Here is a 144,179-nt window from a genome sequence, read left to right on the forward strand (position 1 = left end):
ACTTCGCAAGTGTTTAATATGGACATTATGAGGAGTACAGGTATGTGGGACCAATCAAATGAAAGCATAGACACTACAGAATCAGTTTCTGCATTGTTGATCATGATTAGATGCACTATATTGCAACACTACCACCTTTTTCTTCAAGATAAATAATTATGATATTTTAGGATTTTATGAAAAATATATTAAATGTAAACGTATTTGTCTTACAATTTTCCCTTAAAGTACTAGTCAAAATACAACTTTTAAAACAAACTGGGTGACTATTTGATAAAAACTGAAGGGGTTAATGATAATTTATTTTTTATGTATTAAAAATATCAATTCTAGAACCCGAGTTAATGTTTCCCCTAGTTTGCAAGTCAATATCTCCATACAGCAACATCCAATCATAACATTATTGGTATAATTTGAAAGCCTTAAGTCTCTAGTTTCCAGAGATATAAACATGTTTCTGGCTATTGTCATGTCAGTCATGGCAAACGACTGGGCGTAAGGGGACCCAGGTGTGGAGTGAACAGGCAGGGAGGTCGAAAGCCAGCAGATAGGTATAGTAAAGACAGTTCTGTAATCATGGTTGGGAGGACAAGACAGGGAATCCGAAATCGTGGTCAAAAAACAGGCAGGCAAAAGGTCAGGTATCCGATGAACAGGTTAGAAGGGGAATCCGAAAAGCAATAGTCAAGGGAAGGCAAGAGGTCAGGAACAAAGGTTAGTAGAGACAGGTTCAAGGCTTCGAAATTGTGCTGATGCAAACAATGACTTTGCGATGGTCCGGGGTTTCAGCTGAGTTTACATGCACTAGGAGTTGAGTGGGGGAAAATCCCTGGGTGGTCCTGATGGAACTCAGAAATAAGGGACGAGTCGAGAATGTTGGCAGCAGGTACCCAGGAGCGTTCCTCTGGGCCGTAGCCCTCACAGTCCACAAAGTATTGCAACTGTCCCCTGAGGCAACAAGAGGGCCAGGACGGAGGATCGTCATCTGTTGTGGCAGCGGTGGTGGCAGGATGAATAGGATCAGCCATGACTGGTTTGAGGGGGGAAACATGAAAGGAGGGCGAGATACGATAGCACACAGGCAATTGAAGGCGATATGTCACTGGATTGATTTGACGCAGAATTTTGTAGGGACCGATATAACACGAACTCAACTTTCGGGACAGTAGTTTGATTCACATGTTCTGGGTAGAGAGCCATACCTCTTGACCTGGCCGGTACTGTGGTGCTTGATGCCGATGTCAATCCGCTAGCGCCTTCTGATGTTGGACAGCCCGCTGCAGCCAAACATGTCCCATCTACTAGACTGCGTCACTGCGGCGTTACCAATCGTCAATGGCTGGGATATCAATAGAGCCTCCAGTCCCGGGAAACAAGGGTGGCTGGTATCCTAGGACACACTGGAACGGGGTGAGACCTGTGGAGGAGCTGACAAGGGAGTTTTGAGTAAACTCCGCCCATGGGAAATATGTACTCCATTCCTGCTGATGACGACTACAATATGTCTGAAGGAAGCGACCAATTTCTTGGTTGAGCCGCTCTGTCTGGCCATTAGTCTGTGCATGATATCTTGAGGAAAAACTGATATTAATATTCAAGGACCGAAAAAAGGCAGACCAATTGTATATATATATATATATATATATATATATATATATATATATATTATAAATAGGTAGCCATATATATATATATATATATATATATATATATATATAAACCAAATGTAGACCAAGGGCCCACCAGGGATTCTACCCCACTTCCCGATGGCAGTCTGCAGCCGCTTTCAGTGCATCTGTAAATATACATTTGTAAATATTTTACACAGTCCTCTGTCTCCAGTCACGCTTTGGTTGTGATATGAAATTACTGTTAGCTTTTCCTCCTTGGATTCTGATCCCTACAACAGAAGGAAAAACACTGAAGTAACATAGCTATTGGAAACTAAATGTATCTCTATTGACTACTGAACATAAATGTTACAGCAGCTTTTCAGGTTTTCAAAAATACATTTTCAGGTTTTTAAAGGGTAATTGTCATTATAGTATTATGTGTTAGTCTTTTTACATTTGTTTAATTGGATACGTTTCATAAATATTGAACATGAGAAGGCAATGCAGTCCAAGTTTTGTATACAATTGTATATACAAATATTTGATATGGAGATTCACATATATTATATATGGAGATATCATAACTACAATTATAATATAATACAGAAACACCCTGTGAAGTACAGTGACTTCACAGAATTTAGGTTATTAGTTTACAATACAAGCTCTTTTTTTCCTCTCCACTAGGGGCTGCAAGAGACCTTTTTGTGAGCTGTCACTTGAATTAAACTCCACTTAACCTAGAGCTGCTCTGGTTTTCAAGGGAGTCCTTACATAGTCTTAATTTACATCACAATAGACTGCTATTGGTATTTTCCCATTATACATGAATTTAGCTTTTGTTACTTTCAGTTGCAACCAGACATCACCTGTGATGTTCAATGAGGTGACCACTTCATGTAATCTAATAATAATCTATTGACTTGAATGCCAAGGTATTTTATTTGTATATTTGGGAGGGGGGTTATACACTTTACAGACAGGTCAATAGTTATTTGAAGACTACTACGAAATAATAAGTATGACAAATACCATAATATTAAACAAATTATTGAATGAATGTCTAACATATGCAAATGTCTGTCCATGCACATACATTTTTAATGTAAGTGCCAAAAATATCAACAGAAATCAATTTATTGTTAGCAATGTAAATAGAACATAGCTCCATCCATTTAGCTTGTATTACTAAAGTTCTATACTTTACTTTAGAGTTCTAAATGTTGTTTGAGAGTGGATACTAAAGATTCAGCATGTCTGGATTCCTTGAGTAACATAATTACTATTTAATTTCCTTTATGTATATGGCTTTTGTACGTAATATATACACATACATACTTTCATACGTGTATGTTGTAGCAGGGTGAGGTTTTTAAGACTCAGTTGTGACTGTCCCTGAGGCCTGATTGGTCAGCATGTGCATGCAGCAAATTGGTTTCTCATGTTTGGTTTGGTCAATCAGTCAATTATCCCCCTGAATAGACAACGCCCTTTTTTAATAGATTTTGCAGGTTTCCAAAAGAGATTAAGACAGCTCCTTCAATTTAGATATGATTAATGTACATTAGATTTACAAAATAAGGCCTCCCTAAGCCTCGTTTTGATTATTTGTTGCAGGCTCATTTGCTGGTGGTTTCCTTTTTTCCCTTAAAATCCGGTCTACTGAGTGACAGATTACAATATATAGATATGTAAAACACAAGAAGCAAGTATATAGTAACTTTTTTATTTATTGTTTGTATTTTTGATGGTGATAAAAACACAAACAACAACAAGTGGGATGTGTATTTTTTATGCAAGCCACTGACAACCACTCCTTCATAGACATACTGACCTACAGAAACTGTGGAACTCACAACACAATGATGAGCCTGAGGTAGTGTCTGTCTAAACCACCAGATGGATCTCCTCTCTTCAGTTTATGCCATCAGCATATACTTATTTTCCAAAGACTGCTTTGAAATGTGGATCCATGTACACATACTACTGTTCATGTTGACTATAATCCACATAATACTGTGACCTTCAGATGTAGACCTATATTCCCTTTTTCTTCCTCCAAAGCAAGCCGGGAAACTGTATGTGTGGAAGGACCATGCTTAATCTGCGTTATACAGTTGAAAAACAAAGAATGACTTGTTTTTTGGAACAAATAAATACATGTATTATCTGAGACAGATAATGTCACATCTAGCAAACTGTATTTGTTTTGTTATTTAGAATGTATGTATTTGTAAAAATGTGAGGTTGGGTAACAGGTTAATTGGCAGACATTGAGCTTCATTCTCCTTAAGGTATACTTTAGCATTATAATTTAATTTAGAGCATTGTACAGGGCATTAAGTGTATACAACAGCAAACTAACTGGGGTCTGTATTCAAATGAAACATAATTTTCACTTTCTGCTGAGATTATTATATTTCTTAGCAGACTTACAATTCTTACAGTATATCACATGATGTATTTACATAGAACATCCCATTTATACAACTAAGTGTTTACTGGAGCAATCTAGGAAAAGTCCCTTGCTAAAGGGTACAACAGCAGTGTCCCCCACCTGGGATTGAACCCACAACCCTCTACTATAGAGTCCAGAGCCCTAACCACTTCTGCACACTAAGGAAATTACTCTTTGCTTCTCAAAAACTGATTTATAAAAACAAAAAGGACATAGACCTTGAAGTGATGTTAACTTAAGAATCAAAAATATAATAAAGAATACATTTGACTTTAAGAAATGATGCAATATATGTAATACCTTTTAGAGTATTAACAGTTTTACATGAGTGAGTGAGTACAATACTGACACAAAACGTTGCCTGCTTATTTTGAGCTGGAGATAATTGTGTATGTGTGACTGTTGCTTCTGAAACTCAAAACCAACCTTTTGCATAATGTTTCCTCTTGCACATTATATCCCACAGTAAAGAGTTACACAGCAGTTATTCCTGGCAAAAGTAAGACAAATAGAAGGCGTAAACACTTTTTCCACAGTGCAAACGAGTCAAATGTTAGATTCAAAACAGATTTTCTTCTGCAACCTGGTGACTGGAAAGACTGCTAAGAGGAGCAATTCTGCTGCATCTCCTGAGAGAAACTGTGCTGAGGTTACGTGATTTGTTTCGGGGAGTTGGTTGACACATTCCACAGAGTCTGAGGAAGCGGCCAGTGGGTTTTTAGTTGGCTTTCCCTCTTCTATTTGAGTCGGTCATGTGGCAGGATGTACTATGCAGCCATGTGATATTAATCCACATATGCTTACTCACTTGCCCCGAGGGAAAGTTACACTTCCAGCTCTTAGTTTGGGAGTGTAACTACAAAGACTTTAGTGTGCTATAAATCTTATGCTGGAATGAAGCACTGTTCAATGATTCGTACTTCCATTCAGAAGGATCAAGGTAAAGATTAGCTAGTCTGTCTCTGGCATCACTGGATACATACCATCATGTCATTTGCCCCTGTTTGCACTTGCAGTTTCCACTATAGACTCAGAGCACTAAAGAAAGAATAGATAATTAATATCCTAAGACACAAATTCACAGTCAATTTGTTCAACACAGAGCAAACAGAATAATTGTGACAAACAGCATTCTGACTTGCATTGGAGTGAATAAAACAGACACAAATGGAGACAATGCAATGAATATTGAGTATTTTCAAATGGACGGGTTCTAATTTAATTTGTGCCACAACTGGGTTGATGATGATGAGGTCAGCCAGGAGGTCATCAGTTTGACAAGTTAAGGTGTGCCTTCTGGGTTAGGATGGTAGCAATGAGAGCTTTTTCTGTTCTGCAGCTGACTCCAATGTTTCCACACTCAGATGCTCCAGTGTGGCTCATCTGGTAGAATTATCTGCTCAGAATCCAGGATGTGCTCTTTATCCAGGCTTTCACACAAGTTTTTATGTTCTCAGTAGAAGTGCATTCTCATCCCCCCCTTTCTCACTCAAATGTTCTTCAACCCTTCCCACACGCTTGCCTTCAGAACTAAACAAAAAACAAAGTCACCAAACTCAGCTGTAGTTTATTACACATCTTAAATCATGATGTTGGTGGTAGGGAGGTGGAGAAGATATTCCTTTCTGCCTGCTAATCATTTCAGTTGTCCAAGGTGTTCACGCTTTAACTGCTTGTCAAGAGATTGACATGTAATTAAATGCTGAACTCTGAATGTGCCACACATTTTCCCATTGTTGGTTTGCATGCATAGCTCCATACCACTTATGTGAACTCCTCCCTATAACCTGGAGATTGTTAGTTTGTGTCGGGTCTGTGCCATTTTTGATTGTGACTAGTGACACCCAAGTGGGAGGGATATGGCAAACAACTAGCCGAGTTTTCATGGGTTTGGGTGGGTTGAAATTGGCAGGAGGAGTCCAGCTGAACAGTGCCTGCAAAACATTATCAGTAAGAGATATATCAGTGTGTGTTCTGCAGTGCCTAAGACTTAAGGAAGCCAGAGTGAAATTACAATGGCCAAGGATTGGATGGCTGGGTGCCCATAATTACAAAAGTAGCTCTGAGGTGACCAACTTGCTTCACTTTATTCAGTGCTTTTGTCACGTTTTTTGAATCAGATTTAAGGAAAGACGTGAGCTGAGTGTGTGCTGTGGTGTTAGTTTGATGCTGCCACAATAGAACACTCCAGCACTGATTACTGAAGTGATACAACAGTAATGTGTACTTTTTTTTTTCTTATTCCTGCTTCCACTGTGTTTCTTATGCTGTTCTGTCTTGCCCCCCTCAGGTGTATTAGTTTCAGTGTCAGTTGCAGTGCCTCGATATTGATTGCTTATTTTCAGAAGAACAATTTCCCAGCATCCCACCTCCTTCCCAGCCCCAGCAATCTTTCTTGCAGACATTTCGACCCCCACGCTTGCACCGTTCTGATCGTTCTGCAGCCCCCAGGGAGCCCCCCCCCCCCCCTCCATCACCCCCCATCACCCCCCTTCCTCATCCACCCACCAGACGGTTTCCTTTAACAGCCACTGTGTTTCACTTTAGGCAAAAGCTATCACTGAAAACTGACAGAGACTAATCCATGAATGAACAGGTTATGTTGACTTTAAGAGTTACATCATAATAAGTAGGCCTTGTGAGATTAAATATTTAATTTCCTGCAGTGCCATTTGATGATACATAATTTTCTAACATTGTATTTGGTTTTCATATATCTGAAGAAAATATCATAAGAAATTTGGGTTGTGTTCACAGATTTGTTTTTTAAATATTAAAATTAATGAATGTGGGGAAGCTATGAGGATTTTTCTAACCTTGAATGTGATTTAACCTTGAAGGCTGCCATGATAAATATTTACTTTGACAATTAATAAAATATCTTGAGGTACGTGTTCAACATTTCTTAAATAGTACCATTATCAAATGCTATTTTATGTTTAATTTGATAATAATTCAATACTTCTAATACAAATGAGGGGAGAATAAATAATACAAAATCTAATAAAATCAAGAAATATTCTACATATACATATGTTAAACACGAAATGACCACAGATGCATATATGCATATGTCTGTAACATTTTTAACTTTCTGACCATTTATGTTTATAAGGTAATAAGCCATTGTATTCATTAGCTGACATGACAGAATTTATTTTTAATATAATTCATATTGTATGATGTAATTCATAGATATGTATTTTCCATTAAAAGGACTCTGACCTGCAATGTGGAGATACAGAGTAATACAGTTGTCAATTAGTCAATTAGTCTGCAAAATTCTTCCAGTGATAAGAAAGACTTGTTGAGAGCATATTGTTAGAGACATTGTTCTTTCTATAGCTTAAATTTAAAGTGTCATTTTTTTGAAAGAAATTATGAGTAAGTGTGTGATTCTTCAACAGATCTCTTTGATCTGAGAAACTGAGAAACAAATATCCATTAATGACATAAGATACAGATTTAAAAGCAAGTAGGGACAGCAGATATAAATGATATTATATCTATTATAATCATATTATAATATTGTATGACTGTTATTTTAATATTAACAATACAATAATTTATTTTAGGTATTTTGGATTTAAACCTCAGGAACTAGTGTTCGATTTTAATTTCACTAGAACTACAAAAAACAACTACAAAAAACTGTACTCAGTTGTGGCTTCATTTTTAGTAAGATGCCACTTTCTTCTAATCAGAAAAATTCTTCTAACCACTACTATGATGTTGATGATGTTGTCAGAGGTAATTTTTAGGGAGTCAATATTTAATGCAAGGTTGCTGCCTTTTAAAGATATTGGAAGCATATAATTTAAGCCACCTGGGAGACATTTAGAAGCAGAATATATGACACATGAATGCAGATGTGAGTTCAGATAAGCTTCCAGTTAGGCCAAGAACACATGTTTGGGGGTAACAATAAAAAACTAAAAAACAATTATAAAGCATCAGTAGCAGAAAAGGGATTCTTTCTCATACTTGTGTGATCTGTAACGCTCTGATGTTTTAATGTAGGCCCATTCCAAAGATAGTGCTTAATTCGCAGACTTACCTTAATCTACTATATCTACCTGACAGGAATGTTGTCTGGTAGTCTTTTATTTTCACAGTTGAATTGGTGGGGAATCATAGTCAGAATCAACACCAACAGAGATTATGCAACATTTTCATGGAATTGACAGAAACTATGAATTAAATGAAGCAAATAGCATCTAAATTAACTCTGCTTTAAAACTATGCAAAACAATTATATGAAAACTTATTAGTGATGCAATGGAGTTCAGGTTACTACAACTTACATTACCACATTGTAATCTTTAGGAAAAAGCTACCCATGCGATTATTAATACATTTTGTTGTTTGTTGGAACGTGATTCCTCCTCCACAGCCATCATCTCCTTTGTTGGGCTTTGATTGATAAGGTAGATGTCATCTACCCTGCCCCTCCAATCCCCCTAGCTAAAAAGTCACACTAGGCATTGTCAAGTTACTTTGAGGGCAGGGGTATAGAATAATGCAAGGCAACACCATAATGGCCAAGACAGTCATGTATCACTGTAATGTGTTAAGCCTGTATTCTTATAAATAACTGATGGCATGGATTTTCCTACCTAAAGTAACTTTCCACCTCTCAGTCAACACAAAGTAGTAGCAACAGCAAAAAGGATACACAATATTTAACATAGGAAGGTCAATAAATACACTTGAAATTTAACATACACAGATTAAACATTTAATGACATGATGTTCAGGTTGTCTTTTTTAGATACAGGGAACACAGCTACTAATCCAGCTGGATTTCTCATCTCAACTATCAATGAGACTCTTAAGTGATTTATGACTTTCCCTGGTAACACAAATATAATTGCTATCACAAGCTCAGGGAAGCTTTTAAAGCACAGGGAGACAAGTCCCGTCATCCTTCGTATGTCTCTAATTCTTATGACATCAGCAGAGACAATGCACAATGTCAGCATGGAAACAGAGAACTGTAAAAGACCCTTCATGTTGCTGTAGAGTTTTCTAGTGAATAAAGAAAATTGTAGATCCAGCTGATAGCTTCGTGTACATTTTCCAAATATAAATATTATTTTAGTGGATGAATTCATATACAGAAAAGAAGAAGAGAAAAATCATAATTAATTTAGTTTGATTTTAAATTATTGTAACTACATAAAGACAATAAAATGTATTTCTTCTAGAAATATAGTTGCTTACAGTAATGTGAAATCAAACTTAATGAGTCTGAATGTTTCTTTGTTGAGTCCCTCACCTATGAAGAACTATCCATGCCAAAATTAAAAATAAATACACAAAGAATAATAAATGTTGAAATAAATACATGGACATTTATCTATCTATTTCAATATTTATATATTTATAAATTGATTGATTTATTATTTTCTGTGTAATAACAATTCATTTCAGAGTGTATTTACACTTAATTTGATGATGATGATGATGATGACCATCTATTGTTTGCTTGTTTGTTTGTTTTTTACTATTTTCACTTAATTCACTGATTGCATGAGTTATGTGCATTTATATTGTTTTTTTCCTTCCCTTATTGTGTGTTTATTCACTTTGATGCACATTTACTGTTACATCATGATCACCACTTACATACACCTGCTCCTAGTTTGGGCATCGACTCTATCCCTGATCATCTATAGCTGACTTTCTTCACCTCCTATAGGTTCCTAGGAGTTTAAAAGGACCTAGGTCACCTGCACAAATAAAGTAAGGTCTGACTGTAGTAAGTGTGCACAAATAATGTATTTTTGGCCAATATGGCAAACCGCCTCCTGCCCCTATTTCTTTTTTTTTTCACTGTATGCATGCCGGCTCATACCACCCTTGCAACTGCTTGCAAGACAGGGAAAAATGTCTCAAAATTATGTATCAATTATGTCTAAATAACCTAGAAGTTTCAAATCACAAATACCTAACCTACTGTATAACATACAGCAGCATGGCATGATAGATTCAGTTGACCAATGTGATAGTAGCAAAACATTGGGCAAATCCAAAATGGTCAACTAAGGAGCTGTCTCTCCTGTCATCCGCACTGTTATATTATCACATGTATCCAACTTATGACTCCAGCAAAGAGAATGAGTGTGTGAGAGCTAGAGGGAGGGAGAGATGTGCTGCGAACTGTGCAGCCTTTTCATAGCCGACTGACAATGGAAATAAATAGCTTTAAAATACTACATTTATTATCAAAAAGATCTGGGTCTGAACAAAAAAGCTATGGGGCTTTAGTCGAGACTGTCCACCCCTAGCTATGCCGCTGCACATTTCACATAACTTTGTCCCACCTGCTTATAGAAATCAGTGGCAGCTTCAGTTTTTTGTAAGATGCCACTTTCTTCTACTCATAAATTTATCCACTATGATGTACAGTTTTGTAGTTTGATATTAGCTGGTGGGTCAATGTTTGTACTTAATCTGCACCGCGCTTCATATAATTGGACACAGAATAAAAGATCTGCATTGATCTGATATTCACATATAAGTGAATACATCAGCATTGATCCACCCATTAATAGATAATGCTTCCGCCCTCCATTTTAACTTAAATAACAACGATGTGATTGGCTCGGGGTACCTTTCAAGCTGCCTGCCCATTTTGGAAACACCAACAACCTGTGTATACTCCCCATTTCAGGTCCTGGTATTTTAGATTTAATACAGCAAGAAGCTGTGCTGCAATATTCCTTCCCATGACTGTCCTGCAACTTTTCGCATTCGCAAACTTATACGTAGAGAAAGTACATTAGTGAAATAAAAACAAAGACTTGCCTGGTAATCCTGAGGTGTGGCTCCATTACTTCTCGAGCAAAAGTGGCTGAAATAAAGAATGGTACAGTTAACACGAATGAGAAGAGATGTATTCATTTTGTAAAAAATAAACCTAGAGACACGATAGGTTTGGGCCCATGGAGCTCCAGTTGGCAGCATTCCTGAGGGAAGATGCATGCCTTCATGTACAGTAATACAATAAAGTATCCCCCACCTGTATCTAACTCACTTGCCTGAGGAGGGGAGGGAAGAAAAGGAATAAAACATGCAAGCAGAGAACTAGGGTGAGTCAAGAGAAACACTGTGGTGTTCACTACTGAAATGAAGAGGGCACCAGTATATGTGGCTTGGCTCCCCAGCAAGCAATAAGCAGAAACTGGGAGGCTACATGCATCTAAGGCCACAAAATCCTCCAAAATGATATCTTATGTCCACTAGGGCTGTGCGATATGACGATATATATCGTATGATGATAGAAAAACGTCTATCATTTCATATTATGCTATATCGTTTATATCGTGGTGTCGCAAATCCCACTCTTTACGGCAATATTTTTCGTCATTAGGACACTTTGCGTTCTTCCCGGTTCTTCCACACGTGCCGGGTGCAGGTAAATGTGCATCAGAAACACAGACAGACATGGAGGAGAGTGACCTGACACAGAATAACCCCAATAACCAAAAGATACTTTAATGCGCAAGCGCGCACGTTGCGCCCCGCTCTAGTCGCCGGGCTAAACATGATCTGCAAGCACCCCCCACTCCCGCTAATTTAGATGTATATAATTTGTGAAGTGAAGTGAAGTGAAGTGAAGTGAAGTGGTTCACTTCACTTCACTTCACTTCACAAATTATATACATATACAAAATAATAACTATTTTGTATTAACATGTGCTGTACAGGTAAGTAGAATCGAGATGCGACAGTCAGAGGAGAAATGTCCCTGTCCAGCAGATGTTAAATGTGCCACTATAAACCCGGCTGTGATAAATCTACCTGAATCTATAGCATTTTACAGTGCATGTGTTGCGTGATTACTATTATTTGTGTTATTGTTGTTATGTGACAGTAAATCATAATGTGTATATGTGCTCTGAGGAAGATAAGTCGAAACGAGTAAGCATTATGATTTTTCTCTAATAAATAATTTTTGAGACATCGGTAAATGTGGACTGTTTTAAGATGGGAGCTGCTTCCTTCCTTGACCGGATAATTGTTCTATATAAAATCCCTGGGATAAGGCACCCGCATTTAAGATGTATTAAAACTATTGTAACGCGAGCTATATACACTCACCTAAAGGATTATTAGGAACACCTGTTCAATTTCTCATTAATGCAATTATCTAACCAACCAATCACATGGCAGTTGCTTCAATGCATTTAGGGGTGTGGTCCTGGTCAAGACAATCTCCTGAACTCCAAACTGAATGTCTGAATGGGAAAGAAAGGTGATTTAAGCAATTTTGAGCGTGGCATGGTTGTTGGTGCCAGACGGGCCGGTCTGAGTATTTCACAATCTGCTCAGTTACTGGGATTTTCACGCACAACCATTTCTAGGGTTTACAAAGAATGGTGTGAAAAGGGAAAAACATCCAGTATGCGGCAGTCCTGTGGGCGAAAATGCCTTGTTGATGCTAGAGGTCAGAGGAGAATGGGCCGACTGATTCAAGCTGATAGAAGAGCAACTTTGACTGAAATAACCACTTGTTACAACCGAGGTATGCAGCAAAGCATTTGTGAAGACACAACACGTACAACCTTGAGGCGGATGGGCTACAACAGCAGAAGACCCCACCGGGTACCACTCATCTCCACTACAAATAGGAAAAAGAGGCTACAATTTGCACAAGCTCACCAAAATTGGACAGTTGAAGACTGGAAAAATGTTGCCTGGTCTGATGAGTCTCGATTTCTGTTGAGACATTCAGATGGTAGAGTCAGAATTTGGCATAAACAGAATGAGAACATGGATCCATCATGCCTTGTTACCACTGTGCAGGCTGCTGGTGGTGGTGTAATGGTGTGGGGGATGTTTTCTTGGCACACTTTAGGCCCCTTAGTGCCAATTGGGCATCGTTTAAATGACACGGCCTACCTGAGCATTGTTTCTGACCATGTCCATCACTTTATGACCACCATGTACCCATCCTCTGATGGCTACTTCCAGCAGGATAATGCACCATGTCACAAAGGTCGAATCATTTCAAATTGGTTTCTTGAACATGACAATGAGTTCACTGTACTAAACTGGCCCCCACAGTCACCAGATCTCAACCCAATAGAGCATCTTTGGGATGTGGTGGAACGGGAGCTTCGTGCCCTGGATGTGCATCCCACAAATCTCCATCAACTGCAAGATGCTATCCTATCAATATGGGCCAACATTTCTAAAGAATGCTTTCAGCACCTTGTTGAATCAATGCCACGTAGAATTAAGGCAGTTCTGAAGGCAAAAGGGGGTCAAACACAGTATTAGTATGGTGTTCCTAATAATCCTTTAGGTGAGTGTATATATACAGTGAGGGAAAAAAGTATTTGATCCCCTGCTGATTTTGTACGTTTGCCCACTGACAAAGAAATGATCAGTCTATAATTTTAATGGTAGGTGTATTTTAACAGTGAGAGACAGAATAACAACAAAAAATCCAGAAAAACGCATTTCAAAAAAGTTATACATTGATTTGCATGTAAATGAGGGAATAAGTATTTGATCCCCTATCAATCAGCAAGATTTCTGGCTCCAAAGTGTCTTTTATACAGGTAACGAGCTGTGATTAGGAGCACTCTCTTAAAGGGAGTGCTCCTAATCTCAGCTTGTTACCTGTATAAAAGACACCTGTCCACAGAAGTAATCAATCAATCAGATTCCAAACTCTCCACCATGGCCAAGACCAAAGAGCTGTCCAAGGATGTCAGGGACAAGATTGTAGACCTACACAAGGCTGGAATGGGCTACAAGACCATCGCCAAGCAGCTTGGTGAGAAGGTGACAACAGTTGGTGCGATTATTCACAAAAGGAAGAAACACAAAATAACTGTCAGTCTCCCTCAGTCTGGGGCTCCATGCAAGATCTCACCTCGTGGAGTTTCAATGATCATGAGAACGGTGAGGAATCAGCCCAGAACTACACGGGAGGATCTTGTTAATGATCTCAAGGCAGCTGGGACCATAGTCACCAAGAAAACAATTGGTAACACACTACGCCGTGAAGGACTGAAATCCTGCAGCGCCCGCAAGGTCCCCCTGCTCAAGAAAGCACATGTACAGGCCCGTCTGAAGTTTGCCAATGAACATCTGAATGATTCAGAGGAGAACTGGGTGAAAGTGTTGTGGTCAGATGAGACCAAAATCAAGCTCTTTGGCATCAACTCAACTCGCCGTATTTGGAGGAGGAGGAATGACCCCAAGAACACCATCCCCACCATCAAACATGGAGGTGGAAACATTATGCATTGGGGGTGTTTTTCTACTAAGGGGACAGGACAACTGCACTGCATCAAAGGGACGATGGACGGGGCCATGTACCATCAAATCTTGGGTGAGAACCTCCTTCCCTCAGCCAGGGCATTGAAAATGGGTCGTGGATGGGTATTCCAGCATGACAATGACCCAAAACACACAGCCAAGGCAACAAAGGAGTGGCTCAAGAAGAAGCACATTAAGGTCCTGGAGTGCTCTAGCCAGTCTCCAGACCTTAATCCCATAGAAAATCTGTGGAGGGAGCTGAAGGTTCGAGTTGCCAAACGTCAGCCTCACAACCTTAATGACTTGGAGAGGATCTGCAAAGAGGAGTGGGACAAAATCCCTCCTGAGATGTGTGCAAACCGGTGGCCAACTACAAGAAACGTCTGACCTCTGTGATTGCCAACAAGGGTTTTGCCACCAAGTACTAAGTCAAAGGGGTCAAATACTTATTCCCTCATTAACATGCAAATCAATGTATAACTTTTCTGAAATGCGTTTTTCTGGATTTTTTTGTTGTTATTCTGTCTCTCACTGTTAAAATACACCTACCATTAAAATTATAGACTGATAATTTCTTTGTCAGTGGGCAAACGTACAAAATCAGCAGGGGATCAAATACTTTTTTCCCTCACTGTATATATATATACAGCCTGCATGTCGTATTTGTTAGTTTTGCTTATTGAAGGATTAATGAAATACTTGTAGTTTGAATGTCTTTGGTCTTATTTTGTGGCTTGAGTGGATAAAAATAAGAAATATTGAGATATATATCGTGTATCACCCAAACTTCTAAAAATATTATTTTTAATTCATATCACCCAGCCCTAATGTCCACCTGCATTTCTGCCTATTTCTGCTATGGGGGTGGGTAACAGAGAACAGTGTAAAATGCGAAATTGGGAGTTGTGCTACTTTCAAACTTTACTTTTAAACCTAATTAAAACTCGGGAGTCAGCACAGCAGCAAAAGGCAATGCAAAAATACAGTAATCCAACACAGAACCCTGCAAGGCCCAATAATATTGGGTCCACCCAAAGCAGAAACTGCCAGGACTCCCTGTTGAGCAGTAGAACAAGAGCGGAGAACCACAGCCTTCACCATGGACCACCAGGAGCAATGATAAGTGGAACTGGGCAAAACACGTAAAGGCTGTTGACTCCTTGACTGGGCACACAGCAGCCAGTCATCCACGTAACTGAGGACCCACATGCTCTGGGGCCTCAGAGGTGCTTCTTCGGCTTTGGTGCCTATGGAGGCAGAGCCCTCATCTGCAGGTAATGGTACAAGTTGCCCACCAACACAGCAATGAAGGAGGCCCCTACCTCTGGGCCATGTGTTTTGATTGCCCCTTGGTCTTCCAGGAGTGCTCTACCATGGCAGGCCCAAAGGTGAAAACAGGTGTGGTTGTCTAAAAAATGTGGCTTGTCCTCCTCAAGCACCCTGGCCTCAGAAAGCTTCAGCTGGTGTCTGGCCACAACCAACCATAAGGGGAATTGCATACATTCAAACACTGAATCAATGGTGACACCAAGGTCACATCTGGCCTCATGGGTCGATTGGTCCAAGTGCTCAAGGGCTACCACACCACGTACACTGCCAAGACACTGGCAGTGTTTTGTATTCTGACTGCTTCCCCCCCAGCCACATAAGACTTCTGAAGGAAGACTTCGGTCGCCCTTGCATTACCTGTTAGGACTGGGAAAGTCTATGAAAAACATTGAGTATCAACCGACAGACTTTGAGAAAAACACAAAATACATTGACTGCAAAGAAAAACCCATGAGTCTGAGAGTGCGCTGAGGAATTTGAGATGCAGGACCTCGAACTTGTCAAACTACCAGGAGAAGAATAGCCCAGGCTATTCACCAGGGTACTCACTAAAAAGTGCTTCAAACATACAATAATTGAGAATGCATGCAGAATAACAACACAAGAAATCAAAACAAGTGATGAAAGAAAGAAAGACAAACTGTAACGTTTTAATCTATAATAATGTGTAAAAATATGTGTAATGAAAAAGAAAAATAACCAAAGCTTTTCAAAAGGGTGACATTAAGGAGACATTCTATCTATTTTGGGGATTTAGTGTTTCTTTTCTGTGTTTTTGTTTTTATTTTACTATTTTTTTAAATGTGCTCTAGAGTATTTGTATCATACAAAGGTGATTTTAACTTATATTTTGTTTATTTTAGAAAATTGTTTGGTGTAGCCCTGTTATATCTTAAACCCAGTGCATATTTTAACTACTTTATCTGCTGCATTTCTGTAACTGTGAAGAAAACTAAATCTTATTCTATCCAGTCTTAGGGTCCTGTTGAAAACCTGCTGAGGGGAATTGGAGGTGAAGCTAGGTCTGTAGAAAGAATGCAAAAGTGTTATCCTCTATAAATGGGAGATGGTGTAACTTGGCAACAAAATAAACTGGTCAACAACAGGGGCAGTGTGCCTTTTACCCAATTCCCTGAGGTATTCATCCCTATTCACCTATCAGTATACTGTAGATGATAATAATGCTTTAAAATGATAAAGCTAAATGAATACAAGGACAATATGTTTTCACATTGTGTCAAATGCAAGGATAGTGTCAGGGTAATTAAACTATGTGCAGTGTTCCATAGGGTTTGAAAACAGTTACATTTGCTAAATATGGGAAAGTTCTGCAGAATATGCTGTCAGAATGTGAATTACTTGATACAGTAGATTGAAAGTCTTCTAACCCTGGAGTCATATGATCTCATATGACCCCTTTAAATTCTGAAAACCATTTTTGATTGAATGTACAGGGAAGTTTGCTGAATTTGAGTCATGCAGAGATTATTATTATTTTATTTATTTTATTATTAGTAGTATTAGCAAATATTGAAGGTGCAAGAGATTATTATTTTATATATTACAGTGAGGGGGTCCGGAGGCTCTGTTATGTTGTGGGGGACATTTAACTGGCATGGTTTGGGTCCACTTGTCCCCTTAGAGGGAAGGGTCACTGCAAATCAGTACAAAGTTATTCTGAGTGATCACCTTTATCCTATGGTGAAACATTTCTATCCTGATGTGGGTGGTCTTTTCCAGGATGACAATGCCCCCATCCACAGGGCACGAGGGCTCACTGAATGGTTTGATGAGTGTAAACATAGATATATATTTATATAGATATATGGATCAGCAAACAGTGCTGAGAAATACAAAGGATGTGGGGCAAATCAACACCTGAACCAAAAACAGCAGCCGGGCATCATGCAGAACTGAGTGCCAAGAGTTTTGACACTGAGCCTGGCATTGAGGAGGCTGGAATTATCACAAGCTTGTCTCAAGACAATTAGACTGCAATTAGACTGCATTTCGCAGAGAGGGCAGACAGGCCTGACAGGGGAAGCGAACAGCCCTACCACTTGTATTGTCAGGTACTAACCAAAGTACCTCTGCAGCCACAGGATATAGTAGATGGAGTAGCTAGGGGAGAGAGCCCTCTACCCAGCTAGGTTATAAATTAAGCCCAGTCACTCATGGCCTATTGGAGAAACCAGTAGCGTCTCGACCCTTCTATTTGCTACTCTTTATTGCTGTTTATGAAAGCCCTGGCCGAAAGGGCGTTACAACACCACAGCCAAACAACATGCAGTTAAATAAACTGTTTAACACAATAAATACAGTGTTATGAAATTATGTCCCATCATACCCTTTGGGAGCCATGTTCAACTTGAAAGATAACTGTATATTTGGATGGTGTCCTTCTCCCATGCAATCATACAACTGTAATTGCCTTGCAGTTTGTGTCCAAAGTAACAGATACCTCTATTAAATGCAGTTCTACTTCACCAAGTTACTTAATATTTTGCTTTTCATTACTGATTTTACATTATAAATCAAGAATGCCTGAGTCACTACTGGTTCATTCAATATGTATATTTTTCTTATTATAGGATATTCGCTGATGATCCCAAAGCACACAACATTAAATATACAACTGTCTTAACTAGCTGTCCTCCAACAGACTACAAATTAGTCCATTAAACCCTTTGATTTTAAATAATTGAAAGTAATATAGATATATCACCTTATTAAAACAATAGCCAACATGATCAAGATTATACAGTACTTCAAGATTGTCAGGTTGGTCTGTAGTATGCTTGTATCATTCATCATCGTTGCATCTATTGTTAAAATTAACTAATTTCAGCTCAACTGTATCATATTGTGAGATTACACGTTATTTCTTTACTGTTCTTTATTTATTTCAATTGTTTACCTTTGGAAATGTATTATTCCTCTTCTTTCACTTATGTATCCTTGTTTACATTTTATTCACTACTGCTTTATGATTCTATAATTGTATGATTATTATTGCCACGTGTTTTGTTTATCACTTATTAATGAGCCAATAAGCCAAGGCGTTGGCTCTCTCTAAGCAAGACAGGGGTCAGGTGGTGGACAGGGTGAGGGCAGGGAAGAGATGCAGTCAGAGGAGGGATGTGTGATATGGTTCTCCACCAAGGCCTGAGTGGGTGGAAGATATGGAGAGCAAGAGGTGGGTGTCAGCCCTGACCGTCCGCACTGGTGCCTGTTACAGCGTGGGCGGGAAACGGGCAGTCCCAGGGCTCGGAAGTCCTTGTCCATCCACTCGGGGGCCCGGGAATGGGTGGGAGGGGGACATGTCCCCTGGAGTTGAAGATTTCTGAGGCCAGGGTGCTTGAGGAGGACAAGACACATTTTTTAGACAACCACACCTGTTTTCACCTTTGGGCCTGCCATGGTAGAGCACTCCTGGAAGACCAAGGGGCAATCAAAACAGATGGCCCAGAGGTAGGGATCTCCTTCATTGCTGTGTTGGTGGGCAACTTGTACCATTACCTGCAGATGAGGGCTCTGCCTCCATAGGCACCAAAGCTGAAGAAGCACCTCTGATCACCTCTGGAGACAAGACTGAGACAGAGAGAAAGAGTGTGGACAAGGAGAGAGAGAAAGAGGGTGAGAGAAGATGGAAAGAGAACTCCACACTACAAGCAGCACTTTACTAGGGAGTGAACAAGTGGGTGCAGTGTGCGTTTACAGCCAGGGGAAGAGAAGAGAAAGAAGTAGCACAGTTCATCCTTGGTGCAGCAGGATGCTGTTTAAGCCAAGTCATCTAATGAAGGAGCTTAGCCATGGCTTTGTACCGGTGACCAGTGGAACCATGCAGCATCCTCACCCGGATCCAGGGACCAGTGAGATAAGTGTATTGTGGCATTTATACAATTGAGAGAGACAGTGACACAGTTGTTGAAGGATCTTTACTGAAGACTGCATTGATTATCTTGTTCTTCCCCCAAGCTGAATCACTGCTCCCCTGACCACTTTTGATTCTAATCTTTCTGCATTGCTGCACACAGTGGTGGAAAGTAACGAATTACAACTACTCTCGTTCCTGTAATTGAGTAGCTTTTTCGTGTACTTGTACTTTTTGGTAATTTTACTTTTACTTAAGTATGTTTCAATGATCATGAGAACAGTGAGGAATCAGCCCAGAACTACACGGGAGGATCTTGTTAATGATCTCAAGGCAGCTGGGACCATAGTCACCAAGAAAACAATTGGTAACACACTACGCCGTGAAGGACTGAAACCCTGCAGTGCCTGCAAGGTCCCCCTGCTCAAGAAAGCACATGTACAGGCCCGTCTGAAGTTTGCCAATGAACATCTGAATGATTCAGAGGAGAACTGGGTGAAAGTGTTGTGGTCAGATGAGACCAAAATCAAGCTCTTTGGCATCAACTCAACTCGCCATGTTTGGAGGAGGAGGAATGACCCCAAGAACACCATCCCCACCGTCAAACATGGAGGTGGAAACATTATGCTTTGGGGGTGTTTTTCTGCTAAGGGAACAGGACAACTGCACCGCATCAAAGGGACGATGGACGGGGCCATGTACCGTCAAATCTTGGGTGAGAACCTCCTTCCCTCAGCCAGGGCATTGAAAATGGGTCGTGGATGGGTATTCCAGCATGACAATGACCCAAAACACACAGCCAAGGCAACAAAGGAGTGGCTCAAGAAGAAGCATATTAAGGTCTTGGAGTGGCCTAGCCAGTATCCAGACCTTAATCCCATAGAAAATCTGTGGAGGGAGCTGAAGGTTCGAGTTGCCAAACGTCAGCCTCGAAACCATAATGACTTGGAGAGGATCTGCAAAGAGGAGTGGTACAACATCCCTCCTGAGATGTGTGCAAACCTGGTGGCCAACTACAAGAAACGTCTGACCTCTGTGATTGCCAACAAGGGTTTTGCCACCAAGTACTAAGTCGAAGGGGTCAAATACTTATTTCCCTCATTAACATGCAAATCAATGTATAACTTTTTTGAAATGCGTTTTTCTGGATTTTTTTGTTGTTATTCTGTCTCTCACTGTTAAAATATACCTACCATTAAAATTATAGACTGATCATTTCTTTGTCAGTGGGCAAACATACAAAATCAGCAGGGGATCAAATTGTTTTTTCCCTCACTGTATCGTCATATCGCACAGCCCTAATATATATATATATAGGATTTTAGGATTACTGTTTTCCCCATTGTAGTCTATGGGCATTCCGTTTTGTCATTCTGTCCCAAATATGGCCTCCTGTACTGACCAGTGATGTTCCCCACAATAAACTAACAATAAAGTTATTTCAACATTTCTTTATATTCTAGGTACGTTGGCATTGTGATTGTATTTATATTTATATATTTAAATATCAGCTACAGCCATTTAGAAATAATAATAATACAAACTTTTAAATCAATAGAACCGTTACTTTATTGTTTCATAGCTTTGCACTCTGGCCATGTCACGTGTGCCTCGGGGGCTCGGGAACAGGGGACTCAGGTGCAGTGCTGGGTTGCAGGATGGTCGGACAGGCGTGGGTCGGGTCGTGGTTGTGGTCACGGGCGATGGTCGGAGGAACAGGGCTCGGAGTTGCTGTGAGTGTGCTGCTGTGAGTATCTGTGGTCTTTATTGGTGTGCACCAGATCCGAAGGTCCTGTGTGGGGAGGGTGTGAGGAGTTTATCGAGGTGTCATAGTAATTTTTAGTCAGGTGGTCCTGTGCCAATACAAAAGAAAAGAAAAACTGGACTCACCTTTAGCACTACAAGATTAAAAACACAAAAAACTATTCATTTGGCTAATAACAAGCAATACGCTGCCAACGTTTCGACTAGATAGCCTTCATCAGGATGTACTGATGCTGACACTATACAACTGATATACCAGTTGACAGGTGAGTTCAATTAGTCACAGGCATCAAATGAATTTACAATAATTAATGCAGAGTCAGTAAAGAATAGAAAAAAGAAACTGTTGAATAAATACGCCACTGGAGCTGGACATGTTGCAAGAAGAATAGATCAAAGATGGACAAGCTGTTGAATGGATCCCAAGAAATTTAAAGACCAATAAGAGGACCACATAAAAGATGTAAAGATTAAATCATAAACCTTGCAGGCCTCACATGAAAAAGAGAAACAACAAAGTTAATCAGTTAATATTAAAACATTTGTGCTGCAGACAAAGTTGCATAGTGTTTTCTGGGACTGGATTCCTGATCTAGAAAGAATATACGCTGCATACTGTGTAAAGAAGTTTGATGGTTTTGCGTGAAGAAGTGATGCTGGGAAGCTGCCTTGGCTGGCATGATTGTCTGACTAATGGTCAGAAAAAAAAAAGTTGTTCTTTCATTGCCTTACCTATCAGGCTCCTAGTGGAGCCTACAGGTGCTGCACAGTGATGTGATAGTAGGTAAAAGTTTTGTAACATTTAGAACCCAGAATGTTCCTGTGCTGATTACAAATTGTAAACTGCAAACCCAAGTTCTGCAAGGGATGCCAGCTCACCATCTGTGAGCCTATTAGTAGTGTTGTATGGGCAGTGACCTCATTCTACATGGAAAGACCTTCAAAGAGCGCCTACAGTCAAGCAATGTAACCTGTTCCTTTGGAGTGTGTCCTTCCTGTACCATCCACTATAAGTCCAGCAGCGAAGGCTTACTGGTCCCAGAACTACTATAGTAAGTAACATGTAGGCACTGGGAATACTACTACAGGAAGGTAGCTCAGCACTTGTGTAGTGTAGTGTAGTCATTCTCCCTGAGAGTATGCAGACTGAGGATCTCTGGGAACACCCACACAGACATTTATGAGTGAACAAGATCTTAGCCATAGTAAAGGAATTATTCTACACAGTGAAATGTCGTCAAAATGTCAAAGAATGCATCCAATAGTGTGAAGACTGCTCAGCAGCACAGAATGGTTAATTTAAGCAGTACAGTGTTGGTGCTCCCATAGAAAGAATTCATGTTATGAGCCTATTATCAGTAACAGTCAATGGGAATAAGTACATACTGGTCGTTGGTGACAATTTTATGAAGAGGCACAAACCTTTTGCCATACCATATCAGCTACTATTACCATTGCTCAAAAACTTGTGGATTAGGTGGTATCATAATTCAGAATCCCTGTGGAGCCTCAACATGACCAACACTCCAACTTCTGCAGTGTTTCATTCCATGTGTGACCTCCTAGGCATTCACAAGACTCACATGTCCCCTCTACACCCTCAGTCAGATGGTATGATGGAGCAATATAACCAGACATTACAAAAACTTGAGATTAGGATAAGCATCCTCTTCATGTTCAGACTTCTGTTAATGAAATCAGTGGTTGCATCGAAGTACAACTGATGTTAGGGCGTGACCTCTACACACTCCTGGTCTAGATGTTTGGAAGACCAGAAGAGGAAAGAGCAATTTGGTCCTATAAAATATGCTACTGAGTTGAGGGCATAGATGGAGAGAATTCCTTCCTTTTGCTTGTGGTTAGAGTTATTGCAAATAAAAAAATAAAAATAGCCAGGTGTGTGTAAAGTTAATGCAATTACTACTAAGACTGCTGTGCTAGCAAATATGCTATTTAGTGCATTAGTTTCTTGGACAATTAGCACTTATTTTGTCAAGTTCATATTTATTAACAGAAGAAATGCAAGTGTGTGTCACAGGGGGTAGCAAAAAGGTTAGTTCATGTATAATTTATTGTCTATTTTATTAATTATGTTATTCGACGTGCATGATTATTCAGTATCTTCACTTTTTATTTATTGGATTATTCATTAGTTCACGTTTAATGATTTGATTGTGTGAATTTGTGAACACTTGTTATTTCTTGTAAAATAACAAGTGTTCACAAATTCACACAATCAATGTGTTTGATCACATTTGAATTTTGTTAATACTGGTTAAGAACTCATTGCCATATACCATTTGAGAAAAACAAAAGTGTAAATCATTGTTTTATTACAATTTATCAAGGGTATGAATTAGGGTTATGTCCATGGCACTGCATATAACATTATAACCAAGTTTCATATGTATGCATTAATCTATTTTCAATGCTGTAGATCTTTGAACATTGGAAAGAATGCATAGAAAATCCAATATGGTGGCCATACCATGTGACATATCCGCACCATTTTCTCTCAGGTCCACATAAGTTAAGGCCACTGTATATATTTCATTATATATAATGTGATTATAATAATAAGCATTTTAAAAAGCAACTTAATTAGACATATAGCATGCTCCTTTTTATTTTATTGATTTTATTGAAGGCATTTAAGAGAAGAGAAATGTAAGAGAAGATTAAATCTTCATACACAAAATGTTCCAAGATACAAATCCATAATAATAATAATAATAATAATAATAATAATAATAATAATAATAATAATAAATGTGTTTTTTAAAAGCAGTGATCCTGAAATGGGAGAGCAGTTTTAACTAAGCAATCTTTTACACTTTTAGCTCTCCTATAAATAGTAGCAGGAACATGATCAGAAGCTTGTTTAAAAAACTGTCAGAATATGCCAGTGCCTGTTAATCTCATCAAGTAGTTAATGACTAATAGAAATCATGAAAATAGAAGAAAAATAGAAGCAAAGTTTTGAGCAAGAATTTTTATTTCCGTACTATACTATAAATTGGACTCAGAAAACATATACATATTAAAAAAAAATCTGAAAAAATAAGTTACAGTAGGCCATAGAGCCTATCTTACTCATCTTACTGTTGATAGTCTACTGATGGAGTCCTGCAGTGACTCAGCACCTACAATATGACTTTGCACATCCATGCACTTCTGACATTTGAACTAAAAAAGGGTCTGCTGTCCTTAGTCCATAGGTTCAGACATACCTATTTCTTAATTGAAAGAATGATCTTCTCTACACTGATATTCAAATGAAAGACTGACTGAACCTCATTGATCAAATCACTACCAAAAGCCCCCTAACCCATTCTCTAACAAGCCTTTTGAAGACAAAGTATGAAAAATGGTAGGTGGTTTCAGAAAATACCCAGGTCAGAATGTCACAGTTATTATTTAGTAATATAATCTTTTAGCTCTCCTGCACTGATAATGTGTGAATTAACACGTCATAAAATATATCTTATAACTGAATATAACTGCAGTATTTTATATTCAGTTCCACAATGAGTGAGGCTTCTTTAACACTTAAGTATACATATATTTATAAATATTATCAATAAAATAAAATTAAACAAGTCTATCTTACCTCTAACACCATGTCATGTCTACGCTATTATTACCAAGTGTATGAGGAAAACAGGTAAATTAATCAAATAAAAAATCTAAATGTTTTCAACCCATTGTAGGCCCATCCTTGGTCATAATGACTTTTTCAATCCTTTTGATAAATGACCAGAGGAAAACTGTTACATTTCTCCTAAAGCAGTTTTAACTGTACAGTTGGCCTCTGAAGTATCTTCATGCTGTTACACTTCATGGACGTTCAGTGCTATTCTCCTTGGGCTGCTGGGTTACACTCCCAGGCTTATGACTTTGTGCATTATTTCGTTGGTGGCACATGATCTAATTTATTGGAACTACTGACAAAATATTATCCACAATGCATTTCATATGTGTCTTAATTGTACATGAACATATTTTAAAGAAAAACAGTATGTACCGAAAACAAACATATAAAAACAAACAAAAAAATACATACATTATATTCTTATTTTAGGACCAACTGGAATATCTTTTGAAACTGCAGGGTTAGACAGTGAAATCTAAATGTTGGTTCTTATTTGGATGGCCACATTGAATTAACTGAATGAACCAGAACCAGAGAAAATGAAAAGGGGTATTAATTTAGGGAGAAAAAAATTCTAGTTGCATTTGAACAGCATTTACCACAGTTTGCCTAAGGTACTGACACAAAAATCTGCCATTAAAGCTCATATCTGTTGATTAACCTTTTTTCCTCTCTTTTTTCAGCCAAAATATTAATCCTTGTTAACCCTTTGTCTGTTTTGCTGGACCCCAGCTTCCTTTTCTTTTTGCAGTTTTAATCTTAGCGGTCACGATGGATAAGCTTTCAAAAGATTTGACTGCAGGCTTCTTCGGAAAACTCTAGTATAGCCGAAAACTCTTGTTTCTGCATGAGAAAAAGAAAAGGAGAGAAGAAAAACTGAAAGAAAGCATGCAAACAGGAAAAGGAAGCTTGGCCTTTGATCTTCAGCTCCTATTTCTGTCCCAGGTGACGGACTCTCACTCTGAAAGCGCCCATGTGATCACTAAGCTTCAGTCACAACCCTATCCACTCATAGAGAGTAAACATTGCTCAGAGGCAGCATAAAAGAGAGAGAGAGAGAGAGACAGAGAGAGAGAGACAGAGAGAGGGAATGTGTGTGTGTGTGTCTGTGTGTTTGTGCTAGAGCTTAGAACTATGGAGCTTCATACGTGCTCCAGCGGGAATCAAAGCTCACATTCCACATCACAGAGCCATCTATCCTCTTTTTTAACCCTGTCACCACAAAATTGTCGGGATATTCTATTTACCAGGCCTCATGCATCTCATGTTGGTACATTGCAAGACATTTTATTGATTATATTTCACCAGAGGACATTCGTGAAAATATCTTTCCTGAAGTAGAAAGTGTTTGTGAATAAATCATTGTCGCAACCTTTGTCGTTTTTATATATATTTAACTTTCCTAAATGTATCAAAATCTAAAAGCAAATTCAACAACTGCTTAATTCACAGCATTAGTGAAGGAATGTTTAAATTCTAATAAAACATCAATTAAGTGTTATTCAGTTTAATTTAAATTAATTTAACACTAAGCAATATGCTGCCCAGCTCCAAATAAACTCAGCTGATCAAAAGACAGTGATGATCACTTTGTAATAACTCTAATAATTGGGAGCTGTCCTCTTGGAATTCATATAAATCATGCATTATCTAAAGAGGTCTCAGATTTTATCATTTAAAATTTTGATTTAAATAAATAAATTAATCTAGAGGTGACATTGAAACCCATAACTGACACAGAATGAATTTCATTTAGGAAAAAAACATGCTCTGCACAAAAACAGGGGGATCTAAATTGCATTGCCTTAAGATCACATTTTAAGTTCACCTTACTTCACCAACTGTCCTATTTTCCCTCAGGAAAATGCATCCACATGTTTTATACATGTATACCAATTTACAGAGCTATAGGTTATATGATTCTCAGAATATGTGTGTGTTTATTTCGTGCCAGCACTGTACATTTAAAAGAGTGGCACAGCTTGATAGTTACAGCTATCTGACCATGACATTGGAAGTGCTTTTTCCGTGGGCTGGCATGTTTTTATGGAACAGCGGCTGCTATGTTCAGGGGCGGTGTGAGAAACTAGCCCCTGATTGTTAATAAATCCTCTATCTGATGCTGCAAGCCCCCTGGCAACAGCACACGGACAGACAACAAGGCAACAGACTCTCTCCTCTCCACTGCGGTGTCTGTTTGACAGGGTTGAGTGGAAAAAAAAGCAAAACAAAACAAAAGCAAAAAAATAACAACAATAGTAGCAGAAAAACTAAATATTTTGCTGTGGAGTGAAGAAAGGCATTTCAGGGTAAAACTATATAGCAGTGGGCCATCTGAAAACGGAAAAGAAAAAGGAAAGTATGCTGGTTGATGTTCAAAGCCATGAGGAGTTTTTCTTTGAGTCACCAATAGGGCAGGGAACAGCTCCCCCCCCCACCCCCCACCCCTTTGGAACATTGCAGTTTTACTAAGCTCCTAGGGAAGGCAATGGCCCAGGGTATAGCAAAAGTAGCTCAGTAGCTTTGTGACACGCTGTTCTTTTCTGCTGCAATACCACCTTGGAGCTTGATTTTGGCTGCTGTTAGTATCTAATCAGAGGTGAGCATGGCTCTTTGTGGATCTCATGTGGCTGTGGATGTGGCTGTGGATGTGAGAAAAAAGAAAAGTATAGCCACTGTTTTAATGACACTTACCGGTTCACACTTCACGGGGTTCCTAAAACTAGAATGTTCTCGTTATTAAATTTGCAACTATTATATGGTGGTGTCTTCTGCATAAGGTGGCACATATGTGTTGTGGAATTAACTACTATATATAAACAATCTGCAAATAAATTAATTGATAAAAGGTACTCTGATTCAGGGTGGCAGTGTGTCTCATTACCAAGACTGGGTACTGCAATAAAGGAGAGCTGAAAATAGAGTAAGGCAGTAACAATTAAACACTCCCTGTTTTAAGTGAAGTGTCTTTCTATTTAAAACATGTTTATTGCAGTAATATTTGGAAATCCTTTTAAAGTTTAGTGCCTTATGAGTAGGGCTCTATGTTTTATGCAAGTTTATTTTCCTTTCAATTATATTCAGCTATGCTTTAGTTGTCCCTGCAGCCACTCCAGCTATAGTAATTGAATTCACAATTAAGAAATCCACTTTGATTAATAATAATAAAATAAAATAAAAAATACAAACCTTGACCTCCCAAGAGGCTCAGCTGGTAAAAGTGCAGTGAGTCCTGTGAGCTGCGGTTTACCAGTTTGAATCCACCTCATGTCATTTGCTGGTTGTAAATGGGAGTTTGCAGCAGTGGTGCACAATTGGCTCAGCGCCACCTGGGTTAGGGTGGTTTACATTGGCACCTGCAGGTTTGCAGTACTGCGAAGGGATGCACCACTGGTGCTGATTTAGTACACGGGGGCTACATGGTGAAAAATGATGATGAGTATAAATGGTAATTGAATAAACTGATAGTTAAAAGAAACATCAAGAGACCTAAACATGGAGTCAATGCATTTCATTGAGCAAATGCACACAATATCCACCTGGTGTTCTGTACACTGATGAGTATCATTTGTTTGTGCAACTTGCAATTTACCTTTTGACCACACTTGAAAGTCAACAATAGACAGCCATTTATCATCAGAAAAACACACACAATGAAAGTTTAAGATTGACAGCTATGAGACTGCAAAAAATAGGGAAAAGAAAGTTATGATAGTTATGAATGGCGATGAGATGTTATTTTTGATTTGACAGAGACATTGTTTGTGTTAATATTAACCTGGAAAAAAATTATAATCAACTGAGAAGAGAACATCTACTCCAGATTGCTGGTTTGCACAATATGAAAATGTTAAACTGGTAAAGATGTCTGACAGAGTATCTGTAGATACTGATAAAGATCAGTATGTTTTGCAAATGTCTTTGTTCTCCAAGGACTATTAAATACTTCCAAACTGAAAGTATCATCAGCCAATATAATTAATCTGCACTGAATTGCTCATCGGTGGCAGAGGGCATTGTAACATGTTTAAATGCAACTGAAGTTAATGTCAACAATGTAACTAGTTTAGTCTCCAATGCCAGTTACATGATCAAAATATATAATCACATTCATTGAGGTTTACCGCCACATTTACTACATTTAACTTGTAATGCCCACATAATAGCCCAGCAATATCTGGATGTATATTTTTTCAAAAGCAGACAAGCTGTTTGCAGCCATTAAAGATATGATTAAACATTGCCCAAGCAGAAATGTTTGTGTTAAAAACAACCTGCCAGACACAATACAACAATGAAGGCTGTACTTTAACCATAGAGTTGCCACCTGAAGCATCTAATAAAGTTGGAGAATTAATAAATATGTACTGTACACAAGAGATACGCAATAAATAAACTGTGTAAAAACCTTCCACAACATTTCTGAAAAACTGACTACTACAACCTGGATCAATGCAATCACAAAAAGAAAAAGAAAAACGTTTTATCAGCTTATTACTTTCTAACAGCAGTAAGAATAAAACAGTGCAGTTTGGATCTTGAAGTCCTAAAATTATATTCTATTACATGATTTGATGCTGACTGTAAAACAGAAGTGGACAAATATGTAAAAACTAGTAGTAGCAGTAGAATTAATTAATTAAGGAATAAAGCAGAACTATTATATCCCAATTTAACACAAAGGGCCAAAATATATTTTTCAGTTTTTCTGAAGATGCTGAAAGCAGTGATTCTACTTATGGCCAAGCAAAAAGCAGGATTAACCAACTGATGATGCTTAAATGTAATAGATTCCCCCCCACAGGACATTGTCTTTCACTAAGTGTCACTTAGTGTGCTGTTTGCAAACAACCTTGTATTATTATTATTATTATTATTATTATTATTATTATTATTATTATTATTATTATTATTATTATGTAATATTTGTAATATATAGGTTACAGCATTGATGTTATGATTTCAGTAGTTTATATAAATTGTTGTATTTTGTTTACATTCTTTTGTTGACAAATTATATGTTCCTACTAATAAACTGGAACATTTAAATTATGTATTTATTAATAATATTTAATAAGGTGTACTATATTAGTAATAAAGGGATACATGTACCTTTAAATAAATGTCCATAACTGCTGCTGCTTAATCAACGCACCAATGTGCCTTAATAGAATGACTAATTGAGATGATTAAAGGAATCAAGAAATTATTATTCATTAAGTAGTTTAAATAAGCAGACTACATGACCAGTTTGTTAGGTTCTGTACATCCCACTCATCCAATGTTGTAAACACTTATAGCATCAAGGCATATTGTTGCATAATACATTGTGGAATTCATTAGGATACTACTTTACACTTGATGTGTTGCTAGCATATCCCCAATCACAAAGCACACACATTGGAGGTCAGGTCAGAAGATTTGACTATGTGATTTATTTTCTCCATGTTTTCCACTTAAAAATAAAAAATAAATAGTAATGATCCACACTCAATGTGGGTGAACACTGTCATTAATCCGAATGCTTGGATGGACTGCACCAGTATTGAACAGAGGATCCCACTAATAATTTAACATTGTGTCTCACAGCATTCTGCATATGTTAAACTAGGTTAAACTAAATTAAACTTGTAGACTACCAGATACATCAGTACAAAATTATGAGAATCGATAAGAATAAAAATAGAATATGTTACCACCATAAATATTTTCAAGCATTCTGATGTCACTGGTAATGTCTCCATTGGGTAACTGCTGTCTTTGAGCCATTACTACCGTGGCACTGAAGTGCAACTGCTGAAAAAATAAAGCAGCGGCTGTGAGATTTGGAAGTGCTGAAAAAATAAAGCAGCGGCTGTGGGATTTGAAAGTGCTGAAAAAAAAGCAGCTGCTGCATCATTTTCAGAAGCAATTACGGAAAGGGAGGTACATTGTAAAATATATCCCCTTGGAATCCACCACACTCTCTCCTTCTTCTTCCGCTAAAAATCTAGGAGTCACCCTCGATCCTCGATCCTGCGCTCTCCTTCTCCAACACATCACCACGCTGACGCGCACCTGTAGATTCTCCCTGAGCAACATACGCCGGATCCGTCCCTTCCTCACCGACTACTCGACTCAGCTACTCGTCCAGTCACTGGTCAACTCCCTCCTGGCCGGCCTGCCTGCATCCACTACCCGTCCACTCCGGCTCATCCAGAACTCTGCGGCTCGTCTGGTGTCTCTCTGCCCCGATTCGCACACGCTACTCCACTGCTGCGCTCCCTCCACTGGCTCCCGATACCGGCACGCATTCAGTTCAAGACACTGACCCTCACCTACCGCTGTCTCGGCCACACTGCACCAAGCTACCTTCAGACACTCGTCTCTCCATACATCCCCTCCAGACCACTGTAGTCTTCCAGTGCCAGAAGACTAACTCTGCCTCCTCTCCACTCTCCCTCCTCCAGAGCCGCTCCTTCTCATCCCTGGCCCCTAAATGGTGGAACGACCTGCCCACCGAAGTCAAAACAGCAGAGTCCTTGACCTCATTCCGGCGCTTACTCAAGACGCATCTCTTCCAACAGCACTTGTAATATTAGTCCTCTATCCCTGCTAGATAGCACTTCAGCTTATTATGCTCCTCGCGTTCTTGATTGTTTCCTCCTTGCTCCCTTTCCCGTAGCCCTAGCCTGTAACCCTACATCTTGACAGCACTTAGCTTTCACCGTCCAGGATGTAGGAAGTCTCTTACTGTACTTGGAATTTGTAAAATGTATTATTTTGAATTGCTATGTTTTAGCTAAGTTGAATTTGTAATGATTGGGAAATTTGGGAAATGCAAAATTAGAGAGACGGCTTTAACAAATATGAATGACTCCAAAAAACTAAGAAACAATAATAAACAACACATTAATATAAAATATTATTTTTATTTTGGGGGCGGCACGGTGGTTCTTATTAGAACCTTCACTTGTTAGAGTTTACATATAGGCTGAGTACTGTAATTGTATATGAAAATATAAATGTTTAGTTAAATTAGTGATACCATAAGCTTTCATTAATTTCTAATACATTTTAGGACAGCCCTATAACTCTTAATATGTCACCACAAAGTGGATAGAGAGCAGAAGATACAACAATATTAATATGATACTTCGCGCTCTGCGCAGTTGGCGCCCGTTTCTCAGACTCTGTTGTCTCTTCTGAGAAGCTGCTCGGCCGACGTGACTTGCTTGCTGTCCAATGGCGTCAGTCAAATATATTTTACAATGTACCTCCCTTTCCGTAATTGCTTCTGAAAATGCTGCAGCAGCTGCTTTTTTTTCAGCACTTCCAAATCTCGCAGCCGCTGCAAATCTCGCAGCCCCTGCTTTATTTTTTCAGCACTTCAAGGCTCACAGCCGCTGCTTTATTTTTTCAGCAGTTGCACTACGCAACATCTCATCAGATTCTATGGGCATGACATTCTGCCTTCAATATTGTAAGTACTGTGTCACACAATTAGTAGCAAAACATTGAACATGGTGCTTAATAAAACAAATTCACTGGAACTTAATCAGTGAAAAGAATAATTGAATGCCAACAGCAATGTAATTCCCCAGTACATTATTTAATTTGTGAATTATGATAATAAGTATGATATCTCCTACTGTTCCAGAAATGTTCAAAACAGCTCATCTGATCCTTGCCCAATTTTGCTGTTTTAAATCAGTAAAGGACACTAAAATAAAATTTATCTTGGGAAATGAATGTATTTAATTAATTCCCCAGTATATATTTTCTGTCTGATCTGACAGACATCTCTCTATACATATTTGTATTAATACATTATTTAAAAATGTTTAGGCCTACATTTTGTTCTGCAATTTTTTGAACAGTAGGATTACCTAATACCAAAACCAAATAAAAATGGTAGAAATTACCCAACTATTTTCCTACATTACGTATTGCACAGTGGGTAATAATGGTAATGGCAACAATATTAAAAAGACAGAGACAAAGCACTAGGGCAAAAGTTAATGTACAAGTTATATTTATTATTTAATGGAGTTACCATGTTCAAACAGATTCCTGGGTGGGTGGGTGTTTCGTTTTACACACAAACCTCCATATTCCACAGGGAAAAAGGTCAACCTTCTTGTGTTCAGAGCAGACAGAATGAGAAAAAAAACTTCCACGCCCGTGGTTATCAGATAGGCCAATTCTGTAGGGAGGGGGGCTGCAGAGAGGGTTTGTAAAACAGAAAGAGAGAGAGAGAGAGAGAGAGAGAGAGAGAGAGAGAGAGAGAGAGAGAGAGAGAGAGAGAGAGGGTTGCTGGGGGTCATTGTGTAAAAAACAGGAATGCAGACAAGCTGTGAGAGGACAGGAAGAATGTGGTCAGTCTGGACTGTGTAAAAAGATACGAGCAGCCACTGTGAAAAATATGCAGACGGCTTAAATGGGGGGACTGCGTCTATGCGCAAAAAAGAGAAGGAACAAATAGCACAACAACAACAAAATAAACACACAACTTTTACATTTGTGATCGGTTGAACTGACTCGTGTATGACAACACCATACCTGAAATATATGCGTGACATTTATCCAATAACACAAAGCTCGTTTATGATTATGAAATTAGAACTACATAAAAACACACGACACTCAGTCACTCGCGTCCTGTTGCCCATTGCATTGGATTTTTGTTTCTTTATTTGAATTACAGAATCCTGGCACAAGTATGTGTTCCTTTTTTGACCACATTTTGTATTTCACTGGACTGATTTGCTGCCTTTAGTTGGCAGGAACAGGTCATACAAAGGCGGTCTACAGCATGGCAATGATTTCGGAGTGAAAGGGAGAGGGAATGCAGTCTGGATAATATAAGATACGGTGAAACCAGGCACTTTGCCAGGACAAAAGAGACAGTCTTTCCTCGGAGGGATTAACGAGCAATGCGTGTCAAACCTATTCATGGCAGCGTTGTGAGCGACTCAAACGACCATTGTGTGCTTATCTCTCCAGCGGTACTCGTGTTTGTTATCCATGGCCACAAACTATGGTGGTGATAAAGAAAAAAAAAAGTGTGGTCTTGGGTTTATGTACAGTACCGTACTTACTGTATGGTGATATGATTCGTCAGAAAATAAATGCACATAATGCTAAATATTTACAGTATATTCAAATACGCTTAGGCCATTAGTGTTGAACAAATGGTGTAGATGTAAAGCATTTTAGTAGTGTTCATATCAGTATTAACATGTCATTTCAGTTATATTTAAGAGAAATACTAAGGGGAAATAGACACGTCTAGTATTAAACAATTTCCATTTAAGGTGTGGCTAAATTTAGCAGTTCACAGTGCAATTGGATATCTGTATTCCACTCGGCGGGTCACTTCTATGTAACAAAATTCAGTGTATTTAATCAGCCCAATAAAGTCAATACAAGTTCACCAAACGTCCAGGACGTCTACTTGCTATAGCACGAAATACAATTTAAATACAATAGTTTCCAAACATCGGATGGCGCTAATTCCCTTTTAAACAAAATTACAATGCATTTATGATTACAATTCATATACAATGTACACATACAGTGATCCAGAATTTCTTAAGCGTCGAACACCTTCTGATGAAACTGAATGGCGGATGGTTTCGATTGCTGTAGAGTACTACTCTAATAGGCTACATGTATTATCCAGATTTGTGTGTCTGACTGGAAAACTATCCTTTCACTGCTACGTTAATAAGTGTATATGATGCCAGTTTTTAATCTGTGCTCCAAATCACCCAGGCTAGAAAATACGTTTTAGCATCTGTAGTGAACACCAGACAGAGAGAGAGGTTCTCATCTGATGTCTCACCACATATGCTTTGCACTTTGTATTGCTCTTATATTTTGTCAACCTGGACAAGGGCGTCTGCTAAGAAAGAAATAATAATAAAATAATAATATTCTGCTATCAAAATGAAAGACATTGACCCACCTGTTAACAGCAAACATACAAACGTGTACACCATAGCAGTTTAATTGGTAAGTAGAAGAAACGAGCATTTTATAGTAAATTTAAGCTGCAACTGAGTACAGTTCTGTAGATTTATATTAGTCAAGGTCAATGTTTTGATTTAATCCCAGCCTAAACCCAGATATTCTACCATATTTTATTCTGGTACCATTTACACTAGCACATTTCCCAAAATTCATCCTCTAGTCTGCTAGCTCCAGAATATTCTTTAGTAAACTCCACCTGTTGTCTACACAACTTTTTCAAAGAGGTTTTATTTCCTTAGAGTAGTATCCTCTGTGATGTGCTAAACGACATCCCCATGAAAATGAAGTGTATTAGGCACAGATTAAATTCTATGGATTCTGCAATTGTTTATTTTTTGCTGCTGCCAATGTCATTCTAGAATTCATCAGGATGCATGCTTATTTTATGTATGTTCTGGTAATAATGAAAGAAATCAGGGTGTCGTCCTCCCAAGCCTTTCAAATCTTGAGCTCTTGACTTCAGCCAGGAAATGTGAAATGCGCTGAAGGGTTGTTATTTCCTCCAGTGGACACAGTTCCTCATAACAACCACAAAACAATTCGGCACAGCTGAGCAACACAAAGAAAGACTTTTCATGACAGACAAGGAATGGATGGAAGGGAAAACAACAGAAAAACCTTTTTCAGGGTGCTCTTTGATGAAGACAGAGGTGAAATAGGGTTGACAATGTTGTACAAATGCCCAAATAGATCTGTAGTGCTGTACCTGCAATGTGTGTGACACAAAGGGGACATTGATTTCCTAATGTATTCGCCCAAGGTGCTTGAATATTAATGGAAGTAACATAAGCTAACAAAAAAACATATACAAACTTGGCTTTTATTCCATTCCTCCATAAGCATGCTATTTAGGCTACTTGTATTGGGAACTGACAGTAGATTAGTCCACATCACCAAAATGGATGCTTCCACATGTTTCCTGTTCCATCAGATAAAAGTCAAACATAGACCACACTCTAAAACCAGTTTCATTATTGTTTTTACCAAAACCAGCTACTTGTAACATAATCAAAACAATGTTACTGTTTGACCTGCTCAACCTTTACAAAGACGGCCCCACATTTATTTATTTTTAAATGCCATTGTCTTACAGCCTTTTTTTCCCTCAAAGTTTTCGAAAGAGATGTGGCAGATGAGAGGATAGTGGAAATATAATATTGTCTGACCTTCCAAGGGGAGCATTGGGTTTCAGAAGTTTGATTTAGTATCATAAAGTGATACAAATTCAAACCAGTTGAAGGCCTTTGCTTTTCTAACCAATCAAAGAAATTGAGACATCTCTGTTAAGAGTTTGGCTCAAGCGGCATCTTGTCAAAATCACTGTGAGCTGTGATCTTTCAGCCTTACCAAGAAAATAATTACACACTGCTATGCTATGCTATGCCCTCCATGTGTTAAATATTATTTAATTCAAAAGATGTATAATGATTTAAACGTTTAGTCTGTCTGTTTTAATGAAACTGATGAAATATCTTTATACACATCCTTCTACACCACAAACTAGAATATCCCTTTAAAATATGCGTGTGAATATCCCCTTTGCTTAAAAAACAATTGGCGGTCCTATACAGGTTGCAGCACCACGGCCAATATTCAAATTAAGTTGACTTTATGGGGAGATCAAACAACGCCACGTTTTGCTCCTGGATAACCATGATTGATGCACAGTGTTTAACGCGGCTTATCTCTGCATTGTCCACTTTAATACCTATTTTCACAATGGATCCAAAGTCCGTTTTTAGGAACAATAGCCTTCATTTTGGGTTTCCTTCCAAACAAATGGAACAACGGAATTGGAAAAAGAGGAAGAAAAATATGTTTAAAAATCAGACAGAAGCACATTGCATGCTACATTCATAAAAACAAAGTGAGGCTGTAACACTGCATTAAAAAGAAACAACGTGAGGTCGTCTGCGCAGAGCTGGCGTAAGTGGGAGATTAACATCTCCGTGTGTGTGAGAGAGAGAGAGAGAGAGAGAGAGAGAGAGAGAGAGAGAGAGAGAGAGAGAGAGAGAGAGAGAGAGAGAGAGAGAGAGAGAGAGAGAGCAGTGTGTGTGCAGCCTGGCTGGTGGTGTGCTGTGTTATTTTCCAGCTCGGAGCCCCAGTCTGTGCAGCTCGATCGATTCTCATTGATTGTCCCTGACGAGCTGCTCCACTTTCCAGCCAATGTCAGCCTGTCTGCGATGGGGAAGGGGAGAAATGAAGGAAAATCTCTGCCGCCCTGGCGGTGTCATTTCCACACACTTGAGTTGGCAGGCAGCCAGCAGACAGGACAGTGAGAAGAGGTGGACTGGACTCCTATCCAGTGATGGGGGAGCCGAGTGTGTCGAGCTACCACTGACCAACGCCTGCCTGCCTGCCTGCCTCTTCACAAAGCCCACCCGGGGCGAGAAATAAGACCACAGATCATTCGGCGATTATTCGCTCTTGGCTTATTAATATGTATTATTCATATTTAATTATCATAAAACATGTATTAAGTGATATGTATCCGTCTTTAATGCACAACGAACATTTGGTAGCAATACAGAGAAAGCCATCCACTTGATAAGCTAACATGAGAAATATGAAGAAAATGACAAATTAGGACTCTTAGGGTTTTATCGATGTAAAGCATTTTTCATGAATGAATGGACAAGGACAGATAGAGTATGACGATTCGATGTATTGTTCGTTCTATAAGTATAACTACAAGTAAGCTAATAACTGTAGTATAATAATATTGCTCATTTTAACAAATTCACACATAAAACACATTCTTGTCACCTTAAGATACCTCAGCACGTGCTTTCCCCAGGCAGGGATTGTCCCTTTCCAATTAAGTTTTTGTAATTAAGTTGGTCATTTTGATTGGTGTTTATATTTATTATTTGTAAACGAATTACTATTGTTAATTCGTGGTTGAAAACGCATGTCTTTGAAGCGTACCCCGTAAAACGCAAGGCAACGTGTGCGTTGTCATCCATTTCCCATTAAAGCCCGATGAGAGTGTTACATTGAACGCTTTCGAATTGGTACTAATGAGGCAAATTGGCAAAGGTTGTCTTAAAATCTAGGCGTTTTACCTTTCAAACCCACGTATATAATACACCAATTTGTGTTTTCTATCCGCAGAAAACGTGACCTCATATAACTCTTATCTCAGTGTTACCCAGTGTAGCCTGTGTGTGCATTTTAATTTGTTACGTTTGCACATTAAGTCATGTGATTTCTGAATGCTAAAAAGCGTAATACCGTAGTGCATCCAGCCTTATGATTATAAATACTATTATTACTAGCTTATATATATATATATATATATATATATATATATATATATATATATAGTTGTATTATGTTATTATAATTAATGGAATTGGTTGTCAAGAATAATTATAATTAATAACAGTAATTACTAGTTATTTGATATTCCTAAGCGTACAAACTAAGAAAGGTCATTTCCCCGCCATAAATTAAGCATTTAAAAGTCAAACTAAAGTTCTCAGTAAGCATGAATGTGTTAAATGCAAATACTTTCTTAAAGACGTATGACGAGAAAGTCAACCTGCTGTATTAAAAAAAAGAAAAAAAACACACATCATGAGTAAACATTGAAGAATGGAAGCAACCAACAACAGTAACTATACAAGTGCTAGATCAGCCCTTTGGTGCTCTATTTTATGAATAATGAACGCGTGTTTTGAAGCGCCACATATATACAAGCTCGGTGATTAAAACTGTAAAAAGGGCATCCCGTTACTACAAAGAAAATGTTTTCAAGCTTTATTTTTTTCCTTCGGCGCAAAGTCCAGTTCGGTTTTTACGTGAAGCTCCAAAAATCTATGAAATGTGTTTGCATGTTCTTCCCGAGCGATCAGGGATGTAGAGGTGGGTTTGAGGGAATCGAAAGGTTGGAGCCCACTCGCTCGCCTCCGAGAAGTGCGTTTTACACTAATTTATCATTCCCTTTCCCTCGCATTTATTTTGGGCGAGGGTTTCAATATTTCTGTTGGGTGAGAATTAGATTTTTTCTTTCTTTTTGACATCAATCTCCGTAGCTGCAGCTGTGAGAGACTGGTTGGACTGGCAGATCCCTCCCCTCCGCTTGGATCGCCTTTGGTAGGTGCGAAAGAAAGGGCCTGTGTTTGCAAATATGCAGATACATTGAAGGGGGAATCATAGTTTGTTGAAGTCTGCTCAAAGTTGGGATGTCATCTTCGTAACGATCAAGTTTTCAGGGAGAACGGGATAATGTTTTTTCTTTACCAAAGGAAACGTGCTACTGCAGATATTAGGCAGGCACTGCAGGCATACTGGTTTCAGATCACTGAGTCTAGACAAAAGGTATTTTTTGGCTTTAATGTGAAATAAAATTTCGGATAGCTGTCGTGCACGTACTTACCTGATGCATACATTATGACAATCAATAGTTTGAAGGACGCTCTAGGATAAATCTGGTCATGTTTGGAATTATTTTCAACAATTATGGTATCACAATACAGAAGATGTGATATTCGCTCATTTTTTCAGCTGGGGAGTAAAATGTAAGTTTTAATGTTCAATTCATGAAGTGCGGTTTGACAAACTTGATATTTTTTTTACACTCTATGTTGAAATTTACTTAAAAGTTATTTGATGGTTGTTTTATTATCAACAACTATTTTTTCATTCTACAAGATTAATAAAAAATACAAAAATATAGCAATTTTTAAAAGTAGCTGTATAACTCTTTGTAGTTCCTACGAGTCTATATCTGTGCTTATATATACGTATAATATATATATATATATATATATATATGTGTGTGTGTGTGTGTGTTTTCGCGTGAGCGTTTATTTGAGATATTTTTTGTTTTCGATCAAAATTATTGGCTCAGTACTTTTATTGTGTTAGGATATCCAGTGTGTGGTTTTTATTGTTCAGGAGAACAGATCAAGCTCTCTTATGTGTGCAGTGTAGAGCCCCGGTCAGCAGTGACTGAGCGCTGGGATTTACTGCGACCCTCATTACTGCCGCAATCCGGACTGGCAGAGGCGCTGGTCGGGGGCTGTGTTTTTCTGGCCGCAATTAGGTTTCAAGACTGTAGTTCCGCTGGCGTGAATCTTTTTCAACAGTATAGCTGGTTGTACAAGAAGATTAATAACTGATCAACAGCAACAACTACTGGTACTACTACTATTTATTATGATGACAATTATTATTATAAATATTATACATTTGCGTGTGTGTGTTTGTAAAGGGAAGCAGTCTGCATTACCTGAACTAATGCTATCTGCCCTCGCAAGCCTCCCAGGAGATGGCGAGAAGGAACTTCAGGCTCTGCTTGTTTCCCGTCATGGTCTTGGGCCCCCTTCCGCTGGAAATGCTATCTGTAAACGGACAGATACATTGTAACATTTGCAAGTCCTATAGTTGCATTGTGTTTTGTAATGTATTTTTTTTTTTTTTACGAAAATCAAAAGCTTATATTACAATACTTACATAATAATACTTAATAATATTAATATAATATTAATAATATTAATCAATATCAATATTATACATTTGTCATGATCACTTCATACTATGTAGCTATGTACCATTTATCTATACTTATCTATTTACATATCTGTCAAACTCCTTGATTGTTTAAAAAGGTCACAGTAAAACTGGCTGGATTTAAGATTATCGTATTGTGCTTTAGGTCAGTACTTGTCATTAGGTCATTCTGTAGCATTACATATATAATTTCCATTGATCAGGTACGGTCCCTACTGGTTATTTGACAGTGTCAGGAAGAGCTGGCATAAATTGGTCTGTCGGGTTCTTTGTCACAATATACGTTTTAAACTGTGGCCACAAATTTTCAGTTGAATTACCATGGAGACTGTGTTTTACTACTCAATTTCTGGCCTCTTCCCTACCCAATTGTTTTGTTTGAACAGGGCAGTATATTTTGAATCATTTTGCTGAAATTGTACATAAGGGCCATTGGCTGTAAAGGTTGTCCATTGGGTACAGCATGAAGAACCAGGATGCTTTAATGCTGTTTCAAGTTCATGATAATATCAGTTTTCTACCAGTCAGAACATACACAACATCCCTACATCATTACAGTACTGCCACTATAAGAGTGAAGTAAACTTAAATCTCGTATGATCACATCTTAAAGAAAAAAGCATATCTTAGTATTCCCAAACAAATGTTCATTTGTACTTTTAAAACTATAACATTACCATATTGGTAAATCAGATATTTTCTGATTAACCTGATTAGCTTTAAATTATTTATATATTTTAGCTTGTTCAATAATATTTTGCAATTCAATGTGTTTGGGGGGTATGGCTATTCTTATTTGAAGTCCATAAAATAAATACATTAATAAATGTAGCAGAGACAAAATATATAGACCTGGTCACCTTTACTTTGCAGCGTTTGTTTATTATGAATGCTTATGACTCTGGAGACTTGGGTCCCTGGAAATCATAATACTAAATCAACAGCTTCTGTACTTCATCTGTTAAGATCAGTTTAAGCATTTCATATGGTGCTAATAACAATGATAAAACATATCTACATTTACAATAAATATGATAAAACGTGATGAGCATTACACTTATGCAGTGTGCTTCACACAATATTAACTTTTCACAATCCTTTTCCTTTTTTTTTTCTTTTTTTTTTTTTTTTTACGAATAGGCCTCTAGGACTTGTAACAAATGTTTCAATGTCTGTCCTGTAGGAAATGTGCTACAAATGTGTAAAATGTGTCTTCTAAACAGAGTATGAGCCCTTTACCAGTTAATATTTGATATTTCATCTATATAGTGCTATCTGTCCCATCAGAAGGACAATGAAGAGTATATAATTGTGCTGGGAGGATGAACAAGAACGAAACCCACGATAGAGAACTGCAGTAGAGAAACTTCTTGGACCTATCTGAAAATAAACAAAGCATATGCCACCATCCTGACATTATTGCAGGCTCTACTGCCCAGCAAGAACGCAGTGCTGGAAGCCTGTCTTTGAAGCTTTACCTCCCACTAATTTTGGCCTTCCAATCTCCAGATACTGTCTACGTTTTTTTTTTTGCCTTTGTTTCCCATATAAGGTAGCCTGTTTCTTGTTTTCCATGTGTCTTTCATGAAAGACCAGCAAATCTAGAGTTGCCATGAGTTTTTTTTTTTTTTTTTTTATGTGGAAAGTATATTGGCAAGAGATTTAGTTTTTTACTTACAAGGTGAGATAAGTATATAATGAAGTATTACTGTATTTCTGTAACTATGTTACTGTAACTAGGCTGATGATCAAGCAAAATAAACTAATACATTAAATACAAGAGATATATCCCAAACAGTTGTAGTTGTACATCTTACTATTGCATTACAAATATACAAGAATACTGAATACTTCTATAGGCCACAGTGCAGCAAAACTAAATTTAAGATAACATAAAAAATAAAATATAAAATACACATTATATTTATATAGGATTTTATTTAATCTACCAGTAAGTCGACATTGACGTGAACAAATTAACATTGTGAATTTCTAAGCTGTAATTTAGAGTTAATGTAGTCAGCATTTGTTTTGTTTTTCTTTTAGTCATAGACCTGGTCAAGTTGGTGTTGATGTTCTGTCTTATTTTTATTGTTGAACTTGTCATTCTGTTGAGGATTTCCCATTGAATCAATATTGTGTTTCCAAATGAAACAAAATGTTGACCAAACTTTGACAGTGACATATAGGCCTACAGAATGCATGGATTGGGTTCAGACTTAAACCTATGACTTTGTAACGACTGAACTATGAAAATTATTTAATTATACTAAAGTCTAATGTTTTACAACATGTCCATGTACCTTAGTGGGAATATGACTCAAATTAGGCAAATACAGGCTTATTTAACACTGGTTATTGCTATAATTCAAACAAAAACTGACATTTGACATTTTCCAAATAATGCAGAGCATTAATGTTATTCTAAAGTAGTTTTACATTTTGTTGAATTTCATTTTTAATGTCTTCAAAATATCTCTTATGAAAGCTATTAGCTGTATAATTTTCCAGCTACACAACCTGCACAGCCTGTGAAAAATACTATACTATAGTTTAATAAGTTTTGGTAGATATTCTATAATAATATTTGAGAACAATATTATTATATTGTTAGACTCATTTAATCTATTTTCATTTCACTTAGTTTGAATAGAAAACAATGCTAACAATATATAGGCACAGCCTAAGGTGAAATGTGATATTTCATGACAAATAATAATTCTTTAAAGAATAACCAAGTGATTTTAGTGTTAGCACCACCTGTCCAGCTGAATAGTGTGGTAATAACAAATCAGGTAGGCTTGTGTTTTATTGTGCCTTGTCTTGATGTCACTCAACCACATTATGTGCTATTACTATTATTGTAAGAAGTAGGGGAATCTCTAATTTGATTAAGTTATTTCTGTTTCATATGATTTTGATACATGCTCAGGAAATCACTCAATGTACCAGTAGCAGAAATGTAATCCATAGATCCTAGTACACACATGACTGTTATGGCATGATGGTCTTATGGTTGTGTTTCAGTGTTGTTTAGTGAAAAATATGTAAAGATGCTTAGAATTAGGGGTTAAACTTTTGGGAAGCTTTGTTTAATTTATTTACTTACTTATTTATTTATGCAGGGAAAAAAACAAAATGCCTTTGACCTGGTTGGAAAATACCAGGTCAAAGAGCAGCACCATCTAATCGCAGTGATAGTTAGGTAATTAGCTTTATTCACGAAGGGCAGACATTGTTGACTGTTTAAACACTGCTTAGGTTCTTTGTGGCAAATGGGATGCAGCTGTTATTGCAGCCTGTTGTCAGGCTACTTTACCCAACAGTATGGCACTACAACACTGTTGCATACATGTTCATTAGGAGGAGAAAAAGAGAGCTCAGTACACATTATATTAAGCTTGACCCCTGTGATTAACACACTGAACTGGGATTTTTGGAGCATTGGTGAACCTCCGTTTTGAAATGCAATGTTTATGTTTCAATGACGATATAAGGATCGGCATTGTTTTTTGTTTAGATGCCATTTAGAAGAATGCTGCTGGGCTACTGCGATGGGCGCTGTACCCGTGATCTTTCTATTTATGCGAAGTGTTTTTATCTGAAGAGTCCCTGCGAAGCTGCCCATAGCATAGTGTTTATTAACAGGGAGACTGAGCCAGAGCACGTTAGCCTGTGAATAAAGCCTTTGTAGTGGGCCTTCACACTTGCACAGCACACACACACACACAGACTGAAGCAAAAATAAAAAAACCTGTGACTGTTTAGTCAACTGCATAATAAAAATCCAATCCATCTCCTGTTGTTGTTGCATAAGTTGTAGGGTGATGAGGAAACGTGTGCATTTTTGATTTTTTGTATTTTTTTATATGTAAGCCTAACACATTTTAGTCAGATTAGACTTTTTTTAATTTAAGCAGAAACAGTAAACGTTTTCTGTCACTTTTGTATATTGTCTAGAAGGTTGATCTTTTTAACTACATCATCTGCGTCTGTAGCGATATTGATTTGCAGCCATTAGTGTGTTTTGATAACATGGCTTTCTCGGAGATGATTTATGTAGTGTTAGGTCAGTTTAGGTTATTCCACTGGGGCTATACATGTTCAGATATGTCCATCTGCTCAGAGAGTTACAGAATCATGCTCCAGGAGTCTGGCTTGGCAGGTATTTTTGGGCATCTAGGTGTTGTATATAAACAGATTCTGTAAGGTGTTTTCTTCTTTGAAGGTGTTTGTGTAAAACAGCAGGGGAGTCCCAATTTTAAGTAGAATACTTGCTCTCATACTAGAGTCCTTATTGCTTATAAAATCCATAGTTTATAATATTAAAGCAACTACTGATAAACCATGAGTTTCATTGAATATATGTTCCTGAAAAACACCATGTAAGTCTAAGGAAAAAAGGGGGATAGGAATCTGTAATGGACCTTGTTAACCTTTAGTACAAGGAAATTAAAACATACAATAATGGATTGAATAGCCTGTAATTTTGCAGATTACAGCACTGAATACATCTGTACAGCCAGCAGTATAGCAGTGAATGGCTTGGTGTCACTACTTTTTCCTTCACTCTTGGTTACGTGTTGATGAGTCCAAGCTAATACCCTAATACCAGCACCATCAAAAAAATGATCCCTTTATACTGGTCATTTAATTGATCTAAAGATTAAAGATTGTCTCAACCTTATCTAAATGAGGAAATAACACACTTGAACTCACAGGACTTGTTGTTTCACAGTTGTCTCAACTTTTTTGCTCACTTTTAATGGTATACACAGTCAATTCATTTAAATTGTACTGGCAAGCAATCAACACAGTACTAATGCCTTTTGTTAACTTATCAAGAATTTCTGTTTACTGGGCCAAAGTGATACCATATACTGTGTAAACTCTGAGATTCAACCCACTGAGTGAAAGATAGTAGGGTATTTGATAAAACATAATTCAGATATGCTTTAAAAAAAAAAAAACCTATTCGGGGCATCTGCCAATAAGTTCCCCTCATTGATGTCTCTAACGAAACATTCTGTAGAAATGGTGCTACTGTGCCATACATAATGAGGTGGAACGTGCAAAACCGATGGTGGGACTATGCCAGACATCTTGTTTTTTCTCTGAGTAATCATCCAGAAGTTTTCAAATCCAGGTCTAGTTTCCATGCATAAACATCTGTGTGGTTCCAAGATGGGGGACATTTGTCTTCTACACCAAATCTCTTTAGTAAGTAGAAGCCTTTATAGCTACTCATACTTGTGTTTTGTGGAGCAACAGGAGGCTTAAGAAGGTCGGAATCTCTTAGCACAGGTAACTTCATAACTTCATGCACATAAAAAATGAAGGGATTTATAAAGTTCACCCATATTTCTAGCTGCTTGACACTGCAAACAGGAAAGTTGAAAGATAATGATATGTTTTAGAGGAAAGTGCAAGAAACTAGCCTTCCTTTTCGCACTAAGCGAAAGAAAATGTACATTCCTGTGCATTCATGCAGTTTATTTACTGCAGTCCAGTGTTTCAGCAATGCCAGTCTGCCTGCTGCGGTTATAGCTAATAATTATTATGGGCTGCTTGACCGACTCTTTGGTTATTGTTTTTTTTGGTGGGGGGATGGGCTACCACAGCTGATTCCAATCTGTTTTGGTTTCATGTTAATACTGGCTATCTTTGCTATATCTGTGGAGACTATTGGGAAGAGTATAAAAAGAAATTGGGTGACAGCTGAAATCTCAAGTGTTGGTGAATTATTCAGAAGTCTTTCCTACAGGACAATATTTGCACTTATATTCACAGACCAGATTGCTGACAATAGGATATGCAACTGTGTAAGCCCTCAAAATCAAAGTTTTCTTTAGATTATTTTGCAGATCTTTCTTTGTTGATTTTGCTTTTACCAAATTATTTGTGTTAGACAAACTCATTGCTTTTGTTCATGTTTTGTTTATGTGCAGTGGGACAAAGTTTGAATAAGGAACGCTGTAATCTGTACTTTAAGATGACATTTATTTAAACCCAAATTATTTTTAAATGGCAAAATACTTGACCAGTTGACTTTTTTTAAAGATCTCATTTTAGGAAAATGGCAATTATGAAGTTGTATGCCATTCTGAAGTATATATGACACCCTTCAAACGTCTGTCTAGCATGTACAGAAAAATTACCACATTTCCATCTGGTGTGCTAAAGAGCACGATGTTACTCCATATCAGATCCTGATCTGAAGATTAGTTGCCAAAATTTAGTCACGGTCACATTTTCTTTTTAGCTGCATTCATTTAAACTGACATGCTCTATGACAAATAGTCCCAATGTCTGTTATAACAGCATAATGAACGTTTAGCTTGTTGCTAAGTTTCCTAAAACACTATGGTCTACTCAGAGAACATTAAAGGCCTTTCTTTTTTTCTCTTTCATTTTTCAGCTTTCAGTTCCTCAGATAAAGGATGCCGATGATGCCGGAGATTTAAACTGCAGTCAAAGGCTCTTGGGGGTTTTAAAGGGTGATTCGTCAAAAGCAACCATTATTTCACCTGTGTTTTGAGATTGTTTGCCTCGACTGTTGTAACATGTCTAGCGGACATCAAGACGAAAGCCAAAAAGCAGATGCCTTGGACAAAAGCAACAGTGAGGAGACACAGCCCACCATCACAGAAAGAAGAAACAAGAGTGGTATTATTAGCGAACCTTTAAGTAAAAGTCTTAAGAAGTCTCGCACGTTGTCACAGTACTCCACTGCCGGGAGCTCGGGTTCTGTAAATGGACTATTGCAGAATGGGATGTCCACAGGCAACGGTGGCGAGGTGAAAAGTAACACTACCTCCACAGCACATAAAAATGGCTCCCAGCCTTCAAGCAAGACGGACAGGGCATCGGAAGTGAGTTTGGAAGGACAGAATGGTTTACATTTTGCTCAGACAGCCGAGCTTCTCAAGAGGGCAGGGGTGGAGCACGTCCTCCTCCCGAATGAACAAGGACCTGGTATCAGCGACATTGAGGCTGTCTCTGCCACGGAAGCAATGAATAGTCCTGCTGATTTTCCATACATGGGTGGCTTTCCTTTTAATCCTGGCCTTTTCATCATGACGCCTGCTGGGGTCTTCCTGGCAGACAGTGCACTGCACATGGCTAGCTTGGCAGAGTATCCCATGCAGAATGAATTGGCATCTGCCATTAATTCGGGGAAAAAGAAAAGGAAAAGATGTGGGATGTGCCCTCCTTGCCGCAGGCGGATAAACTGTGAGCAGTGCAGCAGTTGTCGGAACCGAAAAACAGGCCACCAGATTTGTAAATTCCGAAAATGCGAGGAACTTAAAAAGAAGCCTTCTGCAGCATTGGAGGTAAGGTAACCCTTGCAGGCTGCCTGGTCTACAGAGGGCCAAACAACATAAAATATTTAGTCTTTCTTGACACAATGAATCTAAAGAGTTTCTCTCTTTTTCTACTGTGCTTCCCACACCAACTTGCTGACCAGTGGAAGCATATTTTCTTTTCTCTTTTAGCAACCAAGCAATATTTAAAAAAAAAAGAAAAAAACTATGAAAAATATGTATTTTTATCCAAAAGATTGTTTATGCTTGGCATAGAGCACCGAGCAAAGGCAGAGACAAGCTTGGGCCGTCCATCTGCCCATTGGATAGTCATCTGGTGCACCAGGTGTCCATGCGTGTGTTGCAGACTCTTCATTTGAGCTAGCTTAAAGTTCTGTGCAGTGTCTGTGCTTGTGATAATTTATCATTTCAGATCCCAGTGTGGTCAGTACACTCTAGAAAATAAAATATCTGATTGTGAAAGGATAAATAAACCTAGCTACTCTCAAACTTCTACTGTTCATTCGGCTGAGTAATAGATTTACTTAAATAGACATTTGTTACTAGAGAACATGTTATGCAGACAGGGACACTGAATTATGAGTCCCTTTTTCATTTTAATCCAATTTACCAAATGTAGCGCCTTTTCACAGTGATCTAGTGATTTTAAAGTGCTTTAGGACATTATAATACAGTCTAAGAGTTAATTACAATCAGGCTTGGCATAATACTTAGAATGTATTATTGAGACTAGCAGCAATAAGTAAAGGAGTTATTTCAATCCATTCATTAAAACTAAGAATATATGGTTCTAAAAACTAAATATGTCATACCACCATTCACTATTTATGCAAAAAAACAAAATAAACAAGCAAACAAACACGTTTTCTGTGCATGTCCTGGCCATCAAAGTTTTTTTAACAGTTTTGGAGGAGAGGAGATGGCTTATTTGTAGATGCCAAGATATTTAGTTAACAAGTTTTCTGACAAAGTAAAATATGCAGACAGTTGAGCTGGCTCCAGATTTTCCGAGACAGCTGAAAGCCCAGGATGTGTGAGGTGCTTTGCAAAGGATCCATCTTAATAAAACAACAATCCTTTGCAATGTGATGTCCAAGCTTTTACTTTAATTTTGCCTTTTCATGCCTTCCTATTACAGTCTTAGAAGAAGACAATTACCTTTAGGAATAAAATTATCAATGTAATAATGATGGCAAACATTCAATAGGTGTGAATAAATCTGTCTACGTGTCTGTTTCTATTTATCTATCTATAAATATAAAAAATGAGTTATAAGATCAGAATACTTTATATTTAAAATATTAAAAGTATTAAAGTTAAGTAGCATACAAGACTGCCAATGGACAAGTGGCCAGTTTGAAGTATTACCTAGATTGTGGTATCACTTTGGGACCATAATTGTTTTGGTTATTTTATTCACACAGCATATCAGTGGGACTGTTCACAATAAAATCAATGTGCACTCATGTTACTGTCACGTTAATGCTGAATTTCAATTGCTTCTTGGCCCTGCTTTGCAGTAATACCAAACTGATTGTAAAAACAAATGGAAATCCAGTGACAGAGAGGGCACCAGCATATGCTAATTAAGATGGAGGTTATGTTCATTTTAACTGGGACAGATGCACACTGGCATCTGTACAAATAGACTGTTTCTGGGTCTCAACAATATGACTGAACGCTGAACACCATCTTAATCCTGGGTCACAATTTTTGAGTTGTTCCATACAATTACAGGTAAGATAGGAAATATATCACACAATGAGGATACTGGGGGTAAGTAACAGGTACAATTCCCAATATGGCCAATCAAACCATGTCCTTAAAAGCTGTTGCAAACCAGGCCCATGTCCTGCAGTGTTTGTCATCATGATGAAGCAGTGTGTATAACTGGAACCTTTAAAGAAAAAATGTTAGGTTTTCCATTATTCCTTTATTAAATTCATATAATCTAAAACAGGGTTAGCAATACAAGTGTCAGGATCTGTTATATGTCAGCTCTTCTTTTATTGAAATGTACCATACAATTAACAGCAGAAGTTAAACCACTGAGTTAGAAGTAGCATAACAATAGTAAAACATAACTTTGGGATAATAACAACATGTAATGTACAAAGCACATTTAGTATTTGTAGTATTGCTATGATGGAGAAATAGTAACTACATATGAAACAGTCTTCTGTAGTTGTGACTTCTTTATTAATTTTAGTTATAATAGGACCAGTTATCTTTCAGCAAAGACTTTATAATAGTTTAAATAAATTACTTTTCGTTGAGAAATCATAAGAGACATATAGATCCTATACTTATTTAAGTACAGTCAACATGAATGTACAAGTATTCCAAGTCCTAAATTATTACTATAATAGTTAAACAATTAGCTTTTAATAAACAGTGAATTTGTGAATAAACACCATTGTATTATTAACAATAGTAATAGTTAGTAGTAGTAGGAACAGTAGGAGTATTCATTTATTTATTTATTTATTAGGCAGACCAGTTAGTCTGTGAAAATAATATATGATAAAAAAGAAACAACAGTATTTAAAACAGAGAAGTAAATGACCAATATTTATACAGCTCTGGAAAAAATTAAGAGACATTGATTTCTGAACTGGAGTGGTCTCTTGTTGTTTTCCAGAGCTGTATATATATATATATATATATATATATATATATATATATATATATATATATATATATATATATATATATCTATCTATCTATATATATATATATATATATATATATATATATATATATATATATATATATATATAGATAGATAGATAGATAGATAGATAGATAGATAGATAGATAAGATTAAGTAGCTGCCCTTTTAAACGTTACAGTGAACATTTATTTAAATACAGATCTTAATAGACAGGAAGTGGTAATTAGTGTCAGAGGTCAAACAAGTCTGTGAATGTTACAAACCAATATCTTTCAACCTGTTTAATGTAGCCTTTCAGCTATCTAGGTTTGACACAGTGACTGCTTATTCCTGTTAGGGACTGTGGTGTATAAAATATCTTGAAGATGAAAGCTTTCTTCATATTTTGTGTAAGGATTTGAGATTGCGGAATGTGTCAAGCATGATTCTGCACAATTATAGTCATGTAAAACAGGGGGTGCTGTTCATGATTCTAATTAACCATGTGAGGCAAAAGGGGCTGCATACTGAATATTTAAGAATGGGCACAGCAATGCCAGTTTTACTAGACTTCGTGTTTCCTCTTGTGGTAATACAGTTAATGCACCCTAACATCTCTTTCATAGGTATAGTACATTACTGGTGACATGCTATGCCTTGTCTGGGGACTTTACTGGAAACCGGGCCTAATTCTCAGGGATCCTTATCCTGGAGCTGTCTTGTGTGAATAATTAATTATAATAAGAAAAATGTCTATTCTAGCTGGGTGCATTGCTGTTTTGTTTTAGTGGTGGGTAACCAATAATTCCCCTCATAATTTAGCATAACACAGAGGTACAGCCAATCATGGATTATGCGTTGATGCCTTCAGACGGTGATCCAGAAATGCCCAGAATCACCCAAACTAGGTCAGTTTCTCCATGCATTAATTGCATTATGTATGGTAGGAACTGAAAAACATTTTGCACAATTAGTTGGCTTCCTGATGCATTAAAGATAGGAGTCAACAAAGCAAAAACAAGGTAGACAAGGATAGTCGAGCAGAATATCCAACAAGCTCTGTAAATAAGATTGCATTGGAAAACCCTTAGGTGTGGGAGAAACCTAACTTTCCTGTCGAATGCATATGATTAAGGATTTAATTTTTGTTTTTGTTTTTGTTTATCACTTCCTCCCTTTTGAGTGTTAATCAGTTTTCATTAAGAAGTATATGCATACTAATTTGAGAAAATTATTTAATGTGTGGTTGAGAACAATGCAACTAGAAAACTGACACATTGAAAGCTAAGTCGAGTACAAGTGCAGGAATTAAATGTTATTTAAAATAAGATTGAAGAGGGGGTAGAGTTATTAATGTCATTGATCAACTCTTGTGTTTGAATTACAATGAATACATAAAACAATCAGTAGCTCTTCCAAGATATGAACAAAAAAATAAGCAGCTTTCCCTTTTCACCTTCCTGAAAAATGAAGACCATTAGCAATAATAAGCTTTCCTGCCACTGAAGAGTGTCTTAATTTTTGCTTTAGCATAAAGGTTGTTTTCCTGTTTGGTTGTTTGTCAATGTTTTGTAGAGTGGGTTGTTTTATAGTTTATGAGTAAAAGCATCTTTGGCTTTTACATCTCTTTCTTTGTGTGGAAATAGTGGGTGGGTGAAGCGCTGTTGTGTTTAGTGGGGGAGGTTGCAGGATCTTCTACATAGCAGCAAAGGGGGCTACTTCATACTTTTTGTCGATAAAAGATGAGTGTATTCCTTGTAGATATGTTTGTTTTTATTTGGGTGCAAGGGAATGTGTTAAAGACATTTCCATTCCCTCCCCTGCTCATTCAGAGAGATTCCATAGAAGGCTAGGAGTTGCAGGGGTTGTATGCACAGTTCCAGTAAATGGGAAAAGTTGGTGGTGCGTGGCACAAGGGGCGGTCTTGACAGACCCTCAAGGCTGTTTTCCATTGAAACCTCATGGCAGCTGTGAGACAGCCATAAAAATTTGTGAGGGGGAGTAACATGCAGTTCTTCCTTGTCACTTCATACTTCATTCACTTGCGAAGTGTGGCTTTATTTTAAGAAGCCACATTTTAGTTGAGATATATATATATATATATATATACATACACACACGCATATATATATATTCCTGTAAGTCCAGGGATTAATTATATACCAAGCCAAGCACAGCCAGCTAGAACAGGATATAAGGTGAAAAGCAGTCGCTTATAATGAAGGATTAGTCCAAATTTGCCTCAGAGAGTTTGCAAGATATTGATCTCTGCCGTTTTGCGATGTAGTTACCAGATGTCAGTTAAACACAAAGCTTGTGCCTTTCTTGGAGATAAGCAAACAAATAATTGTCATTGATGATTACTCCAAAGACTATGACAGAACTGATAAGTATGCACAATGTGCAAAATGCCTGGTGGGCATTTAAATGAATAACCTAATTCTCTAGAGGGTCATCAAAGATGTCAAAATATGAAACATGAAAATAAAATAAAATATATCTAACTGAACCCCAGTGGTATGTTTGCAAAGCAGTTTGTATTATTATTCTAAATAAAAAGGAAACATTTTGTAATGAACAATCAACAAAAGAATATTTCTCTTTCATTATTTATATATTTATTATTGTTACATTGATTCATCCTAGTTTAAAAATACAAAATACAAAACTAGTTCATATAATGCATTAATAATACTTACAAAATTCAAATTAAAAATGGTGACACTGTGACCACTGTGACTATAATGAATGTATGGATTCAATGGTAGAAGTAAATCATTTATGAGGTAGAATTATATAAAAAAAAATCTAAATGTTACTGTATGCTTGTATTTCCTTTTTTGGGGGGAAATATTACAAACTAATTTAAAATTGTCTTCTTTTGAAAAAACCCAAAAGCTGTGCTTGAGATGCTAGAAGGCAAGCACTACAATGTAATACATATTTTGGAATCCCATACTATATATGGGATGGGATTCAAATGGCAAGTGGAAAAATATACCTGAGCTCGACGGAACCCCAGATAAATGTGTCGGGTTAGGATTGGGCTGGTTGTATAATGTGTTTAAAGCATTCAGGCTTGGGTCAGACCAGGTCTATGGTTTGTTTGTTTCTTACATTTTTAGAATTTGTACTATTCCCTGTGCACGCATGTAACCTAATATTAATGTATTTTCCTTCAACTGTCCTTAGGTGTCATCAATCTGCATTCAATTCTTAAAGTCAGCCTAAACAAAATTCAGGGATTTTATGAATAAACAAAACGTTGACGTTATTCTTGTAAAAAAAAAAAGAAAAAAGATTGTTATTGTATATATATAAATATTTGATATATGTTAACTTTGCTGTTTCAGTCTCTAACACAAGAATTGTTTGATATACATTGCACTTCAAAATGTTACTATCACTAATAAATGAAATATTTAAATGTTTATATGACTATAAAAAGACACTGATTGCTTAATATACAATATTTGTTTTGTTTTTAAAATTGGAAACGGTGCACAGTGTTTATTTTAGAGAGTATTTATGGTGATAGTCGGGTCAGAATGAAATCAAATCATTATGTTTTGGGTACAGTTCTGGTTGGGTTTTAATTTTATACCCGAACAGACCACTATTTGGTACATCCCCAATAGGTGTAAAATTAATCTTCAAAGTACTGGACCTTAGTTCACTGATGTCACACACACACAAATAAAAATCAGGAAGTGAAATTAAATTACCCCTTTGCAATGATATGTATTTCCATTCTGCGCTCAAAGTATGGAAGCGTAGTATACCCAGAACAATGTAGCGCATTTTTGATTCAACATACTCACAGATGCAACAAGACGCCATCTGGTCATCTGTACAAGATCGCAAGTCCTTACTAGAAATTAGATTTTACCCTGGTAATCTTAAGGAGCCTTCTTCTGTTTATTTTTATTTTTATAAATGTATAAATAAAAAGTATATTACTATTATTTTTTATCATTTCAACACCCAAAGTTTGTTTTCAAGCTGATGTACAAAATCACTTCCCTTCAAAACCTGGGGAAGTAAACAAATCTGTGCAGGCATCGTCCGAGGCCTGTCCTCTGAGGTGTGCTGTCAGCCAGATCCATCTTTCACGAGCTGCAAATTAAAGATGAAACGTCTCAGGTGTCAGCAAGGGTTAGAAGCAGCTCCAACTGAGGCCACTTGGTTCAGCATGGCCTCCAGGGCGGAAAACCAGAGGCATTATTGTGCTGCTATTCAGAGATTGTCCCAGCTGAGCCTACTTCGACAGAGTCCTAGAAAACACTTGGCAAGTTCTCCAGCCCTGCTGCGTTCTCCCCTCCACAGCTGGTGAGGAGCCTAGATTTGGACCCTGAAGTCCCAGGACTGTGGGATTTGTTTTGAACTCTGGAGGCTTTTAACAGACGAATGGTAACAGGAAAGACATTAAGAAGCCAGGCCTCAGTATCCACTTGATTCACTACCTTCCTACACCCATCTATTTTCCTTCATGATTTGGGCAGCTTGCCGAGGCTGGGTGTTATAATTAGGGTCCTTCTGTAATGAATGAAATGAGGAACACTGAGGGACAATGCTTAGATATTTCTTGCAAGTTTCCTTTAATGTTGCATTTAAAGAAGTTGATTAATTGTCCTGTCTAGATTTTATTATGAAATAAGATTTCATAGTAGTCATCTTAAGATATAGTGTAGCCCTAATTTTTTTGTACAATTGTATTCACTTGGATTAAGGTCTTAGAGGACAGTGTATTTTTTATTTTTCCCTACAGAAAAGAGTATGAAGAGCTTTACCAATGCCATCATTAGCATACTTGTTAAAAAAACTGATTGGGATGTGGTGAAAATATGAGGTATAATAATGAGTTGCTGAATAGCTTTAATGAAGCATAAGAAAGTTATTCTATCAGCTGATACTCCTTCTTGCAGTGATAGATGATGGCACTAGGATGTGAAGGTGACAAAAAAGGGAGAAAGATAAATATCTGACTGATTGGGGAAGGGTAAAACACATTAATTGTCAAAACAGATGTGATTTCCACAGAGGGCTGGGGCTCAGTTCTTTGACTCCTTCCAGAGGCCTAGATTGTCTCACAAAGGCCTTTCTTGTAATCTGTTTACCCAATCCAAATAAAGACAACTGAGGCGATCACCCATCTGATTCTTTAGGGAGTCTCCTCTGGAGTGAATTTTGAACCTCAGCCTTAAACACTATCATATTATTATTATTATTATTATTATTATTATTATTATTATTATTATTATTATTATATATGGTGTATGAGGCTGACTAAAAAGGCTGACAACTGTTATTTTCCTTAAAGTAATATTTGGAATGATTTCAAGTGCCTTTATTTCAGTGAAAATATTAAATAAATGTGTAATAATTTTGTTCCCAGTTGCTACTACACACTAACAATTCTGCTGCTGTATATTGTTTAGCTCTACATTTACTGATTTGCAATTTATATATTGACAAAACAAATACTGTAAACATCAAACAATGGTGCACACTAAGGGGTTTAGCCAGCCATAGTCCACGTGAAACCCTGTTTTTGTTATTTAATTGGTTGTGTGTAATTATAAAGGACAGACCTTTCAAAGATAGCCATGCATTTGTACCATTGTACCAGCAGCGAAGAATGGAAACAAACAAATAAATACATAACTTGAAGCTCTGTGGTGTGTAAATGTTTAGGCCTTCATTATAAGTTTATTCCCTACTTTGTTTTCATCTGAGGAATCCAAACTATTTTCTGCTTGATTGTAAATATGTTATACAGTAGAAAACAATATAATGACATAGAGCTACATCACATAATGTATCAACCATAGGATGCATACAGGAAATTAATAGCTTAGCAGGCTTATTACAACTCAGTGATCATAATGACCAGGGAAGAAGATCTGTGTAGGCACTGAGACTGGACAGATAAGCCGAGAAGAAATATTAATTGGACACTGGACACTGTAAGTTCCAAAACTCTCAAAATCGAGTATCAGCACATTATGCAACCTGTATTTGTAAATAAGAAATCATAGAAAAAGTTACCTCAGCTAAACTTTATTTAAGAATAAATAAATAATCTTATATTTGCTTTAACAAAATGTTGAAACCTCAGAAGTGCAGTGATAAGAGTTATTGTTTATTTTTTTTATGATATACAGTAATCCCTTGTATAATACAGGGTTTACGTTCTTGCATTATATAATGGATATATAAAAATCGTGTTGTGCCAGTGCCTGATTCTTTTTGGTAATAATGGAAAGGGGAATTGACCTCTGAAACCTACACACATTATGTAAAGCTCAAGGTTCAAAATAAACAAGTATAGTACATCTATACTATAGGAAACAGCTTTTATTTAAACCTATTGTACAGAAACATTAGAAATGTACTGTACTGTATAAATAAAGGAAAGTTATTCTGAGTTTGTGAAGGGCACATTACACATTACACATTTATTGATTGATTGTCTGATAGATTGATTGGCAGACACCCTTATCCAGGGGTCATATAACTTACAGGTTACAATGTATAAAGGAAGCATAATTATATCAAATGCAAAGTTAAGTGCTAAACACCTCAGGAGAATAAACTGCTACAAGTACACTCTGAACAGATGTGTTTGAGTAATCGCCGGAAGGTGGTCAGGGACTCTGCTGTCCTGACCTCATTGGGAAGGTCGTTCCACCACTTAGGGGCCAGGGATGAAAAGGAGCGGGCTCTGGAGGAAGGGGAGTGGAGAGGGGTAAAGTTTGTCTTCTGGCACAGGAGGACCACAGTGATTTCTGGAGGGAGTGTAAGGAGAAATGAGAGTTAAGGTGAAGGTAGCTCAATGCAGTCTGGTCCAGACAGTAGTCTGTAAGAGTCAAAGTCTTGATTTGGAGTGGGAGCCAGTGGAGGGAGCGGAGCAGTGGAGTAGCGTGTGCGAATCAGGGCAGAGAGACACCAGACGAGCCGCAGAGTTCTGGATGAGCTGGAGCGGGCAGTAGTTGCAGGCAGGCCGGCCAGGAGGGAGTTGCAGTAGTCCAGGCGGGAGAGGACCAGGGTCTATCCCAGCTATCAAACACGGACGCTCTCACTGATACAATCATGGCATACGTCGATCGTGATCTGTGTTGCACATAGAAATCTTCCGCATCACTGTGAAAAGCCATGTATAGTCGAAACTCAACCTCAGATTTTTTTACCTTAATATTAGTGGTTAGGTACCCAATATTATTTTTGACAGATCTAACGCTACTATTAAGACTTTTGTCTTATCAGAGTTATCAAGACAATTTTGATAATAATGTGTTAATGTCAAAGAATGTGTATCACGTTCAGTCGTTTTAATGCAGGAGTTGGTTTCAGTTTTCTGCTAATCACTGATCTCGTGAAACACATTTTCTTGAAAACTTAAATAGGCTTGTCTGTAAATTGAAAGTACGTTTAATGCTTATAAAGACTACAGTTTATTTTGTTCTATCTGTGAAGATACACGGATCAAGCAACTTGTTTTAATAAAGGGGCTTTAAACACCATGTATTGTTATCCATGTTATTGTTATCACCGGTTTCAATTCACCAGAACTGAACACACAGTTTGAAATTAGTGCAATTAGGGCGTTATTTTTAAGTATCAACAATTGGGGAATGTTATGCATCTTGTTTATGCAATTAACGCATTATTGACGTCTTACCTTCTTTTAAGTGGTATGTATCGGTTTGTACAAGTTTAAAGGTTTGACCTATGAGGATCCCCTGAATGGACCTCTGTAAAGAACACCGCACCGCATGGCACGCCATGGGTTAGGACTAGTTTATTCAGTTTGTGCGACTGCTTTTGTTTTAGACTATAAACACGTTGTATGTTGTTATTTTGGTATTATATTAAGTCTTTCATTGTCAAGATCACAGAACCAGCTAGGATGCTCAGGAACTATTTGTAATGTACGTGGATGTATCTTAAATTGAGATAGGATATCATTGCCCCGTGGTCGGCACATCTTGTATGAACAAGTGAACAATTGCCTGTACTTCCACAAGTTAAAGGGGTCATGAACTGCATTTTTTATTTTGTACTGTTCTCCGAGGTGCACTTATGATGTTATTAAGATTTTTACATCAAAAAACATCATAATTTAGAAGTAATAGGCTATTTTCTGTCCTGTTTTGACCTCCCTCATCGGAACACACCGTTTAAATAGGCGTGGTGGAGTGTAGACTCGGAAGTAAACGCCCACTGGTATAATTGGCTAACAGTTTTGCATATTTAAAAGATTTCAACTCCCCCGTCAGTACACGTGTGGAATTGTTTTGAAAATTTCCGATGACGAGAAATGGCAGCCGGTGAAATTCAGCCAAACATGTTTGATCCAGAGTCTGATCCCAAATCACAAGACAACGAACCTGCACCTCAAATGGCAAGGATACTACAGCCTGCGACAGCGTGCTAAATAATTATCTTTATTTAGATGTATACTTTATGCATTTGTGAGGTAGTTAGCCTATTACATTATATTAGAGTTTAGCCGAAGACGCTACAGAAAGCAGTTTGTGTCGTTATGTTGTTAACATTTATGCATATTACACGTTTTATATTTCATTGGTTGTTGCATATAAAGTTTAGATATTAGGCATTAATACAGTTATATCAGACAAAGGATAACTCGCGCTGCATCATGTAAACAAAGTATAAGTGAATGTACCATCGTTTGTCAAGCTGTCATTCTTGTATTCATCGTCCATAATTTTCATTAAAGTAAAAAACTTGTCAATTGTTGTCTTCGGAGCCATCTTTATCGTTTGGTTTCTGCATAGATCTGCGTTTGCCTCTCTCGTTATTTACCTACTATATGCGTGAATCGGTGGGCAGGGCTAAGCAGGCAGTAATGTAGAAGCAGGCGTTGATCTTCTTCTGCGGAGGCAGAGTTTAGCCACACTATTACGTAATAAAGTGGCACATTCCACATCCTGTCGTTTTTGCAGATTAGCAAATACAAGATGTTTTTATACTAACGATAAAGTTTTGAGTTCTGAAACTTGCAGGATGTTTTTATAGTACAATTACCTCTTATATATAAAAAAATCAAGGGAATTTTGATTTCTCAATTCATGACCCCATTAAATCCCTGCTCACACACAATGTTGCCACAACAGCCGCAGTTGTAGGACTGTGTGTTACTGGCTGTGATGCTGACTATATAGCAGCTCCATTCTGCTGCTTGTTGGCTGCTTGTTGTACAATGGCACCGAATCACCTGCTCTTTGGCTAGAGACACATACATAAAAACAATGTTGCAAAAATACTACACACGGGCCCCTTCAGATTCCCTTACACTTGTACACTTTGATGTAAATTATGTCCAAGTAATCAGTAATCTCTTACTCTTTTAAAAAAGTATCGGTAATCAGAATACTTGTCTGACAGGAGGAATGTAATGGAAATACAAGTATCAAAATTATGTAATCTGATTAAGTAACGCTGCTACTTGTATTCCGTTACTCCCCAACCCTGAATACCTTAACCATTAAAGTGCAATAAACTTTGGACTGAAACGTTTTTACGATATCTAACAGATAGTCTTATACAGTGACCAGATATTCAAAAGTAGAAACCAGGACATATTGAAAAAATATTTATAAAACAAATTACATCACTTAAAATATGATAGTATTTGTTAGAAAATTAAGTGTTCATTTCGACACATCTGCTCTTGTTTCATCTAGTTAATTTTTTTGAGCTTCGCATTTAAAAAATAAACGTGTATTACTTCTCCCTGTATCATGATCTGATTAACATTGACAATATAGTTTAAATTAAGTATCATAGATATTTTCAGACACTTTTAAATGTCTTACTGCTCCAAGCAATTGATCCTGTGTGGTACTTTACATTAATAACTGCTCAGATTTAATCGTGTTCCCAAAGTAAACATACATATTCCTTCTTGGGTAAAGTTTCCACTGCATTGATAGTGGCCACCATTATTGTAGTTACAATTTCAAAATGCGGTGGCATTGCATCTGGCTACATAAGGGACATAACAGTATGTGCCCCAGACCAGTTTGGGACTCAGCCGGTACGATGTACGAAACAGTGCCTCCTGAAACTAGTTTGGACACAGGCGGAGATGCAGCTGAGCCATAATGGAAACACCCTGGACTCGAATGGCCACACTGAGGTGCACCTAAACATGGCTAGTGGAAACGGGGCATTAATGTCACTAATGCACTGAAAAAACAGAAGTATAGTGATATAAGACATTGTTCTCGATAAATCAACAATATGGCCATTCAGAGTCATTTAGGTTTGGTGTCCCTTGCTTGCAGCACTCTCATTGACTGAATAGATGTCAATTATTTTAATATGTTTTATAAATAGAAAAAGGGAATTCTAAGCTTCATGTTAAATGCTGTATGATGTGTGTACTCCAACAGTGAGCAGGTGGAAAATTTACTATATGTTGATGGATTTTAATCTCTGTTTAAATTTAAAACCCATTGTGAGGAATACTGTTTACAAACTGCTAGTATTTTATATTTAAACTTTTTTTTCTGCTGTCAATTCTATTTTGACGCATCTAATTATCTAAAACTTTGAAAACTTTAAAGTGAATAAATAATAATAATTCCCCTATGGACCTTTTTCATAATTTATTGCAAATTAACAACTCATTTTGCTATCCCGTCTCTCTCTCTCTCTCTCTCTCTCTCTCTCTCTCTCTCTCTCACACACACACACACACACACACACATATATACATATATAAGTGTTTAATAAGTCTCTGGTTGTTTGAAAGGAGTGCATTGATGGGTTTGTTGGTCAAAGCAGCTGACATATTTGAGGGATGATACACTGGAATGGAAACCAAGGGTCATGCCTATGTTTCTCTGATGACACTGAAATTGAAAAGGTGCTGCAGAACTAATTTTCTCCTATGGTTGCATTATAGGGGGCAGCTTAATATGTAGTTTGAAGATCACCTAACATTTGGTTCCTGGTTATAAAAGCTATATCCTCTTCTTTATGCAGAGTGCTCAACTAGCTGACAAAACTGAAGTGTGTGCAACCTGAAAGACAGCCAAGGACTGGTATTAGGCCTATATCAGTTAGGTTTTTGTCATGCTGAAATTAATTTGAGGATGTAGGATTTATGAAATAATGAAGTTGTGACTGTTTATGATTTTAGACTTTCAAAACTGAATACATTGTTAATGAGGAACACTTGTCTAGTCCTCTTTCCACACATGAGTGCAACAGGATCATTGTCGAAGGTAATTACAGTTACCAAAACAGCAGATAATTCATTACAGCTATAATTCCTGACTATAAAAAGGGAACGTTCATAATTGCTCTTAAAATTCTCATGTAATTGCCTCTATGCTTTCTTCTTTTTTTATTTTATTGAAAAGACTAACTCTGATATTAATTGCCCAAAGCATTGAATAGTATAGTACGATCTTTTAAGATGTTTCCTTATTTGTAAACAGGTCATTTTTTTTATTGATTCACACTAAATCAATGACAAATAACATAAAATAAACTCTATAACAAGATAAGTGATTGTCATATCAATAATAATAACAAAACACTTGTGGTTTTTTAAAACATTAGCAGGGGCTTACGATAAACATGACTATAATTAATTTTAAAAATGGTTTACATTTTGTAAGATTCCCTTGTAAATACCTAGTAAAGCAAATCAGTTTCAGTAAATCACTCTGTATTTATTAACTAATTTTCTCGTTCCCTTCCTTAAAGATGAACCCCTCTATTTATATACGTACCTAATGAAATTATACATATTGATATTCATAAAATTATCTGTGGAGATGGGATACTGTCATGCAGCATTTTATGAATGTATTAAGTCTCCTTTTGCTGCCATCACTAGCATTATAAATGTTCCCTGAGTATCATTGGTAGCTGTTGGAAACAGAAAATTGGACTTACAGAAAATCCACAAACAGCAACTGAAACAATTGATAGCATGACAGAGAGTCATAAGAACAGGTGCTTTCAAGAAGATGAAAATACATAAATTGAAAATGTATGAAAATATTAAACTAAATATTATTCAAAATCCAAACTTCCATATCATTTGTTAGTAATAAATACATTTTATTTAATTCTTTATTAAGCTATTTTTGACATGAATAAACTATATCCTGATATAAACTAAATAATGAAAAGATGGTATTACAAAACATTCACTGCGGCAGGAATGACTCCAAAAAAGGACGAAGCTCTTTTATTAAGTTGTGCATAGCTAGCCTGTCAAGCCTGAGCATTAAAACATAAGAACATAAGAACATAAGAAAGTGTCCAATTCGACGTAACATCGCATTTCTGCCAGTGGCAGAAGAAACTGCCCAGTTAAGGACCAGTTAATGACCAGTTCATTAACAAACAATATTCAATTTCTATCCAATCTATATCGTTGTATTAACTCTCTATTATCATAATATTGCTGTAACGCGTTTTTCCTTTCATGGAAGGTGAGCTCAGTCGTCTTCTCATTGCTGCCATTTGCCAACTCCTAACGAGTTAGTTGACCTGGTGAGACCATATTGTTACTAAAGTGTCTCTCTATTCGACAGACCGCTGTTCGCTGCGATTTCGGTCATTTTTAATCAAAACTCTCCTCACTGCTCGTGTCTCTGCTGGCATTTTATAAATGGCTGCTGAACTCAAGCAAATAACTTTTTGTGGAGACAACTTTACCCCGACCTCTGACCCCTGACGTCACTGGTTCCTTGGTTCCAGACCAGCAAGTTTTTGGTGCCCACAAAAGCGGCTCCATGCCGTCCGGGAACCATTTTTTTTTGCGATGGAAAAGCGTGGAACAGTTCCAGATTAGGCACCAGCTCTGAACCATCACAGGCACCATGTCGGTGGAAAAGTGCTATCAGTAGGACATTCCCTTCAAACCTAGAATAAGTCTGGTTGCTCTCCTCTGAACTGCATCTAAAGCAGCGATTTAATCTGACCATTAGTTTCAGCTTCTCCTGAAGTGTGTGGGTTGCATATCAAGTTAACATCCATGACTAACTGCCACTTCTTCCTCCTAGCGTTCTTTGCTCCCTGCATTAGATGTTAAATCTCCATCAGTGACACCCATCATGGTACACAAGATTTGCCAAGGGATATGTGATTTATATGCTGTAGAATGCATTTTCAAAATATTTTAATTTCAATTGATATGACTTTTTCAAAATATTAGGCAGTGTCCTTATTAGGGTGTGTCACCACCAATTTTAGGGGTAGAGCATGAATACAGCAGAGACGTGTACAAATATTTGTATTCATCATATTTTTCTCTTATGGTTTGTTTTAACACATTTATTTCCTACCTCTTGGGGAGAATCATGATTCACGTTTATGAATTGACACTGCAGGTCAGTGAAAGGCTTATGTTAATGAAGTTCGTGCTAGTCTTTATCTCATGTAATTTTGTAATTGGGACATAAAGATGCATCTCAAAAGTCATATGTGAATAGTTACATTTGAGTGTATGACCAACATCTTATGTCCTAATGCCCATAGAGACGTATTGTACTGTTCTCTGACTTGCAATTACTTGGTGTCCTGCTTGAGGGACAGTAGAAATCAATACATATAAATTAAAATAGAAAATGTATTGGAGGCTCCAGAGTGGCTCAAGCAATAACCTCTGTACAGAATGTCGGTTCAGCACTAAAATCCAGTTTAAATATAGAGTGTGTATAGTTTCCCCATGGAAGCGCACAACTGGTCGAGCATTGCTGGGGTTGAGTTGGTTTGAGTTGGCCAAGGATACCTCAGGCCTGTTGTGTAACAGATACACATTTGGCTTACCCGCCTGTGAGCTGCAGTGCTGTCAGTCAGAGGCCTATAACCCTGTTGTTTGAGCTGTGAAGAACAGTTGGGCATTAGCTCCTTGCATCTCTCTTGCATTACATTAGTACAGGGAAGTAAATATATATATATATATATATATATATATATATATATATATATATATATATATATATATATATATATATTAACAATTAAAAAAAAAATAGAGAAAACATTTAGAAAATATAACCTCATATGCATCTTTCTGGTGAAACACAAACAAATGGCAACAACAAAGCTCATCAGTAAACAATTGTGTCAGACCTTTTCCTCTGACTGACTTGAACTGAACACTGAGCATTACAAGGTTGTGGTTCTAAAAATTGGGAAGGCTTGTGTAGGGTAACAGTTCACCCAAAGTAACATGGTCACACACACTGTATAGCGGCATATACCTTTGCGCAAACAAAGACCATAATATATCACTAACATATATAGGCATATATCGCTATTATTTAACTGACAGCAACATTACGTGCAGAGTATCGCATACAAATTCAAATCAAATTGACAGGCCAGGCCAGCAGGGGCCTTGCTGCTGCCTCATGGCTAGAACAAGCCCTCAGGCTCCTTGCAGCCACTCCAATATTCCCTTGTGACAAACACAGAGCTTATTTTATTTTTCTACAGCAGCTGCACGTCAGCAGTTTCAGCCATTACGGTTAGGTTTTAGAATGCCTTTAGGAAGGCTCTTAGGGTGTTTTTTCTTTTTCTTTCTTTTTTGAGGTAGGCGTTTTTGGTAATTAATTCAGTTGTGCTCTTAAAAGCATTGAATGCACTGGAAAGTTCATTTTCCTCCAAATGTAGGAGTCTGAAAAAAGACAGCATGAGTAAAGAGCCTAGTCCTGTGGATTGAGTTGCTGAGCCACGCTTCTGAAACCTTGTTTCCAGGACAGATTTCTGCACATTGAACTTTGATGGTAAAATGTGTTAGTGTAGTTTTCGGCATTCAGTTCAGGCTTTTATTTGTTCAAGATTCATTGATTAGTAGTTTGGGTACACTACATGCCATCTCTCTTAAAAACATATTTTATTTTCACACATTCTAAACACAGCCAAAGCACAATCATTTAGGGTTTAGATGACAAACAAAACGTTAGGTCACCACTTGTGCAAAATCCAAAAATAACTGTTACCACTGTTACCCCTTGATGTTGAACGTCTATTTAGGATGGAGATAATTACCAAGTATGTTAACAATTAATAAAGAAAACCTGCCCTGTAAGGACCTTGGCACAGGTATGCTTACCAGTTAAAAAAAATCACAAAAAACAATCAAATAAAATATATTGATTATATAATTTGTAATGCTTGCTTTTAAAGTTTATAATAATTCCCAACTTTGGTTCTATGACATTTAATTACTCAGTTCAGCTATACTTATAGTTCTAATAATCACATACAGTAAAAAAATATATTAATTTGGCTACTTTCATTTTCACAGTAGTGCATTTCTACATTATTTATTAATCACATCCCAAACCACTATAATACAAAGTATGAGTATATGCATTTGTTTGTTTTTCTAAAGGGATCACCAGTAACTAGAGATGTTATAGCTAATGACACAGCTTCATTTCCAATTCACAGATTCCAAATTGTAGTTCCAATATGCTCACAAATCTTTGTACAACTAATGAACAAGATGAGATCATTTGATCTAAAATTAAGTACTAGTATAATGTATAGTATAATTTAGTATGACTGTCAAGGTGTTTGCCACAAGCATTTTCTAATGTTCCAGTTGTTATTTACATTGGTGAAGTCATCTTTATAATGTGTTTGGCAGTTCACAAGATGAAGCAAAAATATATATAATTGTTAGTAGTATTAATATTAAGTCATTTAGCACATGCAGAACACACAATGTTGCACAAACACATATATATATATATATATATATATATATATATATATACAGTGAGGGAAAAAATTATTTGATGCCCTGCTGATTTTGTACGTTTGCCCACTGACAAAGAAATGATCAGTCTATAATTTTAATGGTAGGTGTATTTTAACAGTGAGAGACAGAATAACAACAAAATAATCCAGAAAAACGCATTTCAAAAAAGTTATAAATTGATTTGCATGTTAATGAGGGAAATAAGTATTTGATCCCCTATCAATCAGCAAGATTTCTGGCTCCCAGGTGTCTTGTATACAGGTAACGAGCTGAGATTAGGAGCACTCTCTTAAAGGACCTACACAAGGCTGGAATGGGCTACAAGACCATCGCCAAGCAGCTTGGTGAGAAGGTGACAACAGTTGGTGAGATTATTCGCAAATGGAAGAAACACAAAATAACTGTCAGTCTCCCTCGGTCTGGGGCTGCATGCAAGATCTCACCTCGTGGAGTTTCAATGATCATGAGAACGGTGAGGAATCAGCCCAGAACTACATGGGAGGATCTTGTTAATGATCTCAAGGCAGCTGGGACCATAGTCACCAAGAAAACAATTGGTAACACACTACGCTGTGAAGGACTGAAATCCTGCAGCGCCCGCAAGGTCCCCCTGCTCAAGAAAGCACATGTACAGGCCCGTCTGAAGTTTGCCAATGAACATCTGAATGATTCAGAGGAGAACTGGGTGAAAGTGTTGTGGTCAGATGAGACCAAAATCGAGCTCTTTGGCATCAACTCAACTCGCCGTGTTTGGAGGAGGAGGAATGACCCCAAGAACACCATCCCCACCGTCAAACATGGAGGTGGAATCATTATGCTTTGGGGGGGTTTTTCTGCTAAGGGGACAGGACAACTGCACCGCATCAAAGGGACGATGGACGGGGCCATGTACCGTCAAATCTTGGGTGAGAACCTCCTTCCCTCAGCCAGGGCATTGAAAATGGGTCGTGGATGGGTATTCCAACATGACAATAACCCAAAACACACAGCCATGGCAACAAAGGAGTGGCTCTAGAAGAAGCACATTAAGGTCCTGGAGTGGCCTAGCCAGGGAGGGAGCTGAAGGTTTGAGTTGCCAAACGTCAGCCTCGACTGATCATCAGACTGATAGACTGATCATTTCTTTGTCAGTGGGCAAACGTACAAAATCAGCAGGGGATCAAATACTTTTTTCCCTCACTGTATATATATATATATATATATATATATATATATATATATATATTACAAGGGTAACAACATCATAAGCATTAGTCTACACCTTACAGTGCATGAAATTGCAGTAGAAGACATTAGAGTCTACAGGTGTGATCTAAACAGATGTATCCTAAGGTGCCAAGATTGGCAGATGGACAGCTGAGGGAAGGTATGAGTAATTCACAGAAATGGAGAGGGTGAGAGATAAAGATGGAACACCCAGTAAAGCAACTAGGAACCAAAGCATGATGGGCCGAATAGCCTTCCCTCTTTTGTAATCTTTCTTGTGTTCTAATGTATGGTTCAATGCCACCCATATTTGTTTCTAAACATGAAGAAAGCATTTAAAAAGCTTTCTTAAGTAGACTGTACATGTAGACTGTAGCCTAGGCCATGGTTAGATAAAACAATTACTACAAAGTTCTGAAACAAGGTTGTAAATCTGTAGTTTCTGATGTGCAGAAAATAGAAGACATTCGGGTTTGTAAGGAGGCTTAATTATTCTAATGAACCTGTTCATCTAGCACATCATAACAGGCATGCCTTTCACATTGAGCTGAACTTTGATTTCAAAGCTGTTTTTGGCTGCTCTGTTAATAGTTAAATGTATCAGAATTGTTACAGTGAAGGTTATGGATAGGCCATTAAGATCTTTGTTTAATGTTTTTATTAACTGAATGAAAGCTTATGTTCGGTAAATATTTTACTGCTTTGGAAGAATCCTAGGTCAGAACTTGAAAAATAATTGTTTTTATTGAAAAATTTGATTGATTTAAAAGAGTCGGGCCCAGTGTGTCTCCATGAAGTGAAAAATATTTGGGACTTTAAAGGAAAGTTAAAGAAACGTTAACACTGTTATACTTTTAAATACTTTGTTTTTAACTTTGGATGGACTGATCAGTATTGTTGTGTTCTTATTCTATACAGAAATCACTTTGCACTAAATAATTTAGTATTGGAGGCCGTTACTGGTTAGAATTATGGAAACATAATTGTGACATAATTTGAATAATTAAATCCTGAGTGAATATCATTAATTGTCTTTTACTGCAGATGACTTCAGATTAGACAGCTAGGGGGGCAAAGACAAGTTTTCACACTGATTTGTGGTTCCTGGAACCATCCACCAACTTTTAAGACTCCTGTTGAGTAATGTTATATTTATTACCTTTTTTTATTATTATTATTTATTATTATTTTTTTTATTTCTTGGCAGACGCCCTTATCCAGGGCGACTTACAACATAAGTGCAAAAATACAGAGAAGTACAAGGCATCAATCATTACAAATTCAACTTAGCTAAAACATAGCAATTCAAAATAATACATTTTACAAATTCCAATTCCAATTTACACAAGTACAGTAAGAGACTTCCTACATCCTGGACGGTGAAAGCTAAGTGCTGTCAAGATGTAGGGTTACAGACTAGGGCTACGGGAAAGGGAGCAAGGAGGAAAACAATCAAGAACGCGAGGAGCATAATAAGCTGAAGTGCTATCTAGCAGGGATAGAGGACTAATATTACAAGTGCTGTTGGAAGAGATGCGTCTTGAGTAAGCGCCGGAATGAGGTCAAGGACTCTGCTGTTTTGACTTCGGTGGGCAGGTCGTTCCACCACTTAGGGGCCAGGGATGAGAAGGAGCGGCTCTGGAGGAAGGAGAGTGGAGAGGAGGCAGAGTTAGCCTTCTGGCACTGGAGGAGCGCAGTGGTCTGGAGGGGATGTATGGAGAGACGAGTGACTGAAGGTAGCTTGGTGCAGTGTGGTCAAGACAGCGGTAGGTGAGGGTCAAAGTCTTGAACTGAATGCGTGCCGCTATCGGGAGCAAGTGGAGGGAGCGGAGCAGTGGAGTAGCGTGTGCGAATCGTGGCAGAGAGAATACCAGACGAGCCGCAGAGTTCTAGATGAGCTGGAGTGGATGGGTAGTGGATGAAGGCAGGCCGGCCAGGAGGGAGTTGCAGTAGTCCAGGCAGGAGAGGACCAGTGACTGGACGAGTAACTGAGTTGAGTAGTCGGTGAGGAAGGGACGGATCCGGTGTATGTTGCTCAGGAAGAATCTGCAGGTGCGCGTCAGCGTGGTGATGTGCTGGGAGAAGGAGAGCGCAGGATCGAGGGTGACTCCTAGATTTTTAGCGGAAGAAGAAGGAGAGAGTGTGGTGGATTCCAATGGGGATCGAGATGGGGAGGTCAGCAGAAGGTGAGGAAGAGTGGGGAAAAAAGAGGAGATCTGATTTGGAGAGGTTGAGTTTGAGGTGGTGCATCCAGGTGGAAATGGCAGACAAGCAGGAAGAGATGCGTGAGGGGATGAGAGGGTCAGAAGAGGGAAAAGACAGGAAGATCTGGGCATCATCAGCGTAGAAGTGGTAGGAGAAGCCATGGGAAGCGATGAGGGGGCCCAGGGAGCGAGTGTAGAGAGAGAACAGGAGCGGGCCCAGGATGGAGCCTTGGGGAACACCTGTGAGGAGAGGTTGGGGGGTGGATGAGGAGCATCACCATGTCACTTGGTAGGACCGGTCGCTGAGGTAGGAGGAGAACCAGGTGAGAGCAGTCGCAGAGATCCCAAGGTCAGCAAGTCAGGAGAGGAGGATGGAGTGATCGACGGTGTCAAATGCTGCAGAGAGGTCAAGGAGGATGAGGACTGAGGAGAGGGAGGCCGCCCGAGCGCGGCTGAGGGAGTCAGTGACAGCCAGGAGAGCCGTTTCAGTGGAGTGAGCTGTGTGGAAGCCGGATTGCAGAGGATCTATGTTCTGTATTACTAGCATTTTTTTTTTTCCTTCTTGTGTCTTTCGCACATTCGCATAATAGTTTTTGGCATTCTACCATTGATAGTAGAGGTACATTTTAAAACTATGCTGTCATACATTTTCTCATTGTTCTTGTTGACCACCTTGAGTTAATAACTGCTGTTGACAAGAAAACAGGTGTGACTTCATCAGTGGTGGAAGATCTAGGACATCCTCATATGTTGGACCTGTTTTACTTCTAGTGTGAAAGAGAAGTTACAGTGAACAGATTGCTAGTACTCTTGTGAAATAATTATTCTTCAGTATTGTTCCTTGCAAAAGCAGAAATGTAATGCCTAGTATTGCCATCTAACCAAAACATAGATTGGAGGGTTCTGCATGTAGGAGCTTTCATATTCTTAACCCATGTCCAGGAGGGAGTACTGTTGATGTTGAAGCATGCAGCCTTGGTAAAGCTAAACAACAGCTCAGTTCATCACAGAGTGATGCTGTGATAGACATTTATTCTATCACATATCCTCCACATAAACCCTTCAGGTTTTAGTATGCTCTGTTGAATCTGATTGATTGGGGTGTCTGTGTCAAACATGCACTGAAGGTAATTACACACTTTGGTACTGTTCATGGGTAGTCCACTGATGTAGTATAAGCCAAATTAGACAAAGGGTCGCTGAGGTTCAGCTTATTGTGATCACATTGTTGACAACATGTGTGGTGTATTTTCTTATTTGAAGTTTTAAATTAAATCAGCAAGATTCTCTGCACATCATTTCTACTAAACCATATATACGATTTCCAAAGATGCATGTTATATCAATATCAAGTATCTTTCATTCAGATTCTCATCAGGACATATTTAAGCTTTTCATTTAAAAGCTGGTAGTGTGACTTTCCTTATTTTAGTTTGTCACAGATTAAAAAAGGAGAATATTTAACATGTAAAGAACATTTATTTTTTAATTGAAGTGTATTTGTTGTTGTTGTTTTTCACAATATATTCCTGGGGAACTCAAACTGAAAAGTCAATATAAGTAATTAGTTATGGACATATTTACTCTTTACTCCTGATGCTTTCACAATATTTTCTACCTCTAAGAGAAGAATTAGAGTGAAGTGTAGAGTTGAAAAAAGGAGATGTTACTAACACTAGGCCAAAACATAAGATCTTGGTGAACTTGAATAAAAAGAGAACAATTTACAATTCTTGCAAACTGATAAACAGATTTGTCTGATATAAATAGTTATATTAACTAAACAGGTTCAGGTTTCCTTTGAGTGAACTGCTTAAATGTGTCTGACATCAGCATTTAATACATTCTTATCTGTGTTTTTGTTTCCTATTTAATTTATTTTGCTATTATGCAATAAAATGTTAAACAGCAGATTCCCACTTAAAAATAGGCCTAGTTACTACATTATGAAAAATAAAAAAATAATTTCTCACACATGCCAACAAATCCATTTGTTAATTAAATTGTTATTTTTTTATGTTCATTACACATATTTATACATTTACTTAATTATTTACTTAAATTATATTTTATGAATGGAAAAAGTTTAATTATGTGAAACACATGGTTTCAAATAAAACATTTCTTTCTGAATCTCCACATTGTTGTATTTATGCTTATCTTGAAAATTCTACTTTCCTATAGATGCAAACTTCTGGAAGTTAATTGTTTTAATTAATTAATCTATTAATTGCTTTTTAGTGTTTTATATCAATACAGAAAGTACCCAAATTACAAATGGGTTATGTTCCTGAACTTCGTTGCCAAGTCAAATTATTCATAATTTAGAACTTCATTATTACTGCGTGAAAACTATTAAAAACTATTGTACATTCACAAACAGAAATTACAGTTAATACCTGTACTTAACTGAAATAATGTGGTTATTGTATGCTGTATTTTAAAATGTAAAAATACAATCATAAAATATGAGCAAATGCTTCGATAACTCTCTAGCACTAGCAGCTTCCCAACTCAATATAATATTATGCATATTTGCTCTAGCTTTGAAACCGTTAACTCAAACTCAACTAGCAAGGAATCCTCACTGTCACAAACACTTCACAGTTTTTTTGTTGTTGTGGTTGAGGAATTTGAAAATTCTTGTACAGTATTTCTGTGGTAAAAAAAAAAAAAAAAGTAAAAATAAACAGTTCACTGAATAAGTGAGAATCTGCACATTTAAGCAGCTGGTGTTTCCTATGAATTTTAGTTTTATGTTTTATTTAAAAAAAAAATTGGATACCAGTATACTGTATACAACCTGTGTCATTAATGTATGCTGCAGGCAACAGAAAATGCATCCAAGCAATGCAGGAATGAAATTTGCTAAATTGTGTTGGTAAACAAAATCGATTGTCCTGGGACCTGGGATACTGGGTTAGTGGAAGCTAATATGATATTTTTTCATGAAAACAAAACACAAAACAAACACAAAAAGTAATCTAACAATGAAAATTCCCAAATTTATATGTGAATTTAAAAGGTGGTGTTTTGTATTTTCATACAAAGTGTATTGGTTATTATTTACCTTAGCTGCTTACAATTGTGTGAAAAGCAATTCCTGATTCATAAAGATTCCAGTGCTTCTGGTACATATTACATGTCACATATCGGTTGCAAGAAGTTCTTGAAACTCAGTAGAGTTTCAAATTTCAATTATTTATTTATGTTTGCTCAGTATTTTGTTGACCAATATTTGTTGTGAAAGTTGTAAATAAACATAGCTAAACTGTACATGCTTAATAATGAATCTTGTTGGACAATCACCAAAGAAGAATGTTTTTTAAATCATGTGTCAGATCTCTCACGATATATTCAAAGAGGAGACATGTTAGCATAGATCCAGGTTTTATAATGGTATATTATTTGGTTTATTATTTTTAACCTCAACATACTCTGCTATACAAAGAACATCCCAGTCATAATTGCTTTTTGATATTCATTATATAGGAAAAATATGTTTCTGCTAGAAGAAAAAAAAATTGCTTTAACATATTATGTCTGGAAGCACTGAATAAAATGTTACTTAACCAAAGCAAGTTAAGTAAAGTGTTTTGGCATCTTTGCAGCTGCTCTGTGACATACTAGTAAATTCATTTTGTCAGTTTAGGACAAATTTAGTAATCCCTGACTGAAATATACACTGAGGTATACTCTGTCTAAGAAAATTATATAAATAGTTGTCATTAAAACATATTTTACTATTAAATGTTCTGCTTTTATAACCTAATTGTTAATAAAAGCCACTCAAGAGTTCAATGCCATCACCGACCATATAGATTATATGAGACTAGTTGCTTCATTCTGAACTGTGAAGCTGAAATGGAAACACAGGAAATTTGCTGACAACTGAATGAAGAAAGTCCTGTAGATCCCTGTCCATGGTGGGATATAGTATATTATATGGGTATATTGTATGGCAAGTTGACAACGAAGGCTAACTCATATCCCAGCCAACAAATTGACCATTTGCTCTGCAGCTGGCCATTCCTGGTAAAAGCCAGAAATCTTTCACTGGATTACTTTATGTTTTAACAAGTATTTCTAACATCTAAAGTATTGTAAAAATAGAAGATCTAGATCTTTTTAAGTATTTAAATAGCACATACCTGGTACCTGTCCAGTACTTACTTCAGGGAAATCATTGGCTTTGTTTACATAATTATGGGGGAAATATGACTAGATTTGTGATGTGCACAGGCTGTTGAAGGTACATGAAATCTCTCTCCATTCTGTAGGTGTTCTGAGATTCCCATCTTCTGGGGCCCAGGCAGGCATTACAACATCTGATTTGCCAAAGGCTAGGTTGAAAAACAACTAACTTTGGCTGCAGCAATGTGTTCCTTAATAAGTACGGAAGGTGTCTGAAGCCCTATTCACACTGAAATGCCCACAAAATGCAGGCAACATTTGCAATTTTTTTCCTGTTGCCCCCCCCCATTCACACTGACTTTGAATGCTGTCAAATTGCAGGCATGTACCCATTCACACAGAAAACAAAGAAGGCCGGCAAGAGTGCTGTACCCCTTGGGAATGAGACACAACAGAAGCATGTGGATTTGGGAGAGGAGACAGAGACCGATATTCTGGATGTGTTTGTTAAAGTTTGATCATTTCCCTGTTTTGCCAGTTTCCTTCCATTGTGTTTACTGGGCTATTGGTTCTAACCAGGGCACCTGTTCGGTTCGGACTAACTACCAAGAACAAATAGTGGGTAGGGAAACACAAATGACATGTCAATCTAGGTGCGTATTCGTATGTCCAGGTCATCAGGTTGTATGGTTGTTTGTTTTTGTAGTGTGGTCAGTGGACCCAGCTGTCACAGATCATTTGAACCAGTGAACCCAGTATAAGATTCGGCTCTCGGTTCAATCAACTAAAATAAATGAGAAAAAAGCATGACATTACATTGTGTGTATATCTATATCAACCAAAAGTCTGGGTTTGCAGATCTGGGATTGATTGATTGCTCAAAACTTATTTTATTTTAAATGTTTTAAAGTTTGACATTACTGCTTTAAAATCTAATTAAATAACTTGAAAAAAAAAATACCTACAGTGTACACTGTAACACGTTTGTCTGTATAGAGATTATATTTTGGATGATTGGTAAATAACTTCTGACATATGTGTGACAATAGTTAGCATTACATACGTCACCAACCTGTTGGGTCATCAATAACACTCAGAATTGCTGCGACTACAGTATTTTCAACCACTGCGATTTCAAATTACCTGATCCATTTTTCGTTATGGTCACGGTCACAGTTCTTGGTCATAGGTGGCTTAATCTTGTGTTGAGGTCAAGACACGAAGATGTGCCCCTATTCGGATTTAGCTGACGCACTGCGTCAACAACGCAAGGACGTGCACGTTATATGCCGGCATTTGTTTTCCTGCTCCAGACCTGTTGCTGGACAACTGCTGGCATTTAGACTAGGTCCCGAGGTGGAAAATTGCTGGTGTTGAAATGCAGGCATAAACCGATTCACACAGACCTTGCTGGCAACCAAATGCCACCAAAAAGCCAGCATTTGTTTCAGTTTGAATGGGTCTTGAGACTATTTATGTCAAACATTTTGCTTACAATAAATACGACTAAAAGTGCCACAGATGTGTGTGTGTGTCTATATGATGCAGTGATTTCTGGCTATATGGACAAATTAAAAAATACATTCCATTTCAATTTCAATTTTAATGGTAAATTATGGCTGTACAAATAATTAATCTACCATGTCAAATCTTATTCTTCAGGTCACTACTCCATCCCACATGTGAGAGAGGAGGTTTGAAGCATGTATAGGATGGCGAAGGATATGCATCACATGTGCAGCTGTTTATTTGGTCACTCAGTCGTCGTCTGGGGGAAAGGGGGGATATGGAGAGCGCTCTGTATATATTTTGAAAATATTATCTGCAAAATAGGTGAATGAAAGGACATGACAGATAAACAGCCATGTAATTCTACTACCAACAGCAAATCTAAAATGAGATGATGGGTAGCTAACTACTAGTAAATAATCTACATTAATTAAGACAAAATTAAGATATGTTAAATCTACATTGAGTAAAAAACAATAGCAAAGAGTTTCACTTTCAAAACAGGCTGATAACTGATAATGACAAAGATGTATCTTTGACAATAAGCAAAAAATGGGATCTTAAAAACGCTACAATACATAAGAAACTGTACAATATCAGACTCTATGGTTCCTATATGTGACAGAAGATTAGGAACATTTCCAACCTGGGTTTGTAGAAAACCGTGTGAACTGGCCTCGGGAAGCTGAATTCTCTGATACTTAGCAGGAAGGCAGAGTGTCGGTGGTTTACCTGTTCCAGAATAAAAAAATGCCTGAAGTGGGATGAAAGAAGTGCCAATCACGTGATATGCAGCTGAGACTGGTGTGTTTCTGGTTGAGGCCCAAGAAAGGTTTGGGGAGGGGAAGTGGGTTTGCCTCTGCGTGAAGGAGGCTTGAATGGATCAAATTAGAAGCAGCTATAAATTTACTTCGGGTCTACAAATCATTAACAAGATAACCTGCCTTTGAAACATTCTTGCCCGTTTGGAGGCACAACAGGCTGTTAACACTTGAGCAGTTTCAGTCATTAGAAGCCCCCTCGGTGCGCGCCTGAATTACTGCACGAGAGCTGCACAGCACTCTTCCTGCACCAAGTTCAAGAAAAAAATATTTTCCAAGATCCATTTGCATAATTAATCTCCCCGCCACACATCTTATCTGTAAACAGTGCCCCTTAAGCGATGTGTCCCAGGTTTTGTGGTTTTCTCAGAGCACAGAAAAATGAGCCAAGATTCTGGCCAGGACATGAATATAAAATAACAGGCATCTCCAACTGGAAGAGGGGAAGTGGTGTGGATGAGTCAGTGTGGAAAATGTCTGCCCTCTAGGCTTCAGCTCAACCTGCACGCTATTTAGGGGGAGGGGGAGTGGGGGATGGGGGGGCTAGGCAGTCTATTGCTGGAGGTAACATCCTTCAAAGAAGTCATTAGACTAGGTTCATGTTGATATTTGCTGAACATCCAACTTTCAAGCTAAGCATGTGTATGGAGGGACTATGAGGTGTAACTCAGGGCAGAAATACTAACATTAATCATGAACTGGGTTCATGTTTTTATAGCCACAATTGTTCAAATGCTGAAGTGGGCTGTATATTTTATCCAATTTATTTCAAAGAAGTACAGTTACTCTAAATACACAAAACTAAGTTATTGAATATTTGAATAATTATCACAGAAACCTAGCATCTTAGCTGTTTTGTATTGTATTTATTGTAGTTTTATCATATTGTCTTACATTTGTATGCCATAGCTTCTAACACATTGAAATATGGCTATATTTATGGATTCTGATAGGCTATTGAGATTTGTCAATTCTCTACTCTACCTTTTTAATGTTGTTGTAAATAGATACCATGGCAAGTTAACCATTATTTAAGTCAGACCTGAAAGTCCAAATCAATATCCAAGAACACAATGTGATTTTTGCACCTGGCCAATATGTCAAATAATTATAAACAGATGTTAACCTGAAAATTTAAATATTACATTTGGTAAGAAAAAAAAAATCTGCTGTTTTATAAATAAAGCAGACTAACCTCTTTAACCTTGTTTACACATTTAATTAAATACTACATTATATATGCCAGTTTTTTCTTTTCTTTAAGGATAACAACTATCAAAATCAAGCAGAGGTAGGGATACAACAAAGCAAATAAACAATGGCCAGCTTTCAAGCTGGTAAGTAGAAGAAATAACACAATTATTTCCAAAATGCTATATTTGTAGCACTGAATCTAATTATTCAGTCAAATTATGTTTTGTCTCTTAAATGGCAAAGTATTGTTCTTTTAATATAAATGTGATTGTGGTTGTGAACTGTTATGCTCACAGTCTGAGAAATGGTGGCTGCACTGGCTTGAAACCTGATTCCTTCAGCATGCTGTGTTTCTGGATGTGCCACATTGCTGCTGCTGCTGCTGTTCAGCCTCTCCTGGCCTTGTCTCTCTCTCGGCCTTGCCTGGGGGGACTGGCATTAGTAATGCTTCCCTGGCTAACTCTTAGTAATGGTAGGTAACTCGGAGACGCTAGTAACTTTCCTGTAAACACATTAACCCTTATACTTCAAGATACGGGTGAGTGACTAGTTAAATATACAGTGCCTTTAGGAAATATTCACCCCCTTGGACTTTTTCATATACTGTTGTGGTATCTGAAATTTATATCAATTTAAATTAGATTTTTTCCCCTTTGATTTACACAACCTACTCAACTCTTTGAAGAGGAAATATCTTTTTTATTGTGAAACAAAGTCAATACTTGGTAGAACCATTTTTTGGTAGCAATTACAGCTGTGATTCTTTTGGGAGTAAATCCAGGTTTGCACAATGGATTGTGCAATATTCTCCAACTCTTCTTGGCAAACTTGTTCAAGCTCTGCTGTCCACTAGCGATCCCCATCCAACTAGACAATCTGCAAGTCTTGCCTCAGATTCTCAATCTAACTCAATCAGCCTGGGCTTTGACTCAGTCTCTTTAGAACATTCACTTTCTTGTTTTGAAAGCACTTTTGCTATACTGTTGCAGTGTGCTTGGGGTCATTGTCCTGCTGAATGCTAAATCTCTGTCCCAGTCATAGGTCTTTTGCAGACTGAAACAGGTTTTCCTCAAAGATTAGCCTGCATTAAGCTCCATCCATTTTGCCCTATACCATGACAAGTTTCCCAGTCCCAGCCGATGCAAAGAATCCCTATATCATGATGCTGCCACCACCATACTTCACAGTAGAGATGGTGTTACCTAGGTGATGTGCTGTTTTGGGGTTGTGCCAGACATAACGTTTGCATTTAGGCCAAATAATTACATTATTCAATTCAATTTTCCATCTTAGCATTGGAATGCTGTAGGTCTTTGAGAGTTGTCATTGGCCTTGGTGGCTTCTCTGAACAATGCCCTTCTTACCCAACTGCTCAGTATGGGAGGACAGCCTTCACTAAGCAGATTCTGGGTGGTGCTGTATACCTTCCAAATCTTTATCCCACTTTATAGTTGTTTTAAATGTCTTGGTCTTCATGGTTGTATCTTTGCTGTGAATGCACTACCCAACAGTGGGACTTTTACAGAGACAGAAATCTAAAATCACGTGAAACACCTTTACTGCTCACAGGTACACTCCATTCAAATTATTATTTTAATTCCTGAAGCCAACTGGTTTTATCTGAGCTTATTTAGTTCCCTCAGAACAATTAATGCAGTAATCTATAGTTTATTGACAGTGTTACAATCATTTAACATATTTCTGGCATTGGGCTAACATTCAAGGGGTCCCTGCCCGCCTTCAATTTGGTAACTTTTGCATTCCAGACCAGCACCAAGCTTTGGGCAGGGGGCAGCACAGCTGTCACCCTCCACTTGACACGGGAACCAGGATGCCAGGGGCTGGGGAGATGGAGGTGAATTCAAAAAGATTGCAGGGGATGCTGTTTTGGGTAATTTTAAATTCTCTGGCTTTTCTGTGGCATCCAATTGGCTTATAATTGTGTGTGATTAGGTGAGTTTCCTGCCTAATTTGCTTAATGAGTGTCATTGCAAATGGGGTGAATACTTTAATATTATAATCTAATTGAAGACTTTTCTGTTTTTTAGTGGATTTGTTGAAACTGGAGTAAGTTGTGTAGATCAGAATAAAAAAAAAACTTTTAAATGTATCAAGATTTCAGGTTGTAATACTTAACAAAAATATGAAAAAGTCCAAGGGGGGTGAACACTAAGTTTCAAAGTCAATACAGTTACCACAGTTTCAAGGTTCAGATACAACTTAATTTTTTTTTAACTGTGGTCAAAGGGACTTATGGTGCCACAAACAATCACATACAGTTTCAAATACTGAATACAAAGTTGATATTTGTAATACTGTCAGAGATGGTCAGATTCAGAATTCTGTTCCAGTTGACATGATAACATGGTTAGGTGAGACACAAATACAACAATGGTTGTAAGAAATATATAAAGTGAAGGCAGTGCCAAAGATAACAGATGTGTCTTCAATTTAGACATGAAACAAAGAGCAGCTAAGAGGCTCTCTAACAGTAACTGGTACGAGTGAAGATACAATATTTTTGAAGGAGGGTCCCCCAGATACCCATCTTAAGGGCCATTCACACAAGATGTGGTTCATGGCACAAGTAAACTAACAAATGATACAGCACAAAATATATATGAAATCTTCCTTAATCGCGTATAGCCTATTGTGCAGTCTGTGACAGACTTTCAGAGTTTGTTTTCCATTGCAAACAATGGAATAAGCACTAGAAGTTTTCTTTTGGCTCATACGAATAGAAGTATTAGGTAGCCAATACTATAGGCTGAACAAAATAACAATTACATGTAACACAATAATTTCAATAAAATAAAAAATAACAACACTAATAAATCAGGGTATGAAAACAACATTTAGACCAGAAACAAATCAAAACCTATAAGCAAAATCCAGCTGCTAATCACAAATTACAATTCCAGCTTTTTTTCCTAAATTTGCACTATCGTGATGGCTATTCAGGGGACTCCTGTACATTTAAATAACTGGAAACATCTTGGGGATGCCTTCATTCAGCAGTGGAGAAACTTCTTCTGCTTTTGATGATGATAATGAAGAGGTATTGCTGGATGGCAACCATCAAGTTTGAAATGGTGCAATGTGAATTTAAATGTGGTCATTGAAGGTATAAGTAGCTTCCAAGTAGTTGTACAGGATTATAGGGGTCATCTGATCACCAAGGTAATGAGCATTATGGAGTTCTTGGTAGAGTAGAAGAAAAACTAGTTTAATTCCTAATGGATAGGTTAGTGAAGACAAGTACAGCGTGACATGGTCATGTTATTAGTTTGTATTCTGGCTGCTGCACTGTATCAGCTGGACCTTGATCCCAGGAAGTAGAAGATGAATACCTGACAGAGACTCTTGGCATCTGAATTAAATAGATAGGGGCTTTGCAGTTTTTTTGATATGCCATAAAGCATGTTTCACAATGTATGAGATGCCAATTTTGCAGACAAAGCTGCTTTCTTAGGGCCAGATTAAATAAAAACTTTGACCCACCCGCTAATGAATGAAGCCGCAACTGAGTACAGTTCTGTAGTTTTCTGTTAGCGGGTGGGTCAAAGTTTAGATTTAATCGCAGCCTTAGTCAACTTAGTTGACATAGACCCCTTGGACTGCATCACCTTGTTTAAAGAACATCTTGGAAGGGATACACTGCTACTTTTCAACAACAATCCAAGGCCAATATACATAGTTGGCAACTATAAATGTATCTGGTGTTGAACACATGTTTCATATTATCAATGTCTAGCTTTTGATATAGATGCAGTTTTCCAGTAAAGGTGTTTACTAAGAGAGTCTAACCAATTGTCAGTGGTATGTAAATGAGTTTTATCCTATTTTTAAGATATAAGAGATATTGAAAGGGAAACTGGCACAATTCTTAAAATTATGGTTTTATGTGTCTGTATATGTTGCTATAGTGTATAAGTAAGATATATTTATATATCACTCTTCCAGATTAATCATATTAGCGACTTTTAAAACTTGAAGATTTCAAAATTACAAAATAATTGTGCCTGTCAAAGGCTAGCATGTATGCTCCTTCAGAATTTCAGGATGTGTCATAACTTCTTGGATAGTGGAAAAACTGCAAATTCACCAGATTTGTTTTCTCTATTGCAACTCAAGTCATTATTGACAACTGAGTGTTAGTATTTCTTACTCCATATTCTTAGTGCTTGGTAGTAATTATAGTTTCCATAGACAATATGAAGTGTTGCAGTGCGCATGACTGTGGGGAAAACAGTAAAGATTAAGTTATTCTTCTCTTTTCCAACAACAGGAAACAAATGTGCAGTGGAGATGGATTGTACAAATAAACAATCAAACACTGTCACATACACCTTGTTCACATCACATATTTGTTTTTGGATATTATTATAATGCAGAAATTAAGTGTAATAACAAATTCTGTTAACATAGTAACAAATCAGTTTTTAGCTAGGTAATTTCTCATTGTGTGCTTTTCGTCTGCTTGGGTACCTGTAGAAGTGAATGTTTCCATTTCAGTTTGGACAAAACATGATAAGCAATAATATCGACATGCAATATGATCATCATGTTTTTTTGTAGGTGGCACCTCAGGCTGGAGTGTTGTAACATACATTACTGTGCATTAACCTATTCATACAAACCAGGGAAGGTGAGTGGGATGATTGTGGCGATGCAACTGTTGGATTGCAGTGGGATCAAAGTTATCACTGCAGATTGCTTATTTTTTTGAATGACACATTGTTTACTTGTACAAAACATTTCTACTGCATATTAATCTCCTTTGTTGTTGGAAAGGAGAAAATAATAACTCCATCTTCAGAACACTGCATGTTGTCTATGGAAACTATAATTATTATCAAAATGTAAGAATAAGGAGTAAGAAACACAAGTACTCAGTTGAATAATGTGTTTCCATGGGGAAGACAACTCCAGTGAATTTGAATTTATTTTGCTATCTAGGAAGTTATGACAAAACACATCCTGAAACCATGAAGGAGCCTGCATGTTGGCTTTTGACAACTGCCATTATTTTGAAAAGTTTTAAAATGTAAAGTTTTAAGTTACCTAAATGATAGAATCGATTTGGAACAGTGGTAAACATCTTACTTATACACTATAGCAATGCATACAGATGCATAAAACCATATCTTTATTAACCATGCCAGTTTCCCTTTCAATATTTATGTATAGCTGTAGTGTGACAGCATGTCTCCCCATGTGGACAGATTTGAAAAAATACTGATACCTTAAAAAGACTTAAAAAATAATTTCATATTCTAGTGTCTCTCAAGTATTATTCACAATATTATGGCTGGGTAAAAAGTGATAGATGGAGACTATCCATTCATTTCAAGCTATAACATTTGTGTCTGTGTGTGAGTAGTAGCAAAGTATTTTTACTGCTGCTTGTAATAATGAAGCAATATAGAATACATCACTATATAGTGACATTGTACAGGTTCATAGATACTGTTGGTACAGTTTATATATTTACTACATTAACAAAATGAGAATACAACTGTTTAACCCCATGCATTAATAAGTGTAGTTCAACAGGATTGCATACAGTTGTTTTATTATGATAATACATAATATATTTTTTCAGCTGTAGTTACCAGTTGCAATTAAAATCTTATCAGACTTGTGGGAGGATTACCTTGAAAGATATCACTCTTCCCCTGCTAATCAAACCAATAAATTAATTGGAGTAGGTGATTCATAATTATACTGCAAATAAAGGACCACAAGACAGTGTATTAAGTTCTTGCTGTTTCCCTTTCACTAATTCTGACGTCTCTCTCTTTTTTTCAGAAGGTGATGTTGCCGACAGGAGCAGCCTTCCGATGGTTCCAGTAATAAGAACAAACCCCAAAGCTCTGTCATCAAGTGCAATGCCACCGCTTGCTTGTATTGTTTCGGGCAAGGATATTTGGCTGAAAAATTAATGGATGCACCTACTTTTCCTGAACCAAAAATAAACATAAAAGTCTATGGCAACTTTCATTCCTTTTTCTATGTTCCATTTGGTACCTTTTGTCCTTTTTCAGCAGTTTTAAGTGATTTTTTGACATGGATCTGTTCATTGCCAAACAGAAATGATGGACTGAGTGTGGACAATCAACTAATTTCTGTGTTTGGTGTTTATGTCGTTTATGTGTGGAAAGATACAGTACTTGTGTAGAGAATGTAAATTTACAGCTATATTTTAAAACTAGTGGCTAATGACAAGCACTATTGTAATTTAGCACCATTGTTCTTACTTACCACGTTCTGTATTTTTGATTGGTTACTTTTGTTTTTTTTATGTCATAAATCTATAGTTTTGAAATTGCTCAATGTTTGTTATTAAAAGAAAAAAAAAGATTAAAGATGTAGAATCCCATTTTCTGATTAAAAAGAAACTATTACCAGTTTCACAGCATTGCTGTGCTTATCCAATACAAGATCTCTTTCTTGGGAAGTGTCTCTGGAAGCTCCTAACTGCCCAATTGTTATTTTCTTCATTCTTTAATTTTTTTTTTTTTTTTTTAAACTGGCAGCCTTAATTTTAGTATTTTGTGTCACAAACAAGGGTTTAATTGTGGTTTTCTTTCAGTTTTATAAATATTGACAGACACACAAAATGCATACCGTACTGCTGAGGTTCTGTAGCAGATAAAGCACTGAGAGTTTTTTGTTTTTTTTAAGTTACCAGATCTACATCTTTGAAAAACAGTGATGTTTGTATTAATTTAGCAATTTGGGCTGGTTTTGTGAATAAAAATGAATGCATGTATTTGTGTCAAGATTTACAGTTTTGAAGTCTATGTCTACTTTTGCATGGTGTATTTTTTAAATACAATGCTTCATTCTGTTAAAAATGCAGTTTGAAAAAAGTCTTGAATTTTTTTTTAATTATATATATTTTTTAGGATTTCTGGTTTCACTTCACGTCCGTGAACTAAATGAAGTGATAATTACGGTATCGGAATATGTAATAATGACATTTCAATGATATTTCTTTGGGTGCTTACTATAATTTTATATTTTAATAATATTAAAAGAAATGTGAAAATAGATAGGATGTTTAAAATAATGTGAGAGTGATTGCAATTTAATTTCTATAAAATAAAATGTTGTTGCTAAAAGTTTGACATAAAAAGTACTGTTTTTGCAACTAATCTTAACATTATACTGTGTTGATGAGAATGGCTTTCCTTGATAGTGTACTAAACACTTTCCAAATTAGTTTTTCAGTGACATTGATAAAACTTAGTGTGATTGAACCTCAGATATATTTAAAATATATATAAAAAACTGACACCATTTGAAAATGTATATGTTGTACTGAAAAACTGATAAATAATTTTACTGAACTACAGAACCCTTCCATCTTAAAATAAGCATCCACCCAAACATTTTGGAATTGTTACTGAATTATGTACAAAGCCAAACTCTTTTCTATTTTGTGAAAATCTTTGAGAATATTAATTTAAATTGGGTTTTATATATCTTTAATCAGACACATACATTGTATGTGGTATTTTAATTGTATTTTGAAATAAACATGAGGTATAATGTGAGAGGAGAAACCATAAGTCATATTATTGATTGATTAAAGATTAACATGCTGAAGGGTTTTTGGATGTCAGATCCTACAGCAGTTCTTGATTTAAAGAGGGTTAGACTTAAAAATACTGAGGATAATATTTTTAATATTTCAGTGGAGGAAACTAGGATGAGACAAGTAGAATTATACAAATGAAAACATCAGGCAGTCTGTAAATTTATAACACTCTTTTAACAAGATGTACGCACTCGAATTAAATCTTCAGTGTATTCAGTGTGTAGGAGCAGATGGCCAGTCAACAACTTTGAATTCCAGCATAAAGGGGGCCGGGGGCAGGGGGGGTGGCAGATTTTGTAATGTTGTGTGATTCCGTATGAATATAGCTTTCCATTTTGGTCATAACTAACCCTAAGACAGGCTGACATGTATATAGGCAGGTTCAAGGAATTTAAACTCTGATTTTAATTTCCTGTGGAACAAGAACAGAGGTTTGAAGACCAGGACCAGAGAAGTGGTGTATAATGCCTGCACCATGTGAAACATACAGAGACAAAAACAAAACTGTGATGCGTGACTAAAGACTTGGTGTGCCCAAGGAGGCATCATCTCCTTCAACAATTGGGATCTTTTCTTCAGCAAGGCCTATCTGCACAGACAGTATGGACTGCATTTCAATGAAAAGGGGGGCAAGCCTGCTTTGAGGAAGGATCTACAAAGAAGCAGTTAAACTGGAATAGAAGAGGAAAGACTTCAGTGAAGAACTGCAGGCGGAAGAAAGGGAAGTAGAAATATACAAAATATTCAAAGGCAAGACACCATCTCAAATAACCCAGACTTTAAAAATGTGTACCTCAATGCTAGCATTATGAAGAATAAAATGTTAGACATAGTAGCTATTGCCCTAGCATGTAACAATGAGTCACTGAACCTTGGCTAGAAAGTAATAGGGATAAATATAATGGGCAGATGAGATGCTAAGGAGGGATATATGTATACGTATATATACATACTTATATGTACTCATACACACACATAAATATGCATTGGGCTTAGTGACATAAGTATGACACTACTATATGCACAGACAAAGAAGCTTGCTGTACAGTGCAAAGAAATCAGAGATGCATGTAAGAAATGAGAGAAACGAATAATGGAGGACACCCTTTACATAAGAGTTTCTGAAAGGTTACAAATTATAATAAGACATTTCGCCCTTTATGTTAATTTGGTTGGTACTAGCTTATTGATTTGATTATCTTTTGGCATTGATACAAAAATCCTAACAAATCTCTTTCTTGCACTTCCCATGCATAAAGGGGCAAAGTCTAATTGACAGATCAATGCGTTATTAGTAATAGTTATTTATGTGGATAAAATTGTTATGCAAGGCAACTTGTAACAGTATAAGCAAATACAATGAAATACATACAGGTAAACAAAATGGTAAGTAAAATCCAAAACCTAACAAAAAGTTAAGTATATTACACACAGCCATACAGGAGTTTCCATGCATGAGTGTAACATGCAGTGGAAAATGTGCACAGCAGTGTAAGGCAGGATGAGTTTAGTATCTACGAGTTCAGTCTGAACAGGTGGGTTTCCAATAAGAGAACAGAAGCTGGAATGAAATTAGCAGAATTGATAAAGGACTACTTTCTAAACTAGTTTGTGAAAGCACCCAAATGAGAAGGCACTTGTTTTGATCTTTTCTTTTCAAGTAACAGACAAAAGGAATAGAAGGGTGAGAGAAACATTTGGGAATTGGGACTACAACATGAAATCTTTTGAAGTATATTTTAAAACTTTACAGGTAGTCTGATTTACAATTCGAGAGGCTATAAAGGAATGAATCCAAGTTTAAAATAAGTGGATCTGAGGGCAGATAGATACATAACCAATACGAGAATGGAGGATAGTTACATTTCAAACATGTATTGCTTGAGGCAAAGAGTAAATGCATCCAGCAAGTAAACAAATCAAAGTCTTGGAAACACTGATCTAAATGGTTTAATAGATGACTTCAGAAAACCAGAAGGATAAATGAAGCACTTTGCAAGGATGTGAAATGGATCAAAACCAAAAATGGGCAGAGAAAAACATTTTACCTTCCGGACAGAAACTAGTACAAAATGTTGTTTTATAACATGCATCAGAAAAAGAACAGTAACATAACTAGATTATTCATTAACATATTAATGGTAGACGATGAAAAGGAAATGACAAGTGTATTAATTAGTGGTTTACACACGTGTATAAAGGTGAAACTTACATACCACAGATTAAAGAACTTTCCTGCTTAGTTATAAATAATCACTGCTAAACTATGGCTTAAGTATAACAGGGACGAGGAGCACTGAAAACAAACAATTAGCCTGGTCCTTATGATATATTCACATTTGTACTGAAAGAAATGAGGGTTGTGACATTTCCATGAAGAAGCAAAAGTAACAACACATAACAACAGAATTAATGAATAGATAGATTTCCTGATAAAGATTTAACATCTTTAACATCTGCAATGCATGTGCATAAGCATATGCATAAGGATTAACATCAAATTAACATGGAAGAAAAAAAACACTATAGCATGTATAGTAAACTTGGTAATTGTGCAGATCATATAAAAATATATGTGAATAATTGTAAAGCTATCTACCATGACTCATCAGACACCTGGTGATCGAAATGTGATGAGGATTTAGGATTTTCGCTGACTCACATCAGTCTGCTCATTAAGAGAATTAATGTAAAAGCCACCAAGGTGTCTGGTATATTTAACTCTTTAAATCAAGCTACATTGTAGTGCCTGAACTACTAAGATACATCAAGAAAAGGCTTGATTTGGACCCAACTAACAAAACAATATTGCCATAACAATTTAGACTGTTGCCCTAAGGTTGTGATTTGTTTGTGTTGGACATAACTTTGTTGCAATATTTACGCAACTTTGCTTAAATGTGTTTCTGTCAGAACTAATATAGAAAAGAGGATGTTTTATATAAGTCATATGATTATTAGTGATTTACACAACTATTTATTTATTTATTTATTTTCTGATATACAATTTAAAAATTTGTAATTTCACATAAGCAAAATGTTTGTGACAATTAAGTCTGAATGTTAAATTACATATGGATCAAGATAACCTGTTGTTTTTAGCCTTTCCTATGTTGCTATAAACATATTATTATTATTATTATTATTATTATTATTATTATTATTATTATTATTATTATTTGTTTTACATAACATTTTAGCTTAAAGTGTGAGGGGTTTCCGTTATTTGTATAATATATAATATATAATATAAGTATATACTTATAATTTACCAATTACTTTTTCATGCAGTACTATTTTCAAGTTTCATTTTATATGATTAAGTGATTGAATTCAAAGCCTATTTCTGAACCCATTTTTGCTGTTGCACTCTAGGCTGTGGTACTGGTGTATTATGTGATTGTTATATTTTAAGATAAAAGTAAAAAACAAAACAAGTAACACAAAACAAATAATAATCGACTGAGACCTGATAATATTAAAATAAGTTCCTGCCAGATTTAATTGGCCAACTTTCCCATTGTACTTCCAAGACTGTGTAGCATAATTATCACCTTTTGCATCACACCAGAGTTTTGTGTTTGGTATTTTTTTTGGATGTGTAATTCCTACACGTCAAATGTGTTCCTTTTAATGTGGCTCAATTTTAAATTGAACCTGATCTGTATGATTTTCTGATATTGGATTATGGGTTAAAATGTATTTAAGTAGAAGAAGTAATAATAATAATTTTCACCTGGATGCACTCACACCACCTCAAGCTCAACCTCTCCAAATCTGACTTCCTCTTTTTTCCCCCCTCCTCCTCACCTTCTGCTGACCTCTCCATCTCAATCCCCTTAAAATCTATGACACGCTCTACCTTTTCTTCCGCTAAAAATCTAGGAGTCACCCTCGATCCTCGATCCTGCGCTCTCCTTCTCCAACACATCACCACGCTGACGCGCACCTGTAGATTCTCCCTGAGCAACATACGCCGGATCCGTCCCTTCCTCACCGACTACTCGACTCAGCTACTCGTCCAGTCACTGGTCAACTCCCTCCTGGCCGGCCTGCCTGCATCCACTACCCGTCCACTCCGGCTCATCCAGAACTCTGCGGCTCGTCTGGTGTCTCTCTGCCCCGATTCGCACACGCTACTCCACTGCTGCGCTCCCTCCACTGGCTCCCGATACCGGCACGCATTCAGTTCAAGACTTTGACCCTCAACCACCGTTGTTTCGACCACCGCACTAAGCTGCCTTCAGACCATCATCTCACAGAGTCCCTAACCACCTCCCGGCGATTCCTCAAGACACATCTTTTCAGATTGTACCTGTAATTTAGTTGTTTATTCACATGTGGCTCAGCTCTCCTGTACAATTGCACTCAAGTGTTGTGCTCCTCCATTCTGCCGGTTGCTTGTTTGTTTTTTACCTTTGTGTGTGTGTGTGACGTTGCGTGGTGATGTCATGCACTATTTGCATGGGGATTCCCTTTCCATTTGATGTGATACGCTGCAGGTGCCCCTTTCAGTCAATCCTATAAAAGTCCTGGGGCCTTTGAGAAGAGCCATAACTGCTACAATGATTATGTTGCACACTGTTTATTTACCTGCAATGTTTTCTAAGTGTGTCTTTTAAGTGTGTTATTGTGTTAATTACTACAGACAGCGTTTGTTTTTCTGTATTTCTTTTGCAGCACGTTTTCTTTCAAGTAGGTAGTATAGGTTTTGAAATTATTCGGAAGACTCACTGGCTTTCTTTTATTTGGGAGGTAGGTACGTTTTCGTCAAGAAGAGTTAGGTGAGTCTTAGGGCAGGTTTAAATAAAAAATGTTAGCACTGCTAGTAGCATTAGCGGCATGTATGCGAATGGAAATCGCACTGCTAAACTATCGTGGTATTAAAGGTAGGAAGGTATCGACCTTCTCGCAGCTGCTTTTTTGCACAACGCGAGAGAATAAAACCCAGCTTTCACGGAGCCGCTACTACAGCACTACACCACTGTACTCAGTCGCGCTTTCATGTTTAGTTTGATGCTACTCTCTTCTAATTTTTAAAGTACAGTTGTGTAGTTTGCTATTAGCGGCTGGTTAAAATTGTATTTAATCCCGCCCAACAATACAGTGGGAGTGTTTACATTTTCGCTGTATTAAATCAAGGAAATATCTGCGAGAAAACACCCTGAAAACGCAGCTCCTCTAGTTTTAGACACTGTGGAGTTGTCTAAAGCCTCACGCGGTTAAGGCACAGTGGAGAGAAAGCCCGTCCAGCACAGGTTTGCGCAGGCGCAGCTTCGGGTTTATTCACAGTCTCCGCGGCTCTGTGTGTTCAGTGGAAATAACTGATTATTGCTACAGTAACTACAATACAGGTGTACAGTGTGGGTAACAAATAACATGTTGTGCCCAATATCCACACAAACAAAATGTTGCCTATTGTTCGTGCACAGAGAGAAAATGTTATTGAATGTCATTTTATATTGTAGCAGGTTGGGGGGCCTGTCACAAAAAGGGCTTGTATGTAGGCGGGGTCTGGTCATGAAACACACAGTAGGGAGGCAAGCAGAGGGTACAAAACACGATCGCTGTTGTTTTATTGCTTCCCTCAATGGCAGGCACAGTGTCAAAAAGCAAAACAAAACCTAGCTCTGTTCGAGCACTAACTAAACATAAACAATCCCTAACTACAAACCAAAACACTACTTACAATAATAACAGTAAATGCCCGGGTTGGCAGAGCCGAACACCGGGCACACAGAAGTACAACAGGGGTAAGGCAGGTTCCTAATCAAAGTCCGTAATCCAAGTTCGTTACCGGTGGGAGGTTGTCAGACAGTCCGGAGTCCAGGTCCAGAAAAAGGGTCTCAAGCTAGTGAATCCGTCAACTGTAAACTTCACCTTCTTTCTCCTGCTCTTCCACTATCTCGGTCTTCTTCTTGCCCTCCTGTGCACCTTGCTACCCCAGTCAAGCATGCACACCCTGGTCTGTTTCCTGGTTCCTTTTATAGAGGAAGTGGTGGGCGGCCATCAGGAGCTATGGCCATCAAGAGCCCTGCTGGCTTTTGGGGTTTGGAGTCTTGGAGGAGAGGTTTTATAGTCTCCTCCCCTGAAAGACCCGCCCTGACCCCAGCCTTGCCTCTTACACTGCCACAATATGTTGTTCATGTATGACAGAAGAAAGTCTTTATGGGCAGCGCACCTGTACATAAGGACTCACACTAATGTCTGTTGATGTTATTGATGAATCGGGCGTCACAACAGGAGACTTGCATTCACATAGAAACTCCAACACAGCGGTGGAAACAGCTGATTTCCAATGAACAGTTGGGGCTTATTTGTAGTTGCTAGTTTCTTCCAATGATAAATGTAACCACTATGACTTTTGTAGCTGGTGCATCACAGTTTGTTTTTAATCTGCACTGCACCACCACACATAACCCAGCTAACGTAATTCACGTTGTCACAATATTGTGGAAACGTTGTCTGCTAGCTGGGAAGTGGACACTGAATAAAAGATTTACACTGACCTGTTATTCACCCAACACTTCATTGATCCACCCGCTAATAGATAACGCCTAGATAAGGGCGTCTGCCAATAATAATAACTACACAGATTTCATCAATGGCAGCTTCAGTTTTTATTGTGTTATTTATTTTTCTACTCATATTTGTAACTGCTATGAAGTATAGGCTTGTAGTTTTGTGTCAGCGGAAGATTAATGCTGTGGATTTACAGCAAGGAGCTGGTGCTTTTTTATGGTTTTCTGATAAAGAATAAAGTAGAGATCTCCAATTGAGAATAAACCTTGCATGGTTTATATTGCAATGTTCTTGTGTCTGCAACATTTGTTTTCCTTTTCTTTATGTTGTGACTTAATGGGCGAATAGTTTATTAGGTCTGAAGTTTATTGTAACCTTGTTTGTTATGCATAACTTTGTTCTGGAGTTCTTTTGAAAGTTCCATGGTGCTCATGGTTAAGTCTTAGCAGAGGGAACCTAGAGGAACTGCTGAATTTATCCTGAAATCATGTGAATCAATCACTGCAACACAGGTGGATCCAAGTTATTTCAGTTTAGATTTTTAATACATTATCTACACATTTCTAAAATATATTAGAGGGGTAGGATGTGTAGATGTATTATTTATTAATTCATTTTTCTTAATTAATTTAAATTCCAAGCTATAAGACAACAAAAAGTGAAAATCTTAAATGGGGATGTAGACTTTCTATAGGAACTGTGTATATATATATATATATATATATATATATATATACAAAACACAAACCAAATTTAATGAGTAGCACAACACAGAGCTCTGTACTGGTTAAACTAAATCAATAATACACATAGTATTAAATTTATTAGTTCAACACCAAGTCATCTAAACCTACAGGTTATTGATTATCGCTGAATTAATATTATTAACAGGCTTTTTGCTCATGAGTTAGACGGGATTCCCGGGTGACCAGCAAAAAGAGGCAGGATGTCTATGCACTGTTTGTACTTGACAACACACAGTGGCCTATTGGCAGCTTTGTTAGATAACTTGTTCTTGAGTTCCCCCTAGTAACATACAATGTCCCATCCCCTTTGGGTAGTATTTTCAACTATATATACACTCACCTAAAGGATTATTAGGAACACCTGTTCAATTTCTCATTAATGCAATTATCTAACCAACCAATCACATGGCAGTTGCTTCAATGCATTTAGGGGTGTGGTCCTGGTCAAGACAATCTCCTGAACTCCAAACTGAATGTCTGAATGGGAAAGAAAGGTGATTTAAGCAATTTTGAGCGTGGCATGGTTGTTGGTGCCAGACGGGCCGGTCTGAGTATTTCACAATCTGCTCAGTTACTGGGATGTTCACGCACAACCATTTCTAGGGTTTACAAAGAATGGTGTGAAAAGGGAAAAACATCCAGTATGCGGCAGTCCTGTGGGCGAAAATGCCTTGTTGATGCTAGAGGTCAGAGGAGAATGGGCCGACTGATTCAAGCTGATAGAAGAGCAACTTTGACTGAAATAACCACTCGTTACAACCGAGGTATGTAGCAAAGCATTTGTGAAGCCACAACACGTACAACCTTGAGGCGGATGGGCTACAACAGCAGAAGACCCCACCGGGTACCACTCATCTCCACTACAAATAGGAAAAAGAGGCTACAATTTGCACAAGCTCACCAAAATTGGACAGTTGAAGACTGGAAAAATGTTGCCTGGTCTGATGAGTCTCGATTTCTGTTGAGACATTCAGATGGTAGAGTCAGAATTTGGCATAAACAGAATGAGAACATGGATCCATCATGCCTTGTTACCACTGTGCAGGCTGCTGGTGGTGGTGTAATGGTGTGGGGGATGTTTTCTTGGCACACTTTAGGCCCCTTAGTGACAATTGGGCATCGTTTAAATGCCACGGCCTACCTGAGCATTGTTTCTGACCATGTCTATCCCTTTATGACCACCATGTACCCATTCTCTGATGGCTACTTCCAGCAGGATAATGCACCATGTCACAAAGGTCGAATCATTTCAAATTGGTTTCTTGAACATGACAATGAGTTCACTGTACTAAACTGGCCCCCACAGTCACCAGATCTCAACCCAATAGAGCATCTTTGGGATGTGGTGGAACGGGAGCTTCGTGCCCTGGATGTGCATCCCACAAATCTCCATCAACTGCAAGATGCTATCCTATCAATATGGGCCAACATTTCTAAAGAATGCTTTCAGCACCTTGTTGAATCAATGCCACGTAGAATTAAGGCAGTTCTGAAGGCGAAAGGGGGTCAAACACAGTATTAGTATGGTGTTCCTAATAATCCTTTAGGTGAGTGTATAATATTGCTTCAATACCATTCAAGAGGGACAATTAATGATATGTAAGGGTGATGTTGTTAAGCTGTTGGACAACTTTACTGTAATAAGAAGAAAGAAAAGAAGAATCCATATAATTTGTTTAGTCCTTTTACATTTCTTTCCCAAAACACTTAATACAATAAACACTATTGAAATTCATATTAAAAATTCCCATATTACAACTGAAAGCCTTTTAAACCAGTATACTAATATTTAAAATATACAACAAAAAGCTCAAGATTCTCTGACCAAATGTTGATCAGCCATTGAGTGAAACAACATGATGGTGCCAAACCTTGAAGGTCCTGTCAAGATTTTAAAGTCAATGTAACCTAGACAACCATGAGAGGAATGACAGAATGGGAGTTCCATGAAGGTCTGGCAAAAATGCAGGCAGCTGCATTTTGAACACAATGTAACCTGAGAGGGACCATAGCAAAACTACAAGCAGGCAGAATCTGTATCTCACCTGGTGTTAATTATGCTCTGACAATAACTGAACCACAAAAACAGAGTTCTTCTCTATTTCATTAATGTTTAGGAAGTTGTGTGATAGAATATCCAGAGATTGTGCAGGTGCAACAACTAACAATGGGGAATATTTTTATCAGAAAAGTTCTCAATACAATAATAGTAAAAAATAAAACATAAATGCATTTATTTGTTGAGGTTAATACATTCTCACATATACAAATATTGTAAATGTATAATTGTTACACACAATAAATATAACTAAAACTAAAGTATTATTTAAGATATAAACTCTTCCTACAGAGGTTGAAGTACATTTCAACAAGCTATAAGGTCAATGATTAGCTGCATTAATGTTAATAAGTTGATCAGATTGTTATGGAGAAATAATTGTAACTAATTAATTAACAATTAATTAATTAGTTTGCTACTGGTGATCAAAATTGGGTAATGTAATTCCTTGATTATTGAAGTTAGACTTCAAAATGGCAACAGTTGTAAACTAAGACTTTTTATGTAAAATCAAAACTGTTACACATTTTTATTTCTTTCTTTCTTTCTTTCTTTATTTATTTATTTATTCATTTCTTAACAGACACCCTTGTCCAGGGCATTATTCTAAACGGAGTGTGACTAGTTTATTGTATGTCTTTGACATATAATTTTTAATTAAATTCTGCTACACTATTAACTAGCCTTACATTTTGTTAGCTATTTTAATGCTTTCCAACATTGTCTGGAGGAAAACAATAATGAATCAACATTAAAATAAATGTATAGGTAGCTTCTTCAAGCTCAGTCCCTCCATTGTTATATTTAAAATGGATTGTTTCCTACAAGTAGTAGTCACGTTTGACATGTTTTCTGATTACACTTGAATCTAAATCACAAATTTAAATTAGAAAAAGCCTAGAAAGGGCCTAGAAAAATCCCTGTGGTACTTCATTCCAGATTGAGGTATCACCCCTTATCACTATTTTCTATACCTTAACAAGTTCTAAAACCGCCTAAATAAGTTTCCCAAAATACAATAAACAAGTGTTGTTATGGCTTTCAGTATGAGGACTCAACTTTATTGAGAAACTTTATCAAATGCTTATCTGATTTGAAAGCACTACTGATTTGAAAACTGATTTGAAAATGTGTCTGTAGATCAGGATCATAATATATATACAGTGAGGGAAAAAAGTATTTGATCCCCTGCTGATTTTGTACGTTTGCTCACTGACAAAGAAATGATCAGTCTATCATTTTAATGGTAGGTGTATTTTAACAGTGAGAGCATGAATAACAACAAAAAAATCCAGAAAAACGCATTTCAAAAAAGTTATAAATTGATTTGCATGTTAATGAGGGAAATAAGTATTTGACCCCTTCGACTTAGTACTTGGTGGCAAAACCCTTGTTGGCAATCACAGAGGTCAGACGTTTCTTGTAGTTGGCCACCAGGTTTGCACACATCTCAGGAGGGATTTTGTCCCACTCCTCTTTGCAGATCCTCTCCAAGTCATTAAGGTCTCGAGGCTGACGTTTGGCAACTCGAACCTTCAGCTCCCTCCAAAGATTTTCTATGGGATTAAGGTCTGGAGACTGGCTAGGCCACTCCAGGACCTTAATGTGCTTCTTCTTGAGCCACTCCTTTGTTGCCTTGGCTGTGTGTTTTGGGTCATTGTCATGCTGGAATACCATCCACGACCCATTTTCAATGCCCTGGCTGAGGGAAGGAGGTTCTCACCCAAGATTTGACGGTACATGGCCCCGTCCATCGTCCCTTTGATGCGGTGCAGTTGTCCTGTCCCCTTAGCAGAAAAACACCCCCAAAGCATAATGTTTCCACCTCCATGTTTGACGGTGGGGATGGTGTTCTTGGGGTCATTCCTCCTCCTCCAAACACGGCGAGTTGAGTTGATGCCAAAGAGCTCGATTTTGGTCTCATCTGACCACAACACTTTCACCCAGTTCTCCTCTGAATCATTCAGATGTTCACTGGCAAACTTCAGACGGGCCTGTACATGTGCTTTCTTGAGCAGGGGGACCTTGCGGGCGCTGCAGGATTTCAGTCCTTCACGGCGTAGTGTGTTACCAATTGTTTTCTTGGTGACTATGGTCCCAGCTGCCTTGAGATCATTAACAAGATCCTCCCGTGTAGTTCTGGGCTGATTCCTAACCACTTTCATGATCATTGAAACTCCACAAGGTGAGATCTTGCATGGAGCCCCAGACCGAGGGAGACTGACAGTTATTTTGTGTTTCTTCCATTTGCGAATAATCGCACCAACTTTTGTCACCTTCTCACCAAGCTGCTTGGCGATGGTCTTGTAGCCCATTGCAGCCTTGTGTAGGTCTACAATCTTGTCCCTGACATCCTTGGACAGCTCTTTGGTCTTGGCCATGGTGGAGAGTTTGGAATCTGATTGATTGATTGCTTCTGTGGACAGGTGTCTTTTAAACAGGTAACGAGCTGAGATTAGGAGCACTCCCTTTAAGAGAGTGCTCCTAATCTCAGCTCGTTACCTGTATAAAAGACACCTGGGAGCCAGAAATCTTGCTGATTGATAGGGGATCAAATACTTATTTCCCTCATTAACATGCAAATCAATTTATAACTTTTTTGAAATGCGTTTTTTCTGGATTTTGTTGTTGTTATTCTGTCTCTCACTGTTAAAATACACCTACCATTAAAATTATAGACTGATCATTTCTTTGTCAGTGGGCAAACGTACAAAATCAGCAGGGGATCAAATACTTTTTTCCCTCACTGTATATTATATATATTATGATCCTGATTTACAGACACATTTTGTATAATAAACATATAACTTGCATATATACACAGCAAAAATACTGCCAAATATCTTGCCGAAATTGAAAGAGAAATTGCTCTCTAAAACGAAAGTCAGTCACCTCACCTGACTCGCTGACTCATTGACTCCAGACTCCCAGCAGCGTGACTTGAGCTCCCCTGCTCCTTCTCCTCTCATTATTTTTTCTTCCCCCACCCAACCTCTTTGCTCAAGTCTATAAAATTCAGGTCCTTTGTACGCGAGAAAAAAAAATATTTTCTAATTACTTACTTAAGTATTTAAGTATTTAATTAATTAAAAGGAAACTATTTGGTCAAAAAGAAGATAACATATATACAGAATTATAGTAATATGTATTTGTAATAGGTTATACAATGTTATTGTTTTGAACTAAATGTTATGCTGCCAAGACTTTTGCTGAGATAAAATAACAATTTTAAAATAACCCTGATAGATGGTTGGATGGGAGTGGGGTTGGGGGAAAGTTGCTGCCAAAGTAATGAAATAAAAGACACACTTGGCATCAGTCAGATCAGTTTATGGCATTGTATTAATATTTTAATTTACTGGACAAGACTGGACACAATATCCACAAGATTATTAATGAGAGCCATTGATTGAACTGACAATTTCAATTACACATATTGCCTAAGAGATGCTACAATTTGGCATTAGCTTACTGCGTAATGGATATGTAGCTTCTTGACTCAAAATGAAAAATGTGGATATAAACAGTTTGACCCCCCCACAAATAAAAAGTATTCATTTTATTGTTGTATTTTGGTTTTTCATGTTACTTACAAATTACATTTTTTTTATGTCACTGCATCTGAATTAAAGAAATTAACACATAAATAAATAAATGCATATATATATATATATATATATATATATATATAATTGAAATATTAATATTTTAAACATGAAATTTGTATTATTATTCTTTCAATATAGGAGAGACATTTTATCCTCAGTTGATTGCTATGTTATAAATATCTTGCAAAACCAGGTTAATATTGTCTACATATAATTATTTGCAGAGATCCCATTGCGGTCTGTCTTAGATTTTGTTTATTTTACCTTTCTTTCCTTCGGCACCGTTGGACAGAAACTGCTAGTGAGTAGTCATGTGTTTTAAATGCCCCCCATTGACACCAATAGGCTTGTGTCACAGCAAAGACGCTAATAAGAAGCTAAAGCCCTTGCATTATTAATTGCCACCGTGGCTTTCCTGCCTCTGCGGTGATAACACTGCAGAAAGCCTAGGTTGTGTCATTAAGAATTACTTTACTGCGGCATCCTACCACCACTGACAACAAGGCTAATCTGGTTGCTGTTAATGTGTGCATGGTGCAAGGGTTTGCCACTGTGCGTGTGTATGTGAGAAAGCACAAGGTGAGGTGACAGATGTGTGTGTGTGTATTTGCTAGTATGTGCCAAAGTATATTTACTGTGTATTGGGAAGTGTACCGTTGTTTGCATCTTTATCTTTTCGAGCATGGTTGAAAGAAAGCCTGTTTGCGTGTTTGTTTGTGTGTGCCTATGAGGGCTTGTCACAGTGTGTAAGGGCCTAGTGTCCTAGTTGTCTGTGAGAGTGGTGTGAGGGTCTGCATACGTGAGAGAGAGCAAGTGAGGGGTAGGCAAGTTGTTTAATTGGAAATACATTTAGGTGTGGGTGTTTTTAATGTGTATAGTGTATGTGTGTGTGGGGGGCTGGCAGGTAGGGGGTTGAAGGTTATTGGGGTGTGCAAGGAGGAGGAGGATGGGGAAGGTATGTGTTACTGGCTGCAATTGTACCACTGGAGGAGAGCTTGAGTGAGAGGAGGTGGGAGGTGTATGATATAGAAGCCGGAGGAGGTGGCTTGTTGTGAAGCATGTCTTTGCGTGTGAGTGAATGAGGGAACCTGAAAGCAAAATCCAATTGAGGCTTTTCCTGTGGCCATCTGCAATGAGCAATCAATTTAACTCAGTAAAATCAACCCAAAAATAAAACGACTTCCTAGGAAGTAGGTGCACACTATCTTTGGTTACTTATAACAAAGCCTGTAGGCTCTGCGCTATGTCTGGCACACAAAAATAAGCATACAATCCCTGCTTTTTAAGAGACACATTTGACATTTAGATGAACATGGCTGAGTTAACTTCAAAAAATGTTTTTCAATTTTCAAGTAGAAATTACATTTTCATCTCATCAGGTGTCCCTGCTATGTTTAACATGGGTCTGTGTATTATATTAAGGTCCAAACCTAATGAAATCTGTATACACTTGAAAGTCACTTCCTCTATATGCCCACCATCAAGTACAGTGTTCAATCTGTGGCAGATAGGTATAATTTGACACAGGTCTTAGTAAGTTGTGTCTCTCCTTGGCTAAAACATGTACATCTTTAACTTAATATAAAAATAAATGATGTAAAGTTTTAAAATTAAATGTATAGTGCTCCTATTTTTCATTTGTTTGTCATCTTCACTTCTGTTAGTTTGTTCTCACATTACTTGGATGCACAATTGCCACCTTGTTGCAAATGAAAATATATAATTGTCTCATTTCATATTTTAGTCATTTCAAACTTTTGCACTTAACTTTTGCAACAGAAACCAAATGCCGCAGAAGTTCCTTTGTTGCCAATTTCCAATGGCTAACTCAGGCATTAGATCCGGGGAGGAATTACCTCCTTTCCCACAGAAGGACATTGAGAAAACTGATACTCTCTCAGGAATGTGTGAGATCATCAGCATAGCAGTGTGAAAAACACCCACAAAAACTGATAGGTCTCCATGCAGACCGTGCAACATTTCAGGTGAGTTTAGGTTTAGGTTAAACCAACAAGCCTTATTTTTAAAGGAAAATACTTAGCACAAGATATATGGGTGAACATAAGGGAAGTTAATCAAGAAGGAAGTTGGATTTGCCTTATTTGATAAGTAATGTTAAAAATACATCAAACATGGTCAGTAGGAATGGAATTGATTCCTTAAGTGACCTGACCCTTGGCTGCTCCAGTGGGAGAAGTGGGTTAGTCTTGGAATACATTATCACAGTGAGCCAGACTTTTGGCTCCATGGAATTTTGACATCTATACTCTGGGCAAGTAGTCTGGAGATTCCTCCAAGCAAGCTCTCCCACATTGGTCTTTCTTCAGGAAGCTTTAACTGTAATGTAAAGCAATCTTTTCCCTCCTGGAATTTTTCAAAATGTAAGGTTTTGTGGAACATCATAATAATAACAAAACTGGATACATTAGTCAATATGAAGTAGATGTTTTTAAATATTATTATTATTACAAGGCTTGAAAACCTTTCTTCCCTAGAGCAGAATAACAATATCTCTCTAAGAAAAACTTTCTCTATAAATGATTATTTTATATATACATAAACCTGCATCTAAAGTCTGTCCTGTGAAAAGTTGCACATTGGATCTGTTAAAACCGCATCAGGTACATAGCCTGTCCTGCTTCTTGCGCTGGTATGTGTATCGTAAGCTAAGCCACTGTTTCTTTACCTCCTCAACTTCAATGATATGTAAAAAAAAAAAACAGCACACAAAAACTACCCCTCACTAAAAGCAGAGTGCATGGTTCAACATTAAACTATTTATTTGAAAGTGCAAATCTTTGTAAATAATGTCACATTAAGTCACATTTTTGCTGTTTATCTTTGCTTAACCACTTTCTAGAATTTCAGCTACATCAGTAGATATCACTCATGCCCAGCTCCTCAGCGATAACTTGCCATATACACAGATCAGCCATAACATTATGACCACCTGCCTAATATTGTGTAGGTGCCCCTTTTGCTGCCAAAACAGCCCTGACCCGTCGAGGCATGGACTCCACTAGACCTCTGAAGGTGTGCTGTGGTATCTGGCACCAAGACGTTAGCAGCAGATCCTTTAAGTCCTGTAAGTTGCGAAGTGGGGCCTCCATGGATCGGACTTGTTTGTCCAGCACATCCCACAGATGCTCAATTGGATTGAGATCTGGGGAATTTGGAGGCCAAGTCAACACCTTAAACTCGTGATTCATCAGACCAGGCCATCTTCCTCCATTGCTCTGTGGGCCGCTTTCGGCAGTGGACAGGGGTCAGCATGTGCACCCTGACTGGTCTTCGGCTACGCAGCCCCATACGCAAGCACTGTGTGTTCTGACAGAACCAGAATTAAATTTTTCAGCAATTTGAGCTACAGTAGCTCGTCTATTGGATCGGACCACACGGGCCAGCCTTCGCCGTCCATGACCCTGTCGCTGGTTCACCGCTTTTCCTTCCTTGGACCACTTTTCATCGGTACTGACCACTGCAGACTGGGAACACCCAGTTTTGGAGATGCTCTGACCCAGTCGTCTAGCCATCACAATTTGGCCCTTGTCAAAGTCGCTCAGATCCTTACGCTCGCCCATTTTTCCTGCTTCTAACACATCAACTTTGAGGACAAAATGTTAACTTGCTGACTAATATATCCCACCCACTGACAGGTGCCATGATAACGAGATTATCAGTGTTATTCACTTCACCTGTCAGTGGTCATAATATTATGGCTGATCGATGTATTGTCTATCTTTATTTATTTACTATGTTGTATACGTCTTCATGGTTAGACACGCAGATGATACGCTTTTCCACCAGTCCTCATGTCTTCCTCTTGTTTTTCATTGGTCAATGTCACAATGTACAACTGGATCGAATTGAACTTGTTTCGATTCCAGAATTGACACATCACAGTCATATGACAATTACAGAAGCAGTGTGCAAGCTGAGATAGGGATGCGCACACTAATTTTGTTTCTCTTTCCACGCAAGTAAAATCTGGATGCATCATCGGATCCCATTAACACAAAATTTTATATTAAAATACACCATTTTGACTTATAACTGGCAAAGATAGTTTATTTAATATCTAATGAAATCTATGTAGTACCTGATACTATAATTGGTAACATTACTGTGCCATTGCTATCATTAGCCTAGACCAACACAAAACGTTTCCCTACCCATGACACAAATTACAAATATATAATTTCTATTCATATACAACCCCCAAAATATACTTAAACATATACCATGTATTGTCAGAAGCCTCTTTCTAATTATAAATAAAAAAAACTTTATATGGTACACACTGGCGAAACCACTGGGGTGGCAAGGGGTGGCAGCTGCCACCCTAAAAAAATGTCTTGCCAAAGTAAAGTTATCTAGCTAGCAAATGTGCAGATGAAGTAGCTTGTAGCTAGGCTAGCTGCCATCATTGCCATGTAATGCTTGTCCTGATAGCTAGCTAGCAAAGGGGCATTGGACAATGTTGATGTAGCTTGCTATGGATAATTGTCAATTGTTAATTTAATCTGTGGAGAAAGTTAAGGTTTATCTACAGTAATTCTAAATTAGACATCCCTGGACATCTCTGTAATATCAGCAAAATGTGATGTGTGGTCATATGTGATAGAGAGTTGTAATTTAAATTGTGTTAGTCTATTTAATTGCTAGCTAGCTTGCAAATGTCGTTAGCCAGATTTCTTCCTCTACTTCACTCCTTTAACTTCTCTCTCTCCCCATCTCCCCCCACTCACAGGGCTGGCCACCAGCTAGACCTCATCTTCTCAAGAGGCTGCTCCCCTTCGACACTCTCCGTGACACCCATGGACATCTCGGACCACCACTTCATTTCCTTCTCCCTCCCCTCCCTCCCCCCTCCACCCTTGCCTCCACTGCCCTCACTCTCTTGCCTTCCATTGATTGTTTTTCAAATCTATCTGTCAACTGTGCTACCTCCTCTTTGTTCTCCTCCCTCACCTCCTCCCTTGACTCTCTCAGTCCTCTCACGTCTCGTCCTGCCCGTCCCTCCCCTCCTCAGCCTTGGCTCTCTGCTGTTCTCCGTGGAACACAAACTAGTCTGCGTGCCGCCGAACAAAAGTGGAAAAGGACCAAACTCGAACTCTACTGCTCCCTACTGTCCACATTCTCGTCCTCTCTCACCTCAGCCAAGAAGTCTTACTTCCAATCTCTCTTCGAATCCACTATCAACAACCCTCGCAAACTCTACACCACCTTCTCCTCCCTCCTTGCCCCCCCTCCCGCTCGCCCTACTCCTCCCCCATCTCTCACTGCTGATGATTTTGCCTCCTTCTTCTCCTCCAAGATTGCAGACATCTGCAGGCTCTTCAATACTCCACCCTCATCTTCCATCACACCCAAACCTCCCACCGACCAAGCTTCCTTTTCTTCATTCTCACCTCTCTTAGATGCTGAAGTTTCTGCTCTCCTCCTACATCACAAACCCACAACATGCGACCTGGACCCTCTCCCTTCTCGTCTCTTCCAAGCAACCACTCCTGATCTTCTCCCCTTCATCTCCTCCCTCCTCAACTCCTCACTCCTCTCTGGCTGTTTCCCCTCTGCATTTAAACAAGCTGCTGTCATCCCACTGCTCAAGAAACCAACCCTTGATGCCACCTCTCCTCAGAACTACCGCCCTGTCTCCCTACTTCCCTTCCTCTCCAAGACTCTCGAGCGGGCGGTCCACCGTCAGCTCTCGGACTTTCTGTCCCAACACTCACTCCTTGATCCCCTGCAATCCGGCTTCCGCACAGCTCACTCCACTGAGACAGCTCTCCTGGCTGTCACTGACTCCCTCAGCCGTGCTTGGGCGGCCTCCCTCTCCTCAGTCCTCATCCTCCTTGACCTCTCTGCAGCATTTGACACCGTTGATCACTCCATCCTCCTCTCCTGCCTCGCTGACCTTGGGATCTCTGGGACTGCTCTCACCTGGTTCTCCTCCTACCTCTGCCATGATTCGCACACGCTACTCCACTGCTCCGCTCCCTCCACTGGCTCCCGATAGCGGCACGCATTCAGTTTAAGACTTTGACCCTCACCTACCGCTGTCTTGACCACACTGCACCAAGCTACCTTCAGTCACTCGTCTCTCCATACATCCCCTCCAGACCACTGTGCTCCTCCAGTGCCAGAAGGCTAACTCTGCCTCCTCTCCACTCTCCTTCCTCCAGAGCCGCTCCTTCTCATCCCTGGCCCCTAAGTGGTGGAACGACCTGCCCACTGAGTCCTTGACCTCATTCCGGTGCTTACTCAAGACGCATCTCTTCCGACAGCACTTGTAATATTAGTCCTCTATCCCTGCTAGATAGCACTTCAGCTTATTATGCTCCTCGTGTTCTTTATTGTTTTCCTCCTTGCTCCCTTTCCCGTAGCCCTCGTCTGTAACCCTACATCTTGACAGCACTTAACTTTCACCATCCAGGATGTAGGAAGTCTCTTACTGTACTTGTGTAAATTGTAAATTGGAATTAGTAAAATGTATTATTTTGAATTGCTATGTTTTAGCTAAGTTTAATTTGTAATGATTGATGCCTTGTACTTCTCTGTATTTTTGCACTTTGTTTGCACTTATGTTGTAAGTCGCCCTGGATAAGGGCATCTGCCAAGAAATAAAAATAATAATAATAATTCCACCAACACGTCTCTCCTCCTGGCGCTGAGGCTCTGTGTGTGTGCGTATGTGTGATAGAGGGGGCATGGCTTTGGAGACGTCTCTGAAGCGAGGGTGGGCTCTATGCTTTCAAAACAAGCTTGCTAACTGCTGGCATCTCAGGATTGCATACCCTAGCTTTAAGTACATATATAATACTTAGGGAACTCCCAATACTCATAGAGATTTTACACACTGGAAAGACTCGTACCAAACTTTGAATACATAAACATCAAAGTGTAAAACATGTATGATATTTATTAGCAAGACATTACACTGTCCGTTTTCAGTAACTGTATTTTTATAAATAAAGTGGACATAACCAACAACAGAATGATATGCCACCCTTGAATTTCAACTTGCCACCCTTCTGCCACCCCATGTAAAAAAGTTTAGAAACACCACTGATGGTACAAGTTTATAATTTATGATTCACAGGCAAGACAAAGTCTTTATTTTTGGTCTAGGCTATGGTACCAAAGTGCATTTATCAATCATAGTATTAAATATAGTAGTGGTTTTCAACCCTGGTCCTGGAGGACCCCCTACTCTGCTGGTTTTTGTTCCAACTGAGCTCTCGATTACTTAATTGAGCCTTAATTTAAGCAATAATTTGCTTACACTTGACTTTTTTTAAATAATGTAACTGATAAAAAGTTGGTTCCTTAATAAAAGTTCCTTATACAATTGTATACTTCACTTAAACCCACCACTGTTTAAAATAGTTAAATGGCTCTGATTTTTGAATTATTAAATAATTGAATTAAGGGTTCAATTAACTAATTGGCATAGGGCGCAAGACAGGAATACACCCAGCACGGGACGCCAGTCCATCACTGGGCAACACAAAAACACACACACACACACACAGGACAAATTAGAGAGGCTATTCCACATAACCTACATGTTTTTGGACAGTGGGAGGATACCTGAGTACTTAGAAAAAAAAACACAGGGAGAGCATGCAAACACCACACAGACAGGACCCTGAGCTGGGACTTAAACCCAGGACCCTGACAGTGTGAGACAATGGTGCTAGCCACCACACCACCATGCTCAACTGGTATCCTAAGATAAGAAAACTTGGACTAGCAGATCATCCATCGGTGCTGAATACCCATTTGATCAGAGGAAAATTACATTTTCAATTTCAAATTTGTTTTCATTTCTGAGTAAAATGTTTGTTTGTTATGGGAATCCTTAGGAAAAGCTGCAGAGTATAGTGCATAATGGGTTTCATCATGTACATGAACTTGTTATAGGTGACATAACTCCAATGTAAAAAAACAGTACAGTGATAAGCCTCCTGCTTCGAGGGACCTGGTCTTTTGGTGTAGCTTATCACTGTACTGGATTGAGCTGTGTGGTGTGGAGCGCTCAGAGGAACACCTTTACGGTGGCGCGGTTCAAATCCCAAGCGGGTTGCTCCACCCCACACCAGCTGCATGTGCATGCTTAACACTGACACCTGTATGCCTGATAAACACCAGCATAGTTTCTTTATTCCACTCCCTTTTAATCACATCTTTCTTCCTTTTGGGTTGCCTAGCTTTTAATAAAGGTAGCTACTGTGCAGGCGGACAGAGTAGGGAGAGGCTTGGCTTTAAAAACACAGCACAGCATGTACCAGAACACAGCAGACAGGATGAAACAAGGAAGCTGAGTCCTTGATTGAAGGCTGCTGGACGCTTTGAGGTTCTGCTGAGTTGTAATTGTGGTTAATTTTAGGTTTTCTTTTTTCACCTAAAGCAAAGTTTAGCCAGAGAATGGGCTGTGATTGTTTATTTTTTCAGTTTACTTTCATTGGCAAAATACCAGAGACTCAACACTGTGGCCATGTAAAGTCTTTTTGACTTTTCTGACAACAGGAACATTGTGTTCTCTGTTGTCCTGTCTAGGTCTCATTTTTGATGATGGCCATGTGGATTATGTTTGGGAGATTTCTAATGGATAATAAAATTAAAAGAAATGGTGATTATTTTTTGTGAAGGAGCTAGTTACAGCCCTGTTAAAGAGAAGACTTACCTGTACAGTGGATATCTTTAAATATACAACAGTTAGTTCTGGTCCTCGAATCTGATTGGATGAGAGACGTTCCATGAGCACTGATGGTCTGACACCATCAGCACTCGGACGCATCACTGTGTATATCACTCCACCACATTAACCTTTGAAAACAAGGGGCTCTCGACACTGGATACAAAGTTTTCCTCAGCGATTTTGATCGATAATAGCTTCTTTGTTTATTGAATTGTATATGAGTCACGGCACACACTGGTAACCACACATGCTCTGAAATCAAGAAATAAGCATGTCAGACTGTTTTTCACCTTTAATAAGATCTTGTAACAAACACTATTTCAATGAAAAACAAATGGATAATTTATTGGAAAAAATGTTAAAAATATAAAACTCATTTACAAAGCACAGAAAAGAATCATCATATTTGTATGTTGTTTCTTGCCCCATATGCAACAGCCTAATGATGTTTGATATTTCATATTTAAATTATTATCTAGAACAATTAATTGCACTATAAAACATTATTTTATTACATTTGCTTTCATATCAATTTGCAAAACAACAACATTTGGCCATGAGAATGCTTTGAACAAAAGTCAAAGTATGCCCACATTACCCATATACTGAATCATATAATTAGATTCATAACTCCTTAATTAAAGCATGCAACACAATGATAATTGACACATTTTTAAATCTCAATATTACAGAGTAATAGAGTAAATTAAGACATATGCTGATGATTTGGTAGTTGTAAATATACTAGTATTGTACTAGTATTTACACATTTAGCAATTCCACTGCACCTGATATTTTCAATAGTTTATTTCTAAACATTTGTATCTATTCAAACTCTGGCTGATTTTTATATCATGGAGGAGGTGCTTTTTGTAGCTGTTGAATAGTTACTTTTAAGGAGGAATATTCAATCACTCCTCCATGATCTTATCCAGCTCCTCCCACTTTCAGGGCTTGCACTTTTGCTTTTTGCAGTTCATACCACACATTTTTTATTTAGATCTGGAGATTTTGATGGCTAATCAATCTTGTTTATTTTGTGCTCCCTTTCACATATACTTTGGATCATCATTGTGTTGGAAAGTCCTTTTGCAACCAAGCTTGAGCTTCTTGATGAAGGGTTCCAAACTAATATATCCTGCTAAATCAGATGTTGCTGTTTTTTATTCTTAATTTAATATTTTATAAATATATTACTTTTTGTATATATTATTTCTTGCATTGAAACATACAGAGGATACACTTGCATTTTCTTACTAAATCAACTTTAAGTTAGATTTCATTAGGTGCATTTGCACTGCCATTTGATCAGGATCCGCTTTCAGCCGCCACAGGGGTCCTCACATGCGCACTAGCACGCAAGTCCTAACTTCATTATATGCATATATTGCATTAGTCCTTTAGACTAAAACTGTCATTTTATATTGTTTTATTTATTTTTCGCAACCAAAGGATTTTAAATACATATACATATTTCTGCAAACCTAAAATAAGTTACTTTAAGCAACATAAAGTAACAAGCCTTTAAGTGTTTATTTTAACAATATTTTATTTGTAGGGAAGGGTCTTCTGCTCCACTAATGCATGTCTGCCAACTGCCTTTAAAACACCGCCGCATTAGCACTTCAGACCAAACTTAATTATATGTATATATTAAATTAGTCTGTAGGGCTGTATCAAAAATAGTATTTATCTTGTTACAAAGTATTATAACAAGTAAAACGAACGCACTTGCATATTTTTTAACAACCGAAGCACTGGAAATAAAAACACAATTATATATACACTGCTCAAAAAAATTAAGGGAACACTCCAAGTTCAGAAATCAGTGTTAAGTGTTCCCTTAATTTCTTTGAGCAGTATATTTGCTAACATAAAATAACAAGCCATTTAGTGCTAGTTTTAACAATATTTTATTTAAAATACTTGGAGTAGGGAAGTGTTCTCCTATCTGCTCCACTGATATGCAGGCTGTAAAACACATGCCTCAAACACCGCCGCACTGCATGCCGGAACTTGAGCCAGTCACTTTACACTGCCAGGATCAAATGCTACAGGTGCGTTTGATCTGGATCTGTACCATCTCCCTAAGAGGTACATTTAATCCGTTCGCCAAGCGTTTACACTGCCATTTCTGATCCTGATCAAATGCTACCGATGCAATTGATCTGGTGTAAATGCACCTAGTAAGGGTCTGCAAAAATTCAAAGCTTCTCTATGTATGTGAAGATTCTTGTGAAATACCTTATAATTACAAGTTAATTGGAAATAAACACAAGAAAGAGCTTTATTAAACAGTAAATTGAGCAAGAAGATGTTGTCTGGTGAGCTGATCAAAACCAGAAGACATTTTTAATATAGATGTTAAAGGTCAAGTGATAGCAATCAGACATGGTTTTGTGTTGATGTCTCAGCTGTAAAGGAGGAGACTCAAACCAGGACTGATTAGCATGAATGTTAATGGCAAGCTCCATAAGATGTTGTTATGGATTTCTACAGCAGGTGCATTTGGGAAAGATAAGCTGGGGGCCTCCAAAGTGAACTATGTGCAAACTGGAAAGAAAGAGGGGAACCAGGTTGCTTGAGGGTAAGTAGCAAACATGCTGTTCAAGTGACAGCTAGAGCTTTGTGTAATACTCAATTTACAGATTGTCAGAGGAAAGATATAGCAAATCATCCTTATAACTCAGCCACTAGAAGATGCAGAAAGCACATGAGGAGGGCATCTGGTTGATCCATTACAGTTGAGTAGGTAATTTGAGTGTAATGTTCACTGCATATGAACTGTAATATTTCCTTTCACTGAGTCCTTGTTAATTCAAGTGTAATTGTGTGTAGTTTGGGGGGATTGGACAGCTGAAACTAATGCTGTATATCAAGTTGCATACTTGTATACTTCCCCTTAAAACAATAAAATAGTATATTAAATATATTTCAGAAACATATATTTGAAATATTTTATATCAATTATTGCATATTTAGTATATGGTAAAATATACAATATTCTATAAAAAAATATATTTAAACTTATATTGTTATATATTTTTAAATATATGGTCGAATATAACAAATATATATTTAGTATATTCAGAATTATATGTAAACTTATATGTTTAATATATCTTAATTATATGTTAATATACTGTTACATATTTACACATATATGTATTTTATACTACTAAATGTACACCGATCAGCCATAACATTATGACCACTGACAGGTGAAGTGAATAACACTGATAATCTCGTTATCATGGCACCTGTCAGTGGGTGGGATATATTAGGCAGCAAGTGAACATTTTGTCCTCAAAGTTGATGTGTTAGAAGCCGGAAAAATGGGCGAGCGTAAGGATCTGAGCGACTTTGACAAGGGCCGAATTGTGATGGCTAGACAACTAGGTCAGAGGATCTCCAAAACTGCAGCTCTTGTGGGGTGTTCCCGGTCTGCAGTAGTCAGTACCTATCAAAAGTGGTCCAAGGAAGGAAAAGAGGTGAACCGGCGACAGGGTCATGGGTGGCCAAGGCTTACTGATGCACGTGGGGAGCGAAGGCTGGCCCGTGTGGTCCGATCCAATAGACGAGCTACTGTAGCTCAAATTGCTGAAAAAGTTAATGCTGGTTCTGATAGAAAGGTATCAGAACATACGGTGCATCGCAGTTTGTTGCGTATGGGGCTGCGTAGCCGCAGACCAGTCAGGGTGCACATGCTGACCCCTGTCCACTGCTGAAAGCGCCTACAATGGGCACGTGAGTATCAGAACTGGACCACGGAGCAATGGAAGAAGGTGGCCTAGTCTGATGAATCACGAGTTCAAGGTGCTGACTTGGCTTCCAAATTCCCCAGATCTCAATCCAATTGAGCATCTGTGGGATGTGCTGGACAAACAAGTCCAATCCATGGAGGCCTCACCTTGCAACTTACAGGACTTAAAGGATCTGCTGCTAACGTCTTGGTGCCAGATACCACAGCACACCTTCAGAGGTCTAGTGGAGTTCATGCCTCGACGGGTCAGGGCTGTTTTGGCGGCAAAAGGGGGACCTACACAATATTAGGCAGGTGGTCATAATGTTATGGCTGATCGGTGTATAACAATATATGCATAGCTATATGTCCATTTATAATATAAATATACATATTTTTTTTTTTTTCAAATCTTGTCGGGTTACAAACAAACTCACACAGTTTAATTTTCCAAATGTTTTTATTTTTACTCTTTTGTTGTACAAAGTAGAAAAGAGAGTTGATTTTCAACTGTGTTGAACTGTTTAAACTGCTGACTTCAAGTACCTAGAAATTCCAAAAAGAGTGTTGGTTACAAATATTGTCATTTATGGTACCTTGTTAGTTGTTAGAATCTGAGGTTTACACACTTCAAGCAAATTGAATCGTAAACAAGACTCTATGTTGATGATTCATCCACCTGCTGTGCTACCTTCCTCTCTTCAGTAGTCGCACCTTCCTTCTGATCCATTGGCCCATATTGAACATTATACAAGTGTGACATGTCAGACCTGTTACACGCTACATATGGGTGTGAGTGCTAAGCTAGGTGAGGGAGAAGAGATAAGTGAGGAAGAGGAAGGTTTCTTTACGGAGCAGGTAATTGCTCTTACTGTCATTATGGCATTAACAATTATAACTATCAATGTGAGAAGCATTGCTGAGAGGAAAAAGAGAGACAATGTTTTAAACTCTCTGGCTAGTATGAAGGCCGACATCATCTGCCTCCAGGAGTGTGGCATCCTGTTCCAGAAGGAATACAAAGATCTTCGGGACCGTTGGACCCTGGGCGAGTCTTTCTGGTCCGGGTCCAACATGTCCCAAGTGGACGGGATTGCCATGCTCCTGAAGAACCCCTTCATAGAGATTATAAAATTTAAAATAATAGAGGCAGCAGGTTGACCAGACTTGACTTTCAATACAAAGTATTTAAATAAAGTATTGAGGCTGGTCAATGTCTATGCCACCACTAGCCAGAGAGAGAGAGTCCTCTTTTTTTCCCCCAGCTACGCCCGCTCCTGATTGGCACCTTACCAGTTGTTATTTCAGGTGATTTCAACTGTACCCTGAGGGATGTAGACTGGAGTAAGCCCACAATGATAGATCCAGCAGGGATCTCGTTGTGTTCGTGCAGACTTTGAACTCTGTGACGCAGGTCAGGACCTGGTGCCCCGGTTCACCTGGGTGAGTTCTTCTGGCTCCTCCTTCTCCAGGATAGATCTTGTCCTCCTCAGCAAGACACTGGAGAGGACTGCCATGTCCTCAGAGGCAGTCTTCTTTTCAGACCACAGGCAACAGAGGTGCTCATTCCGAGCACATGGGAGTTGGGGCCTGGGGTCTGGAAGCTCAACACCTCTTTGCTCGATGCTGAGTCTGTTGCAGCTCAGAGGCTTCGACCTGGCTGATGAGGTGGCCCAACTGAAACTTAGCCTCTCCGCCCTCTATAGGGAGGAACAGGAAAAGATCAAGGTCCTTTCCAGGGTCCGTATCATGGAGGATGATGAGAAATGTAGCCGCTTCTTCTTCAAGAAGACTAAGGAGAGGCGGCCTACAATATTCTCCATGATTGACTTCTCGGGGCAGGAGGTGGAGGGCAGAGAGGCTGTCAAGACAGTGGTGCGGGACTTCTACAGGTAATTATATGACCAGAAGGTGGTGGATCAAAATATGATCCATCACTTTCTGTCCCTACTGGAGTCTCGCAAGTAGAGAGACGAGGAGGAGGAGGATCCTGAGATCACCAACACTGAACTCTCCCAGGTGATGAAGAGTTTTAACTCTGGAAGGACACTGGGTCCTGATGGGATCCCTGCTGAATTCTATAACTTCTTTTGGGAGGTGCTTAAGGAAATCTGGCACAGGTCTTGGGTTCGGTGTACAGAGAGGGTAGACTGGCACCTTCTAAGAAGGGAGACCTAAGGATCTAAAGAACTGGCAGCTGGTCAGCCTCCTGTGCATCCACTACAAGATACTGGCCAAAGCACTTACGCTCCGGCTACAGCGGCCACTCCCTTAAGTCAGGTCTGTGGTGCCCGGGGTAGATCAGCCAACCTCAAATGAAAGAAGGCTTCCCCTGGTCCTAATCAGCCTGGACCAGTAGAAGGTCTTCGACAAAGTAGGCCACAAATACCTGCAGCTCGTGATGGAGAGGATGGGTCTTGCTCTTGGCCTGAGAAATTGGGTTAAGATCATTTAAAGCAGGCTAAGCAGCAGGGTCCTTGTGAGCCGCCACCTGACCAAACCATTACCGGTCAGGTCTGGGGTTCAACAGGGTTGTCCCCTGTCGGTCCTGCTGTACATTCTCTATTTGGAGCTGTTCATGCAGGTGATCCGCCGGGACACCCGGTTGTCAGATTTCCATCTCCCGGGCGCCGGCAGAGAGCAACTAAAAGCTCTGGCCTACATGGATGATGTGGTTGTGGTCTGCACACACACGCTGTCCGTGGGCCAGAGCCAGGGGGAAGCTTTAATTGTTTTTAAAGCTTGATTGTTTTCCTCCTTGCTCCCTTTCCTGTAGCCCTTGACTGTGACCCTACATCTTGACAGCACTTAGCTTTCACCGTCCAGGATGTAGGACCTCACTTACTGTACTTGTGTGTAAATTGTAAATTGGAATTTGTAAAATGTATTTTGAATTGCTATGTTTTAGTTAAATTGAATTTGTAATGATTGATGCCTTGTACTTAACTGTATTTTTGCACTTTGTTTTGCACTTATGTTGTAAGTCACCCTGGAAAAGGGCATCTGCCAAGAAATATTATTATTATTATTATTATTATTATTATTATTAAAGTACGAAAGAAGATCCAAGGCTGGTGCACAGGGAACTTGACGATGACTGGTAAGGTGCTGGCTGTAAAGGCCATCCTCTTCCCTATCCTTCTCTATGTGGGAATGATATGTCTGCGGGAATAAGATGGAGAGGCTGACATTGTGTGGCTCATTATGGCGCGGGGGGTGGCATATGTGGTTAAGAACATCCAGGCTGCTGGCAAGAGAGTTGCTGGCAAGTGAGTTTTATGAACCACTTTTACTTTGCCAGCACTCTGAGACCACTCGGCCACTGGACCCAAAAGTCATCCCACTGAGGGGCATGGTCCTAGTGAGAGATCTTGTCAATCTGGAGATCCAACAGAGGGGCAAGGAGGAAGCCTTGAAGAACTGGAAAATCCAAGATCTGGGGGAGCTTAGAATCCCATGATGGGATACCACCTCTGGGATGGATATTCCAAGTGCTTTTATTCCTTTACTGATTAACGATTGTTTTTTAAAAAACAATGTTAACTGTTTTTAAAATATTGAATTGTTTATGTGTATCCTGATTTGTTTTGGTTTTGTAGTGGTTCTGTTTCGTTTATGATTTATCAGTTGTATTGACCATCATTCTTTCTTTAAATGCATTGGATGGTTTTGTTTGTTTTCTTGATGTTTTTTTAATGTTTTTATTTATCCAATGCATTAACCGTTAAGTTTCGCAATGCACCAGATTATTTTCATTAACCTTAAGATGTTTTGAATATTCACTTTTTTTGGCATTTGATTTAATTAAATTTTTTGTAATTATGGTTTTATATACCTGTCATTTGGTTTTGTTTTAAGTTTTGTTATGATTCATATCAGTATTACAATTTTGAATGTTTTTAATTTTTGTAATGTAAAATACTTAAACTAATAAACAGTATTTGTACAGATTCATATATATGAGAGAACCGCATTATCAATTACATGTGCAGTTCCCATCATACGCACACACACACACACACACACACATATATATATATATATATATATATATATATATATATATATATATATATATATATATATAATCCATGATGTGTACTGTGCAGTGCATTAGAGTCTGGGCACATCCCAAATGCATACATCCATAGTAATAAAGTGCACACATTTATGCCAGTAGTAGTAATAAATATTACATAATACCCATAATTATCTGTATGTAGGTTGTTACAGAATCAAATATAATGTTATTATGTACATTACTGCTGCTCTGTGTCCAACATTAATGTGTGCAGCACCTACTGCAGTGTTGTGTAGCCTCAATATCCTTGGTGATTTACATAAGTAAGCTATTCATTAGCTAACTTACTCAGAAAGTGATATTTTATTTTTATGTTTTGAAGAAACAGTCCTTACAGTGTGCTTCTGATAAAGCTATAATGGATGATTTATTTATTTTACTTAAGCTTAATAATAATAATAATAATAATAATAATAATAATAATAATAATAATAATAATAATAATAATAGGGCATCCAAATATGCAGTGAATTTAATAACAACACAGTTAGAACTCATAGCAAGGGAATTTAACTCATTGATATCCAGTTAGAGTGGATCATTAATCGACTTCAGCCAAACTAAATGTAAGAAATCAATATTCAATAAATGATTATTATTATCAATAAGTTAATTTTCCTGGCTTTGTCTTACATTTGCTTCAAGTTCACGTTCCCTGAACTGTGTTATTTAAGCGCAATTCTAATTTAGAGAAGCTGTGTAAAAGCCTTGTTAATCGCCTACAGACACCACAACCAACTCTCCTGATTAGTTGTATATGACTCAATTACTGAAGTTAGTCACAAATAAATGAATACATTAGGAAATAATGAGGTTACATATGCTCATTTGGAGAACGTATAAGGGGGCAAATTGTTGTATGTGTGAGGGGTTGCTGTTGCTGGGTGTATAGTGCAGTATTATTGTCCAAATGTCCACAGACACACTGAATGCTACTAACTACGTTTCATATGTATGTATTAATGTATGTATGTGTAGCCTGGAGTACAGTTTTCATTACCACCAGGGGAGCTGTTTTAATTTAGAACCCCTAGGGCAATTTAGAGCCTAGTCAATTATTTTTTGTCAGGGTCCAAATTTCTTGGTCAAGGTATAGTCAAGGTCCAGACTCCAGAGGGGGGGAACACCCTTTCCAACACACACAATTCTAGCACCTGCTAGAAATATGCGTCTTCATTGGAAGTTAGCTGTTTCCGCCCCTGATGTAGGAGTTTGTAGGTGAATACAAACTATGGCACCATGAGCCACCCTGGTTGTGTGAATGCACTTTTATATTTTGGAGGCGAGGTTGAAATATGTCCACACGTCAAACGATAAGCAGTTTAGCTGTTTATTTATAGAAATCGGGAATACAAACTGAAAACCTGTGTTTTTGACGAGTACAAAGTGACACTCTTGCCCCAGTCCAGAACGTATATAGAGACACCCGAACCAGGAATCTACGAGCAATCAACTAACTAACTAACTAACTAGCAAACGTGAACACGAGCTCTATATAGGACATCCTATATTAATACCTAACATCCTATTGGGACATAACTAGGAAGGGCTGCTACTAGGTTCCACACAATAACAAGCACTGAGTGCAACAAACCTCCACAACAATACAAAAAAAAAAATCTATCATAATAATAAGTTAATTAAAATTATTCTCATGGTCCATTCAAAAGCGTCTGGCGGTCCGGATTTGGCCCGCAGTCCGCCTATTGACTACCCATGCCCTAGGGGAAGATATTACTGTACCCTCTATTTGTGTGCTTCCAGGGGGCATAGGTTAATGTTGTGTTCCTGTTGTGATGGCCGGATGCCTGACTTGAGGTGACTGCATGTACTGAAAGAAAGAAAGAAAGAAAGAAAGAAAGAAAGAAAGAATAAAACTGTGATTAATCACCCGCAAAATCTAGTTGTTGAATTCTATTCATTTATCAACCAAAACATAAAAAAAACAGAATGCAAATTCATTCATGCCTACAACACTCAGGGCCTAATTATTATAATAAGGGAGGTTACTGTTCCTGGTATTGAACTGTATGTAAATAATCATATCAGTTGCCTGTAGTATTAGTAGGGCTATAAGAAGTGGACTTACATATGTATGTATGTATGTATGTATGTATGTATGTATGTGTTGCCAAAGGCTCTGTCCTGAGATGCAAAGCACAGTTACTTCCAGTGGCGAAGACAAAAACATGAAAATGTGTCCCTCAAATCCACTGTTGTGAATGTCCACACCACACACTAGTAATAATAATAATAAGAAAATAAAAATTATTAGAAGAATGTAAATTAGGAGATTAACTATTTACTGATATTCATAAATGACTATCTATTAATTAATTCATTGTGAACTTTGTTAATTTTTATGCCTTAATGTGCCTAATGTGAAAGCAATGCACACAGCTAATACAACTGTGACACAGTCCAGCATTTTTGTCTTGATATCTTGTCTACAGGCTTTAAGTTATGCTCTGGGATTTAATGAGATATTGGTTATATTGTGTCATTTTCTCACAGTTTAAACCTAGGCTTATGTCAAGTGCATTTTGTTTGATTTTCTTTCCTATTTAAAGAAAACAATCAGGGGGTTCCAAAATATGTAACATTATACACTTATTATGTCTAAGCCTCAACTGTCTAAGCAGCACATCTGTCTTTTTTTTTGTTTTTGCTATTCATATGCTGAGCAAACTTACAAGCATAACTTTCATGTGTCAGCATGCCTGCATTTGGGGGTGTGTCCTCAAGACTTTCAGCCTGGAGGTTCGTACAGCTGTTGGAGAACAGCTTCAGGGTTTTCCATGGCTTCACAGTTAAAAAATAATAATCTATTTAGCAGCTGCCACTGATGCAAACAGACAGCAGCCTTGAGACACATCCCTTGCAATACTTTTGGAAAGTGATTTTTATATTTAAAATCTGCATGTTTAAAAACTTGTCAAGGTGAGAACAATGAGAAGAATTACAAAAAAAGTTACTTTAACAACGGATGCAAGGTGATGATGTGTAATGCATTCATAAGCATGAAGAGTGCAATTACTGACATATACTTGTATGCTACTTCAAAGTACAGTATTTCGAATTTGTATTTCTTTGTGATACTTGCAATTAAAATCATATTTTTTATGACAGAAGTCTCATAGGCTCTGGTCACAAAAGAAGTTAAGAGAAATATCATTAAGAATCCTGTTTCTACCTCTTGTACCTCTCTGCATAATTAATTTTATTCTTGCAGATTTGTGATGAGTGGTATACATTTTAATGTTCATGTGTGAAGCCATCTGACTGGATGGTCGCATTTGTGTGAAGCACACAGTGAGGAGCAGTTACAAACACCATGCAGATGAGTAGATCTTGTGGATTTCTACCATGAATAGCAGAAGAAGCAATACCAATTATAGAATCCAAAACAATTATATTAGGGGGGGGGGGGGGGAACAAAGGCCATATGTGTCAAATACATGTACAATGACCATATGGCCCATAATCCCTGGGACATTTTAGGACAGGATGGGTTTTTAAACTGAAAGAAAATAACACATAACTATACACCACTTATAGAGACTCCCCAGGAACTGCTTCCTTCTGTTAAAAACTCTAGCTGTGCTGCTTCCATATCTTCATCCTGCTGGTTTCCAACACAGCTACCCAGGGCAAGAAATATTTTTTTTATGCCCAATTTTACCAGCCACTTAGATTTTGTACCAACCATTTATGTTCCCAATATATGTCCCAAATATAAAAACACACTAGCATATTCTGATTTGCTTCAATACATTCATTTTATTATTAATACATATTTTATTAATAACATGCTAACAATATGTGCTGGGCAGCTTTGTACTAGGCAAATTACTGATTGTGAAAGATGTATAATCATGTTGATTGCTGAAACATGATTTTCTACACATCATATATTCATATATTATTATCATTATTTACTTTATTAGCAGATTTGCACCTGATATACCTCTCATCTGCCTGTCCTGATCGGCTCAGCAAGTTTCTAACTTTCCTTTGGAATTCAATCTTGATCATGTTGGAAACCCAGGTCTCTGGATCAATGCCTTGGTCACCTGTTTGATCATGAATGTGAATTCTTTTGTATTAGGTGTTGGGCACTGTAGTGTTATAAAGCACGTTTTCTGCATTGATGTACACAGCTGTAATGGACAGCCAGCCATTTCAAAGCACTTTCACATTGCATAAGATGTTATATTTTAGTTTTATGCTATTTTTACAAGTGGTTATTTAAGTTTTATAATTGTATAAGTCTGCATAGATATGTACATATTGATTTATACACTAGTTTAAACAGTTTATTGCATAGTTTATTTTATTATTAATTGTTTCATGTTTATGTATATGCACTGGTTTTGAGAAAAAAAAAAACTTAAATTTTCAAAGTAAATTTTTTGTTGATAAAGAGTTTATGTGACAAATAGGCGATGGACGCGCATCAAATAAATAATAATGCTAATAATAATAAAAAAAATGGTCTGATTGCATTGCACAACAATTCTAAACTGAGTTTAAACATACTGAAATTAAGCAGCAAAAGACTGTCTGTAGCATAACTTCCTCAGGCGATCATGTAATAATTGTGTATGTAAGTCGCGTAAGTCTAGTGATACAAAATAAAAATAAATCTACATCTTACAGTCCACCCACCACAGTGGATGGTAGATAAGGCAAAGTTACCCACCACTGCGAAACAATATCTGCATTTGGCAAGTGGCGGGTGTTAATTTCCCACTCTGTAGCTACTCATATCATAATTTCAGGCATTACTCTTCTTTAGATCTCTTTCCACGTGTCACACTTCCAGGTTTCATAGAATGACTCTCTCCCTTTGTGGTGTCTCCCCAGGGATCAGCGCTAGGACCCATTCTTTTCTCTTTCCAGAACCACTCCACATTCTCTTATCTAACCACAATCATCTCCTACCAATATCAAGGCTACTTGCATCCCTTTTGCTTCCCATCCCCTTCTTATCTCTGTATCTCTTTTTCTCTTGATAGTATCACCTTCTATCCCTCTTCTATGATAATCCTTTGCTCTCCTACCCTCATTACTTTTCTATAAGGCTGCCAGCGCCAAAATGGTTTCCTATTGATGCCCATATTAAATTCAAGACTTGTATTTATCCATCCACTTCACCAAGCTGCTCCTTCCTACCTCCAGTCTCTATATGACCTCTTGCTCTCTTTGTTTCTCTTCTAAAGGTTGATTAGTCATGCCCTCCCTAAAATGTCTTACTGCCAAGGCTCTTTAATCATACTCAATCACTGAATTATATTTTTAGAGTGACTTGTATCCTTGTAAGATTGTGTAGAACATTATATTTTAGTGTTTGTAAAACTATGAAAGTTGCCTTAGATAAAGGCATCTGCTAAACTAAACTATTTCATAATAATTTATGGCATGCTCCAATTTAAGATTTCTTCCCTTGTCTGCCCCTATTGTCTTCACTCCTTTTCACTTTCCACCTTCTCCTATTACCCTTTTCATCCTTTCCACAGTCCTTCTGCTGATCCATTGGTTACATCTTCCCTTCACTCTATCACCTCCCGTACCCAGTGATTCTCACTTGCTTAATTGTGTGGGTAACCTACTTAAGAACATCATCTGAATCCTTCTAGCACCTCTATACTGACCTCACTTGAAAATGTTTTAGCAACAGATCACAGTGTGTGCTTACAACAAGGGATAATCAAACTCCTTAAGGCTGATTTATAGGTCTGTGTCTGCGTCTCTGCGTACATGCACAGGCATCGTATGCAGACATTCGCATAGGTGTCTGCCAACATACTTGCATGTAACATTAACACGTACATAGGGGCAGTGTCACAATTATCACAATCTACAGAAATCAAAACACGTATTCTATGATGCACCTAGGGTTGTATGGATGTAAATCAACACATACTGTTAATGACATGTTACAGATTTCCCGAACATAATGCATACTCAGTGTTTATTACGGGAAGGCAAAGTACATTTTACTTTTCATCCACAAAATTGCCAAGCATGAATATTTTCGGGGGCATTTCGTTGGACAAAATGTGAATTATGTGCACAAAATTATGAATGACACAAATGGCGCCCCATAATTTTAAGAGACCTCTGCACATTCTGTTAGTATGATAAATGTGTTTCGTGGATGAGGAGATGCATTTTAAATACTTTTGTATGTCACCACATCGTTTCTCTGACCTGCTGTAGCACCTACAGCCACGTTGTACACTAGTCGCCCCAGCACTGAGTGATTGGCCACTGCTCACAGAATCTGTTTCTCAACCAATGCACAGGACAACAGAAATGCACTGTTGAGATTTTGGAGGAGTGCGTGTCGGCTCCTCTGCAAGCTACACTTACCCAGAAACCCCTTCTCTGTGTCGTTACGTAGAAGCAGATTGCAGCATTTTTCATTTTTTTTGTACTGCATTTAAGATGATATTTACTTAATTAATTGAATAATTTTATTCATCAGATTAATTAAATTCCTTACTCTATGCAACTGCACCCCAAACCATGTAAAAAAAAACTAATATTTGCAGTTATTAAACTACTGAAAATAATTAAATAAAAATTGGGTTAAATTGATATGAAACCTTGAGAGCCTTGAGGATTTAATTTTGAAATATGTAGCCTAAAACAAACAGAAATAGAGATAATGCAAATTTAAAGCCACAACATGTCAGGGAAGTCATTTTAACAGGATGTAGTATCCTATACAGCTAGATATATCTTGAAAAGCAGAAATGCTAATTATCTACATAGGATAACCTATGGAATAGACTTTCGGAACAATTCAGCAGAGCTTTATTTCCCCCTCCCCCACCTGCCAATCACATGTAAGGAAATGAGGAAACCTAAAAAAAAAAAAAAAAAAAAAACTTTTCCTGAATATTAAGAAATAAGTTGCTTATAAATAAATTCAGATAATCTGATTACTTAAATATATAGTATGATTGTATGGAACATTTTGTATGGGCTAGACCAAATCAAAACTTTGACCTACTCGCAAATTGTAAAATACAAATCTGTACCATATTGCAGTTTAATTTATTGTTAGAAACCACACTCTATTCATGGTAGGGTACAACTTCATAATTTGCTAAATGTGGGTGGGTCAAATTTTGATTTGTTCTTGCCCAAATTTTACAAAACAATTATCAATTAATAATTATAAGGAAATTCAGATTGATTTTGTAACAACTGCTGTTAATAAGATTAAACACACTACTTTGAAAGTGTACGCAAATCTATGCTGATTTTAACATTGACAATTTAAAACTGATGTACACTCACCTAAAGGATTATTAGGAACACCTGTTCAATTTCTCATTAATGCAATTATCTAACCAACCAATCACAAGGCAGTTGCTTCAATGCATTTAGGGGTGTGGTCCTGGTCAAGACAATCTCCTGAACTCCAAACTGAATGTCTGAATGGGAAAGAAAGGTGATTTAAGCAATTTTGAGTGTGGCATGGTTGTTGGTGCCAGACGGGCCGGTCTGAGTATTTCACAATCTGCTCAGTTACTGGGATTTTCACGCACAACCATTTCTAGGGTTTACAAAGAATGGTGTGAAAAGGGAAAAACATCCAGTATGCGGCAGTCCTGTGGGCGAAAATGCCTTGTTGATGCTAGAGGTCAGAGGAGAATGGGCCGACTGATTCAAGCTGATAGAAGAGCAACTTTGACTGAAATAACCACTCGTTACAACCGAGGTATGCAGCAAAGCATTTGTGAAGCCACAACACGTACAACCTTGAGGTGGATGGGCTACAATAGCGGAAGACCCCACCGGGTACCACTCATCTCCACTACAAATAGGAAAAAGAGGCTACAATTTGCACAAGCTCACCAAAATTGGACAGTTGAAGACTGGAAAAATGTTGCCTGGTCTGATGAGTCTCGATTTCTGTTGAGACATTCAGATGGTAGAGTCAGAATTTGGCGTAAACAGAATGAGAACATGGATCCATCATGCCTTGTTACCACTGTGCAGGCTGCTGGTGGTGGTGTAATGGTGTGGGGGATGTTTTCTTGGCACACTTTAGGCCCCTTAGTGCCAATTGGGCATTGTTTAAATGCCATGGCCTACCTGAGCATTGTTTCTGACCATGTCCATCCCTTTATGACCACCATGTACCCATCCTCTGATGGCTACTTCCAGCAGGATAATGCACCATGTCACAAAGGTCGAATCATTTCAAATTGGTTTCTTGAACATGACAATGAGTTCACTGTACTAAACTGGCCCCCACAGTCACCAGATCTCAACCCAATAGAGCATCTTTGGGATGTGGTGGAATAGGAGCTTCGTGCCCTGGATGTGCATCCCACAAATCTCCATCAACTGCAAGATGCTATCCTATCAATATGGGCCAACATTTCTAAAGAATGCTTTCAGCACCTTGTTGAATCAATGCCATGTAGAATTAAGGCAGTTCTGAAGGCGAAAGGGGGTCAAACACAGTATTAGTATGGTGTTCCTAATAATCCTTTAGGTGAGTGTATTTTGTAATATTCTGAGGAAAATCACCAAGCTGTTTTTTCATTTTTGTATTGGTGTCACATGAATACATATTGATTCTGCTGTTTAAAACCAACTGTGAAGAAATTATATCTAGGTTTACATATCATTTACATATATGAGAATGTTACTTCTTTCTCAATTTGGATACTTGTATTAATTCTCAATTGCAATTGTTTGGTATTTTGTTTACCTGTAAATCAGATGTCATACAATTCTTAGTCTTTACAGAATCTCTTTGTAGGTCTCTTAGGCAGGCCAGGTTCTATCCTTGCTGCTCCCTCCTAACTTACTTTTTATCTTCACTGAGCTTAGATTAGTATTAGATTTAAATAATGGTTTATTTCTATACATTGTTACAGAATGTGGGTGAGGGCTATAGATATCTCATATCATTTATAACATTGCAATGAAGTGAAGTGTTGATCTGAGAAAAGAAGCAATACATTTCCCAGCAGTCCTGGGGGTTTTATATAGTCCATGGCAATACCAGAGGTTCTCAACCAGTCAAACCTGAAAACAACTGAACAGCAGAAACCTGTGCTGCTTTCTGAACAGACACTCAAAGAGAAGCGAGAAGATGCAAGTACAAAAAAGCCCCAAATATAGTTTGGTGTTTTTTATTCAAAAATTTTTTATTAGCTACAAATAACTCAATTAACAAGATATGCTCAGCACACTGTCCAGTTAATTACTCCTAGCTAGAGTTTCCTTTTAATGGAAAATACTTTTTAATAAATGCGTGATTCATTATCAGAATTACATTTAATTCAGAAACTAACATGGACTAATAACACTAATAACAGCTTAAAGGCAGTTTGGGACAATAGACAAAACCTTAAAAAACATAAGCAAGCCTAATCATAAGCTATTAACCAAGCATTTTAGCTACAAGTTGTGGCCTTGCACTATATCAAATACATACAAACATGAGCAAATTAAATAAAAATTGTAAAACAAAAATGTTTTTTAAAACGTGTTTGTTTGTTTTTTAATTGTAGAGGAATACATTATATGTTTTATTTAACTAAACAAAATTATACCATGCTAAGTGCTAAAGCAAACTAAAAGCATAATCCAAATATTTTGTATAGTTTTGTTTCTTCTCTTTCTTAGGAGAGCTTTGTAGTTGGTACCTGAATGTTACATTTTCCATTTAGTCTAAATTAACATTCTCACCCCCAGCACTGAAGTCAGTTGCACCAAGTAAACTATAGAATTTTTTAAACCATTATGATTTTGTAGGCTCAAACACATTGTAACATATTGTTTAACAGCAATATATATATTTGTGTGTGTGTGTGTGTGTGTGTATATATATATATATATATATATATATATATATATATATATATATATATTTTTTTTTTTTCCTTTGAGAATTTGTGCATAACTAGAATACCTATGTTGCTTCAGGGCTTGGACCAAAAGAATATATAAACAAAAAACAACAAAAAGACAGCCACTTAGGTGTTTTAATTTGCTGTCTCCCTCCCTGATTGTGTTGGGAAATGTAGATGTACTTTAACCTTTAATTTCCACAGCAAAAGTAGCTGTGTTGGCGATATGGTTGGCAATGACAGAGTAAACATTATTAAGCACATTCTGTTTTGATAATTGTCTATAATTATCAGTTAAATGAAGGCATCATAGAAGTGAAAGTAATTGACAACACACACACTCAGGCGCTCCAATACACACACTGAGACACACACAAACAGATTAAGCACAAATCAATGGCAGTGCTCATATGGGAGAGAAATTTCACCCCAGGTTCTTGTTAAGGTTTGACGCACACAGCGGAGGCTCGGGGGAGTGTTATTACCAGGGTGATGGTTGATAAGATGCTAGTTCCTACACTGATGGTCTCAGGGGACGAATGCATTGCGAAGCCATGGAAACGGTAAGGCTAGGTGTTACGCTATAATTGGGCCACTGCTTTTAACATCACAGCTGCACAGGCAGGTATGCTGTCTCTTTCAAATTAGAAATTATGGTGCATTGCGAAAAAAAAAAAGAAAGCCCAGGACTTCAGCGAACAGCTTTTTTACAAAGAAAATATTGCCCTGAATCTCTGAGACACATTAAGATATACGATTAACAAATGAAGACCAGATAAGGACTGTTGTAAAAGGGTCTTTTTACAAGAAGGAAATATAACCTTAAATAAGTATGTGCCTTTTCCTAAACGTACATGTCGAATAGCAGTCACAGGAACTTTTGAGCTCCAGGAAATGCAACCTTTTCTGTGTTTTTTTTTTTAAATGGAGGGCTGCCAGAAATTTGAGTAGTTGGAAACATACATGTATATATATATTTTATTTTTTTCACACATTAAGATTTTTGTAAAAACATTTACAGGCTCTTCATCTAATTTGGGAGAATAAATACAATATGGTGCTTGCATGTGTGTGTGTGTGTGTTTGTATAATATAATATATGTATAATATATTAAGGTGCAGTAGATACAGTATTGGACAAAGCTTTACATACCCTAAAATGTTATTGATGCTAAATGTTATAACCACTTAGAAAATCTGAATTATATTGGAATATTATCTTAAATATTCTGTACATTTAAAAGCTAAAAACTAATAACACCTAATTATAAAATAAATACATTCAATTTTAGTCACATTCATATTCTGTCAAAACATTGTTCTTATATAGTTATTAAAAGCAATTAAACACCATAGGAATTGAAAACTCGTACACAGACACAGTTCAGTGTCATGTGAGAGCCTGCACATACTATTTAATACCATTATTATTTAGTAGTTATCTTTTAAGTCAAAAATAGCTCTCAATGGAACTATGGGGTACATTGTGTTGCATGCAATAGGTAGTGCTGTAAACTCATAACAAAGCCACTGATAGGCCTTCGTGTGCCTTCACTAAAATGAGCCATCTCCCTTGACTCTGCTCATCGAGACACCAACCGCACTTCCTCTTTTGCCATTCACCTTCTGGGAATTGCTTTCTGTGAGCTCTCTGCATTTCCTGTCATTGCTTTCTCATTCTTGCAAAAGACCTCAAAAGGTCACCATTTGTAAGACTGGCTAGCTGACAACAGTCCCTTTCTCTGCTGCATATAGTGTGTTTTTATCACTGATAGTAAGTAATCCCTCCTTCCAATAATGTGACTATGCCACCCCTGATTAGTAATGAGGCAGAAGACCTCAAACCACCCTCCCTGTGCAGGTTCTGCTCGGATCCCAGGACACACCACAGACTCAGTTAAGTGAAAATATAATTTATTTTTATTTTTTCTTGGTGGACACAAGGTATAACTGTAGTGTAGGGCACAATCACAATCAACAAATTCAAAACTACAATCAGAGGGGGCACTAACCTAAAATACAAACTGCTGAAATTGCTTTTATTGAAAAATGGGGAATAAAACTATAAGGAAAATAACAAATAAGGAACCTAATCTAAAACCCTAAAACCTAATTAAAACTCCCAATGCTAAATAGTCCAGCACTAGAACATTCGCAGCTACACATGAAGCAGGAAAGAACACCGTTTATCAGTCTCTCTTGTCTCTTCATAACCAGTGATCTGTCTTCAGCCCAGGTGGTATGCAGGTAGTCCTGTGCGCTGTAGTCTGCGTCGTCCTCTGGAATTCATGACACAGCCTCCTGCTGCACACCTCAGAGTAGTGAGAGAGATAAAGCATGCCACAGCATGGTTTCAGAGGCTACTTAGTTAAGTGGAGGGCAATCCATGCTTCCATTCACCCCGTCACAAGCACCAGTCCACTTCCCTCTCATCACCTGACTCAGTGTTTCTCTGTCTCTGCAGGTGCAGCTCCCATCCAAGATCGCTGATCACTCTGCCTCACCAGAGCTGTAAGGTGAGATAGGACAGACAGATATGTGATTAACTCTTCTTTTTCCTCTTCCCTACAGGTAAGGGCTATCAGAGTGGATTAAGGCTCAGCAGTACTGAAGCTACCGCAAGCGAGAGCGACAAGTAAAGCCTTTCACACTCCCCTTGCCTTAGTATTGGTGTGTGTGCGAACACAAGCATTCACGAAATAGGGCACTTAGCTTTTAAAGTAGCTGGACCTCCTCACAGATACAGCCTCCTTTTTCCTTCTATCCATAGCCTTTGCTGTCCCGCTTGGCTCAGTCTCACAAAGAGTCCTCCATTGCGCTGTTTGCTCCAAGCTTCCACTCTTATTCTACCTGCTCCTCTTCTGTGAGCTCTCTTGTTCAGCCACCCCCTGCCTTTATGCAGACCCAGCCAGTCAATGGGGAACAGGTGTGGATGTGGAGTCAATGAGCAGACTAGTCATGCCCGAAAAGTGTGCCTAATCCCTGTGGGAGGCTCAGACAAAAAGGAATTAACTAATAATGGAAACACACTTAGTAATCTACCGTGGACAATAATCCACACAAAAAAATCTATTTTCCTTATCAATCAATAATTAAATCAACAGAAAAAACAAATGTATCCCTTTACTCCCTCTTTTAGTCACCCAGAGCCTCTGGAACCTCACCTAATTTTTGTGTTTTTCTTGCTATTTTATTATCTGCTTTGGTGCATATTCTATTTTTGATCATATCCTATTTCTCACTCTTCAGATTGAGAGAGGGTGAGCATGAGAACATTTCATAAACTTCCGGGCTTGTCGCAGGCTTTTCAATAGGCCGCCTCCAGATGGTTCAACATATTGGCGTTGCATCCCTGACATGACTGCTATTTCGGTGTGCTTGTCACTGTAGCCTGCTGGAGTCCTTCAAATCTGACCCTCTTGGTGGGCCTTGGGCTGATACACCATTGAGAGATCTTCACATCAAATGGAGGTTAGGGAGGCCACTTGGAACAGAAAGGAGACCATGTTCAGCCAGGTGAGTGCAGATCTCTTCACATCGGGGAGTCTGCTCAATCTGCTCAAGTCAATCAATGCATTTGCCCATGAGTGGCTGAGCAGCTCCCCCAATTATTATTCTTTCATCTGTGCTGGAGAAGGTCAGGAGGGAGAGAGCAACAGTGCGACTGGTTGCCGCCCAATGGCCTCGGAGGCTGTGATTCTTAGCCTTCATCATTTTGCTCTCCAGCAATCCATTCTAGTCTCAAGCCCCTGGTAAACTCTGGCATCCAGACCCAGGATTGTTCCAATTGTGCATCTGGCCCCTGAGGAGCGTCTGTCAGCCTTACGGCTGTCCCTTGCCATTATGACTACTATTCAGAGTGTGAGAGATCATAGTACTCACAACAATGGCAGTGTTTCTGAATACTATTGACTTGGGCTATGAGTCTACTGCCTTGCCAGTGCCTAAGTGGCTTGTAGCGCATTCAGCCATGAGGTATGTCTCCTCCTTGTCTGAGGGCTGTGCCGCAGTAAGCTTGACTACACTGCACACATTCATGTAGTTTTACAGACTTGACATAACAAGACCGGCCTATTCCATCAATGCCCCTGTAAGCAGTTCAGTGGTGCATCAGGTCCCTCCGTAGGGTCCCTACTTCTGATTGTGTCCTTTGTCACAGGTGACTTTTGGGCCCTTATGGGGTCTTATTCCTGCTCAAACTTTCTTTCAGTTCTGCTTCAGGCCCTCAAAGAGCTCTAGCTCTCTGTGAGGCCCTTGGTCCTGATTTTAGCTTTGCTTCATTTGAGCTTTGACCCTCTGCAATGCCCCTGCTATGGATTATAGCTTTGTCTCAGTTGAGTCTCAGGGCCCTCTGTAGGGTCCCTGCTCCTGACTGTGTTTTCTGTGTCAGTGGTTGCCTTGTGTCCTTACAGGCTACTGGCCTCTAATGTTGCTTCCATGGACTTCTGACAGTTGTCCTCCCTTGTTACTGCTTGGGTCCACAATATCCCATGGTCTCTTTGGGAGCTATTTTCAACTTGAAACGTAATGGTAAGTTGTGCATACAACCCTGGTTATGTGAAAAAGAAAAAAGTTCAAGAAACGCTGCAAGGTTGCTTGTAGGATTTCTGGCTACAGCAAAAGTGGAAGTGCTGTTTACAGTGCATCCGGAAAGTATTCATATTGCTTCACTTTTTCCACATTTTGTTATGTTACAGCCTTATTCCAAAATTGATTAAATTGATTATTTTCCCCCATAATGACAACGTGAAAGAAGTTTGTTTGAAATCTTTGCAAATTTATTAAAAATAAAAAAGCACATGTACATAAGTATTCACAGCCTTTGCCATGACACTCAAAATTGAGCTCAGGTGCATCCTGTTTCCACTGATCATCCTTGAGATTTTTCTACAACTTGATTGGAGTCCACCTGTGGTAAATTCAGTTGATTGGACATGATTTGGAAAGGTACACACCTGTCTATATAAGGTCCCACAGTTAACAGTGCATGTCAGAGCACAAACCCAGCCATGAAGTCCAAGGAATTGTCTGTAGACCTCCGAGACAGGATTGTATCGAGGCACAGATCTGGGTAAGGGTACAGAAAAATGTCTGCAGCATTGAAGGTCCCAATGAGCACAGTGGCTTCCATCATCCGTAAATGGAAGAAGTTTGGAACCACCAGGACTCTTCCTAGAGCTGGCCACCCGGCCAAACTGAGCGATCGATCACTCTGACAGAGCTCCAGCATGTTTCTGTGGAGAGAGGAGAACCTTCCAGAAGAACAACCATCTCTGCAGCACTCCACCAATCAGGCCTGTATGGTAGAGTGGCCAGACGGAAGCCACTCCTCAGTAAAAGGCATATGACAGCCTGCCTGGAGTTTGCCAAAAGGCACCTGAAGGACTCTCAAACCATGAGAAACAAAGATTGAACTCTTTGGCCTGAATGGCAAGTGTCATGTTTGGAGGAAACCAGGTACCGCTCATCACCTGGCCAATACCATCCCTACAGTGAAGCATGGTGGTGGCAGCATCATGCTGTGGGGATGTTTTTCAGCGGCAGGAACTGGGAGACTAGTCTGGATCGAGGGAAAGATTAATGCAGCAATGTACAGAGACATCCTTGATGAAAACCTGCTCCAGAGCACTCTGGACCTCAGACTGGGGCGAAGGTTCATCTTCCAACAGGACAATGACCCTAAGCACACAGCCAAGATAACAAAGGAGTGGCTACAGGACAACTCTGTGAATGTCCTTGAGTGGCCCAGCCAGAGCCCAGACTTGAACCCGATTGAACATCTCTGGAGAGATCTGAAAATGGCTGTGCACCGACGCTCCCCATCCAACCTGATGGAGCTTGACAGGTCCTGCAAAGAAGAATGGGAGAAACTGCCCAAAAATAGGTGTGCCAAGCTTGTAGCATCATACTCAAAAAGACTTGAGGCTGTAATTGGTGCCAAAGGTGCTTCAACAAAGTATTGAGCAAAGGCTGTGAATACTTACAGTGGGGGAAAAAAGTATTTAATCCCCTGCTGATTTTGTACGTTTGCCCACTGACAAAGAAATGATCAGTCTATAATTTTAATGGTAGGTGTATTTTAGCAGTGAGAGACAGAATAACAACAAAAAAATCCAGAAAAATGCATTTCAAAAAAGTTATACATTGATTTGCATGTTAATAAGGGAAATAAGTATTTGACCCCTTCGACTTAGTACTTGGTGGCAAAACCCTTGATGGCAATCACAGAGGTCAGACGTTTCTTGTAGTTGGCCACCAGGTTTGCACACATCTCAGGAGGGATTTTGTCCCACTCCTCTTTGCAGATCCTCTCCAAGTCATTAAGGTTGTGAGGCTGACATATGGCAACTCGAACCTTCAGCTCCCTCCACAGATTTTCTATGGGATTAAGGTCTGGAGACTGGCTAGGCCACTCCAGGACCTTAATGTGCTTCTTCTTGAGCCACTCCTTTGTTGCCTTGGCTGTGTGTTTTGGGTCATTGTCATGCTGGAATACCCATCCACGACCCATTTTCAATGCCCTGGCTGAGGGAAGGAGGTTCTCACCCAAGATTTGACGGTACATGGCCCCGTCCATCGTCCCTTTGATGCGGTGCAGTTGTCCTGTCCCCTTAGCAGAAAAACACCCCCAAAGCATAATGTTTCCACCTCCATGTTTGACGGTGGGGATGGTGTTCTTGGGGTCATTCCTCCTCCTCCAAACACGGCAAGTTGAGTTGATGCCAAAGAGCTCGATTTTGGTCTCATCTGACCACAACACTTTCACCCAGTTCTCCTCTGAATCATTCAGATGTTGGCAAACTTCAGACGGGCCTGTACATGTGCTTTCTTGAGCAGGGGGACCTTGCGGGCGCTGCAGGATTTCAGTCCTTCACGGCATAGTGTGTTACCAATTGTATTCTTGGTGACTATGGTCCCAGCTGCCTTGAGATCATTAACAAGATCCTCCCGTGTAGTTCTGGGCTGATTCCTCACCGTTCTCATGATCATTGAAACTCCACGAGGTGAGATCTTGCATGGAGCCCCAGACCAAGGGAGACTGACAGTTATTTTGTGTTTCTTCCATTTGCGAATAATCTCACCAACTGTTGTCACCTTCTCATCAAGCTGCTTGGCGATGGTCTTGTAGCCCATTCCAGCCTTGTGTAGGTCTACAATCTTGTCCCTGACAACCTTGGACAGCTCTTTGGTCTTGGCCATGGTGGAGAGTTTGGAATCTGATTGATTGATTTCTTCTGTGGACAGGTGTCTTTTATACAGGTAACGAGCTGAGATTAGGAGCACTCCCTTTTAATCTTGCTGATTGATAGGGGATCAAATACTTATTTCCCTCATTAACATGCAAATCAATTTATAACTTTTTTGAAATGCGTTTTTCTGGATTTTTTTGTTGTTATTCTGTCTCTCACTGTTAAAATACACCTACCATTAAAATTATAGACTGATCATTTCTTTGTCAGTAGGCAACCATACAAAATCAGCAGGGGATCAAATACTTTTTTCCCTCACTGTATGTGCATGTGCTTTTCTTTGTTTTTTATTTTTAATATATTTGCAAAGATTTCAAACAAACTTCTTTCACATTGTCATTATGGGGCATTGTTTGTAGAATTTTGAGGAAAATAATGAATTTAATCCATTTTGGAATAAGGCTGTATAACATAACAATAACCACATAACAAAATGTGGAAAAAGTGAAGCGCTGTGAATACTTTCCGGATGCACTGTATATGAGGCTATGAGTCTTCAGTACATGCCATTGTGTGCAGCAATGCCCCATAGTCTCCTTGTAGATATTTTATATCAGATTAGATTTATGAAGATATATATCTAGAAAAACAAATTAGAAGTTCTCATGTAATTCATTTGTTCTCCTATTCGGTTACATTTTTTACCATGGATTAACATAATTAGATAAAACAATGAATTGCCATCACACATCTTTTTCTCATGGAGAGCAGTTATTTACATTAGCTGGTGATTTTGAGTGCTCCTCTACAAGTTAAGGTCAATAAGGGTCCTGCGGTTACCTTATGTTATTTTAGTCCAGAACACATCCAAACTATTTAATATTTTTAGAACATATGGAAGGAGAACATAAAAATATGGAGACAGGCCATTCAGTCATCACTGTCAGTGCCCTTTAGATTTTCTAGAAAACAACCCTACAGCCAACGAATCTAATTGATTTCTTGATCATTAACTCTTATCTGCCATAAATCTTTTGCAATTCCCATGAAATAGTTTACCTTTAGCTGTGGATAATTGTTGCATAGGCATAGTTGTCCATTTTTAGTTTAAGTTGGATTTGAGTTTCTTGGTCTGAGATTGATTGCTGTGTTTCATTATTTGTTTCAGTTAATTGTTAGATTATTTTGTGTCCCATTAAATGAAACTCAAGGTCAGTGCAGACCATTAAACTGCACTTCCTGGCAGAATGGGAGAGTTTTGAGCACTGGAGATAGAAAGAGACCTCTGGGTATTTTTATTCAACAACATGGCCATAAATTCGATTTTAATGCTGATGACACCCAATTGTATGTCTTTTAATGGACATCCTGAAAATTCCCTATCAAAATTATCTATTGTTCTGGAGGAAATCAAAACTTGGACACAATCACATTTTGTTATATTTAATTCTGATAAAATCTAGGTAATGTTATTTGGTACACAACAATATATATTTCTGTCTCATTGTATGCTAATAAAGAGTTTGGAGAATAACAAAGTCTATAATGGACAAATGTACAGACTTTGTGTGCATTCACCATCTTTGTGTGAATGTACAGTGCTTCTGCTGGTATATTATTATTTTAATAGAGCAACTATGGGGATGCTAAATGAAATAATGGCATATTTATTACTGAGACCCTGAAATGGGAGCAATGACGCTATTTCAATTTTGGTTACATCTCAGGATACAGATGGGATAAACAAACGACTTTTCAGCCGTCCTCGTGATATTATTACCACAGTGAAAGTAAACCCCCCACCCTAAATCCCCCAATTGGAAATTGCCCCTTGATGTGTATGTGTATTGTTCTTGCTATGTGCTCTGCACTTCTGGGACGTCTGTGATAGGATCCAGATCAATGTGACCCCATACAAAATTCAGCAGTTATGGAATATGGATGGATGCAAGGAATAGGGACACAATTTAAAACTTTGACCCAGCTGCCAATCCTCAATTCGAATATTTTGAAGGAATATTCTTACTTATCCATCCATCCATTTTCAATAACTGCTTCATCCACTAAAATATCATGCTGAGCCAAAACCTAACCTGGCAGGCACAAGGCATTGTACACCCAATACAAGATGTCAGTCCATCCTAGTCCAGAAAGGCCAGCACAAATGCACATAATGCAAACTTCTACATAAAGCTAATTGAACATGATGTACTTACTGTATTTCTAATTTGCTTTTGACAGATAGGTTCAAATCTACAATTTGGCTAGGGTGATGCAAAACATTGGTATATAATTCAGTCAAAGGTGAGTCACAATGCATCGTATAGGTGATAAACTAATTTGCCTTTTATTTTAAAGAGCTGTAAGTGCATTCATCACTGTACTTATGACACAAAAATAAAATGGGTTGCCACAGTAAATGAAACATGGAATGAAAAAAAACGAAATTATAACTCCAGGATGCTTCATAAACAATGTTCAGACCTATAAATCCATGCATCTGCTGGACAGTATCAAATCAAAGTGACACTGATGGTAAATTATTCAAATTAAAGGGAAGTGTGCATGCTAACCAAAAATTATGGTTTTATGCAACTTTATTCATTGTTACAGTGTATAAGTAAGATACATACTACTGTTCCAGATTGAGTTGAGCTTTCATGTCATATGAAAAACTTTTTAAAACTTCAGCATGTAAGCTCTCTCAGATAGTCCAGATATGTTGTGTCATATAATCCTGGAATGGAATCAACAGATTTGCTTTCCCCATTTGCTATTATCAAATCGACTCAAGTGTTAAGAGTTTCATGACCTTACTCCTTGATGGTAATTATAGTTTCCATAGATAAAAGTATTACTATGTCCACGGCTGTGTGACAAATGGTGAAGACGGCATTATTCTTCTTTTACCTCGAACAACAGATGAGATTAATCTGCAGGGGGGATTGCATGTACGCAATCCCACATTAAACAATAGAAATAAAACTGTGATTATAAAAATGAAGGGACTATCTATGGAATTAATTCACTGTCAAAATTAGGGAGCACGGAAATACAACTTGTACATGCAAATCTGTACTTACAGTTTTTATTTTACACTTTTTACACTATTTTACACTACAAATTCAATTCTGCGCTCGTTCAATATCGTTTACATATTTGCAGTTTTGTTTACACATTTGCAGTTCTGTCTGCGCATAATGTAGAAAACGCTCAACGTGACTTACTGTACTAAAGCATTGCCGTGTACATCCCATCTATAAATGACAAGACTGACACTTTCCAAACTGTTACACAAAAGATTGGATGTTTAAAATGACATTAAAAGCATAACTGTCTTGTCATTTCTAAGCCCTATTGTATTGTAGCCAAGCTGCATTGTGCTTAATGTGGTTTACTGTACTTAAAACTTAACAATTGATATCCAAATTTAATAAATGACAAAACTGACGTGAAGCTGATATTGACTGTGTTAAGTTAAACGCCTCTTCATTTGTACAGGCCTGGTAGGTGCGGGTCTTGTCATTAGTAAAGCTAGGATCGAAGTGCTTCACTTAAGTACAAGAACCACATATAAGCTTTCAATATGAAGCACAATTCACACTTGGCTACAAGGCTTAACAAGATACTTTTGCTTTTAATATCAATTTGAACATTACATATTTTGTCTATCAGCCTGGGTGGTATTATAAATTATAAAGTTTGAATATAAATGGTTACATTTTAAAGTACAGTAAAACACGTGAGTTCAATATTAAGTGCAAACACGTCTGGCTAGGGCTTAACACAACACTTTAAACATCCAATCCTTTGTGTAACAGTTTGGAAAGTGTCAGTCTTGTCATTAAACCACGTTAAGCTTTTTTTAGATCTGGGTTTCCCTCTAAAACATTAAGGACTGGTTTAATAAATGGGTCCATAAGTACATAAACGCCATGACTGAGACGTGCACACTTTAGTTAAATTATAACCTTCTATATTGTAGCTGGATGATTAGTCGTGAAACGTGTGTATTTTGTTTCAACTGTAACTTGCCCTGGTTAAGGGCGTCTGCTAAGTACATTATAAATAATATGGCAACAAGTATTGTTTGCAGTTACAAATCTGCAGAAAGAGTAATAAATTAAGGGAGTCATGCTGTGCAGTTTAAAATACTGTAATGATCTCGAGCCTCGCTAAGAGGCCTTGGGCCTTTTAGGGATGCGGTAAGATCATTGCATTGCGGCACAGGAGACCGGGGATTTAATCCCCCATCTTGCTAGAATCCGAGACCCTTCAAAAAAGTGTTACAATACATATATATTAGCACAAATGATGAGAATAATAATAACAATACATATTTGCTATTTATTGTTGCACATGGAAACTTATTCTTAAGGGGACATGCGTGTCTGAATATAATGTTGTCTATACACGTTTATCTCTTCCTAATATCTCTTATGTATTTATTACACTGTTTACAATCATGTAAAGCATAAAGAATAAAACAGACACAAAAGCCCTTTCCACGTCAGCCTGTATTGCTCCCTGTGTTGTTCTCTGTCTCTGTTTTTAACACAAACACAAACCAAACCCACAGTCGCTGCTCCTTCCATAAGAGGGACGGACTCACAACGGCCTGGTTTTACAAAAAAAGCTCTGGGACGCGTCCAGCACGGCACGGCACGGACGCTTAAGCCAGTGGAACTGAGGCATATCTCATGTGAGGCATATCCCAAAAAGGGTCCAGACCACAGCCCAAAGCTGGAAGTAAGCCAAGCAGTGCTTATTATTATTATTATTATTATTATTATTATTATTATTATTATTATTATTTCTTGGCAGATGCCCTTATCCAGGGCGACTTACAACATAAGTGCAAACAAAGTGCAAAAATACAGTGAAGTACAAGGCATCAATCATTACAAATTCAATTTAGCTAAAACATAGCAATTCAAACTAATACATTTTACAAATTCCAATTTACAATTTACACAAGTACAGTAAGTGAGGTCCTACATCCTGGACGGTGAAAGCTAAGTGCTGTCAAGATGTAGGGTCACAGTCAAGGGCTACAGGAAAGGGAGCAAGGAGGAAAACAATCAAGAATGCAAGAAGCATAATAAAACTGTGAAGTGCTATCTAGCAGGGATAGAGGACTAATATTACAAGTACTGTCGGAAAAGATGTGTCTTGAGTAAGCGCCAGGATGAGGTCAAGGACTCCGCTGTTTAGAGATAATACCAGACGAGCCGCAGAGTTCTGAATGAGCTGGAGCGAGCGGGTAGTAGATGCAGGCAGGCCAGTCAGGAGGGAGTTGCAGTAGTCCAGGCGGGAGAGGACCAGTGACTGGACAAGTAGCTGAGTTGAGTAATCAGTGAGGAAGGGATGGATCCGGCGTATGTTGCTCAGGAAGAATCTACACGTGCGTGTCAGCGTGGTGATGTGCTGGGTGTAGGAGAGCGCAGGATCGAGGGTGACTCCTAGATTTTTAGCGGAAGAAGAAGGAGAGAGTGTGGTGGATTCCAAGGGGATCAAGATGGGGAGGTCAGCAGAAGGTGAGGAAGAGTGGGGGTAAAACAGGAGATCCGATTTGGAGAGGTTGAGCTTGAGGTGGTGCAAGTGCATCCTGGCGGAGATAGCAGACAAGCAGGAAGAGATGCGAGAGGGGATGAGAGGGTCAGAAGAGGGAAAAGACCTGGGCATCATCAGTGTAGAAGTGGTAGGAGAAACCATGGGATGCGATGAGGGGGCCCAGGGAGCGAGTGTAGAGAGAGAACAGGAGCGGGCCCAGGACGGAGCCTTGGGGAATGCCTGTGAGGAGAGGTTGGGGGGTGGATGAGGAGCCTCACCATGTCACTTGGTAGGACCGGTCACTGAGGTAGGAGGAGAACCAGGTGAGAGCAGTCCCAGAGTTTCCAAGGTCAGCGAGGCAGGAGAGGAGGATGGAATGATCAACGGTGTCAAATGCTGCGGAGAGGTCAAGGAGGATGAGGACAGAGGAGAGGGAGGCCACCCGAGCACAGCTGAGGGAGTCAGTGACAGCCAGGAGAGCCGTCTCGGTGGAGTGAGCTGTGCGGAAGCCAGATTGCAGATTGCAGAGCTTATATTATTTTTCCTTGCAGAAATGCAGCACCCACAATTAATTTTCTGCTACGTGTGCTCTACAGGCTCCCTGAATACACAGACACCTTGGAATTGTTTCATGCTGCTTGAAACTCAAAGAACTCTGAACCCACCCAGCAGCCCAGCCTCGGCCTCAAAGTCCTTATGAAGAATTCCTCTTAAAGTCATCAAACTTTGTGTATAATGCGCTCATCAAGTTAGCATTCTCGCCTGATCACAAGGATAGTGCCTACTTGACCGTCATACTGGTTTGGAATAATTCAGTCCAGTAGCTACTGTAGCTACTAAAGACTGTTTGTCCTCACTATGTAACGATCACCCTGCACAACTGTTAAGCAGCTGCACTGTCCTCTAAATTAGTGATTACTGGCCTATTTTATAAACAGTTAAACTACGTCAGCAAGGGTGACAAATGGCAAACTCAGGGATGTCAATTGTCTCAATTCGTAACAGTTACAGTTTATTGTGGGGATTCAGTATGAGGGAAACATAAATGGGATAGATAGGAAAGAAACCATGAAATAAGTAAAGGATAAGACAAGACAAGACAATACAAGAAAAACCACTATAGGATAAAGATAGAGAAGATATTTTAATTGATATACAGTAAAGGATTTGGTAAAAGGTAGAAAAGTACTGGGAATATAAGAGCAATGAAGGTTGAGGAGATTGGAAAAATTGAGAGCGTTGCAATGGTCTTGGTGAATAATCCTGGAATGATGAGTAAAGATGAATACAGCAGTTGTGAGGGAGTCCAAAACAAACCAACACCCAAACTGTAAAACACTTAACAGGATTCCACTAGACACAACAATAAACACCTACATAAACAACAGTGCTAATAGAAACAAAAACAAAGAAGTATATAGATATCTGAATGCACTGTTGGTAGGTTTGAGCAAAGTAAAAAATAGAAATAGAAAGGATATAGAAAGCATTGTGAAAAAACAACAACAATGGTAATGGAGTCACCCCAGCTATGACTGCCCTATATAAACTACACAGGTGCAGCCTAGACTGTGTTTGGGCAATAGAGGATTTGAATGAGCAAATGGGGGAAGAATGTGTAACATTGTGAGTGTTACAACTACACCAGCAGAACACTCATCTTGACCAGAGAACTGTCTCTGGATCCTGACCAGAGACTGTGCATGACCCCTGGGAAGAGCTGCAGCTTCAGTGAAATATCTAAATGACTAAGCCTCCTTATTTGTGCAATCATATTTCGGATCTACATTCTAAAGACTGCAGGAGCATGGCATCATTGGACCATCGATCCCTGCTGTGCGGACACACTCATTAAGCCCCTGCCTGCATCCTGACCAGCTCCTGACTAGGATGATCGACTTTATTGGAAGTATCTGAACATTCAATATTCGTTATTTATGAACTCAAGAAATATTGCAGTTTAAATTACTAAGTGTTGCTGATACACAATAGTCCATTACTTAATGTATTTTTGCTTAATCTAGTTATTTTAAACATTTGAATGTTTTTTATACATATACAAGTGACTGTCTAGCATGGATAGATAGATACAGACTGGTGACAAATTAAAAGATAAACCAACATAAAGTGTCTCAGTAAGGTGCTTGGCCACCACGAGCCACCAGAACAGCTTCAATGCTCTTGGCACAGATTCTACGAGTCTCTGGACTCTACAGGAGGGATGGAACACCATTCTTCCAAAAGATATTCCCTAATTTGGTGTTTTGATGATGGTGGTGGAGAGCAATGTCTAACATGTCCGTCCAAAATCCCCCATAGGTGTTCAATTGAGTTGAGATCTGGTGACTGTGAAGGCCATTCACATCATTTTCATACTCATCAAACCATTCAGTGACCCCTCATGCGCTGTAGATGGGGGCATTGTCATCCTGGAAGAGACCATTCCCATCAGGATAGAAATGTTTCACCATAGGATAAAGGTGAGCACTCAAAATAACTTTGTAATGATTTGCAGTGACCCTTCCCTCTAAGGGGACAAGTGGACCCAAACCATGTCAGGAAAATGCCCCACATAGCATTACAGAGCCTCTGGACCCCCCTCACTGTAGGGGTCAAGCAGTCAGGCCTGTACTGTTCTCTTGGTGTCCTACACACGCACTCGCCCACTTGTCGAGAATATGGTGAAGGATCACTTGTTTCCACATCTCTGTAGACCAGTGCCTATGTTTTTTGCACCACTGAACTCTCAAATGTGCATTTGTCTTTGTAATGAGGGGTTTATGCACTGCAACCCTACTATAATATCCATCTCTGTGTAGTTCTTGATGGACTGTTCTTGCTGACACAGTCTGATCATGTCCTGCATTGACATTCTCAGTCACCTGGGAAAGAGGTTTTCCTAACATATCACAGTAATGTACGAGCATGAGCATCACGTCATTGAATGTGCACTTTCGACCACAATTTCCAACCCTATTTACTGATGACTTTCCCATAGATCTAAATGCAGATGCAACTTAATGTATTCCTTGTTAATTTGTTGTCTGTAGATTTTCAATTGAATATCTATTTAATATTAAATTGGGCAACGTAATTTAAAGGGTTACCCATTGGGCAAATATATTAGGCAATGGAAATATACATAGCTTGTGAAATTAAAATGAATGTGTAAAATAGACAACCCAGTCTCACTAGATAAACATCAACAGGCTAGCATTTAGGCATTGCTGTTGTCTGCTAGAAAATGTTACCTGGCAAAGTACAATGCCTTGCATCTGTTCCTTCAATGGTGTACTCCATGGAATAAATAAAGATATAAAGAAATAAATATGCACTAATATTAGGCTATATAAACCTACCTAGCATTATTATTATATTTCTTCAATAATCTAGCACCTGTAAGCAGGGCAATTATTTCCTAATGTAACAAAATGTAATATGCAATATTAGTGCATATATATGTATATTGGAATAATGAAAATACAATCAAAATGCAATATGTATATTTGTTAATGTCAGTATTTATTCACTGCAAAATGTAAATATATAAAACAGTATATTTTACTTATATTCCAAGGTTTCACGATGAAGATCTTAAAGCTGATCGCCTGCTTGCATAACATTGCGAAATTCCAAAATTATCTTTTCCTGGTTTCTTGCTTAATATAATTCTAACCCGTCACAAGCTCTCTAACGTCTGATTGGTTACAGGCCTTTAGGAATAAGGACATATTTGACACACCTGATTGGGTAATTTCTTCGGAATTCCAACTCTCTGGGCTGTCACTGTACTTAGTCCCACCTTCAATAATGCCTTGGTTCCACTGGCTTGGCGTGCCGGACGCGTCCCAGAACTTTTTGTAAAATCAGGCCATTGTAGCAAGTCCGTCCCTGTTGTGGGAGGAGCAGAGCGATTGTGGGTTTGGTTTGTGTTTCCTTTTAAATACAAAGACAGACACTACAAGAGATAGAGCCTGATGTGGAAAGGACTTATGTGTCTATTTTATTCTTTATGCTTTACATGATTGAAGACAGCGTAATAAATACACTATTCTGTTAAGAGATATTAGAAATAGCTAAATGTGTATAGACAACATTATATTCAGACAACCATTACGTTACCATAAAAACGCTTCCATGTGCAACAATAAAAAAAATATTTGCTGTTTATTATTGTTATTGTTATTATTGTAATTATAACAAGGCTCATTCGTGCCATAATGAGCCCGTTACAAAGTGACGTACCCCCTCAGTAAAAAGTAGTACAGTGTATGTATTAATTCATTTGTAAATGGGCACACGTTAACTAAATTGTTGTTCATAAAATATTAATAATATCGGCTGCTACCAATCCGATTATTATACTTCAGTTTATTTTTAACTAGTCATGGCACTGCACCGGGGTCCTGTGAAATCTGTGTTCGGCAAGTTTTTAATACACTTGGATATTAACTGTAAGCAGTAATTGTTTCTGTGCCTGGATTTCACTCCATGCTGCTAATAAAACAAATTTCTTTGTGATCCCACACGGTACTTGAGATTATATCTTCTGACAAAATGTAGCTGATCTCTTCCCTGTCTGTCTGCAAGTCAAGCACACATCTCCGATTCAGAAAGAGAAGTATTTCTTTAGTGGGCATGACAGACGCTTACAGCCACGTCTGGCAGCAGATAGTTAACCGTCCACAAAACCTGGACACGTCCGGACACTTAAGCCAGTGGAAACACCTTAAGCGTCCAGGGCCAGTGGAAACGAGGCATAACTACCCAATCAGACCCAATAATGCACATGTGTGATGTATACACTAAATAATTTGTAAATTCCAGTTAAGCCAGTAAAAATTACTAAAACCACATTTGTGATGTCACAAAGCAATGACAAAATGAAAACAGCAGCAGTATGAAAAGTTAGATGCAATCCCACAATAGGAGCTAAACTATTTTATTTTTTAAGTAACCATTTTAAATGAAATCATATTTGCCGATAAACGACCCATGCAGGTGTGTTGCTAAAGGACTAGACGGCCAATTACTGGCCATTAATTCGGCCCACACATTAGCCCCAAACTTTTTTTTATTGGACTATTTTACAAAGCAACAAACTTTCTTAACCATTAGCAGAGAGGATTCTTGTGAATATTAACCAATAAAACAAAATATATATTTTTTATTGATTCAAAATTAGATGTGAAAAATGGCAGTGCGCGCTTTTTTAATTTGAATTTGAATTTTTTGAAGAATTTATGTCTTCTGAAACTGATAAACCTTTTAATTTGGCAAATTGTTCAATATTGTAGACAGTGATGACAGCAATTTGAAAGAGTGGGAGGCAGAAGATACTTATATTTTGTAAGTCGCCCTAGATAAAGGTGTCTGCTAAGAAATAAATAATAATAATAATAATAATAATAATAATAATAATGAGAAGGAGGATGCAGATTTTTCAAAAAATAAGTAATGGTTACTTATTACTTATTTCTGATATCTCAAAATAAGTAATGATTACATATTTATTTATTTTTCAGTTTCTCAATAAATTAACAATGGATACTTATTTCTTGTTACTGTTTTCAGTTTTTCTGCAAAATAAGTAATGTTTACTTATTTTTTATATCTGATTTGTGGTATTGGAAAAATAAGTAATGGGCTCATTCCTTATTTCAGATTTTTGTGAAAAATAAGTAATGGTTCCTTATTCTTTATTTCTGTTTGCCTTTTTTCGAAATATACATATGGTTACTTATTTTTACTTTTCCTTGGTTGGTTACTTTTTCAGTTTGCCTGTTTTTTTTATTTCTAGTTTTATAAAAAAATAAGTAATGGTTACTCATTTCTTATTTGTTTCCCTGTTTTTCATGAAATAAGTAATGGTTACTTATTTCTTATTTCCCTCCCTGCAACACTCAATGTTGCCACAATGGTGTAGCAACGTATTTTACGCATTGTTTCCGAATTTTAGTACATATAGGACAACACCCTTACAAACACATCAATACAATAACATATGACAATACTTCACGAGCTGACAGAGACACAATGTAATGTGGTTTTCAATGAATGATGCTTTCATTTCCCAATTTAAGGACACTTATCTCTACCTATTGTTATACTTCAGTAGTTCAGGCAGTCCCCTATAGAAGTCAGTGGAAGACATAGTGATTGAAGTAATGGAGGTATCTTGGTTTGAACCCACTTGGCGGAGGGAACAGCAGCTTGGCCATGGACCCCCACCCCCGGCACCCTCTATGGAGCCTCCGGTGCAGGGAAGGGACTTGTTGTTTGGTATCTTTGATGGTGTGCTTGTGTGTTTTTCAAGGTTTTTCTATATTTGACTTCCTGTATTGTCATAGACCCAGGGCACTTTTTGTCAGTGTTATTTTGTATTGTTTTGCATTGTATTCATGATAAAAATAAAGTGAAAACTCTCTGAAGGTGTGCATCTCATTGGATGTGCTTGTACGAGGAGTGAAGCGTGATTGGGGGTTGTCCTCCCCTGAACTCTAGGTCTGAAACGCTAATAAGGCAACAGTTCTCATTACTTATTTTACATACATCGATAAAATAGCATTTGGTAATACTATAAAAAGTAAAAGGTATATTAAAACAAATAAGTAATCATAACTTATTTCTGTGTCCTGGTTTGTAACAAATAAGTGATGATTAGGCCTACCTAAGGAATGGTTACTTATTTCTGTTTCCCTGTTTTTAATACATTTATAAGAAGCACAAGTGTTATTTACAGGTTGAAGTGTAAGTTACATGTAAGTGTAATTTACCACCGACCCCCATCTCACACGTGAGATGAATGTATGCCACTGATAAAAAGTAAGTAACTTATTCTCTAGCCTTGTTTGAAATAGCAATGATAACACTTGTCATAATTATTCTTTAAACAGTTATCCTTTGGATAGCACATAATGTGTAGCAAGAGTGTGTTTCCAGGTTCTCAAGAAATACGTAATCAGTCCCAGATAGCACAGCCATGAGCAAAATGATGACAGCCTGACGTCGGTCCAACGTCAGTCCATCCATGTTTGATCTGGAAATCCCCAAAAGTATCCTTTACGCTTATCCTGTATCCAGTGTTGCTCGTTGCTTCGCTGTCCTCGTCCTGTAGCCATCAGTGTTTTCAGAACCCGTTCTTGATCTTGTAGAAATATATTGCAGAAGAGC

General features: G+C 38.1%; 1 protein-coding gene across 6 annotated transcripts; it reads left to right on the plus strand.

Annotated features, from left to right (window-relative positions):
* The first annotated feature begins 38,855 nt into the window (after positions 1 to 38,855).
* Positions 38,856 to 84,098, plus strand: LOC136762825 (CXXC-type zinc finger protein 5). Of its 6 annotated transcripts, XM_066716371.1 has the most exons (4): positions 39,102 to 39,505; positions 46,918 to 47,833; positions 81,890 to 81,959; positions 83,123 to 84,098. In XM_066716371.1, exons 2-3 carry the CDS (start codon positions 47,063 to 47,065, stop codon positions 81,914 to 81,916), a joined length of 798 nt encoding a protein of 265 aa, XP_066572468.1. In that variant the 5' UTR covers positions 39,102 to 39,505; positions 46,918 to 47,062; the 3' UTR covers positions 81,917 to 81,959; positions 83,123 to 84,098. The 6 variants fall into 6 exon arrangements, with proteins under 6 accessions (XP_066572466.1, XP_066572464.1, XP_066572468.1 ...); XM_066716369.1 differs by lacking the exons at positions 39,102 to 39,505; positions 81,890 to 81,959 and adding an exon at positions 38,856 to 39,084; XM_066716367.1 differs by lacking the exons at positions 39,102 to 39,505; positions 81,890 to 81,959 and adding an exon at positions 38,856 to 39,080.
* Positions 84,099 to 144,179: the final 60,081 nt, after the last annotated feature.

This window comes from Amia ocellicauda, chromosome 11, assembly GCF_036373705.1.
Source record: "Amia ocellicauda isolate fAmiCal2 chromosome 11, fAmiCal2.hap1, whole genome shotgun sequence".
In the NCBI taxonomy this organism is placed as follows: Eukaryota; Metazoa; Chordata; class Actinopteri; order Amiiformes; family Amiidae; genus Amia; species Amia ocellicauda.

Bases quoted from the DNA above. Each gene is read 5' to 3' on its own strand.
- LOC136762825 (XM_066716369.1), top strand. From the start codon at position 47,063: ATGTCTAGCGGACATCAAGACGAAAGCCAAAAAGCAGATGCCTTGGAC. The intron at 47,834-83,122 runs GTAAGGTAACCC...TCTTTTTTTCAG, and splicing joins AGCCTTCTGCAGCATTGGAG to AAGGTGATGTTGCCGACAGG.